The sequence below is a fragment of the Meles meles genome, chromosome 2 (assembly GCF_922984935.1).
Source record: "Meles meles chromosome 2, mMelMel3.1 paternal haplotype, whole genome shotgun sequence".
NCBI classification, from domain to species: Eukaryota; Metazoa; Chordata; class Mammalia; order Carnivora; family Mustelidae; genus Meles; species Meles meles.
In genome coordinates this window covers 75,261,536-75,405,714 of record NC_060067.1, presented here as the reverse complement: position 1 = coordinate 75,405,714, position 144,179 = coordinate 75,261,536, and positions in this window count along the sequence as shown.

Sequence of the window (144,179 nt, the reverse complement as noted above, 5' to 3'; positions counted from 1 at the left end):
CTTCAGTGTTTTCCTTACTACTGAAGAGGAACAGGAATGTAAGGCTCAACTACAAAGCTGAAATGTCTTGTTATTACGTGAGTAGTGTCCTATTTGATACGGAAATAGAAAATTAAAGTCATTAAAATATCTTATAAGCAGATGTGGTGTTCTTAAAAAAATTCTTAGTTATTTGTATGTTATTAGAACATATGAAATGCAAAAAAAACTATGGTCACTTCTGTCTGATCATATCATATCTTTCCCATCATCAAAAGAATAATAAGAATCTCACAATCTCCTTGTAGATTGAGATAGCATTACAATCTTTACTCATAACATTTGCTTGGAAATGCTTTGTAGTAGGAATTCCTGGTCCTGTTTGATACCACATGTCTTGAACAAACCTACATAATTACTCTACTATGTATCTTGGGAAATTAGATAAGATCAAAAGTTTTATCAGAAAAAGCTGGTAGAGTTAAGGAATCCCAGTACTTTGGAACTGTTTAGGATAAAGAATTTCATTTTAAGGGGTGCCTGGGTGGCTCAGTGGGTTAAGCCTCTGCCTTCAGCTCGGGTAGTGATCTCAGGGTCCTGGGATTGAGCCCCACATCGGGCTCTCTGCTCAGCAGGGAGCCTGCTTCCCCCTCTCTCTCTGCTTGCCTCTCTGCTTGTGATCTCTCTCTATATATCAAGTAAATAAAATCTTTAAAAAAAAAAAGAATTTCATTTTTATATGAGCCCAATATATGTGTGAATGCAGGTACCACCATTTGGTAGCTGTATAATCCTGAACAAATTATTTAGCTTTCTTTTTTTTTTTTTTAAGATTTTATTTATTTATTTGACAGATAGAGATCACAAGTAGGGAGAGAGGCAGGCAGAGAGAGAGAGAGAGGAGGAAGCAGGCTCCCCGCCAAGCAGAGAGCCCGACGCGGGACTCGATCCCAGGACCCCGAGATCATGACCTGAGCTGAAGGCAGCAGCTTAAACCACTGAGCCACCCAGGCGCCCCTTATTTAGCTTTCTTGAGTCTGTCTAAACCTCTGGGAATAGTAATAACATGCCATAAAGAATTCTTGTAAGAATTAAATGGTTGGAGCTTCCCACAGAGGCTGGCCAAGAGTAAATATACAACCAAGATTAGTTTCTTTTTCGTAGACTACGTGGGTCTGTTTTCTTCCTAACATGCACTGAAGAGAAAAAGAAAAGTGGATTATATTCACAGTCCTTGTTGCTTTTCAAACTTTTGGTTTAGACGTTTATATAATTTTATGCTGGAAAGATGAAGCTCTCTCCATTTTTGAGTTATGAATGTCATCTTTGAAACATAATCAACAAAACTAATAGTACTGATCTATGATGTTTTTGAAAACTTGCTGGCTCACTGAAGAAAATTTTGAAAGATCCAGCAAATACACTGAAGTGTATCTCCAGATCCTGACTATAGAAATATATCCAATAATACAGTTGAAAGAAGTCTATCAGGTGCTTAATTACCTCTTTTATTTGGTAGGGTGCATCTAGTATTTGCCTATCCTCAAATAGTTTGAAATGAACAGGTTTTTGTTTGTTTGTTTTAAATCACATCATACTGTACTGGGAAGGCAAAAGAATATAATTTGATATGGTATCTTGGCACTGACAAGGAAAGATAAAACCTATCAAACAAGATTTTCATTTAGAAAGCACCATTAGATCTTCTATCAATCATATGACACCTCTTTATGTCGGTTTCCTTGTATTCCATCCTAATCTATTCACTGGTAAACTAATAAAAAATCACTGAACAATATAACCTCTTTATTGGAACAAAGTTATCAACATAAGATCAAGGGTTAGGAAATGAGAATGGGCCCTAGACTAACATTAGACTTGTAGAATTGAAATGGACTCTGTGGAATTCTGATCAACACTGAATGGATTAAATGCCTGCCAGAGGGTCACAAACCTGGAGGCATACCTCTGCAAGCGCCAAGAGCAAGCCATCAGCAGAGGGCCGGGAAGAGTTGGAGCCCATGAAATGCAGTGACAGGTGCTAGGTCAATTTTGTCTGAGTATGCAATCAGTACTTGGGCTGTCCTGCCAAAGGTAGGACACCAAGTTCCAGCAAGTGACTTAGGGTCTGGCAACAGGTCATCAACTAAGTCTGGATGTGAGCCATAGAGGTGAGCTACTGCTTGTCCTCGGACGTTAAGCCTTCTCAGGGAGACAGGTTGTAGAATTAGAGAATGAGAGAATAAGACAGGCACCCAAGATCCAGTGTTCTGAAATGGGCACATACTGGGAGCCAAGTCAAAATATGAGACCAGATCAGAAATTTAGAGGAGATGGCAGCAAGGTTGATTTTAAAATTAATCGTGTGGGCTGTTATAGACTCTTAAATTCCTTTTCCACAGGGCAGAATCCTGAGGCAGAAAACTAAGCTTATAAATTGTGTTCCAAGATCTGCTGCTGATGTGAGGGACTTTGCAAGGAGGTGGGTTAAGTCCTTAAGTGAGCTGAGTCTCAGTTCTTAGTTTAAAGCATTGCCACACAGGGTAGCATAGAGCAGCAGCATGGGCGCTATCCCGAAGTTCGTTAAAAATGCAGAATCTCGGGGTGCCTGGGTGGCTCAGTGGGTTGAGGTCTCTGCCTTCGGCTCAGGTCATGGTCCCAGGGTCCTGGGATCGAGCCCCGCATCGGGCTCTCTGCCCCACGAGGATCCTGCTTCCTCCTCTCTCTCTGCCTGCCTCTCTGCCTAGTTGTGATTTCTCTCTGTCAAGTAAATGGAATATAAAAAAGAAAAAAAAAAATGCAGAATCTCAGACAGCACCCCAGACCTACTCAAATAGATTCTGCAGATTAATAAGATTCTGCCGATTCCTATGCACATTAAAGTTTGAGACACATTGTTACAAGAGCAATTTATTGTCCGAAGTGGTAGAAATCCTGAAACACAAGACAGTACTCCCATCTTATGTGCTGAATGGTTTTGCTGCTCGAGGGAGTTCCAGCAATTGGCATATGGTGAAGATTACCATAGAAAAGGCCAGGTTTAAAAAATTTACCATTCATAAAAAATTTAAGTGGAAGTAATATAAGAAAACTTATTTATCTGTCCAAATTCATAGAGAAGGAAAATTAAGCTTTCCTCTGCATCCAGTGTTTTATATCACTTAATACCCTGTCCTCAACCATTTAGGCAAGATAATTTGTGTTAGAGAGGGAAATATACTCAGAAGAAGAGAATTATTCTTATTTCTTTTTGAAGAGTTATTCCTGAAGGTAAAAGTATTTCCAATGTCATTACATGTACATTTGTATATGTATATGCCTGGGCATCTCTGGTTGTGTGTTTTTGCATCGAGCAAGTATATATAAATGACAAATTTACCTTGTGTTATCTTCATGCCAGTATTCCTTCACCCTTCAGTGGTGTGGGAAAGCAAGTCTTGGTACACCGTTTATTTATCCTTAAATATTTCTAGCTCAGGATTAAGAAAAGAAATTGAAGGGTGACAAAAAGTTTCTTTCCAATGCTTCCATTTCATGTACAATACTTCTGGATGCCTCCAATAAATATCTAATATATCCAACTTGTTTTTCATCTAGGGGCATCCCATTATCCATGGTCTGGTATCTACTCTTAAGATAAAATTTCTGAAAGTAAAAAGGAGAACTAATATGACTTAGAACTCTAAGCATCCGTTTAAGTGATGCAAATCAAATGAATGTCATTTTGGATATATAGATTAGATGAAAACTTTTTGAAAGGAGGCTTTAATATAGTACATATTAAGCTTAAATAAATGTCTATTGAATATTAGTTTCAATTATGTACAAAAATGTACTATAAGTAAGTTCAGCTTGGTTAAGTGTGACTTCGGTGTCCAATTATTTATTTACTTAGCAGTTGTGGGAAATTATTTAGTTTCCTGTTACCATCCACAAGCTGAGTCACTTTCAGTGAGAAGCAATCTAGGATTTATAGTGCATGAGGAGCAATGTTAATCACATTGTGGGAGACATAATCTTACAAGGAAAAGAAAAGTTTCCAGGTATTCTCTCAAATAGCAACTTCTATCAAGAATAATTAAAATTTTACAAAATGAAAGAAACACTTGACTTATAGATTGAGAACATAGATATCTGCCTAGCTATACGGCTGCTTTCTGAAATGTGTGTACTTCCTACTCTTTTACAAAACTAGGAAGGAAATGAACAGTTTGCACAAACTTTCTAAATAATAAACGTCTGAATGCATATTAATTATACTACAGAAAAATGTTTCAGTTTGAATAAAATCGGAGTGCTATAAGGCCTTCTTTGAAAATATTGCCTATTTCCCATAAGGCACATAGTGGGCTACCTTTTGTGACAATATGGTTCCTCTTTATTATCATCTAATATTTATTTTTAATTTAGATAATTTAATTTAGCTATAATAAACTGATAAATTATGGCCAATATTCTCTATTTACAGGAATTTAAAATCCAAAGAATATTCTCCTCTTAAACAATAAAGCATCTTAAAAAATATCTACTCCAAAATGTAATTAAGAGGACAAATTTTGAGAGTTTACATTGAGGTTGAATTTCTCATAGTAAATACCATCTGAAATAGTAACATTTCACGTAGCAGTTAAATGTCAGGGTCTTGGAACACAATAAAAGTAAAGGCAATAGTTACTTAACACCATTATGTGTCAACTGCTTTCTTTATATTTCCTTATATAATTTTCACTATGATCTCAATAATGAAATGTTCATAATTGCTAGAAACATGTGTGATACAAGTTACTAGAACCTAAAGTGTCAACAAGGAGTTTATCATCTCAAGACACAAATCCACAGAGATAAGAGATTTCTGACACAGAATAATTAAGCCACTCAGCAATACCATCATGAACCAGGTTTTTCCCATCCTTCTGCCCCTTTTTCTTCAGTGTGCTGCCTTATCCTCCTTTCATGGGTTCCTTCGCCTTCCCAAGATGGTTGTTACAATTCCAGGAAATATCTCCCCACTCAGCTGAATAGAGTTACAAAAGGGCATCGTTTCCTTCACAGATCTTCTTTCATTAAGAAAAAGAGCATAGACCTAGATGGTATTATGTTAGTTGAAGTAAGTCAGACTGAGAAAGACAAATACCATAGGATTCCACTTTAAAGTGGAATCTTAAAAAAAAAAAAAAAAAAGAATAAACAAATAAAAAGCAGAATCAGACCTATAAATACAGAGAACAAGCGGATGGTTGGGCAAAATGTGGGAAGGGGAGGGGGAATGCATAAGTCACTGGGATGAAAGGCTCAGCATAAGGACTACACTCAATGATACTGAAATAGTGATTTGAGTGGAACAGATGGTAGCTCTGCTTGTGGTGAACACAGCATAATGTATAGACATACCAAATCATCAAGTTGTACACCTGAAACTAATGTACCATTGTGTGTCAACTATACTCAAATTAAAATAATAATAATAATAATGAGAAGGAAAAAAATATGTTCTAGGAGCCTTCTACTAATACCTTTTTAATGCTCATTGTCAGATTTGTGTCACATGACTATTCCTTAACCTCCAACGAGGAGAGCAGAATTGCTGTGATTGGCCTAGATTAATAAAGATTTAGGACTGAGTTATTTGATAGCTCCTTCACTTCACACAAAATACTAAAATATTGTGGTTCAGTTAACAAAGTACAGTGGAGAGCAAAGGAAGTGTTTCCTGCCACAATAATCCTAGAACAATTTAATGATAAAGAAACCAAGACTCACAAGTTAAAGTGAATTTTCACACAGCTAACATATAGTTGATGTTGAATTATATATCTGTATCTGCATCCAAAATCTTCCTATACACTAATAAATACCTGTTTTTTCGTATTAAATGAGAAAACCTGTCCCATTTTAGAATTCTTTCTTTTTTCAAAACTATGGAGCTATGGGAAAACGTATCAGTACACATCAAGGTGAATTGCCTTATGGAAAAATACTGTCATCCATGCAACAACAAAAAAATGATCACTGTCCTTTGGATATTATGCTTGAAAATTATTAATGCTACGAGATTGATTAAACTGATTCTTAGGTGGGTGTGGGGAAAACAGAGGAAGCAAAGGTAGAGGTGATATTTTTCTGACTCTGAAAATCTCAGATCCCTTAGGACATTTTCACCTACCAGGCGATATTTCTTTAAGACCAAGCTCGGCTAGAAGGAAACACAGTTGAATTATCTGTAGATTAAAAGGTGCAAATAGAAAGTCTGGGAAACTGAAAAAAGGAGAGTAGAGACTCAGATTCACATGTATGCTATAATCAGAAACATTCCAGTGTTTGAGCAAAAGCTAACCAGGGGATTGACACAAGGGAGTAGCATAATGCAGTACAAGAGATACTGACCTGAGATCAAAGAAACCCACTTCCCACTCAACAGCTCTTTGATGTTGCATCATTGTTCATACTTTCACCAGTCTTCCCAGAGATACGTCTCCACATTTTTTTTTTGTTGTTGTATAAAGTAATGAATCCTATATTTGGGAAGAAGACATAAAAAGTGCACCTGGATATCCTGCTTACATTGAGTACTCAAGAGTATATTATTTATTTTGACAAACTTTTCTAGAAACTCTGCTTTCTGTTGTGAGGCTAAATGAAAGACACTAACATTCCTGGCAAAAAAAATACCATAATTTAAGGCAAGCAAATGTGCTTTATGTTTCTCTGCCCAAAGTATTGAATTTAGCGATCCAAATAAACAACAATAAAAAATCTTTCTTTCAATTTTAAGAAGCATATATGGTGTGCACATCAATTCTGTACATCCAGTTTCTGAATTTCTAACATTAACTTAATGAAATAATAAAATAATAATCTCTTTCTTCACAAGCCCCAATACAAACTTTTTTAGACAAAAATGGCTGTACATTTCTTTTTAATGGATTCTTCTAGTAACAGGAATATAGAATAGCAAATCTCATCTCCCCCCATATTTATCCAGTGTGGTTTACCAAAGCACAATGAAATGGTTTGAAAGTGATTTTCCTGTATAGTGTTAAGCTTATAGGTATCCCTGATGTGCAAAAAAAGTAAACATATTTGAGCTTTTCCACAAATAATCAGCGACTACAACATTTGCTGTGGTTCTTTCTGTTTTGCTCTTAACTCTCCGATGTTTTAAATTCAAGAGGTTTCTGCTGGAATTGGATTATGATTATTATGCAGGAGCATATCCCAGTATAAACAGCTTGCTTGGCATTTACATATTGCTCCCACATGCTTCCATATCTGACTTCTCAGTAAGTCAGAAGCACATATTTTATTGTTATGGAAAGAGCACAGGTTTTTTTTTTTTTTTTTTTTTTTTATTTACTATAGAATCTTGGGTTTTTACAAGCAGAATAATCTAGCACCATAGAGTTTATAGAGCCGAAACCTGAACTGATAATAACAATATAAATGTACAGAGCATGCAAATATTTCAGTCTAAAAATCTGTATTGTTAATGCAAGATCAACAAAGGTTATCCACAATGAATGCAGGCATTCCAGCCTCACTAACTGCTTTTATAGTAATGAGGGTCAACCAACAGTGAGAATCTAAGCAGCTTTTGTTGAACCTCCATAGAGACATTGAGCCCCTCTCTTCCGGCAATATAAACATGACACATCTCCCGGATCTGCGGTCACTGTCAAAGCAAACCCTATGTCCCTGCTAATAGAAATAAGTCCACTTTTTCCTACAAAGAATAGAATACCACTATTTCTGCCAAACAGGTATATACATCCTCAAAAGTGAAAGTCACTAATGCATAATAGAGTTTCTTACTGTTTTTTTTTTTAAGATTTTATTTATTTATTTGACAGAGAGAGATCACAAGTAGGCAGAGAGGCAGGCAGAGAGAGAGGGGGAAGCAGGCTCCCTGCTGAGCAGAAAGCCCAGATGCAGGGCTCGATCCCAGGACCCTGAGATCATGACCTGAGCCTAAGGCAGCGGCTTAACCCACTGAGCCACTCAGGTGCCCCAGTTTCTTACTGTTTCATGCTGTTCTGCTCTCCTCATGGAGAATTTTCCATATGGAAAATACTGCCATACAAACCTAAGATGCCCAGTAGGTGAGAATCCCTTCTAATTTTACCTGCCTCCATTCTGATCACTTATTTTTCTAAGTCAGGCCATGCTGTCTTCCTAGTCTTAGATATCTAAAAACAACAACAAAAATTACTAAATGATCAGTGAGCGACAACAATTCTAACTCAATAAAAGCAGAACATTTGGGCTAAGGCTATTCAAAAGGTCAAGCGTTTTTATTTTTATTAAGAAATGAATATTTATAACAATTCTACATCCTAACCTTTCCTCTTTTGATTTTTCTGTAGGGACAAAAATGGCTCCTTTTCTTAATGTCATCAAAAACCACGTGGTCTCATAACTCTGTTGCAGAATAAACAGCCTAGGGAGAGCTGCAAGAGGAAAAGGCAGGCATGGCTTATCTGAAGAATATGCATCATATACTGACCATCAGTCAGTCTTTTCCATTGTAAGTCCTTAACTGTTTTGGGTGCAAATGTTTCTCTATAAAGAATCAGATGTTCCTTTTCCTTCCCTTCCTCCAGCATGGTAAAACCAGGGCCATAAAGTCATTGCAAAAGACAGCAAACAACTTTGTTATTGTAATGGGGCTTTATTATTTTTTTTTAACAATAGGTCTAGCAGGTGGCATGTGGCTATGGCTGGGTCTATCTCCATCTCCAGGGTGCCAAGATGTCCCTCAAAGTTTCTGTGGGAGGAATTTGTTGGTGGGATTTGGATTGTAAAGGCACGCGAGCATCTGCTACCTCCCTGGTCTCATTACCATTCACACAATTAACTCCTGTGGCTCTCTGCTCAGCAGCCAGAACCAAGGACTCAATTTTACTGCTTCTCTGACAATGCTCATTATCATTCATCTGAACTTAAGAGTTCTCAGGCTTTGAGCTCCCTGGAAAGTTTTCTCAGGAAAACAGATCGCACACAGAAAAGCATTAGAAATGGAGAGTGAAGGAGCAGAGAAATGGCTAAGGACCAAAGAAACACCTGGAAGGAACTGAGGTTCTGGAATGCGGGATTTTATTCAGGTTCTTAACAGCATGTCACATCTTTCAAGACTGTATCGTATTTCAAAGGCCTACGTTTGATCTCCTAATATTTTCAGTTAAGGAACTACGATTAGTTAACAACAGTTGTGTCAACTGTTCTCACTGGTCCCAGTTCCAATTTTGCAGCCTGGAGAAGCTTTGGTCAAGACTAAAACTGTCTCCAGAAGGGGTTTGAGTAATGTTCGGAGGAGAGTAAACAGAGTGTCATGAAATGCAAGGAGGGAAGGATTCACAAAAGATATGACAAAATCAGGCATGCCCATATTTTTATAGCCTCAGTCAATCTGATTAACCAGTGTTAAGTCACATAATTATCAGGAATGCTACCTGAAAATTAAAACCGCACTGTCTCTTTAACCACTTGTCTCACGATAAATATTCATAAACTGCAGTTATTAACAAGTTTATGTTGGGCCAGATCGAGGTGATAATGTATGACTTTTTTCTAGCTTAAATAGCAGAAATCTGTCACTATTGACACGTAGACTACAAAGAGGTTAAAAGAAAATCTCCTTCGTTGTTACTAAATAAGTGATATAAAAACTGCACCTTCTCTTAAAGATAAAAACTTAATTTTGAAGAAAAAGCATTAAAACAATCTGGCTCAAATGGAATAAGGCTCCTTTGTTTGAAACAACAAAAGAAAGATTAGGCTGTTAAAAGTGAGGGAAGCTGTGCTATGTGGTGAAAGCTGTGAAGCTTTATTTGTACTTTTATGAACAAATTAGGTTGTGAGAGAGAAAGTTTACATGGTGGTCTTTCTGCAATAAGTAAAACTTTATTCCAGTGACTGCAATTAGGAAAAGTCATAATATGTGTGATATCACTAAAAAAATTTCTCATTTATTGAGCTTTATATTGTCTTAGAGATGGGAAACCATCTTATTGATTCTGATTATATTGCTTTTCTTTTAAACATCACAAGTCAAAACATACAATTTCATCTCTTTCTATATATATATATGTATATATATATAAAATTTGGCTTTAGGAGGAATAAAGACTTTTTTTAAGATTATAAATTTATTATTATAAATTTAAGTCACCTAACTTGATATACCATTTTATATTGTCTCCAAAATGCCCATTTTCTCAAGTAAAACACGGGAGAAAATAAATGTTTAGGGTGTGATATAATTCAAACTCACCATCCTGTGAACGGAGAAACAACAAACCAACCAACCCTCACATTAGGTATTATAATGCTTATTGTTTGTTATAATTCTGTTCATGTTTGGGAGATAGGTAATATACAATGGAATCTGCAGAAAATGCATTGCTGCAGGCTGCTTAGACAAAATGAAAGTGAGTATCTGAATCCTTCTATGTTGATTCTCATCAAAAAGAAAAGAGAAAGGACCCAAATCAATAAAATCATGAATGAAAGAGGAGAGATCACAACTAACACCAAAGAAATACAGACAATTATAAGAACATACTATGAGCAACTCTACGCCAACAAATTGGACAATCTGGAAGAAATGGATGCATTCCTAGAGACATATAAACTACCACAACTGAACCAGGAAGAAATAGAAAACCTGAATCCTTCTATGTTGTCTTGCTATAAGTGATAACACTCCACAAAGAAACTTTATGCACCTAGAATTTCTTCATAGCTTAGAATGAAATGCCTGAAGTTATTTGTGTATGCTAGGGGTCTAGTGTAAATTATTGGTACTTAGAGAGTCCACATAGGCTATCACGGTCAGGCCGTAGACTCAGATCCTGACTCTATTCTGTAGAAGCATGGTTCCAGATTATTTTGAAACTTGCATCTATGGGAATGAAATTTATGTTATTTGTTTCTCGAATTCTGGTACCCATATAAAATGTTATTTGGTTCACAACGTTTGTATCTCTCTCATTCTATCACAACTTTTGTATCTCTTGTTCCACATTCCCCACTATTTGAACTCTGCCCTTTTACTGCCCAGAGCTCTGCCCGAGTGTATCTGGAACCAATCTTGTCCCGAGTCAGGACAGATGCATGAATATTGGTGTCCACCAATAACTGATTCTCTCTTGAGTCTGCCCCTAAGCCTGGTCCCTGGCTCTAAATAAACTTCTTTCTTATACCTGATGTGTCCTCTGCATTTATTGTCCATATTCTTAAGTTGACCTTCGGATGCTCCTTAGTTTTGATAGTTTTATTCTTGTGCCATTCCAAATCCAAATTACTTATTCCGGCTCTAGACTTTTCGTCTATTGTCTTTTTATCAGCTGGTGAAATTCTGTGATGCTGACATTCCTTTGGGAATATTCCCTGGCATCTTCGTCTTTTGCACCACCTACCCATGAAAGTGCTAACAATCTCATGTGATGCTGCCAAGTGCTCATAGAATGGCTGTTTGTGGTCCACTGCCAGACCCACTGATGTTCTCCCCACTGCACTGGACCTTCGTGCTCTGGATGAGACTCCTAGAAGTTGCTGTGCTCCAGTAAGAGGTTCTGTATATAGATATTCTGTATCTATAGATACAGATAGAGATATAGAATATAGATATTCTGTATATCCTCTCCCCTCATGATCTTGTGCTATGTGCTGACCAAGTCTTTGTTGTCATGCTTACCTATGTTCATAACATACATGAGATTTTTGTCATATTTCTATTTGTTAATGCATTACAAAAATGTGAACTTTATAGAAACTGAACACATGCCAACTACTTATATTCTATTTTAGGTATTGCAGAAGTTGATACTATTGTTAAAAATAATGGAACACAAGCATGTATTCATTCAAAATTAGATCTTCAAAAGCAACAAATTTATGCCTTATCTTTGTGAATCGTGTTAGTGAATTTCAGGTATCATTTTCTTATTGTGACTATAATAAAACAAACATAAGCCAGGGTATATCAAATAAGTCAATTTCAGTAGTTGGTTAAATTATTATGCTCAAGAAAATAAGAATCAGGTGTCACCATTATCACAAAAATACCATATTTTCTCTAAGGATTTTAATATGAGCATAAACATACACATATAGATATGAGTGTATACACATATATTTTTAATTTACTTTATAGAATTTTCATATATCAGTATAACTCTTACAGTAAATATAATGACATACCGCCACATACTAAAATATAATTAAAATAATAGAGCGTACTTTCTCTCCAGAGTTATAAGTATGACAACATCCAAATGTTTACTAAAATGTTTTCTAAAAAAGCATATGCTCCCAGGCACATGAGTTAAATCCCTAAACAGACACAATGCATAATGAAGCAGCTGGTATCACCTCTAACAAATAAAAATATACAAATTTTAAAAATTTCTTAATAAGAATTCAAAGTAACCAAATTTTCAAACTCTAGCATATGTGCAAATATCAACAAATGTTACCTTATGTGTGAAAAAATCATTTTCCTTATAAAAAACAAAATATTAACATTTACTTGGGAAAAAAATCTGTATATGCCACCAACAAAATTGATTTGCTGAATTTCATTTTTACATGGAATATCTACATTATACTCATGTTGCTAATCAATGTTGAAATGTCATATTCACATTTTGCCTTTGAGTGCCCTTTTAAAGCCATCATGTTATTAAGATATCGTTTGACTGTTTTGCCCTTACAAAAGTCCCCTTAAATCATGGAATAAGGTTGTTAAGCAAATGTAAAATAAGTCAACCATGCATTATTTGTATGGCATATGGGCAATTTCCATTAAAGACATTTGTATTTGGATAAAAGCAAAACTCTATATAATGGGATATCTGGGTATAAATGGATTTGGAGTGTAACTATTATAAATGCTACACTAGTCAAATTCCTTGAGTAAGCTGAATATTATTCTTAAAGTTTGTATTCTGCATCTTGAAGAGGTAGTTTAAATATTAGCCTTAACTCTTTAAAAAAATCACAACATTGAGGTATTTTATATTTTACTCTTCAAAATAGTATTTTAGTTTAGCTATTTTTAATTATAAATAGAAGATTAATCAATGAGATTTTTGATGAATGGTTGTTTTATAGAATGGATAATATTGATTCACACACCTGCTATTCAGCGTCATGACAACTTTCCTTATTAACTTACTAACTTATTTCCTTATTAACTTATTTCCTTATTAACTTATCCTTGAGTGGATTCTCAACTGCTAGTGTATGATCCTCAGAAACGGCATTTGGTGAGCGGTTCTCTCCTTGGTTGATACTGGAATCACCCGAGGAGTTTTACAAACTACTGATGCCTGGATCTCCCCCTCAGAGATCTGACTTAATTGGTTTGCCTGGTTTCTTCAGTATTTTTGAGAAATTTCCCAGCTAATAGTAATATGCTAATAGTAATTACTAATAGTAATATAGTAATAGTAATAGTTGAGAACTATTATGACTATAACAAAGATTATGTCTGTGTTAGGCATGAAATATTGAATCAAGTCAACTTATTTGTGACTTGATGGCAAAATTTGTGTTCCTTCTCTCACTGGAGATTTGAGTACAGCAATGGAGGAAGCCCACAAAGGATGCTGGTCTTGGGAAGGACAGAGGGGAAGAGGCATGAGCATCTTCGGGAGCAGAAAGGAAAAGAGAGTAGGTATGTAATGTAGGGCGAGAGAGATGCAGAGTAAACAGACCTGGTTTTAGTGATTTTCTAGAAATGAGTCGCTTTTTTAACTGAGGAGGAGTCAGTACTCACAGATTCATAGCTGATGTCACACATTTCCACTCAAGCCTTCTAGCAGTATGAAAATCAGATCCTTGAATCTGGTTTAAAAATCACCTTCACTCTCCCTGAAAAATGAACTGTCAGTTCAGAGGCAGTCCTGGAGAGGAATGGTGATAGATGTGTTACAATACAAATGTTACACTTTAAATAATTTAAAATGTTATGAAATGGGGACAAATAAAGACTCTCTGAGACAAATTGGTAAGCCACATATCCCTATCAAACATGTGTAAACAAGTGCAGTGGTTTTCTGAGGAAACTGAATTAGGCAGTCCGTGTGAGGGAGATGGAATATCCAGCTCAGCCAGGTGAACGGGGGGGGTGGCAGAGGGTCGAGTTTTAAAGAGTTAAAAAGATTTCTTTTTTCCCATCACTATGGGGAAGTGCCTGGAAGACGATTTAATGTGTGCCAAGTTACTTGAGTAATGTGAAATTGATACTTCACTGTAGAGTTCAAGTACTAAAATTATTAAACATTAATTTTTCTCTTAAATGATGTAGTATGGACGACAAATGATAGAAAAGGGAAAGGGCAAGTGTTGAAAAAAGAAAAAAAGAAGATGAGCACAATAAAAGTAGAGGCATGGTTTGAGAGAACTAGAGACTAAAGTCTGAGTAGGGAAGACTTCTAATAGACACCGTGCTGAAGGTGGTCTGAGTTACCACAGGCTTTTCCACTGATTGTAGATATGACCTTCAGGAAAATTAAATGAGAAGCGATCTTACTTTCTTTCTGTCCTAATTTCTTTCACCAGTATGCCTTACAACTATTCGATTAGATCAATCTAATTGGTCAGCCAATTCTTAGCACTTTGTTTTCTGGCCAATAGTTATCTTTCTTTATTAAATGAAGTAATTACCTACCTTAAAATGATTATTATAAAAATCAAGTCATTAAATGACAAGAATACAAATAAATTATTTGGACAAAGCCATTTATTGTAGCAGTATTATAATCACACACAAAATCAATTTTAAGTAGAACACAGATACCTACCAATACTGTGCTGTTTGAGTAAACTGTGAAAAAAATCTATCTTATGTAAGACTACCTAGCTGGAATGAGTAGCCATTCTATGAAGAGATCATCAGTTTATGGAGAAAATTAGATAGACTATGTTGCAGGTCATTTCAGAAGTATAATCCACACAATTTTAGAAAGCTTAGTGATGAAGGATGGAGAGAAGAGGGTGAAGGTGCGAAGGATATCAGCTGAATTTCTTTGCATTCATCCTTTTTATTTATTAAACTTTAAAATCACATAAACATGATTTATCATTATAAAACAGATAAATTTTAAAAATGTTTTAAAATAAAAATAACATAAAAAGATTACATAAATATATATTTAATATTTCCAAAATTATACACATTCATACATATATTTCTTATTTTATTTTATTTATTTATTTGAGAGAGAGAGTTCACAAGCAGGGTGGAGGGGCAGAAGGAGAGGGAGAAGCAGACTCCCTGCTCACAGGGAAGCCTCACATAGGGCTTACTCAGAGGACCCTGGGATCATGACCTGCGCCAAAGGCAGATGCTTAACCCATTGAACCACTAGGTGACCCACATTTCCAATTTCTTATCACCAAAAAGACCCAGAATCACTGACCAATCCAATAGGGATGAATTCCTTAAGGGTCTAATTGTGATCTTTCATTAGTGTTTTTCTACTCAAATAATCTAGTCTTCCTTGGAGGAATGGTTACTTCTTGGCCTGAGGTAGGAAATGTGTAGGATGAGCCTGGCCATCTTGTCATAACAGAAAGTAAAAGTGTCAGCAAAGCCCTGAAGGATAATGTCTTTACCAGTTAGGAGCAAACTGGAATAGACACCCACTAGCCAAAGATGGAATCAGTTGAGCATTATTAAGGATAATAATTTTGATGTATTGAAATACATAAAAAATGCTTAAACCTAAGAATTCATAATGACAATAAAAAAATTTATTGGTCACCTTTTAAATATGCTAAGGAACCAAATAGCTTGTACCTTAGAGGAAACAATTGGGATTTTTTCCTCCTTTTTTCTAAATAACCTCTAATTCTTATTAATCAAAGTTGATATGGGAACTGTTTTAAGGAGCTATTCCATCTGATAAGAGAAGATAAATGTTAAAACTAGAATACCATCATTTTTCAATCTATAATGAAGTAAGGGATCTAGGCAATAATGATCAATGACCAATAATAGTACAGAGACAACCAGAACCATTATGTCCTTCCTGTTGGGAATAAACACCACCACCTAGAAGAAAGACCTGCCAAAAACACGTAAAAGGATCTGATCAATCCTCTGGATTACCAATTTACAGGAAATACAGGAAAGACACTAAAGAGACTGTTGGGATGCAATCAACAAATCGCAGGAAGTGGGAAACCATAGGAAAGAGAACCTGGATCTTCAATGAAAAATGTGCTAAAATTAAAGAGACGAGGTGGTGAACTTCATGTTAAAAGACATTTTTTTTTAATATTTTATTTATTTGACAGAGAGAAATCACAACTAGGCAGAGAGGCAGGCAGAGAGAGAAGAGGAAGCAGGCTCCCCACAGAGCAGAGAGCTTGATGCGGGGCTCGATCCCAGGACCCTGAGATCATGACCTGAGCTGAAGGCAGAGGCTCTAACCCACTGAGCCACCCAGGCGCCCCAAAAGACATTTTAATTAATCACAAAATTTGGCCCTTCTTTTTATTCACACTTCAAAGAAACAGATTAAACTTAAAAAAAAAAAGAGAGAAAACAATTGGAAAATTTTCATGTTAAGCATTTTTTTAATGTGATAATGCCATTGTAGCTAGGTTTGATTAAAGAATCCTCATGAAAAAAAATTAATTCAGTAAAAAAGCATCACTTCAAGCCTTAGTGTTTTTTTTTTTTTGATAAGCATCCTAAAAGATAATTTCTATAGTTAATTAAATGTGTGGTAATAATTTTATATTTAAAAAACTACTTGCACAATTAGCACAAAAATCACTCATTTCTTTCAGATGCCACTTAAGCTTGCAGATTATTGTTGTTGGTTTAATCAATAGATCAATATGGCAATATGCAGTGCCAGTAATTCAGAATTTGTTCCAAGCAATGTGGCTTTCTGGCAACTGTCCTTCCTGAATCTGACATACAATCTGAAAGTACTAGGAATTTATAATCTCTTATTGATTTATATGCCAACAAGTAATTTTTAAGCTGTTGGTCCAGTATTTGTGTTTGGTTAGTAGAAGTGCAAACATTTAATACTGTGTTATTAATAGGTGAGAAATAGATCCCAGAGTAATTAGAATACAAGAAAAGAAAATGGTAAATGATCAAAGAAACATATTCATTAACAATTATGCTCATTCTTTAAGTTGTTCTTTTAATCACCCAAGGTCATGAGTTTATAAGATTTGTTTATGTTATTTCCAGGTATTTATATATTTTACAAATACGTAAATGAATATGCTTATACAAATTTATAAATGTACGTGTGTACATGAGTTTGTAGTAATATCTATGTGAGACAGAGAGAGAGGAGAAGCACTTCACAATGGTAAACAGTACAAATACTAAGAAGTTAGATTTCCCGGGATTCATTCCAGTTCTGGCCCTCAACTAGTAACATAGACTTGACCAAATTACTGATACTCATTGATTCTCAACAATCTCATCTTAAGATTGGGACACTAAAATCCTAACCTCAAAATTTTACAGTGACTATTAGGGAAGGTAATGAATTTATAGCATTAGCACAGTTTCTGTCACCTAGTCAGTACCCAGCAAGTGATGAACTAGGTAAACTAGGATGAGTAAGTTACTCATGTATTATGAGTAATAAATTATTAGAGAGCACAGTATAGAGAGAGACTATGAATACATGGAGGAAAGGGTTAAATTCAGAAGAGACTCTTCTCAGTATTGTCACTTTCTGTGCTTGAGTTATCTTGATGGAGCCTGAAAATTTCTGTTTCAAGCCACCTAGTCCTGAAGGAAGAGTCTAGAAGTCTGTGACTCTCCCCATCCCCAACTAACAGTAACTACTTAATGACGAAATTTGTTCTTTAGGTTTGTCATAAACCAGGACCCTCAGATTAGAACTGTCTCAAATATTTCCATAAGAATATACTTGTTATGCAATAAAGTGTCTCTGAGAACAGAAAGATCAATATCCAGTCCTATATGTCGTATGTCATAAGATAAACAAGATTTTTTGAAATATAGACTTTCTATTTTCAAATGATTTCAGAATCTTTTTAAATGGTGTCAACATTACTGTTATTGTTTTATTTTCCTTCAGCAAATTTGACTGATTATAATGCAATTCCAAACTTAATGATAAAAAATCTCAGAAAAGCTTACTCTTTCCTTAAAAAAATATATTAGACTAAAGCAATGTTTCATAAATTGTAGGCTTTTTGCATCACCTGTAAGTTTTTATCCTATTGAGCACTATGTTAAGTTCACAAAATTAAATTTTCTTAAAACTGACTAAGTGTTTTCACTTAAAAATTTTTTTAAAAGATTTTATTTATTTATTTGAGAGAGAAAGAGACAGAGTGAGAGAGCATGAGAGGGGAAGTCAGAGGGAGAAGCGGGCTCCCCATGGAGCTGGGAGCCCGATGTGAGACTCGATCCCAGGACTCCGGGATCATGACCTGAGCCAAAGGCAGTCATTTAACCAACTGAGCCACCCAGGCACCCTTCATTTAAAAATTTTAAGAAATAAAACTTACATTAGTCTAAAGAGTGGTAAAAGAAAACAAATGGAATACCTAGTCATTTGCCAGATGAAAAAATGTATCCAATGAAAAGAATCCATAATTTTAAAATAAAAGTAAGATAATGATTAAATCAATAGCCCTTCATTATGGACTTTTATAAGACCTTGTATATTTCCACACCTTAGTTACCCTTCTAGCTTCTTTCATCCTACTTCCCCTCACTATCTTCTGAAGGACACTAAATGTCATTCAATCCGTTGTACTCTTTTCTGAGTCCTCATCACAGGCCTTTACTTATCATTACCTCGATCCGGATAATTTTTCCTCTTCTCTATAGCTAGTTAATGATGGTTTATTCTTTACACTTTAGTCAGAGCCTAAAGTCTTTTCTGACCTCTTCGATCAAGTCAAATCACCCTATTACAGCTTCACATTCTATTTTAGTTCTTGTCAAAATAGTGATTATTTTTGGTTTTGTCACTATTTGACTAATCTCTGTCCTATTACCTTCAAAATTTTAAGAGGTCTGTGATTATGAATGGTTTTGCCTCTCATTTTGTCTCTAGCAAGTAATACCATGCCAGTCCACAATACAGAATTTTATTTTGTTGAATAAATGTATTTCTACCATATTTTTGAAGACATAAGGAAGAAAAATTATATATATTCAACAAATAACCACCCCCTTTACTCTTACAATTTTTTTCACTCCTAACCAGTTTGGATTTGATAATCAGCCAAATGGCAATTAGATATGGCTTTTTAGATATGGCTATATTTTTCCAACAAAAGGCTGTGTTTGCTGTCTCAGGTAAGAGAGGGATTGTTCAAGCTGGTTTTGTTATTCAGCATTTTGATTTTCAGTATTCTCGAGTCTGCCAAATCCTCCCAGGCAGTGCCATTTCAATACGAGTGAACCATCATTTTCAGAAGATCTCTAATTTTGACATAAAAAGATTGTACATTCAACACATAAATCACATAATCATTGTCATAAAAATCAAAGTTCTTCCATGGACCACTTAAAATCATATAATTCTAGAATGGTCACTATTGGACTAAAGGGTAGTTGTCAAAGTCATATTACTTTATATTCATGAGAATTTCATGGTGTACAAGTATTTTCATATATTATGTGTTCTGATCGTTCCACAAGTACTAAAAGTTGGAAAGAGCAAGTACCCATATTCCCATTTAATAAATGTTAAGCCTTAGTGAAATGGCTGAGATCTTACTGATATTTTATGGTAGGTGGTCTGGTTCTAAGAATTATAACTATCAGAGTTAAGAAGGGACTGGTTAGTAAAGTGGAATAGTTATTAATGAAAGTCAGAGAACTTTGAAGTTGGCATTGGGAAGACCTCCATAGAGACAAAAAATTTATGTGGTAATGGAAGGAGTTTGGTTACAAAAGAATCCAAAGTTCAGTATACCAAAGTTTTCAGTGAATGATGGAGAGTGACTGGAGTATTTGTAGATAGAAATAAAGAAGAGAGACAATAATATAATAATTTATAATATAATCAGATGAAGTAAGCTTCAAAGAGCAAAAGGTTTCTCAGAAAAGGGAGATTAGTGGTGAGGAAGTATCAGTAGGATCTAAGAGAATATTGAGATTACATCCTATTCAAATGTACATGAGACACAGGAAAATCATGATTCTAGCTAGAGTCATAGGATTTGTAATAAAATCAACAATTTTAAGGGAAAAGCCAGTATTAGTTATGCCAAGAGAGTTCAGGGATTATCCAATGAGATATATGAGGCTATTTCCCTGTGAGCTGGGAAAGGACTAGAATAAAGAGGGCCATAGAGAAAACAGCTTCTAGCAGTTGGAAGGAATGGAAGAGTGTGTGAAGGATGAGGACACCCACAACATAAATTGATGAGATTGAGAAAGAGCTGGTTTGGGAGATGTACATTGCATCATGGAGGGAGAAGGACATTAGGACATTGGTGACTTAGTAGGAGTTTGTAGGCTTTGCAGAATAGTCTTCAAATCTGTAGAGAAAGAAAAATCCAGTTATTTGGAGATAGCACATGTGGAAATACATTGTTGGAAAGAAGACCTTTTGTATCATTTCTGTGGCCATGAAGGTGATAGGAAAGTAACAAATGGGTGAGAACCTCTGTTATTTATTTATTTATTTATTTATTTGCATTTTTACATCTATTGAGATTCTGAAGTAAAATCAACAAAACCCTGTATGGCATGTTCAATTTTGTAATTATATATTTGAATTCAGGGAATAAAAAAATATTGCCAAATGTTAAGTTTCTATGAAATAAATTGTGTTCCATAGAAGATACCAGAAGATAGCAGAAAGTAATGGAATTCAACAAAATTTGCTCTCTAATACCATCACTGAAAGGAGAAAGTAGCGGAAGGGAAAAAAGTTAGAAAAAGTAATTCTGGGCTGCATGAAATAAGTCAAGTCAAGTGTCATATGGTTTCACTTATTTGTGGAGCATAACAAATAACATGGAGGACATGGGGAGATGGAGGAGAAGGGAGTTGAGGGAAATTGGAAGGGGAGATGAACCATGAGAGACTATGGACTCTGAAAAAAACCTGAGGGTTTTGAAGGGTTGGGGGTTGGGAGGTTGGGGAACCAGGTGGTGGGTAATAGGGAGGGCACGTATTGCTGGAGCACTGGGTGTGGTGCAAAAACAATGAATACTGTTACGCTGAAAAGAAATAAAAAAAAAAAGAAAGTGAAAAAAAAAGAAAAAGTAATTCTGGGATGAAGACAGAAAAAAAATAGAAAATAAGATTAACAAGGATCGCTCAGGTTAAATGGTCATTTTACTCCTTTTCTTCCTCTGACTTCATCACGGAATGCATAGAGAGGGAATGGTTTGAAATAAACTGAGAACACAACTTGATTTCTCTCAATATGTGTTCAAAGCTCAGGACCAGACTTTTGAAGACATAAAATAAACAAGTCTCCATAAGCATTCACTAGATAGCAAAGGGAGATGAGATGTGCGTAAAAGAGAAACCCAAACCAGGAGTGCTGAATTGAGCCATAGCTGGGAAATGAGGCTATAGGAACATAGAGGTTTATTTTTTTTCCTGTCACAGACTAATGGATCAGAATCCATATAAACTGGGCCAGGAGGATTGTGCAGAATATGTATAGTTGGAGATGGAGCAGAAGGGAATCAGCAGACCCCAGGAATATTAAGAGGGGAGACAACTTCCAGGGAAGGTGCCTTTTGTGGAGCATAAAACTGGCTATTCAGGTCAAAGAGAAAATAGGGAAGGTCTGAAAACCTTCTGAAGGTCCAGTTAAAAGACATTTGCTTTAGGTTGGTTATAAACTCCCTTGAGGATCTACTGAAAGCTTTTCCTTCCCAGGTACATGTACCCATTCATGGGACATTTTGCACAGTTTCAGGATTTCACAGGAGGCCTTGAGCCATTAATAGGTTCTGATTGTAGGCAATGGGAACTAAGTGAGAATATGAAAGTAAGATGATAAAATGCAAACAACTCTGTATTCCATGTGAATCCCATCATCACCAATTAGAACTCTGAATACAACGTGGACTTAAAATTCTGATGGTACTGCCTTGATGTGGAAGGATTAAAACCCTTCTCTGAAAGGAGCTCTACAACTCCCAGGATGGGTGCTTTCAGGAGGTAAACATCACCTATATGAGCGTATACCCTGATAGTGTGTATGTAGAAATAGGCTCCCAAACCCTGAGAAGTGTACTGCTTAAAACAAAAGAATTTATCTATTTTGAAAGCTGAGAAAAATGACTGGGTTTTGTTCCTCCCATGTTATTTGCATAAAGGGATTTTTATCACTCAGACACTTCTTGAATTAGAAAACAGCTTTCACAGATTTTACCCTTTGAAAATGACAATATCTAATCTCTTTGCTTTCATAAGCCAGGCCTGCATTGCCAAGTACCTCAAAAGGGGAATAGTAAACTATTTTTCACAGATCCTCCATAATAGATGAGATATGAAATGAATTTCATGGAAGTTGAGCACCCTGGAGGTTATTAGTTTGCCATAATAGATAACATTATTCTGGCATCATATCATTATCATTATTATTTTCTTGTGCAACCAACCTAAAACATTTGAAAAATTTATCAATTTTATCATTTATGGATCTTAATAAAGAATGTGTCCTTTTCTTAAAACCATTAAGCTATGAAAGACATTTATATTTTATTTTAAGTTATATGTACATGCACTGAATATTTAACATATGAACTTAAAGTATATTGGGAAGCTAATTTACCAATAGTTACTTTCAACAAGATACAATTTTCTTAGAGGACAAATGTATTCAATTAAGACACTAAATCACTGATACGTAAAAGTATTTAATAATACATACCTGTGGTATCAAGGGTTTAAAAAATGAGTAGAACTTTAAAGTCAAATGTAATAATAAATAGTGATCATTTTCTAAGTATTATGTAGTGCCACTAACATGTATGTTTTAATGTTTTAATGTCAATATGTATATATGCATTTTTCTTCCCCCAGCTCTATGAGAAGACTGCATATGTATATTCAGTCTCTTAAAGGTTCAATTTTGAAATTCTCTTAAGCATTTTTGAGCAAGCTTCAGTCAGTTTTTAAAAGCTGGGAATATAGGATCTCATATTTTATTGACAATTTTCTCCCCCAAAGACACTAGAAATCAGTATTAAAATGTTAATAAAACACAACTGTACATGCTTGTTAAAATTAATAGGACTATGCACATAAAAAAGCAAAAGTAGTATTAATTAAATTTCAAGAAATCTGCCTTTAGAAAATACTGTGCATAAGGAAAGGGCTAATGTAAAACTTCTCATGTATTTTACTTAAAAAATAGTAATATTGTTTATAATTGACAGTGTAACCATGAACTTAAAACACTTTTCTCATTTAAAAATCAACTTTCCTAGAGAGAACCATTAGAAAAACCTCAAAGCTCTCTATTGTTCTATAATATTTTTATTCCTTTTTAAAATGTTAATTTAGCATTAATCTCACTACAAAAACAAAACCCCTAGCACTTAAAAATTAAACGAATACCTCTTCTTAGGTTTCTGGTAGGAGATGTCAAAGAGTTTTCTTGATGTATGTACTACATTTTCTTGTTTTTATCATTTAAAAGATTGATGGTTATTTGTCTGTTTAGCTAGCAGATGGGAAGTGATTTTGTGATGTTCTATATTCATCATGGAGTGACTGTTCATTCCTATTTTCCTTCCATTTCAGAGGAAACCAAAAGAAAAATAACTTCCATTATATTGGTGCTCGTTTCATTACTGTGCTATTGTTAGAACTTTTACACTAACCCTTGATATGAGTCCAAGCTCTAGGTAGCCCCTAGAATAAAATGCATAGCCTCGTAAGGTATCCAGTGGTCTGGTTGTGTGATCCTATGCTCTTACTCCGAGAAATGGCTACACACAACACCTGCCCTTGGTGACCCAATCTTCCCTCTCAGAACTTTTAATTGTCTGCATTTTCCTGCTAATCTATTGTTCCTGCGGCTAGCCACTTTTCTTGTCTCTGCGTTTTTAGATAAGACCTTATTCTCCAATTACCAATGGCTAAACCAAGACCAAAGAACCATCGCTCTAATGGATCCAAGGAGTGTTGTTCCTTTCAAAAGAAAAATAATGAGTTCTCTCTTTCTCCAAACATGTCATTAAAAGGATGTGCATGATCCAGGCCTCTAAATCTGATGTGAGATGTTCACAAACTTGCCATGTCCCTCCCTAACTATGGAGAGTAAGAGAGATAAATATCAGCATTAAAACAGCTAAATATCCAATTCCCCCAAATCAACTGGGAATAGCATGAGATTGTTCCCCAATTCATGAATAGATATGAGCCTGATTTTCTCCATCTCATGTGTTTCTTGGCTTGAGCTCCTCCAGGAGACAATTCTCCTACGATTCTGTCCTCCGAAGTCCAAAGGATAACCTATCCCAACTTTAAGTGTAGAAGGTCCTATTGCTTTCCAAAAAAGCATCTCATGAAACATTATAATTACTTCGGCAAATTCATGTCCTCTATTTAAAGGAAGAAAAACTCTTCACAATGTGTATAAGTATGGTCTACAAAGGAAGATCCCATATTAGAGTGTGCCATTTTTCAGGTTTGCCTGTTGCATCATTCTTTTTAAGGGACATGCATTTCAAATTAGTTGAGAATACCATACCTTTGATCCTGGAAGTAACCTTTATTATCAGTTACAGAACAAGCATCATTTAATGGTATTCTTTTTTGCTCCATGTTTTAGAAAATATTTTCTAGTTACATTGTTAATAAATATATTACTAAATCCCAGCAGGTTCTGTTTAGCTATTCTTTTTTCTTTTTAAATATTTTATTTATTTGAGAGTGGAGGGGTGAGCGGGAGTGGAGGTGGCAGGGACAGAGGGAAGAAAGAGAAGTAGACCCCCAGCTGAGCAAGAAGCCTAATGCAGAGCTATATCCCAGGACCCTGAGATCATGACCTGAGCCAAAGGCAGAGGCTTAACAGACTGAGCCACCCAGGCGCTCCTCTGTTCGGCTATTTTTTTTTTTTTTTTAAGATTTTATTTTATTTATTTGACAGAGAGAGAGATCACAAGTAGGCAGAGAGGCAGGCAGAGAGAGAGGAGGAAGCAGGCTCCCCGGGGAGCAGAGAGCCCGAGGCGGGGCTCAATCCCAGGACCCTGAGATCATGACCTGAGCCGAAGGCAGCGGCGGCTTAATCCACTGAGCCACCCAGGCGCCCCCTGTTCGGCTATTTTTAAAATAACATATTCAATAGCTTTTATTTGAATTTTATTTGAATCCATATGAAGAGACATGTTTTGAGTATGTGGTCTTACAATGGATTAAATCACAATATACCCGTTTTTCATTAGCTCAACATTCATTTCTACATAAAGATAACACTTAGAAAAATATGTTTAACCTTCATCTAGTAACTTTACATATATTATATAATTTGTTCCTTACCCAAGCTTTATGAAGTACTATTGTTCATGTCCCTTTTAGTGTTCAAGGGAATGAGGTGGAATTCTATTAAGTCACTTGCTCAAGGACAAGCAGAGAGTGAAACATTGTATTTGCATTTGAATCCAGAGCTCTTGCTCTTACCATACCCAGGTTCACTTTAGCGCATGCCCATTTTAACTGAGGCTCTTTCTACTTTCTCTGAGACACCTGAGCACATGGTTATGAGTCACAGTTTTAGTGGCGCCAACTAACTCTTGTCACCCATCCCATTGCCATCTTCCTTGCCCATGAGGTTTGAAATAGATAGATCCCACCAAAAGATTTCTTGCCAAAATATAAGGACATAGAAGAATTATTAATTACCGGATGGCCAAAAAACTGACAGAAATTCCACTGCAGGATAGAAGCAAGATTTTGAATTATTAATTCTTTTTTTTCAAATTCCCAATCAGAGCATATACATCAGTAAGATTTAATAGAGGCCTTCTGAATTTTTGTCCCTCATTCCTGAAGGAGACCTCATTGATCTTTCATCTACTTGTCACCACAGACTTCAAAAATTATACATAACTGTGAGTTTGCAAAATATCTAGGTTTTAAAACTTATTATCTTCCTCCATATTACAACTTCTGAAAAGCAATATAATATTTCCAAGGGTGAGTTACATCAAAAAGCAGTTATTTATAGAGGCCATCCCTCATGCCATTCTTATAGATTACAGCTTCCAGAGAAAGTAAAAACTTTTATCCCTTGTGGTTTAGGGAACTACTCTCTGTGTATTCCTGAATATTTTTATCTTATCCCTTTCATAATACTTGTAATTTGTTGTTGTTCTTGTTTTATATACTACCTCCTCCATCATCAATAGGATATGTATCTCTTTATTATCTTAATCCTGGGTTTCTCAACCTCAGCCCAGTGACAGGATAATTCTTTATCACAGGAGGCTTTCCTAAGTATTATAGGATGTTTACCAGTATCTCTAGCCTCTACCCTCTGGATGTTAATAGCAACTCTTTTTTTCCTTACACTTGTTCCTAAGCAGGTTTCCACATATTACCAAATGTCCACTGGGAGGACACTTTATGCTCCTATCCTGGGTTGTACATTTCCATCTTAGAACATGAAAAAAAAAAAAACCTTTCTAAGTTTCTTACATGAATACAGAGTCGTCTACATAGTTTCCAGCTTTGAAGTTTATGTAAGGGGAAAGGTAATATATTAAGATACAGAGACAATGAGTGGCAGTTATATAATCCATCATGGACTTTGGATCCAGAATCTGCCTCTAGTACTTGGTAATTATATGAAATCTCTTACCATAGTGTCCGCATCTATAAACCTGAGACAATGACCCTGTGCTGATTATTTTCCTCTGTCCCTCCAGATTCTCTCTGCCCTTGTCTTCCCTGCTGGGGAGGCTGACCTCCCAGGACTGATCCCATTTTTCAGAAGAGGAATCTCAGATTCTATGACCTTAATAAGCAATTTGCCCGAGATTATAAAGCTTGTGTACAAATGATGGAGACTTCACAACTAGGCACGCTGTCTAAATTTAAACCATTGCCCATAAAACTAATGTAATACTTACTTCCTATTTTAGCAATTCTACCAATTAGGAGAGTTTTACAAACTGTATTTAATGTTTGCTATGCCTTTAGAGCTATACTTAGTCTTGTGTAGGCTTTCTGTTATTTAATTCTCAAAAATTTCAGGGGTGGGAGGTTGGGGGAACAGGTGGTGGGTAATGGAGAGGGCACGTTTTGCATGGAGCACTGGGTGTTGTGCAAAAAGAATGAATACTTTTACGCTGAAAAAATAAATAAAATGAGAAAAAAAAAAAAAAAATTTTTCTATAAAGATTATCATCACCCCCCTTTAACAGATAAAGAAACTCAAGTCACCAGACTTTTTGTATGCCATTCTACTCTTTGAACATTCTTATCTCAATTTCTGTTTAATTTGTTTTCCCCCAACAGTGGGATCTCAGCATAGATATCACTTCATCTGAGAGGACTCTTATGGCTACCATGTCATCTAAAGCCAGTCTCTTTTATTCTTACTTGTTTCCTGTGTAGCACTGTAATTTCTAATTATTTTACCTCTATATTTATTTATTTGGCATTTACCTGCCTCTCGATTAGAGGATATAGCTGTCTGTTCACCTTTGTCTCTCTAATGCCTAACACATCAATAGACATCAGTTTGCCTAACAAGTGTCAAATGAATAAATAAAGAGTTGTAAGTCTAAGAAATGGTAGAGACATTTCTAAATTAAAAACAAAACTTTAAATCACAATGACTGTCTCTTTTTGGAGTCCAGGTAATCTCTAATCCTGAGAACAGAACAGCCTGAGCATACAAGGTTCTCTCACAGTTTTAACATGTTTCATCCTTGATTTTTTTTTTTTTAGTATTGACTATCCCTTCCCTCTGTACCCCCAACCATTTGTCATTTTTATTATACCATTTCCCAAGACATACAGTTAATCTAATTACTTATTAGACTAACCATTGCTACTTTACTCCATGCGATGTCTTTCTTTCCATGTTACATCATGGTATCCTTGTCAGTCTTGTTCTGCTCTTTCTTGATACAGTCTCCATAGAACACTTAGTAAGAATTAAAAAGAAAATACTATAACATTTGTATTATTAGAAATGTTCTAACCGTTTTCTTTCAAAATTAGAATATGAACTCATGAGAATAGCCAAAAACACCCTAGCTCCCAGCATCATTGCCTACGGCTCTCCTCTCATTCACTGTCTCAGTGTACTGAACTTCTTTAAGTCTCTTGAGCAAGACAAGCTTGTTCTTTTCTTTGTTCTCCTTTATTATTGAGTGTTAGACTGCCTCATCATTAAAAGTTCTATTCAGAGAAGCTTTTCTTAGCTACCCATTATTTAATAGCCCATAGACACTGGTATTTTTTTTTTCTTGTGTAGTAATTACTACTACTTGAAATTATTTATGTGTTTAAGGTATACCACTCCATACTAAAGATTTCAGAATATTTATCTGGGGGATAACTGTATTTGCATTTCCTAGAACAACATCTAGCCCAAAGGAGACACTCAAAAAAAAAAAATTGTTGAATAAATGAATACATACCAGATGATACTCATTATGGATTTGCAGAGTACTTTTAGAGTAATGGCTCAGTATCATGTTCCCTTTTCTTCTTATCCAAGAATATTCCTAAGAAAAACTCAAACTAGATCTAATATGTTTGCAAAAAGGTAGTTTTTCAACTGCAAAATGACCTATATTCAACTAAAACTACCTTAGACTGAAATGTAATTTGTTAACTCCTGTATCTGAGAAAGGGACAGTGTTCAATCTAGAACGTGAGTTCAAAATACTACTGGGTGCTTTCTCTCTTTCTGCTTTTCATTCTCTTTTGGCTTCATTTTCAGAAAGTATCATTATAATTTACATCAATATGACCCCAGTCATGCCTGTCTTGCAATTACTAATCCCAGGAGGGAAAAAAAACAAAAACAAAAACAAAAAACTATCCCTCTGTTTCATAGTGTATATATAAGTCTTGTCAAGTTATTTTTTTGTTTCACCCCAGAATATGAACCCACCATGGTGGAGAGGAAAAAGGTATATCTTTGTGTTACAATCTCATGAATGACAATGAAATGCAAGACGCAGAACCCTAAAAGTTAAAGCTGAGAAAAGAAGAAAGAGCACTTAATGGCCACTACGCCACAATGTGCTCCTTTAGTGAAACAGAATTACTGAGGGAGATATGCCATTCATTCAAAGACACTCGGACTAAGAAGATCTACATTTAAACCAATTTTGGAAGGATAGATCCAGGTTTCTTTGGCCTTTCTTTTGAACCTAGATGGTGATATCATCGGTCCAGCCTCTAGAACATCTTTTCACTTGGGTCAACTTAACCATGAGACAAAAAAGTATGGAAACTTTCTCTCTTGATACATTCTTCATAAAACAGCTGTGCTCTGTTACATAGTGATGCTAAATGAAAGATGAAAGATAATGCATTTATTTCTTCATTAAACCATTGCTACTTTTAGCTTCTATTGGCTACTGTGCTTCTCTATGTATGTGAATATTTGCATAGTGTTTCTGACATTGGCATGGAATAATTAAATAACCATAATATCCAGTATTCATGGCTATTGAATATTGAATATTCATGGATTTGCATATTGTTTCTGACATTGGCATGGGATAATTAAATATCCATAATTAAATATCCATAATATCCAATATTCACGGATATTGAATACTGAATATTCATGGGTTTGCATATTATCTCTGACATTGGCATGGAATAATTAAATATCCATAATATCCAATATTCACGGATATTGAATACTGAATATTCATGGGTTTGCATATTATCTCTGACATTGGCATGGAATAATTAAATATCCATAATATCCAATATTCACTAATAGTGAAGATATGTTTCCTCATTTTAAAGATATCAATCACCTAGTTATGTACCTTGGATCAACACTAAGTTTGCCAACATTTACTGGAGCAATTTTTAAAGAATTCTAATAATTTGGGAACAAGTACAGCTGGAAACATCATATTTCTAATGTTTAATGTTCCCATATAAACCAAAGGATTATATTTAAAATAACCATAATTTTACAAAATGCTTAGCTAAAAAACTATTTCTCTAAACTAATTATCTGAACTATCCCTCAAGTGTGAATAACACAGTGGAACAAATTATAAGCAATAATCTCCTGAGAGAAACCATATTTGGGGGACTCTTTTGGAAAATTTGTTTTTTTGGTTTTTTGTTTTGTTTTGTTTTTCTTCTGAAATATTTGTAAAACTTAAGTATCAGAGAAAAAAAAATCCTCCTAAGAAACAAAGTAATAGAGTAGGATGAAATAATTTTAATAATTGCCTAAGTTTCTATAAACCTTGAATCTTTACAACAAGAAGAAGAAAAAAAAAAAGCTTATATTGGATGCCAATTTTAACGATGAGGAGATGTAATAAAGGTTCAAGTGACTATTGTTTTAATAATGACTAACACTGTAATTTTAACTGTTTCTCCTGATTTTGAACAATCTTACTAGTCTTTTTTTTTCTATCTTAAGATATTATGTTGAAAAAAAAAACTGTCATAGAGGTAGGATGCAATCCATAATAAATTAATATAAAAATACCAGTAGATTCACACTAACAAAGCTATTATTCTATATATGTGAGATAACCTCCCTAAAGTTTTCCTAAAGTTCCTGGAAGTTAGATTAATGAAAGTAAGTAGGGCGTACTCTAATAATCCCTCTCTACTTTTGAAATGTATTTTTAAAAGTCTCTAATAAAGATGATTATTTACTCTTTGCTATTTGCAAACATCACTGAATCTCTCTCATATTGATATGTTTAATAATTTAAAACTGTATGAGGTAAGCAGCAAAAATTGAGTACCATATAATAAACAAAAATACACTGCCAAATCTAGTGTTGCTTTTTTTTTTTTTACTTTTTAACTTCTTAGAATTCTCTAGTCTTTAATTAACTATAATAACAATCTTTTCTTTTTGACCTTTCCTTCTTTCCTTCATCCTTTCTTTTCCTTAATAATCCCCTCTTTCTCTTTTGTTGGCTTCTCTTTAGGCTTCTTTCTTCAAAGTACAAATATTCCTCCAGGTTAGATTCTATCTTTAGTTTTTAAAACCTATCTACTTATTTATTATCTTTAGTCATGTCTATCTATCTACCTCTCAATTATCTATTTCTCCCACGGGACTCCCATTTAGCACTTAACAGTTTTTCAAGCAGGATTAAAATTTTTATTTCTAGATCAAACTCCAGATGGACTTTTTGCAAATTTACATCATTTATCTCATGTGGATGGTCCAATATGTACAGAGCTAAGCTCAGCAACCTCCTTCAAACCTCTCTTCTTCTCAGTTACCTCTCTCCATTAACCGTTCCACCAATTTTCCTATTCTCTCATACAAAACCTCAATCATATTTCATTCCTTATGCTCTCAAATCAACCACAATGAATTAGTATTTGAATAATGTAATTCTAAATTCCAAAATCTTTTCTACCCTTTCCTTATCATTTCTTTTCAACACTACTCTAGTATTACACACCCTCTACTAGATTATCGGCTCACTGACAGATTTATGTCTTGGGGCACCTTGTAGAGTGTTCTATACCAGTTAGGCATGACACATATAGTTGGTGAATAAATGGTAGACAGAGGCTGTATAGTTTATAATTTGTGACCTTTGTTCTCCAAAGAAGTGTAAGTTAAAATTGGAGCTTCCCTTCAAATAAATCACATAACTAGAAATCAATATTGAAGTTAAATTTTACATACTATAAAAGAAACACCTCAGAGTGCCTGGGTGGCTCAGTGGGTTAAGACTCTGCCTTCAACTCAGGTCATGATCTCAAGGTCGTGGGATTGAGCCCCGTATCGGGCTCTCTGCTCGGCAGAGAGCCTGCTTCCCCTCTCTCTCTCTCTGCCTGCCTCTCTGACTACTTGTGATCTCTCTCTCTCTGTCAAATAAATAAATAAATAATATCTTAAAAAAAAAAAAAGGAACACCTCTACCACCCCAAATTTAGACTTTATATTGATGATGGTGTAGGTTGGAGACACCTGCTTTTCAGATTGATACAACAAAATAGCAACTCAAGAAAAGTAATAGCTTCCATTCAGAAATCAGACAAGGGAAAGGATAGTCACATTTGTTGATGCTCAATATTGGCAGGTACTGTGATAGAGACCATACATAGGCAATTCAATTTAAACCTTACAATAAGCTGATGGAGAGATATTTTATGGCATTTTACACGTGGGAAAACTTTCATGTTTTTATTTCTCTATGATCATACATCTAGTAAATATCTCCCCTGAAACTCAAAACCAACTTTTTCCTTTTAAATCACGTTTGCGGAAGACATCGTATAATATGTAACAGACTTCTGTCTTACCTGCACTGTAGATAAAACTTAAGAGGAAAAAAAATGTGTTATATTACATTTGGGAATTTTTAAATAGGAAATAAAAGTTTTGGTTAAGCTAAAGCACTTTTAGATCTCTAAAAGCATCAATCATGCTTTACCTAGCCTCCAGGCATTTATATAAACTGTTTTCTCTACCTAGTAAAATAAAAGCACAATACAGCAATAAATGAATGGCATTGGAGTCATTCATGCATTAATTAATTTGACAATCAAAAATTGAGTGCATACTGTTTATGGCATTCCCTCATTTCTGGAAATTATAACCCAATAAAGGATAAAGGTATTCATCAGAGAAAATAATCTACTTATTAGTTGTGTGATCAGGGATAATCCATTTATAACTCTGAGCCTTGGTTTCCTTACCAAGGAAACCTTGGTTTCCTTACCAAACAATAAGAATTCCTATTATATCGGAGTCTTATGATGAATAAATGCAGAAACATTGTAATTTGCTGAGCACAGTTACAGAATAGTCATGTTAGATTTGAGTTTGGTCACATTTTTGGCTCTTTTTTGCAATACCCCCTCACTTTCCTAATCCTTGCTCATCACTTAGTGATTGGATTATGCATCATTCTCTCCAGGAAAGCTTCCCCGAAGTGCCAGCACAAAATGAGGTATCATTTTCGTATATAGTCACATATCCATCTGTATATATCACTTTCATATTACATGATTTTATAATAACCTACATTTATTTTGCATCCCAAATTAAACTATAAGGTTGCTAAAGGTAAGGTAAGCTCTGTGCAGCTCACTGGTGTGTTCCTAGCACCCACCACATTCCAGGGCCACAGTGGACTTCTAATAAGTGTTTCAGAATGAGGAGTACAGGGAGCTAGTGGGGAGGTTGGATGGGGGAAATTTCCTAACAGTGTTTCAGTATTTCAACATGACCTGGGTCTACAATGAATATTACACAAAGGCCATTGTCCACCCAGTAGCCATTGGAATGCTTTAATTGTTCTGTCTTTCAGTTTGGTAGTTCTGTTGTGGAAATGGCAAAACAGGCTACAAGGACTGTCTTTCTGGGATATTATTGAAAAGGTCCATATATTAGAGGAACTGTTGTTGGACTCAGGAAAATTCATGTCACCAAATAGAAATTTATTACCTAGTTTGATTTTGCTTAGGAAAATTTCATGGCTGATAAATAAAACCTGAAGACATACCATTTATTGTGTCCTTATATATAATAACCCTAATACTAGGACAGAACTTGAGAATGCAGGTAGTATTAGTTACAATGTCTCATGAGTCACTTCATTGATTAATCTGGTTATAAATAGTAACAATTTAAAGATACTGAACTTATTTTCATATCCTCCACATAACTGAATAAATTCATTTTTGGGATGATTTTGCAAAGCATTTTTATTCTAGCAGTGGCCCTTTACCATAAACTGAGAGCTTCATCCTTCATTGATGGATGTGGGCTGCTCTGCTGATGGGACAGATTTATTTATTTATTTATTTTGTAAAGTTTTCCTTTAAGAAATAGTTGTTGCTCCTGTTTTAACAATTAAGCATAGAATGTAAGAGAAGAAATTATCATTTATAATCCTCTTTCCAACACAGCAATCTAGAAAGGGTGTTCCTTATTCAGAAAAAAGGAAAACAAAACAAAACAAGGAAAAGTAAAAAGAACAGCAACAAAAACGACAAAAGAAAGAGGTTGAGAAAGCTTTCAAAACGTGTAAAGCTTTAATACAGTGTATTTGACGTATCTCAGTGGAGTGTGCACCAGAGGGGAAAAAAAGCATGTCATTGCTCTGAAACTGTCTTTTCTAATTCAGTGCATCCATGTATTGTTATAAATCTGTTTCCCAATCTTGCTTTTTCACTGAAAGATGTAGACACAAGGGAACAAGCTTCACTGCTATCTATCAGCTCAGATAAGGAAAAGTTCCTTTCAGCCTGACACTGACAGCTTAATGAAATGGAGGCCGAGATGCATGCAAATGAGAGAAAGACTGATAAGGTAATGACCACACGTGGTACTTAAAATGTTCAAGAGGTAGAATAACTTGTACCTGTGTTTTTATTCCCTTAGGCAAGGGCAATGAGACTAAGTTAAAAAGTCTGCTTTCTATGGATCGTTTATGGAAAGTACTTCTTCAACATTATATACACAACTTAAATATAGCTTACCAAAGTAACTGAAGCTATAGAGCATTTAAGAAAAAAAGCTACAGTTATTTTTTCCATTTTGATAAATGAAGAAGATGATAGTATCTCGGGTCCCATCATGTAAATTTGCACTGTGTGTTGTGATTCTGTATTATTCCTTGCGGTTGAATTATTTAAGTCTAAGGATCAGTGGGACTTACGTAGAATGAACTAAAAATTGATCCAATTCTTTACTCAGAATGTAGCAAAGATTTATTAGCATTCATCTCCCCATAAGTTTTGCTCTGTTTTGTTTCCCACAAGTTTTTGTTTTCACATGGCTCTGCCCTTCCTTAGCTTTTACAGGAGATGGAGAATAAGAGGAAAACACTGGGAAGAACTTCCTATTACATACTCCAGATTAGAACTGTGAGCAGGAAATACTCAAAATCTCATAAGAAAACCAGAACTGTGAGTGAATGACAGCTTGACTTTGGTGAAAGGAGTCATGGTTATAGTGAAAATGTTTTGAATAAGAATATAAAATTTAGTCTTTACCCATATTGAACTCAATCACTAATCTTTTTTTTTTTTTTAAAGATTTTATTTATTTATTTGACATACAGAGATCACAAGAAGGCAGAGAGGCAGGCAGAGAGAGAGAGGAGGAAGCAGGCTCCCCGCAGAGCAGAGAGCTGGATGCAGGGCTCGATCCCAGGACTCTGGGATCATGACCTGAGCCGAAGGCAGAGGCTTTCACCCACTGAGCCACCCAGACACCACTCAATCACTAATCTTTAAAAGATTTCATTCTTGATTTGTAGGTATTTATACTGGTTATTTGGGAACTATGATTCTATATTTGTTTAAGTCACTAGTATCCTCAAAACACACTAGTCAACTTGTAAAATGTGTTAGACAAAAGTAACATAAAGATATTGCTGTTACCAGGATTTCTATCCATTATTTAAATGTCTGTAATACCATTAAGATTGCTAGTACTAGAGAAAACTGATTTTCACCAATTACTAGCTAGATTTGTACTTACTGTCACTCTATATCCTCAGGGCATTTCAGAGTTTACACCAAAGATACAGTTGAAATCAAAATTAGCAGAAAGATTAATGCTATAGCTTTAAAGTATAGGGAAAACATTCCTGAAATTCTGCTCCTAAATCAGTTTAAACAGGTGCTTCATCTTCATATGTGGGAGGTTTTATGACCTCCATTCTATTCTCCATCATTTTTTTCCTGTGGTTTCATTTAAGAGAAATGAATTAATTTACACTTTTACTTAAACTGAAGGAGCACCCAATACCTCATGGCCATTGAATATTTATCAAAAGCCAAGACGAGGGACATAATATGGAGAGAAGATTACTATAAAAAGAGTCAGTCCATGAAATCTTCCGTATATTTAAAGTATATTCTTAAATTGTCAAGATCACCCAAAATCTTGGTACCTATTAATTTCATTGGTGCTTCAGAATCAAAAAATACATTTTATTTTGCCATTACCTTACGGTAAAAGTTATTACCAAAACAAAAATCCTGAGCTCCTGGGTGTCTCAGTTGATTACGCATCTGCCTTCAGCTCAGGTCATGATCCCAGGGTCCTGGGATCAAACCTGGCATTGGGCTCCCTGCTCAGCATGGAGCCTGCTTCTCCCTCTGGCTGCTACTTCCCCTGCTTGTATGCTCTCTCACTCTCTCTCTCTGACAAATAAATAAATAAATAAATAAATAAATAAAATACATCCTATGGAACCAGTTGAAAGATCTATTTTGACAATTTTTTTAAAAAAATCTAGAATTGGCTAATGGTAATAAGATTAATAAAAGCACACCACGCAATTTTTAGCTAGTTAACACTATAAAAGCTTATTTATGTCTTCCATCTCAATCTGGTTGGGCAGCCTTCTGTCTGGTAATTAAGAGTCTAGGGGTCATTCTAGTGGCTTTTTCATTGTGAAATCCCCAGTGTTCCCCATATGAGCTAGAGAAGACAGAGGAGACTAGGCATGAGATACCTCATCAGAGGGATCTTAGAGACCATGCCTAGACTGAATAAATTTTACTTCTTTCTATATTATTGAACAGAACTCAGATAGCTCCATCTAACTTCTGTTCAATATAGAATAGCTGGGGTTCTATTAAACATAGCATTCATAGGTTTTCAACAGTGTTGTTGAAGATGGTTTCTTTATTTTTTAAAATTTTTAAAAGATTTTATTTATTTATTTGAAAGAGAAAGAATGAAAGAGGAAGGATGAGAGGGGAGAGGTCAGGGGGAGAATCAGACTCCCCAATGAGCAGGGAGCCCAATGTGGGACTCAGTCCCGGGACTCCAGGATCATGACCTGAGCAGAAGGCAGTCGCTTAACCAACTGAGCCACCCAGGCTCCCAGATGGTGTTCTTTATTTATTTCAGTATTTTTCTGAGCTCTGGGAGAATACTTACTGAGCAGTTTGGCAATATTGCTTTTCTTATAAATAATATCTAGCACTTAAAGAACAAATTATCATGTAAGTATATAAGTCATTATGGTAGGTTTGGATATACCTCATCTTCAATAAAATCTAACTTTCTTTGTTTATTCCCTTTTACATAGCTTATAAATTTATTATACATATTTTATATAATGATATGAATTAATTAATGCTTAGTGTAATAGATATAAGAACATATAAATAAAGAAGTATGCAGATAAATAAATGCATAGACAATCACATAAGTAGGTGGATAGATAAGTTAACTAGGTGATAATAGACAAAATCAATGTACAGTCCTTATGAATAATACAGTGTGCTAGGTGCTGGGGATGTAGAGATAAAAGTCTCTTCTTTCCAACTTTCTTAAAGAATATGATGGGAAAGATGTTAAAATGAGCTATGTATAATGACAGATATAAGCATAAGCAGTATAAGGGCATTAAACTCATACAAGGGTAGAAAAAGAGCGATGGAAACTGATGGTCAATGAAAACTTCTGGGAGCAGGGAAATCTTGAAAAATTAATTAAATAAAGGTGGAAATGTTCCAGGTTTCTGAAGAGTTATATACAAAGGCAATACAATATGATACAATGCTTCATATTTGGAAAACTTCAACAGAAATTCAGTATGATATAACATCACTTTTAAAAAGGATTTTATTCTTTTATTTGACAAAGGAAGAGACAGTGAGAGAGGGAACACAAGGAAGGGGAGTATGAGAGGGAGAAGCAGGCTTCCTGGTGAGCAGGGAGCCCCCATGCAGGGCTTGATCCCAGGAGCTTGGGATCATGACCTGAGCCAAAAGCAGATGCTTAATGACTGAGCCACACAGGTGCCTCAATATGGTATAACACCATATGTAAGGAGAATAGTAGATGAATTCAATCTAAGAATATTTACTTGCTAAGGGCAATATGTTGGTAGAGATGGAGATAAGGAAGAGTAGGGAAACTTATATGACATCATTATGGAGAAGGAGGAGAAGATGGCCTCTAAAGCATAGTTAGGAAACAGCCTGTAAACATCAGATAGATGCATTCTCTTTGGGTTAGAAGAGCAAGATGTAAGGATGGGCATAAGGAAATAAAATGTCAAAATTGGGGGAAGGAACAGAATTGTGGGGAAGGAAGCAGACATTCTTGATAGCCTCTACTCCCTGTGGCATAATTATACTTGAAATGAGAGACCATAGCATCTAAGCTACAGAAGAATAAAACATGAACGTCACAGAAAAATGGTAAGTGGAATAAAATATGGCAATCATGTTGTAGAGGCTTCATGAGTTCAAGGAAGAATTATCTTAGATATAAATAAATAACTGATTGAGAGCTATAGAGAGTGGTTCAGATGGATACATTACATTTTTTTGAAGGCAGAAGAGTTCCAGGTAATAAAAATTTCCAGGATGGGGTCATACATATAGGTGAATAAACTGCTCCCCTTGAAATGAACCAATGAATACTTGAAGGCACAGAGAAAAGCACCAGTGAAAGGAAGGCATTGAAAATATTGTGGCAAATACAGAATTATTTTTAATAGAAATTTCTCATGTATAGTTTGCTTTCTATGTAGTAAATAATTCTAAACATAACTTTATATTAGAAATGGCAAATCTGAAATAGAACTGCTATAACTTCTCTCTTATAGCAGAATCAATCTTAGTGGTCATTCAATTAAAAAAAAAAGACAGCCTCACATTCCATTTTAACTCTAAGCAACCACATTAACCACATTAGTTATTATATTACCTTAAATCTATTTACTGTATTTGATATATGACAAATAGCTTACATTGACAATTTTATAATAATAGCTTTGCTTATTTGACTCCACTGCCTTATGGCTTCTAAAGAGTGTCATTGGTATAAAATATGCTTATGAATAGAATTATTTTTAAGGTTATTGGGTATCATCCTAATTATGAAGGCAATTTAAAGGATACAAAAACTAATAATTAAAATTTATGTCAGATTTAATTAGTTAATATTTAATATTACATCAGATAAATCTCTGTACATATCTCAATGTATTTTAATTTGCTGATTAGAATATTTGAAAATATGTAGAATAGAAAGGAAGTAGGAAAAATGAGAAAAGTCATGAGATTACTTAATATAAAGAAAAAAACCTTCATTTTTGCAAGTGCCTTTACTTTGTAAGTTTCCTGACATTTAGAATCTCTCTGAACTCTTATTTCCAGCTGCAAAAATGGATCAATTTGTTCTGTAAATACCGCTATTGTGAAGACATATTGTGCTCCATGTTCTCCATTAAGTTTTCATTTGCTAAACTTGAGTCAACTAAGGTGGGAGAAATATATTTTGAGAACAAGACAGAGAAAAAAGAAGCATTTCACAGAAAAAATTTTAACTGGCTTTCAACAGATTCTTGTGTTATCAACTATATAAAGCTTAATTAATGACTCCTGGAGAATGACATATCCTAAGACTGAAAGAGAAAGAAGTTTTCAATTTCTGATGAGTCATTAAAATGCTCTTTAATAGCCCGAGTTAGTAGCTTCTCCCCTCTCTTACATGGTCTTGCTTATTCTTTCCCTTAAAGAAATGTCTTGGTGAATATATCCCCTGAATACAGAAGAAACACACGATTTAATATTTTAAAATTCCCATCTATCTATAACCCATATTTGAAAATGTCAAGTAAATCTAGGTAAAGAAGAAGATATACCCATGGACACATGAAAACCCCCACATTTGAATGTCAATATAATCGCCTTAAAGATTGTCAGTGTCCAACTTTGGAAAAGCTAGAATAGATACAAACCAAATAAAGCTGGAGACTGTTGTAAGGAAATGAAGGAAGGTGGGTGTCATCAAATCTGAAAGAATAAACAATGAGAGTGTGTGTTAGTCTGTCTTCTTTTTAATAAAATCTTCTCATATAAATCTGTCTCTTAAGTTTTTCCTTTGACCTTAAGTTGTTCAAGCCTAGAGGAATTGGCAAAATTCCTCTTCTTTCATTGAACTCTATGTGAACATAGATGTTTTGTAGTTCACACAGCTCACAGACTTTTGATCTAAGTATATAAAGAACAGAGAAGAGAGATTCAGGAATTTCTAATAGAGATGTAAGATAATATCCTCAGAGATAAGGTCCCATCAGGATATATTTGTAGATAGTATGATAAACACTAGTACTTCAGAGTATAAATCTGTGCTTTTGAGTATTCCTTGTGTGTTATTTCTGTCACTTTCCACTTAATAATCTTCATTACTTCACTCCCATTATCATCATGTCAGATCACACTTTTTTTCTCTTTCTCTTTCTTTCAAAACAGAGTCATATATATCTGCATATCAAACTAATTGATGCCAGGTTCTACCTGTGCAATGTGATGATATCACTCAGTGATGAAATTGTAGTTTCTACTCAGGTTATAGTCATTTACCATCAGGGTTATTTCTCTGTGTCAGTGGTACAAAGACCAGTTCAAAATGGTTATTGAGTTGTCTTGTCTCTACATCACTGTGTAGAACAAACATTCACTGGTCCATGGTGAAATTAGAAAAATAAGAACAATGTGTGGCATTTTAAATTAAGTTACATACATTCATTTTTGAAGTCATTATATTATCTATCATCTATCTTCCTTACTCATGATGCAAAAATGCCCCTCTTTTAGGATAAGAGTATTTGACAAGAGTTCAGTTTTTCTCCTTGTGCTCTCATTTGACAACATCCCCCCACATCTCATGCACACAAACTCTCAAAGACAGGCGACATAACATAATGGTAACTCCCTCATCCACCCTCACCAGTTTTACAAATAATTTTAATTAGTCATTGCAAAAAGAATCTGGGGATTTTGCCATTATGATTAAGAAGGGCAATCAAGCCCAAATTTCACCTAAAACTCCTAAGTCATGTCTTATTATGGTTCTTCTTGGTCAACTCTTACATGAGACCATTTAGAAATAAGGTGGGATTAAACAATAGTATATCAACAGGTCTTGAGCATTTTAAAGTATGGAAATCCAGAACTTGAAATATCCAAAAGCTGAGATTGTATTCAAGATGATAAATACTCAAAAAACAAGGATCTTGAGGAGACCTTTTACATGATGATGTAATGATGTTTCATCTATACTTCATGACCATATATGTAACTAGGCAAAACCACATTTCCCAGCATGCTCATTGTTGAAACTAATTCAAGTCAAGTTCAGATATATTTTAAGCAAAATTGAGATATGTGTAATACTTACATCTCAGAAGTAAAAACAAAATTTATCACAATTTTCCACTTCTTTTCACATTTTGTATTAAACTTTATGTATCCCTTACTTGAATTTTGATGGTTGGAGAGGTGTTCTGGGTTATCTGTTACTTCTTAACTCAGCTCAGTTCATGTGACTAGATAATGAACTACTTTCTCTTGTATATATTGCACATCCATGAATAACTGTCAACTCAGATGAGTCTTGTTTCCTTTTAATTCTTTACATTTATATACTCAGACCTAACTTGGGTTGACTATCAATGGGAGTTCTTATGAATGCCATCCTTCAACATTTTTTCAACAAAAGAAGAGAATATTTTCAATTCTGCCTTTAATGTATATAGAATTACATATAGCAATAGAGATTTTTTTTATTTTCTTTCAATACAAATAGTATGTATGTTAGTTGAATTCAGGCATCCACTGTAACTTACAGAAGTAAGGATCTCATTAAACATCTCACTAAAGAAACAAATATTCATGGTTCTTTACATTGCTTTCGCAGGAAATCACAAGTGATCAGATAAGTTGCAAAATACTGTAGTCAGTCCCATTGCTTTAAGTTTCTCCTTGTGTAACTAGACTGTAACAAATTGCCAAAGTGTTATTTGTGGAGGATCATTGGTCATTTTAAGAATTTATATAAGATCAATTTGAATAATTTGGACTACCAAATATGGATAGGTTAAAGATGAGAGGGATCAGAAGTGTATATAGATAATATATGCACAGGAGTCGGGTTCACAATGAGATTGAAAATGGGTGAGGGTGGACAGAGACATCACTCTATTCCGTGATGTCTGTGTGAGGATTTAGGGTAGGAATGTGTGAGGCGAACGTGATAACCACTGCACTACGGAAACTAGGGTAAGAATGTGGATCATGGAGATTAGTTGATCTGTCATGAACTTGTAGGTTCCTGTGCTTACTGAAATTGAAGCCTTCTTTATCTGTTTGAGGGGGACTGAAGGAAATTGTGGAGCTGATAAACTTGAAGTTGTTAATACATTCTCATAAAACAGAGAATCACTAAACATTTTTATCCTTGCTTAATGACCATGTTGTTAGCTTACTTACCTCTTGTTGTGATGTCTGTTTTATACAGAAGGAGAAAAGGGTTTACTTTAAATGGTAATCTTTGCTCCATCAAAGTACAGTGATTTACTTGGGCACATTTACATTACACTATACTTAAAAGTTTTATCCTCTAGTTAAATGAGACTTTGAAACCTAACTTTGTTTTTTCAAATGATACATTTGAATTTCCGGTCATGTATTTTCTTCCCATAATACTCCTCAGATAAAGGGAAAGGTTCTATTTTTACTATCTTAAAAGAAGTATTTTCCTTGGATAACAGCTATAATCTGGGCATTCATGTACAAACACCAGCTTATTAATTCAGAATCAGATATTTCAGTATATGTAAAACTGAAATTAGAGTCTAGGCTAAAATTTAGTTTTGCATGGGGAGCTCTTTCTTTATAAAACTTCTGCACAAGTCCAGGCCCAGAAAAATTTGGCAATTCTCACACCAAAAAATACTTTATACATGCTCATGATATAAATAAATACATATATTTACAATTAAAGGGCTATAATGAAAGAATGCATACTCATTGTACTCCACAGTCCCATTCCCCAAAAGCTAACTCATTTTAGCTTTTATTTCTTTTAGTTGGCCACCCCTTTGTTATATAGATTTAGTGATGATTTGGTGGTATAAAGTAAAAACAAAAACATTAACAATTATTGAAAATTTTCCCTAGGTTATAGATTGACACTGAACTTCTCAATAACAATTTTGAAACTTAGATGACAATGAAAGGTGAATTTTACATTTATGACTAAAATATGATTTCCAACCGGGAATTATAAGATAGCCAACCAAATTTTCAAACTATAATGGATATTCATATCCACTGGGATTAAGAAAATTTAATCTCTTTTATTAGGAATCTAATTGAGAATACACTTAACGTGTTCTAAAAGAGGAAACCCACTTGATTTCATCTATGAGCCTAATCAATTACCATTCCCTTTGAAAGTATGCTCTCAAGAGAATTCTATCCTGGGCCATGTGACTTGCTTTGAACACTGGGATAACAATAAATTTGATGCAAGCAGGGATTTGAAAGAGTGCCTGCGCATTTTCCCTTCCTTTTTGTTTCTGTGAATTGTTATGAGACTATGGGAAGAGAACAGAACTAGCTTGCTAGAGAGTTGTGTATGTGAGAAACCCATGAACTGTAGCTGAGTCAACCAGCTGAGATGACACTAGATCAGAATGCCCCAGGCTGACACAGACAGATAACATACATACACATATAGGCACAGCCAAGATCTACCTAGTTTTACCTAGTCAGTCCCCAATCAATATATATCAAAGCCAAACACATACACACACACGTTTGTGGTTGTTGCTTTGTCCCACACATCTTTAATTGTCTATTACAGTCCTTAGGCTTTGAAATTTTAGACTCTCTTTTAAACTTTTCCTCTCCTTTCTCAACTTGAAATCAGCTAATAAATCAGTTCTTAACTTCAGTGTAATCTGCTGTTTTTCTTGTTTAAGTTGTCATTCTCTCTCATTTGGATGATGCCACGTGTCTCTTCAATGCATTCCTTTTCCACAGTGTCTCATTCAATTGACCTATAGGAGCTCCAGAATAGTAATTCTGAAGAATAATTCTGACCATCACCTTTGCTGTTGTAAAATTTTTGAATCCATACTATATATGGAAACTCATATATTATTATTGAGTTTATGAAAGTTTTTCCTCATATCCTTAAAATCTGATATGAACTTGCTGTCATTCATGTACTATTTTCTAAGGTACTCATGACTTCTCATCATTCTTTTTTTTTTTTTTTTTGTCTTCTCATCATTCTTAAATATACACTGTACAACATCAATATTGTTCCTGTGTTTACACCAGTGTCTTTAAGAAGAGTGTCTCTTTTATCTCATTGACGGGAATCTCATCCATGCACCCATCCTAGGCTTTCCTGATTCTCTAGATCATAATTAATGTTTTTTCCTTCTTCTAGCTCTCATTGCACTTGTTTTGTTCCTTTGCATTAGATTTCATGTGCAACCTGCAGTCCATTGTATCAATGTCTCTCTGTATCCCCCTGTAAGTTTCTTAGGAACAGAGACAATATTTTCTTTATGTTTACTTTATTTTCTTGTTGAATGTCTTCTTCATAGTTACTGTTAGTTCGATTGAGTCTGATGGCCTTCCTTTCTTTGTGCTGCTCTACAACACTTCCTAACTTTACACTTCCTGTGCCATCACCACCACTCATGCCTTTCTTTTTGAGATTCCCACTACCAGAAAGGTAACGATGTACATTGTGCCCCTTAGTATTTATGAAGTTAACTGGTGTCCTAAAATTATGTATTTTATATTGTTCTGTTAACTTATGTATAGGTGTTGTGTTACAAATTAAAATATGAACTTGATTTCAGCATGTATGTATTAACTCTCTGACGACATATGTGACTGGGAAATTATGTTAACTTCATGCAGGGAGGTCAACTCAATGTTAAGAATAGCCAAACGTGGACTAACGCTTTTGATAGCAAATATATAGCTCTTTCTTTAACAAAAATATATATATATATTTATTTATTTATTTATTTATTTGCCAGAGAGGGACACACAGAGAGAACACAAGCAGGGGGAACCAGAGAGGAAGAAGCAGACTCCCTGTTGAGCAGGGAGCCTGATGTAGGACCCCATCCTAGGACTCTGGGATCATGACCGAGCTGAAAGCAACATCCAACAACTGAGCCACCCAGGCGCCCATAGCTCTTTTTTATTTTTTTTAATTTTTTTTTTCCTTTTTTTAGGGGGAAGCAGGCTCTCTGCTGAGCACAGACCCCAATGTGGGGCTTGATCCCAGGTCCCTGAGATCATGACCTGAGCTGAAGGCAGAGGCTTAACCACTGAGCCACCCAGGCGCCCCCCCCATAGCTCTTTTTTTTATGAAGAAAATAAACAGCAAGTTAGATTAATTCATTTGTGTTCCTGAGTCAGTTCAATGTCATTATGCAGACAGATTCTTACTGCCGGAGAATGCCTTACACACAGAACTATCCTTGGATCTGGTGTTCTTTGAACGCTCTGTAACTCAGTCGTATAGCAGTATGAGGTAATTTTAGAAAGTCAGTTATAGCCTTATAAACACAACATGTGAAAGTGAAATGTTCTCAGGGATGTAAGTTTAAGGATGGTGACCTTTGATAGCATGGACTGTAAGTTAAAAGAATCAAATGAAACCAGTTGTCTCAGGAAGAAAAAAAAATAGATAAAGGCTAGGAAAGTTTACAGAAACAATATTCTTGAAAATAAAGATTTCCTGGTATGCTCTCCTCAAAAGACATCCATGTGAAAGGCTAAATTTACAAAAACAAATGAAAATCCAAATAAGAAGAATCCTGTCTTCCATGGGAAATATCCAAAAATGATAAAACCTACATGTTTACAACACAGTTAATCACTGCCTGGAATCGAAAACGGAGTGGAATTAATATTGGCAAGGTAGAAAAGAAGTTAATTCACAGAAGTCATCTCTCAGTATTTTCACGAGTTATTCTAAAACTTTGCTACTACGCTATTTTGAGACATGGAGAGAAGAAAGAGAGATTTATGTGCCTTTTACTGAGTCACTTTGACTCAGGCTCAGCCTTGACATTATTCTTTTCTTTCAGCTGCTTGGATATATCTTGGGATGAATAAATAATTTGCAAGTATATGAGTCAACAAAGAAAGAAATGCAGAGTTGCAGACTGATAATGGAAATTACAGGGGTTATAAAATATCATATATTGTGTGGCCATTAAGACGAAAGGAATACGGGAAGTTATAAATAACCCACATCATTTTTTAAAGGACTGCTTTTTAAATATTCTTTGTGGAAGCATAACTGATAAAAGTCCAGTCATTTTTCAATAAGCGACTTGCTAAAGTGAAAAACCAGAAGCAGACTATGGTGGCATTGTTTCATTCAGTACTTCTGAATGAAATCTCATATCCTGGAGTCTCCTACATGAGTAACATGTTGAATAGCTTTTAATATACAGGTGTTACATGACAAAAATGTAAAAGTCTATAAAAATAATGCTTATACCATGGAATTAAAAGAAACTGCAAAGGTAGGAAACACTTATGATATTGGCAACTTAACTGTGATCTTTAAAATTTATATTTGCAAGTACATTTCTTAATTGAATTGTTACCCTAAGAACCCCGTAATCTAGCCATACTCAATCCTCTTTTACTGATCAAGAGATCTAGCATCATTAAATGTCTTGCCTAAAGTCTCACAGATAGTTAGATCTTTTGATTTTTTTTTTAAATTTTATTTTATTTTTTTGACAGATAGAGATCACAAGTAGGGAGAGAGGTAGGCAGAGAGAGAGAGAGGAGGAAGCAGGCTCCCCGCCAAGCAGAGAGCCCGATGCGGGGCTCGATCCCAGGACCCTGGGATCATGACCTGAGCGAAAGGCAGAGGCTTTAACCCACTGAGCCACCCAGGCGCCCCATCTTTTGATCTTTTAATCAAGTGGTAGAGAAGCCAACAGTCTAGGAAAAGGCAAAACAAGATGTGGGAGAAAATAGTATCTGTTATTTGCACAAATGGCTTAGGGCTTACACTTATTAAGTGACTTTACTTGCTGTACTTACTGTGAGATAGAAAGGAGCAAGATGTGAGAGAACAAAAAAGAAATACTTTATTGAAAGAACCTCATACTAATCCTCAGGTTTACTAAAACAGTTAATATTATTCCTGACTATAAATTAGTTACCTAACATTCTGCCAAGTTAAAGGACCCTACTTGTCCACTTTCTCTATGGATAGAGATGACTAATAATTGTATATTTTCTAAGCATGTAAATGAACTAAGCATCTCAAATAATCCGTCTGTCCCAGAATCAACTTTATAAACTCTCAAACCTAATTTTCTGCAGTTAGCTGGGCTTGCAAAAATGGTTTAGTTCTGAAAATAAAATCTACTAAATGTAATAATTTTTGAAGCTCTCTTCCATTAAAATGATTTCATTTATATTAAGTCAGTTTTTTAAAATGTATTTGTGGTTTTGTTTCTAATTATCTCTTCATGAGAAAAATCGATCATTCAAACCTGCTTAAAAACTTGGCCTAGCAGTACACATTTACCTAAGTAAGCCTGCATGGGTGTGAAAAAGCAAGCTTTTAAAATTACTTCTATTTTCATTATCAGTGTGCCTAAGAATATGAATTTTCAAAAAAGAATACCCATCCATCATTTTTTAAAATTTTAAACCACACTAATAAACACACTGGAAAATCCCAGAAGCATATACATTTTTGAGACAAGATGCTCCTATATTGCAAAACATTTTAACATTTTCCTCAAAATCCTTGAGTGAGATGATATTCCAGGAAGATGAACCATTTTATTCTGTGGTTTAAAGGATCACTGCCTCATAGATGAAACACAGTGAACATTATTTTTTTTTTTACTTTTCAGCTACCATATTGAGATTTTTTGGTCTGGAGCAGAACTGCTGTGTTCTGACCGAGATGATTTTATCTAGAAAGGCTATTGACAAAATATTTTTTACCCTTATTAGTGGAAATGCTTTTATTTTCAACTGAATATAAGTTCCCATGAAACATATTGAAAACAAAGAAGTATAATGAAGACTACATAAACCATGCATGTCTCATCACTCTAGTTTTGGTGTTGATTTATCTGGTTCCTTTATTTTTCTTTTTCTTGCTGTCTTTCCCTTCAATTTCTATGCCTCATTTCTCTTTCTGTGTGTGTGTGTGTGTGTGTGTGTGTGTGTGTGTGTTTTAAATGGGATATTACACAGTTATGTAGCCTGCATTGCATATTCAATATTAAACCATGCATTGCTTTTCATGCCAATTAATATAGATTTACATTGTTATTTTAAAGATTAACATATTTCATTGCATAAATATTTTTTCAACATATTTAATTAATCAATCTTATTTTGAACTATTGTTTTGTTTGCATTTTTTTCAAGCTATAAACATGCCAAAGAATATTGTATATCTGGTAATTTTCTAGGTGTAAATCTTAATAGTAGAATACCTGGTAACACACTATGCACATTTTTAGATTTTTGACCTACTTTACCATGTTGATATTTAGAAAGTGCATGTCAGTTCTACATGCCTACCAGCAAGCTGTGAGAGTGTCTTATATGCTCCTCTCTGCTGACTTTGTCTTAAAATTATGCCACTTGTAATGAACAGTAATGCCTTTTTTTAAAAAAGATTTTATTTACTCATTTGAGAGAGAGAGAGAGCACAAGCAGGGGAGAGGAGTTGAAGGAGAGGGAGAAGCAGATAGAATGAGGGGCTCAGGGGCGCCTGGGTGGCTCAGTGGGTTAAAGCCTCTGCCTTCAGCTCAGGTCATGATCCCAGGGTCCTGGGATCGAGCCCCCCATGGGACTCTTTGCTCCGTAGGGGGCCTGCTTCCTCCTCTCTCTCTCTGCCTGCCTCTCTGCCTAGTTGTGATTTCTCTCTGTCAAATAAATAAAATATTAAAAAAAAAAGAATGGGGGGCCCAATGTGGGGCTCATCATGGGGCTGGATCCTGGACTCTGTGATCATGACCTGAGCCTAAGGCAGATGCTTTACCTACTGAGCCCCCAGGTACCCCAATAATGCTTTCTCATAGTGATTTTATTGTCCACCTTTAGTTTATGATAAAGTTGAAATTTTTTATATTTTTATATCATTTTGCCCATTCATAGTCCAGATTTTATGAAGTACCTATTCATCTCTTGAACTTATTTTTCTCTTAGCTGACTTTTATGTATTTTATATACCCAGAATATTCAAACTTCTTTGAACATTTATGATTTATTTTATCCATTCACATTTAGTTCTATATCATCAAATCCATTTTTCTCTTTATATTTTCTGGTATTAGTATAACTTTGAAATATATTTAATACAATCTAGTAGACAGTTTTCTATGTTGCTCTGCAGACAAGTGAGGCATTACTGAGGGAACATCAGGAATACAGGCTACTGACAGCTGCTTTGTTAATTTGACTATCTCCAGAGTGTCACATAGCCTAAAAATATTTTTATCAGTGGAGCGAAAGTAAAGGATCTATTTGCTTTCACTCTATTTACACATCTATTGTTCACAATACCCCCGTGATATTGGTTGTTATTCATTCTTATCTTATGTATGGAGAAAGTAGGAAAGGGTGGTTAAGACATTTTATTAAGTTTACATGCTACAAATTGGCAAAGCTGAGCTTTGAACCCAATCTGTCTTCTTTCTGATTTCTCACTCTTAACCCCTTTACTATTACTGCTTCTTGAATGAGTCTTGGCACTGTCTTTAATGAGCTTCCCACCAGGTCCCCTGTGTGACTGTGTGGCCAAGAAGCATCCCTTTTGGAAGCTCAAACTATTTATTTTAAGCTTCACTTCCATGAACCTCATTTATGACCTTTTCCTGCAGAGAATGATTGCCTTTTAAAACAGCACTAATTTCCATGTTTCTAGCTTCTGTTATAGACTCATTTTAAGCTTTTTGTCTGTCCTTGGACCACTGGGAATTACTAGAAGGAAATTTTCTTTGAGCTCCCTAGTGTAGGTACTCCAAATGCTGGCTTTAAATAGAATGGCATTCTTTGATACATTCAAATTATTTATATAGAAATGGAGCTTCCCCCTTAAACTTTAACTTTATTGTACATTTTTCATGCCTTTCAATGAACTAGGATTAATTAATTAATAACTGTGACCAAATCCTTGGGTATATTTATCATTACTTTACTTCTGTTTCTTTCAGATATGGCATTTTCATGGACTTCAAAGACTTCTCTGTGCTGCCTAGCCCAGGAACATACCAAGACAGTGTTACGGTTGGTAGTCACTGATTGTCTTCATTGATGGCTGCTGTAGAAAATTCTTATGCAACAGCTTCGATTTTTCAAAGGAATATTGACTATTTAGAAGATGTATGTAGGGCGCCTGGGTGGCTCAGTGGGTTGGGCCGCTGCCTTCGGCTCAGGTCATGGTCTCAGGGTCCTGGGATCGAGTCCCACGTTGGGCTCTCTGCTCTCTACTTGGCAGGGAGCCTGCTTCCCTCTCTCTTCCTCTCTGCCTGCCTCTCTGCCTACTTGTGATCTCTCTCTCTCTCGCTGTCAAATAAATAAAATCTTTAAAAGAAAAAAAAAAAGATGTATGTAATTAAAGTATATCTTTATAGGATAGGATAGATAGGATAATAAGAGACGTAAATATTAAGTCTAAGGACTAAGTAATATTTTATTTTTCTTGCTTCATAACTTTGTAATTTCAAATGTTAAGCTTTCAAATCTGGTTTCCCCAACTATAAAGTGTAAAGAATAAAATATGCCACTTACACATTGCACAGATATTAAGGTAAATGAAGAAATGAAGCAATGGCAGATGAATATAATTGGTTAATAGTACCCTGTGCAAATATGAAGTCTCATATGTGATTTAATATAGAATCATCACAAAAAATTATATCCAAACCAAAAAAATGTATATAGATAATGATAAAGTATTTGCTCATAAATGTAATGAATTATTTTTTACTTAAATTTTAAAGTAATAAATATCCATTACTATTATTTCTATAGTAGTATATAGAGTATATAGTATTATTATTACTATATAATCATTTGGAAATAGAGTGTTAATTAAAGATCGAATCATTCTCTGTTTGGTGTATTTGTCATTATACAGCAAGCAAATCATTCTTAAATAAGTTTTTGTATTGAAACTTCTTATTAAAATTAAATAACTTAAAAGTTGTGTATTTTATATGTTTCAATGACATTAGAGTTAACTTGTAATTTATATGTGTATTAAGTAATTTGTCTATTTGTCTTGTCCTCATTTTATGTTTTTAATGGATTTCATTTGTTTTGGAGGAAATAAGAGATTCTGAGGGAGTTCATTAATTTGGGAATTGAGATTTATATACAGAAATCATTGTATTTCATAAAAAATGTTTCTAAAAGTGCTTACTAATCATTCTCAGAGACAGAAAGACTTGTCTTTTTAATACAAGGAAGGCTTGTTATGTTTTGCTCTAAATATAACACCTGGAGAATATCATCTGAGGGTGACTTTGGTTATGGTGCTTTTTAAGACTGCCTTTAATTGCTTTTGCATTGAGCTGTATTCATGAATGTGCATTCATCAAAGAATGAAGAGCAATGTGACATTTTTAAGTTTTACTAAAGTCAACTAACATCCGTTGCCATAGTACTCAGAAATGAGGAAACCAGAAAAAGGCAAAGCTGTTTTTCATTATGTGTCGAAAGATATCAGTGGGATTAAAGTGTCAGAGCAAAAAGAAAAAAAGAAAAAAAAATTGAAGAGAAGGTGAATTACTTTATAAATGGTTATTAATGAAAATAAAATTAAAAAAGACAGCCAACTTTTTTTTTTTTTCATGGGGCAAGATATGGAAAAGTTGTATTTTAAAGGAGGGGGTGACTTTATTCATTTTAAAAACCATGTAGAGTGTCTGAACATGTCCCTTCCTATGTAAAAAGAAAAGTATCTCCATACACCTAGTGTGTCCTAATTTGGGAAGACTCTCTCCTCTTTAAAGGAATGATCTAGGCTGGTTTTCTGCCTTAAATAGAAAAGAAGACGTCTGAAAACCATTTTATGCCCTTAAAATATCCTTTGAGTGAAATTAATATTCAAGAATGTACTTAATAATTAGGTCTGGGACTTTGTAAATTATGTATAATGTTTAAAAATAAAGATCCAAACTTATTTACATACGGTGGCTTCATGACCTGCTCTTACGATTCCTTGAATTCTCATTGTCTATGAATTTCAATAATGATACAATATTTACGGTATAAACAGGCCACATATTTGGAGTCATCATTATTCCAATCTCTCCCTCTTTCAAAATCATGGTTTCTGAAATTATCCTTCCCTGATCTCTACTTATTTTCTCATAAACTGAAATTTCCCTCCATCTAGCAACAGCCCAGAGACTTTATCTCCTTGTATCCTTCTGCTTACCTACAGAATCTCCACGGCTTTGACTTTCTGTCATAACTGCCCCTTAATCACTCACACCTCTTCCTAATCTCTGAGCAGTGCTATGGAAAGGAAGCAAAGGGAAGTTGATTGGATACACTACAAATCCAAACTACCAAATCTCATGTAGCTCTCTGCATCACAGCTAAGTTAGCTGGATTTCACAATTCCAGTAGTTTCCCTTTCAAATATTTTCAAGTCTCTTCTGTGTAAGCTCCCACACACATTTGAAATGATTCTTTTCTTTTACTTTATATTTACGATTAACCTTAAATATAAAGGGGTCCCTCAACTTCTCTGTTTCACCTAAGAAATATATCTTGGTTGTCACTTTTCTTTCTTTTTTTTTTTTTTTCCATTTTCCGTCTCTCTGAATGAAAACCAGACCCTCCACCCAGGCTCTTAATCTCATTTTTTTCTATTCCAGTTTGAAACTAGCAATCATGATGGGTTAAATAAGACCTTAATCTACAGTTACACAAGCCCAAGGAAAATCCTCTCTAGTTCGTATGTGTAGAAAATCCATTCAACATTATTCTAAGACTTTTTTCAGGAAATCTTAGCCATTAAAATCATCCCTTTATATTACAGTTCTGATAGGAAACAAAGATTAATAGCTACCCACAGCAAAGAGCTTTTTTAGTAAAGATTGAGTTAAAATAAACAATAACTTAGCAAACCTCTCTTCAGCACAGGCACTATTTTAAATGGTGCTCCTACATTTTTTGCCCTTTATAATTAACAAGATTCTGCAAATAGTAGCTCATATGAATTGTTCGCAACTTTTTACTGAAATAATATATCAGTTAGAACATTGTTCACAAAAAGCCTTCATGATAGAAATATGCTTTATTTTCTCCCTGCAATTAGAAAAAACGAGATTGAGAAAGAAGTTTCTCTAGACCACAGGGGAAAAACATGTACCTCCAAATAGATTCAAATAAACTTCCATCTTGTAATTTAGTGTTAATCTCAGTGAAGCATATTGTGGATAATAAAAATTTTTAAATGCAGCAAATGTGGTTACGGGATGATGACACAGCCAAGTCTTTATTTGCCATGTCAAAAGCAAGGTAGCAGAACTTCTGAGATAAAAATGTCAGACTCAGATGAAATGGTGATTCCGAAGGCAGAAATTTGAAAAATGGACTCCTGGTAAATTTTGCCAAACTGCCTGGGGCACTTCCCCATCTGTATGTGTAACATGCATTCAGCTATTGTAAAGTTTCTCTAACAGTCCTGGGAAGTGCTATGACAGCAACAAGGAAGATTGATAGCAGATTCCATGCCTCTTTGTTAATCACATTAAGAATGCTGCTTTGTACTCTCTCATGTTGTGTCTGGAAATATATATGCCCACCACACCATACTGAAAACTTTCATCCTATTACCCATCTGCTACCAGTAAATGATCAGTTTAAATGCAAGAATGGGTGATGGGGATGTGAGACTCTAGGATTTGCCAAGCGCACCATTTTTCTAGTCCTATTCTTTTAATCACCTTTGGGAAATGCAAGAACCTAACGCATACCACATTTTGAAATGTTTCCACAGAGGATTTGAATCACATTTTATGTAATTCAAGTTATGTGATAATGGCAAGCATGTCTCCAAACATTAAAACTGGTAACTTTAAACACATAGATTTGGCATACTAACTGTTATTTGTTTTTTATCATAGAGTTCATGACAAAACTCAGTACTGAAATCTGGAGTTTATGAAAACATGTTTCCTTCCATGTAACTGGAGGAGTTTCTCATACCAGTTGATGATTTCCCAACCCCTCCAGTCAGATAAATAAAAAACCCTTAAGAGTTGTAGCAAGGGGAACAACTAGTGGTGAATACATTTCATCAGTTGGGGAGATAAAATTTATTTTTTCAATTACTTTGTGAACATCTGCAGGTTATAAAGAGGAATGTGCATTGATACAATCAACTATTTATTTTGTCTTTTAATTGCATTCATTGATGAATTTCTAAGTATTATAATAAGTTTTTCCCCAGTGTCAGAAATTAAGAGCAATACCAAACTTATTTTCCTGTGTAAAGAGATTATTTGGATAATAGTTTTATTCAAGCCTTTTGAAAATAGTAAATAATGATAAAAATAATTCCATAATAAAGATAGGAATGCAATAACAAGTAGTCATATCAATAAATTTTTCATTACAAACCTTTCACTAAAACCAGATCTATATTTAAATAGGAGACAAAATCATTCAGTTCGATCAAAGAGTTACAATTTGGTTACATAGTGGAATGGAGTTAGTAAACAATACAGCACAGTCGTCAAGTACAAGGGATCAGTAAGCAAAGTGTCTGGGTCAAATCCTGACTGTACCACTTTCCAGATGTCTGGTCTTGGGCAAGTTTCTTCATTGGTAAAATTATGCTAAAAGCTATACTGGACTCTTAGAATTGTTTTAAATATAAATTCACAAGTCAGAAAGATTTTTCTACTGTATGTACCATCACATTGTTTAACAATTTTATGCTTTAGGTGAATCATGAATGAGGCCTAAGAATACAGACTACTGTGTAGAATGATAGAATATTCTTTTTTTTATTTTTTTATTATTTATTTATTTATTTATTTGACAGAGATCACAAGTAGATAGAGAGTCAGGCAGAGAGAGAGGAAGAAGCAGGCTCCCTGGGGTGCCTGGGTGGCTCAGTGGGTTAAAGCCTCTGCCTTCGGCTCAGGTCATGATTCCAGGGTCCTGGGATCGAGCCCCACATCGGGCTATCTGCTCAGCATGGAGCCTGCTTCCTCCTCTCTCTCTCTGCCTCCCTCTCTACCTACTTGTGATCTCTCTCTCTCTCTGTGTCAAATAAACAAACAAACAAACAAACAAATAAATAAATAAAAGAAGCAGGCTCCCTGCCTAGCAGAGAGGGGGGAAGCAGGCTCCCTGCTGAGCAGAGAGCCCAATGTGGGGCTCCATCCTAGGACCCTGGGGTCATGACATGGACCAAAGACAGAGGTTTTAACCCACTGAGCCACCCAGGTACCCCTGATAGAATATTCTTGAAAGAGAACTACATCTCTGGAGAAGCATATTTAAAGAAAGAACCTATGTCACGGAGAATCAAACCCATTTGGATCTTGTTGGATGTAAATGTCTCATTGACTACATGACTGGTGAACATTTTTTTATTTGTGGTGTATTTTTTTTAGTAGAAGCTACAACCAGGTTTCATTCCTTCTAACAAGGATGCATGAACTATCAGAAAATTTAATTAAATAGAACTGACCTGATTTAAACTTTGATGGATGGAAAACATCAGAAAATGTCACAGCTGTATGTTTAACAAATTCATACATAACAAAAGAAAGTGTTTTAGATAAGGTGCTTCACTCTTTTAGAATACACAACAAAGAGTTAAGATTAGTATTTCTAAAAATTTATTTGTTTATTTATTTAAAAATTTTATTTCTTTATTTACTTGACAGACAGAGATCACAACTAGGCAGAGAGAGGAAGAAGCAGGCTCCCCACTGAGCAGAGAACCCGATGAGGGGCTCGATCCCACAACTCCGGAATCATGACGGGGCCAAAGGCAGACTCTCAGAGTTGCCTGAGAGTCAATAGAATTTAAGTATAGTCCTCAAAGAAGCAGTAATTGTTAATCATTACTTCAGTGTAGAACCTCAACTGTTATAAATAATCATCCTTCTTTTTATGATTATGTAGTGTGTTGCCCTACTGATGATTATTTTCATAGTCCAGGAGGAATGTAATATTCTATGAAAAATACTTTGTAGGTACATTGAACTACATGCTAATTCCTATGGTAAACTTGGCTTTGCAAATTAGATCAGAAACAAAAACAAAGGTAGATATACAGTGTTTGGTATGCTAATGATATTGTTTAGGAAGAGGGCATTTAAATCTGTGTATTCTGTGGATTAGAAAAGGCAGAGGCTGCCAACAAGAATGAATGTTGGGATTGTATTGAATGAATAGAGTCAAAATGAGCTAAGAGATAGCCAATAACATAATATCCTGAGACCTGTCACCCTCCTTTAACAAGACAAAATTTGAACAAATGAGAGATAAGAGAGTGAAAAAAAGAGAGAAGTGGTCGAGGGAAAGAAAAAAAAATGAAGAGAAGAGAACAGAAGAGAAGAGGAAAGAGGTAAGTTTCTAAAAAAAGAAAACATTCCCAGATGCCAGAAAGAAGGAATTACTAAACAAGTGATAAAACCAATAATAACCCAGGGCTTATCTGAAACCCAAGCCAGAAGCCAATACTCTGGAATAAACATAGCCTCCTTAAAAAAGGGACAAGAAAAAAAAAATACCCACTGACCCAAAAACTATTTCTACTCATGGCTCCATGTAGAAAAAACAAAACAAAACAAACAAACAAACAAACAAGAAAACAACAACTCTCCTGTGCAAAGTGAAAAACAAAGCTTTGCATGGGAGTAGTCTAAAATTACACTATTGCATGATATGAAAACTCAAACTCAAGAAATAACCATAAAAGCTGTCTATGAGATATCATCTTGAGCTACTTAGTAGGGGAAAAATTGCAAATGACTCTATAAGGACACTTCCACCATCCAGAGCAATCATGATTGCCAAGAGGAAAGGGGAAATCTTTCAAAGAATATTTCAGTGAAAACATTTGAACCAAAGAACTATATCATGAAGTAGAGTCAACACAGTAGCAAGATTAGCTTTCCAAGAATTTGAACTAATAGAACAAAGATACATTTATAATATTATTATAATTGTTACAGTAGTACAAGAAGGGAGTTAAATCATTATGCAAAACACTGAATAAAAAAGAGGAAGATTGTAAAAAGAGAAAAAGGACCAAATAAATATTTTAGAAATGAAAATGTGAAATGAAAATTACACACTCTTTAGACTGGCCCAACAACTGATTAGGAACACAGGAAAGAGTGTTGGTAACTCATATATAGATCTGGGAAAGCTATCTAGAAGCTGCAAAAAGAGATAAAGATTGAGAAATATGAAACAGGAGTTAAGAGACATAGAGGGTAGAATGGAAGGTCAACATATTACTTACTTACTTTTTTTTTTTTTTGAGAGAGAGAGAGAGAGAGAATGCGGTGGGGTGGCATGGGCAGAAGGAGAGAAACAGAGAATCTTAAGCAGGCTCCACATCTAGCACAGAGACCTTTGTGGGGCTTGATCTCACAACACTGAGATCATGATCTGAGACAAAGTCAAGAGTCAGATGCTTAACTGACTGACGCACCCAGGTGTCTGGGAAGGCCAAAATATTTCTTAAAGGAGTTTAAAAATGGAGACCAGAGAAGAAAGACAAAGCTACATTTGGGAAGGTAGTAGTTAAAAATTGTATAGAAATAGTAAAAATCAGTAATATTGAAGTCACAGAATTATAGTATAAGAAGAGTAGCAAGATCTAAAATTTTAAAAATATAAATTCAAGATGATTTAAAAATAAATCTTTCTTAAAAATATAGATAAATATCTTCATGCTACTAGGGTAAATAACAATAGTTTTAACACATGAAAAAAAACTAAAACAAAAGGGACAATATTATTATGATACCATTACTATTATTGCACTATAGCATGACCAATTTAATATTAAAACTTCATTGTGACAAATGACAGCTCAAACAGGATAAGGCAATAGACTGAATTTCTTATAACACAAATGTACTAAAAAAATGTATAATTCAATATAAAAGAGCCAACCATCTAATAGAAAATGTTTTAAAGGATATGACATGCAACTCACAGATGGCAAGCATTTGGGAAATTTCACATTTTATATTTCTGGAACTACTTTTGTAAGGAAGTATGTTATACCTATTGAAACTAAAACACACCTTATGATCTAGAAAGTCTATCTTAATTGCCTTATTGTTTATAATAGTTACATCATAAGATAAATAGTAATGCTATATTATTACAAATTGATTCCCATATAGTATTAAAATATACATACTATGAAACCTTAATGATAGTGAGCCTATAAATTTTAATGGAAAGAGAAAATCATTTATATTGAAGAAAATATTTTAAAGTAATTTCTTGGGGCACCTGGGTGGCTCAATGGGTTGAGTGTCTGACTCTTGATTTTGGCTCAGGTGTGATCTCCGGGTGGTGAGACTGAGTGCCATTGTCTCTGTGCTCAGTAGAGAATGTGCTTGAGTTTCTCTCTCTCTCAAATATATAAATAGATCTTAAAAAATTAAAATAATTTCTGAGAGTAAATTTTCTGGTGATTTTACATATACCTATTTAGGGAGTGTTCTTTCAAAACCTTATCTTGCAGGACATATGAGGTCATGGAATCTGATTAATTTTATGTATTAATAGCAAAGTAAAGTTGTTAAATTTGGGAGTCACCACCTGTAGAATAGAAATAAATGTAGTTTCAAATTCAACAACAACAAAAATAATAATAACAACAACAACAAAAGACATTGATATAGATAAATACAGAGTAGGTTAAGGAGGGAAAGCGAAAGAAAAAAAAAAAGAAATTATAAGCAAAAATTGAATGGGTGGAAAAATAAAATATTAGATGAAAAGCTTTTATTATATGACAATTTTAAACATCTTAAATGGTTTACTAAAAAGAAGCAATGAAGTTAGAAACTTCTGTGGAATTAAGTATGGAGAACTATTGATATAAGGCACCATACAATGATAGATTCCACAGACATTATGCAGATCTAATAAAATTATGTTGCAGTAATAAGACAAATGTGCTTTTTATCCCAGCTCTGACACTTATTTACTCAGTGCATACAATTCAAGGAATATACCTGTACCTGTTTTTAAAACACAAATGTGGGATATTTGACGTAGGGAAGACATTAGGGTTCAAAGTTGATGGCCAAGAAAGGGTCTTTGGTGCAAAAAGGTGATTTTATTAAAGCATGAGGACAGGACCCACAGGCAGAAAGAGTTGCAATGGGGTCATGAAGAGTGACCCATTATATACTTTTGGGTTGAGAGGGGGTTAGGGATAGCATGATTCTCTAAGGGATTCTAGACGCAAGGTTTCCAGATCCTTGAGGGGGATAGATATTGTTGAGAAATATCATTTATTACCCTCTAATAAAACCTTAGTCATGAGACCCTTCTGATGTATATTGGTGGGCCATATGCTTAGGGGATGATTACCAACATGTATAGTGGGGGATTTAGAGATAAAGCTTCCAAAGGAATTTTTATACATTAAAGTAGATTTATTTACAGGATCCTGGAGGGGTGCGGCCTTCAGGCTAGATTGCCTCTTGACCTTAACAAAGTATTAACATCTAGGCAGTTGAATCCCTAGAAGAATGTCACTCTGCCTGTTTCAAGGACATGTCAAATGTCTCTAGGTAGCAGCGAAATTTAATAATTTTTCTTCTACCTTTGTTTCCCACATCAGTAATAAGAGCAACTTCCCCTAGTATTTAGGATCAATGTTACATTGTACAGCATAACAAATGAGGCCTCCGTGGCCTTTAATGAGGCCTATCTAGACTTACCTTTACCACTTTGCCTCACAGTGATACCCTTTGCTTTGGCTTGAAGCAAGTATGTGTAGTTACCTCTACAGTGTCTTTCACTGTTCAAGACATGTGGATCTCTGCACTTGTCATGTCTGCCTGATTCTTTTAAGAGAAAGAACATTACTGGAAACACTAAGGAAAGAAAACGGGGAGGGGTGCCTGGGTGGCTCAGAGGTTTAAGCCTCTGCCATCAGCTCAGATCATGATCCCAGGGTCCTGGGATTGAGCCCCGCATCGGGCTCTCTTCTCAGCGGGGAGCCTGCTTCTCCCTCTCTCTCTGCCTGCCTTTCTGCCTACTTGTGATCTCTCTCTCTCTCTGTGTCAAATAAATAAAAATCTTAAAAAAAAAAAAAAGAAAATGGGGAATCCCTTGAAGAGAGTGATTTTACTAGAAAGGCAGATAAGTCAATAAGCTGGTAGTGTCTTGCACAGAAAATTATGCTTGAGAGGGAAACTGACAAAATCCTGAATTATTAATTTTGAACAGAATTTGAATGGGAAAATGTGGAGATAGCCACCTAGGAGCAGAAATGGAAACAATAAACTAGATAATAAGAAAGATCAAAAGAGGGTGATTATATGAACAAAACTAGAATGATGAAAAGTTAATTTCCTTTCACTTAATTTAAAAAAAAAAAAGAGCTAATTGTACTCTCCCAAACTCTATTGAAAACAGATGTTTTGAACTCTGCTTTGAAAAAAAGTTAGTGTATGTAATATAAAAATATAATGAATATAGTTGCTGGGCTAAATTGTTGCTCTCTTCCTTTTGAACTATTTTTTTTAAGGAGAAGGCATGTAATTTTATATCTAATTAGAAATGTTCTCAAGCTAGAGAAATTACTTAGAAATCCCATTTACCTAAAAATAAAACAACTGAAAACTTTTCCACATTTACCGGTATGATTCTCTTGTGTGTTGTTCCTGATGTTTCAAGGATGCATTGATTTTATAAACTGAGGTTTAACTGCACTAACTTAATTTTTTCCCTTGATTTTTCCTCAAATTTGATTCTCAAAGTTGATAGAACAAATAATGGGTATTTGGTTCTTCACACATGTGACTTCTAAATTACAATTTTTGGAGGGAGATAAAATAATGGAGTATGAGGAGTATAAATAGGCATTTAAAATAATAAGATAAAGCCATTTCCTAATTTAGAGTATATTTTGTCCCCCAAAAGCAAATTAGACTTTCCAAAATTCATGTTTTTCTTTGGTATTAACGGCTTGAAACAACAAGGAATACCCAGATATGACTTAAAGGTTAACTAAGCTAATATTTTATGATGTATTCTTACTTCTGAATTAATTATGCTCACATTTCTGTAGTCAATGGTGGCTGGAGTAGTGGTAATGGTGTGTGAGGATATTTGTCTGATAATTCTGAACAGATTCCATTCCCATGGATATGAAAATAGAAAGCAAAGGAAGCAGGAAGCAGCAGTGAATGCAATAGTTAGAAGTCGGCTTGCCATGAAGAGGAAAGGGGGAAGGGTGGAGGGAAAGAAAAAAGCTAAGAGAAGACAGGTCAAGTAAACCATGAGCCAGGAAGTGAATTCTTTAAAATGATGCTTGCCAGAAGCTAAATTCTTGTAAATGTGGGTCTTTTTTTCCCCCCATGCTATTACTATTGGAATGAGGACTACTTGGGGACCGGATGAGAAAAAGGTCAGAAGTCACTAAATTGTAGTTTTATGAAGAATATAATTGCTCTGCTGCGGCTTTAACATTAAAACCTATAAGCCAATGAAGAACAATCCTCCCTCTCATGAACCACCGTTTCCAACATTTCTTCAAAATTTATATTGTATGAGAAATGAATTTCATCTGAAAGTGTTGGTTTATATTTTAAAAATCTGTTTTTAGTTTACAGTTGCTGGGAGGGGGTGGGGGTGCAGAAGAGCAAGGAGGAAATTGTTAGCAGGAAAGAACTGCTGCTTTGGGTTGAAGTTGGAAGAATCGAAGTGACTTCACAATTTCAGTTACACAAAAAAATTTGGTCTGTTTCTTATCTCAATGTTCAAGAGAAAAATAATTTTTGGCTGGTGGGCAGAAAATTCTTTCAATCGTTAAGACCTCAAACATATGCTAATCCAGAGTTCAGGTTAGCATCAATGCATTAAAGATGAGATTTGAAAGTACGTGTCTATACCAAAGTACATACACTCAGACACACAATATTGATTTCATTTCAGTAATGAAAATCATGTGTCAGGCAAATAGTTGCCATAGTCTTTAGTGTTAAGAGTCAATTAATAAAATAGATGCTTCATTTCTCCCATCCAAGTACTAACCAGGCCCAACCCTGCTTAGCTTCTGAGATCAGATGAGATCGGGCGCGTTCAGGGTGGTATGGCCGTAGACAAAATAGATGCTTCATTTCTAACAGTTGTTTCTGCAATTGTCATAAGCCGCAAGTCACCACCACTGTGGGAGCAACTTGAGTAGAATAAAATTAAAAATACTGAAAACTGTACAGTCTTTTAGGGAAAAAATGGTAGGGGGGATGAGACATATTCCTTTTGTATTATCCTCAGTTAAATTTCACTCTTTAGTTATGAGAGAAAAATGTGTTTCCAAAAGTTGCATAAACTCTCAATGTGACTTTTATCACACAAAGTTACCTTTGCTTTTAGATTTCCTTAGTGGGACTGATTTTGCCCATTATATAAAATATGTTTAAATTTCAGGCACTTGACATACAACTATGTCAAACGTATAATGTATAAATGTCTGTGTGTTCAAGAAGGAAAGTACCTGCTCAAGGGGTTATTAACATTCTTTTAAAAGACAATGTTCTTTCCTTTGGATTTAAACTGTTTTAAAAGTCTTCTATAGAAATACATAATCAAAGAGAATAAATGCTAGATTAATAAACTTATTTAAATACCCAGAGGACATTTTGCTCTTTGAATGATTAGTGAGAGATTCTATATTTTCATATTCAATTAAAAGAGATGCAGAAAGATCTCTTTCCCAAACACGAAATTACTCAAGAATTTTAGAAAAAAATGTTTAGTAACCCAAGGATCAAAGAGCTATTATGGTTAATAAATTGCATACCAGCTGGGCTTTGGATCTGACTGCCCAGAGAGCTTTTAAAAATGAGAATATCCAAATAACGTAAAGGTAAGATACGATAAAAAGCTTTTTTTTAAAATTTAAAACACAATTTTAATGAATCTTTTTGAACTGTTGACCATTAATTTATAACTTCAAAATAAATTTCATTAAAAGAACTATATGTGATCTTTAATTTTCAAATATGTTGTTATACAGAGACAATTTATATTTAATAACAACACTTCCTTCCAATAAGACATTGTATGGGAGGAGAAATATCATTTTCCTTTTGCTCTTAGAAGTTCTTGGTTGGGTCTCTGTAACTAAAAACAGATAATTAAGAGAAAAACATACCAGTGTATTTAATATAAGTTTCATATGACATAGGAGCCTTCATAAGTAAAGGAGGACCTGAAGAAGTGATTAAGTCTGAACATTTTTATGCTAGGTTTATTGAAGAGTGGACAGTTTGAAAGAACGTGATAAGACAAAATGTATGAGCCAAGTGTAGTGTAAGGGACAACTTAGCAAGACCTATTGGTTTAGATTCCTCTTGGTATCTCTTTGATGCCCCTTTCCTCTGAGTATGGAGATGGCACCCCACATGAGGGTCTTTATGATCGGCTTCAGGGGAGAAGATCAGAGTCCTTTCAGCACTTTCTATTTCTCAATCTCTTTCGGCTTAAAATATTCAATTTGGCAAGGTGCCATATTTTGCGTGATGAGTTCTGAGCCCTACCAACATCCCAGTGGACATTCCCAGCGTGTGAACTACAGAAAATAAATGTTAATTAGACAAGTGGTGACATTGACCTTATTAAGATATCTGGGTATTTTTCAGAGAAAGTGGTATTTCAGTTAATTAGAACACACAACAGATATAGGGTTACCTTAATCAGATTCAAGTAACAGTGAAGGACAAAGTTCAGTGGGTGTCATTTAAGAGAAATCTGAGTGGTGAAAGAAGAATTAGACTTAGGCACAGTACCAAATAATATAAAAATTGTTTATGTTTGAAACAAGAATTATGTTATTAGAATATGTTAGTGAACATAACATAATAGCCATGCAAAGATAAGTGTTTCCCTAGTATTCTCTGGGGTGTCTGCCTCACCTGAATATCTCTATATTCGGTATAAAAATACTCTGTCAATGGTTAAAGCAGACTGAGAAATAGCAGTCCTGACTCCTCTGGCTCATTTTCCAAATTACCTCTGTGCGCCAGGGAATGAAGCTTGCTTTTAACTCAATGACTGTGCAACAAACATATTCCTCATGGAAAACATGTGTAGGAGGTCATATTACTTCATCTCAGCATGTGTCAGTCCTCTTAGAAAAACAGAAGAGAATGAAAGCAATTATTTCACCTCAGTTAATTTGTGAGTTTTCCCAATAAGGCTTAAGTTTCAAATTATATTTTTGTGAAGAATGAATTTACCAACATGTTCAAAGTGTGAGGTGTGTGTGTGTGTGTGTGTTTATCCATGACAGAGAGAGAGGGTGAAGGACTTTTGATGCAGTATGGGAATCCTTGTCTCTCAGGAAATAGCACAAATTTCCCATTTTTGGTTTTAGAAAATCTTTTTTAAAGATTTTATTTATTTGAGAGAGAGTGAGAGAGAACGAGAGAGCACAAGCAAGGGGAGCAGGGGGAGAGGCACAAGCAGGGGGAGGGCAGGCAGAGGGAGAAGGAGAAGTAGACTCCCTGTTGAGCAGGAGCCTGATGCCGGACTCAATCCCAGGACCCTGGGATCATAACCTGAGCTGAAAACAGATGCTTAACTGATTGAGCTACACAGGCACCCCTGGTTTTCAGATAACTTTAAAAAATAAAATGTACAATTGGAAAAAAAAAAAGTGCTCTTTGGAATTGGATTCATTATTGTGCAGATTGGAGAAAAAATCTTATTGATTGAAAATTTTGTATTTTTGTTTGTTTTGCTTAGTTTTTTCTTCCAAGTTTTTCTTTAAATTCCAATTAGTTCACATACAGTGTAATGTTAGTTTCAGGTGTGGAATTTAGTGTTTCAACACTCATATGCAACACCCAGACCTCATCAACAAGTGCCCTCCTAACCTATTGAACCCATTCCTATTATTGCATTGTTATGTAGACGGCACACTATGTAAGAATGTACTTACTGAAATGAATATTCTGCCACCCAAGGAGTCCCAAATTCCTTAAGGGGCTCCATCCACTGAAAGAAAACGAGAGCTTCTAATTTAATTTCTGTAATGTGCTGGTACCATCCAGCCTTCTAAATGCCTGAGGAATCTCATTTTTGTCACTAGAAGAAGGTTTTTTTATGATTGATTGGTCTGATTTTTATCACCTATCTAAGATATTAAACTTATTGTAGTTGATTATTTGGACTTGAAGTCACAAGTTTTGTGTTCACTCCTGTCTCCTTTTTATATTCAGTGCAATTTGAGTCAAGATATTTTAATCACTGCAATCTTAGTTTTAGTGATTAAAAAATGGGATGATAATGTATATCTTACAAGCTAACATAAATATTAAATGAGGGAAATGCCTAGCTTAATATCTTGTACAAAGAGCTTAGGGGATATCAAAAGACACTGGGAGTATTTTCCCAATATGAAGACTTTGGGACTTAATCCATCAGGTATCTTTGACATAAATTAATGGTCATGTGCCGAGGTTGGATCATGGCTGTTTAGACAGTTTACATAGAGTAAGGTAAACAGAAACCACCCAAGAGAGAGGGGCTGGGTGATCTATAAGCTGGTACTGTACTGTTTCAAGCTATGTGGTGAGTGCAGAAAAACAGCAGCAGCAAGTCGGATAATTCAACAACAGATAAAAAGAGTGGCTACATTAGGCAAAATCTAGATGATAACTACAAGCATAAAGAATAGACATGCAGGGGCTCCTGGGTGGCTCAGTGGGTTAAAGCCTCTGCCTTCGTCTAAGGTCATGATCCCAGGGTCCTGGGATCGAGCCCGCATCAGGCTCTCTGCTCAGCAGGGAGCCTACTTCCTCCTCTCTCTCTCTCTCTGCCTGCCTCTCTGCCTACTTGTGATCTCTATCAAATTAATAAATAAATCTCTAAAAAAAAAAAAAAAAAAGAATAGACATACAAAGAGAGGGACCATGTAAGTGTGGGGTCTGTAATTGAAAGTCAGCATCACTATTCTTATCGATGGTAATTTCCATCAGTTCATTAATTCACCTCAGGTCTTCTGCTGCTTTCAATATATGGGAAACTGAATTTGTGCGTCCCGCACACATTCATATTTAAAGCCCTAACTCACAATGTAATGGCATTTGGAGATGTCATTTTGAGAGGTAATTAGGTTTATACGTGGTCATGGGGGAGGAGGGACTGATGATAAGAGTAGTGTCTTTATGAGACGAGGAAGAGATTGAACTCTCTCTGCCATGTCAGAACACAGTAAGGTGTGCGAGTCAGGAAAAGACCTCTCATTGAGTCCAATCTTTCATCTCCTTAAACGTGGGTATCCCAGACTCCAGAACTGTGAGAAATAAATGTCAGTTATTTAAGCCTCCCCATTTATGGTATTTTGTCTTAGCAGCTAAAGCTGACAAACACACAACGTAAGCATTTGTTTCCAACCACAATCTCTTTCAACTTCTCATAGACTGAAGCTTCTCAGAATTTCTGAGTTCAATAGTTTGTGCTGATTTTCTTGAATCAGATCATCATTATTTCCAAAAAATTAAAGAATCCAAACTGTGGGAGTTAGATAACCCTTAGGCTGAGATTAGGTGATTCTGTCTTTCTATGCTACAGAATAGCTGTTCTGTATGTTTTGAGATTTGAAAAAAGCACATATTATAGTGATGAACAAGGTTCCAGATATCCCCATTATTGATTAAGCTTTCTCCCTTTTTTAAATTGGGCTAGTAAAAACCACAAGAGCAAGTTATGTAAAATTAAATTGAAATATGAAATTTCCGAATTTTAAGAGGAAAAATTTGACTATAAGAGATTCCCTTAACTTTAACTTGTACATATCATTTAATATTTTATTAGGTTAATACTGACCATAAGTGTAATTTTTGTATTTTATATGTGCCAGAACATGTCTTAGAAGTATTTATCACCAGCATCATCACTACAGTGGTTTGAGGTAGGTAGTATTCCCACAGAACAAAGAAGGAAACAGAGGCTCAGAGGGATTTTGTATCTGAGTAGCTACTGAGGGATCTAAACATTTGAGCTAGTCACGGATGCTGCTGACTCCAGAACATGGGCTCTTCCCTGGAAAAGTAACTTCTGTTGACTTTGTTTGTGCTGATTTTTCAAATAACCTTCTTACCATGTTTTAAGTACTTTATCACTAGAGAAACAGCCTTAGCAAGTCCTTGGAATGCTGAGAAAAAGAAAAGAAAGCAAGGATGAGAAATAGGCGAGTTAGAACCTTTGCTGACTTCCAAGTAGAGGAATATTATTTTCTCACCATTTTCTGAATGTACAGAGTGAATGTTTTCTAAGTTTTTCATTTAATTTATCTGTTCTGAGGGGTAAATATGTAGGACAGTTTAAGTTGCTACTTTAATTTTTCTAAATATCCAGTTATGTTTTGTATAATGTTAATGGTCATTTTTCTCTTACTAGTAGTTTTGCTTTTTTTTTTTTTTAAGATTTTTATTTATTTACTTGACAGAGAGAGAGAGGGATCACAAGTAGGCAGAGAGACAGGCAGAGAGAGAGGCAGGGAAGCAGGCTTCCCTGCTGAGCAGGGAGCCGGATGTGGGGCTCAATCCCAGGACTCTGAGATCATGACCTGAGCCAAAGGCAGAGGCGTAACCACTGAGCCACCCAGGCACCCCGGTAGTTTTGCTTTTATCTTAAAGTCAATTCTGTTAAGGGAATATTGTAAGGTCCTGGCCTCTCACATATAGCGATTCTTAATTTTTTGGAACTGGATGAAAAAAAAGAAGAGAAACAAGTGTAAAATATATTTTGGTGAATTGTTTATATTTCAAAAAATTATATATATTTCAAGAAAATAAAACCACAATTTTCTCTAACTCTATTTCTGATAGTAACTGGATGTGGTAACTATACTCTAGACTTCACAAATGGACATACTTTATATGTGTTAGACATGGTGACTCCATTGCTTCATGCTGCTACTTTGACAGATTTTCTTTTTAACTGGAAAGTAAAAAGTGCTATATGGGGAAAAAAAATAACAAGAAAGGAGAGAACATGTGCTGAGCTGAAAGGAGAGTTAAAATTTTAAATGGAGAGTCAGGGATGGTCTCACTGAGAAGATGACATCTAAACAAAAATTAGAAGTAAAGAAGTCTGGAGAAAGAGATTTCTAGACAGAAAGAACAGCCGGTACAAAGCAGAAATGTGACTAGTGCATTTTCAAAATAAGAAAGAAGCCAATATGGCTAAGACAAAGTCAGAGAGGTGGCCAGATTGTTCTTCTACATGGGAGGTTTTCCTTTCCTTTCCTTTCCTTTCCTTTCCTTTCCTTTCCTTTCCTTTCCTTTCCTTTCCTTTCCCTTCCCTTCCTTTCCTTTCCTTTCCTTTCCTTTCCTTTCCTTTCCTTTCCTTTCCTTTCCTTTCCTTTCCTTTCCTTTCCCTTCCTTTCCTTTCCTTTCCTTTCCTTCTTTCTTCCCTTCCCTTCCCCTTTTTTTTAAACATTTAATTTATTTACTTGAGAGTGAAAGAGAGTGAAAACACGGAAGGAAAGAGAGAAGAAGACTCCCCACTGAGCAGGAAGCCCAATGCTAAGGGGCTCAATCTCGGGACCCCAAGACATGACCTGAGCCAAGGCCATGTCTAACTGACTAAGCCATCCAGGCACCCTGGGGGACTTTTCTACATAGGAGGACAAGATATAATATAAAATATTACATGGTTACCCAGGCTGCTCTACAGAGAATGTAGTAGAAGGTCAAAAGGAACCAGAAAGACAAGCAAGGAAATTATTGAAATAATTCAGCAGAGAAACACTGGTGGCTTCCACCAAAATGGTAGCAGTTGAATTAGTGAGAAGGTGTTGGATTCTGTATGTATTTTGAAGATAAAACCAATAAGGATTGCTGATGCTTCAGATGTGTGTGGTGTGAGAGAAAGAGAAAGAAAACTGTCAATACTGATTTCAGGAATTTTGCCCTGAGGGACTAGCTGGATAGAACTGTCATTAGTTGAGAGTGGGAAACCCATGGAGAAGCAGGTTTAGTGGGTGCAGATCATGAGTTCAGTTTTGGACACATTAAGTTTGAGATGCCTGTCTGACAAAAACAAGAATATGCTGGCATGGCAGCTAGAAATAAGTAGGTAGGGTTTAGGAGATAAGAATGTGGATGTATGGATGGTACTTAAAGCCATAAGATTAGATAACATCCCTGAGGAAGTAAGTGCAGCCAGAGATAAAAAGAAATCCAAAGAAGGGGCTCTGGCATACTCCAAACTTAAGAGATGGAGAGATTAGGAAAAGTCAGTAATATCTACTGAGAAGTATCTGTCAATGTGTGGGAGTAAAACTAGTAGAATATGTTGTACTGAGCTTCAAGTGAAAAACAGAATTTCAAGCAGGTTGTGTTTTTTATAAAAGGTTGAAAACTTATATCTGAAAAAAGAACTTGATAACTTATGTTGCCATGTAATTGGGTGTTTAAATATGCCTTGAAGCCCATAAAATAATATTTGCACATCAGGTTATCTCATTTCCAAACTTTATCAGGTCAAAATTAATTATGAAAGATGGGGCAGCTAGGCTACTTGCTGTACCACTTCCTGAAGAAATGATTAAAACAATCAGGCTATTTTTTATGGCAAAAGAGCTGTATTTCTGCCTCTTTTGATTCATAGATATGAATTCATAGATATATGATATATATGGTTTATATAGAATTATATGAATATATATGAATTATAAAGAAAACAAATGCAGGGAAATTCAAAAATTTCACCATAACTGGCATAAACTTTTCTGAAAGCACGAAAACACATGAGTGTTATGTATTCAGGTCACATTGACTTTGAGATCTAAAGCTCTTTACAAACAAGTCTATAAATTAGGACTGTTCATGTATGATAATTTAGAAGTATGAACTACCGGGGCACTTGTGTGCCACAGTTAGTTAAGTGTCCAACTCTTGGTTTCAGCGTAGGTCTGATTTCAGGATCATGGGATCAAGCCCTGCATCAAGCTCCACGCTCAGCGTGGAGTCTGCTTGAGATTCTCACTCTTCTTCCTCTGGCCCCCTTGCTCATGCTTTCTCTCTCTCTCTCTATCAGTCTCTCAAATGAATAAATAAATCTTTAAAAAATAATAAAAATAGAATTATGAATTATGTGATGACAGGATTTGCCATAGACTCCTGAAAAAAGTAGGCCCCCCAAATGTTCTCAAAATAGAATTGGTATTCATAGAGCTCTTTTGGAGTCTATCTACTGACTAAGGAGAGAAAACACATGTACATTATAATTTTCTTATGAAGAGAGTGAATACAGAATACTAAAAGTTATCACAGCGTAGGTATAGGAGAATGTGCATAAAAACACATATTTGGTTTTGTTAGCTACATCATTATGAAAAAATAAAATAATGTAAGCCCTGACCATTAGGAATAATGGAAATAATTTTATAACAAAAGATAAACAACTAGAGTAGCCGTTTTCTCTTTTAAGCACCATATTTGGAGAATTAGCAGAGCCTGCTTCTCACAGGAAACAGCCTGGTTGCTTATGTCTGAGAAGTTTCATATTCCAAGAACGTCCTCTTCATACACTGCTTCTGTTCCCCACCCCCTTTACTCTCTCCCTTTTGAGCCCCACCTTGCTTACTTGCCCCTTTAACACTGGACATAAATCAGTTTCATCTGCCGTCTCTTGATTTTCTTTCTTCCCTCCCTCTTTCAGTCCTTTGCTTTCCCTGTCTGTCTTTGTACTTCGGTCTCCACCGCACCATATGGCAGCTGAGAGAGGGGAGAGCGATGATCTGGCTCTGAACAAAAGTGGCTGTGGTGTCAAAGCGGCCCATGAATGCATGGGACACAGTCATGTATAGAAGGGCCCCAGCCCTGTCAGAGAGGACCAAAGGGAAGGCTGAGTGCTGCCTCTGTATGGACAGAGAAAAGAGGGAGCTCCCTGGGTGCAGAGCTAAACTCCTTCTTCTCTCAGTGTGCTTTCCCTCCTCTTCTTCCCTCCCTTTTTTTTTTTTTTTTTAAGTTCCATGCTCAGAGCACACTCGTTTATCAGTGACAAAGTCAGAGTGGGTGGCAGAACAAGAAATTAAAGAAGGCTATCTTATTTACACACTTCTCAGCATCTCCAAAGAGCATATAAAGAACCATCCAAGTATTTAAACATGTAAGGGGAAAACAGATAAATTTCAAAAAGACCACATCCTTTTGTCCTTTCTCCTATATAATACTTCTACATGCTTATATAAATTAGGTACTTCTTGAAAGTAAAAAGTATCTGGATAATTACAGAGGACACAAGCATTAGTAAGAGAACTCTCTCTGCTTATAACAAGTTAAATGTGCTTTCTAAGATTATGTATTTTATGATTTATTATTATTTATTATGTTATTAAAAAGGGGGGGGCATATTCTCTCAATGTTTCCCTTCCTCCCTATTTCTTGTTCTTGAAATTGTGCCCCTCTCCTGTGCCTGGATATTCATGATTTGTTTCAGTAGAGAATTTCTGCACAGCAGACACAACATTTTTATTAGTGAAGTTAACACCATGCTGGAAGAATAGTAAATTCAAGCTGTAAATCCACCAGCTTTCAGGAGACTCATTTATTCTGTTCCATATGAAATAAAAATCTACTACAGGGGAAGAGTTGAATATGACCATATACATTTATGATGGAACATTTTCTACTTTATTGCTGTAGGCTACTCCTGGCCTTAGAGGCTGGTGTTGATTTTATTTGACTCAAAATAATAGTATAATAAAAGGTAGAGCAGGCATCTCCCCACCGCTCTTGACCACTGCCCACCAAACCTCCCCACAAGGCATCCTGTATCACAAAATGCCAGGCCCCTGGGGTTATTTCAAGGAACCTGGGCAGCCTTCCAAATTCTGGTGTCTGACCTTTTACAAAGAGGGTTACAAGAACAGTTTATCATCAAACAAATCAATGGACATGTGTAGACTATTTCAACAATGCCATGTACTTTTCTACCAAAATCTTTAAGACTAGAGTGAAGCTTATTTGTTCATTTCAGAGCATTGTCTACATTCATAACAGAACTTCTTTGCAGACAAAAATTATTTGTATATGTATGTATATGTGCATATATATATGTGTGTGTGTGTGTATAGTCTGTACCACCCATGTGTTTTTACTATGAACATACCTTCCCACTCTCTTTTAACTACACCATTTAATGTCTGTCAATAATTAATGCAACTTTAAAAATATTCATGGATAAGGTTTTTCTCTGTACAATGCAGTCCGAGATGGATGGTTATCCGTCAGTAGATTAAAAAGCAAAATTACATTGACTTTTCCGTTACGTTCTTCATAAATTCTCTTTCAAAATTACCATAAATGTTTGCTCTTACATGAAACATTCATGAAAATAAACATTCGTTAAAATAAACAGCCAAGCACTGAGGGTGCCTGTCTTTAGCAAAGATCAGGTTCTGTATGTTTCTACAGGGAATGAGAGTTCTGTGGCACATCATCTGCCAGAGAGATTTGTATAGAGAGGACCCTCTGGGTACAAACAGAAAGCAGGCAACAAAGCAAGTATTCAACCTTTTCTATTCAATGCACCCACATCTGTTTACATGGCCTCTGCTCGATCCTGAAAGGTTTTGTTCCTCCACCTCCATTTCATTTTACACAGCTCTCAGCGGCTGGTGGCTTGGAGAATTTTTTTTTTTTTTTTTTTTTAAGAGCTAGGGCTTCAAATTTGCTTTGTGTAACCGAAATCTGAAAAACAGGCTTATGGATAACAGTTGGTTCTTTTTCTAGGCCATCCCATTGGAGTTCTAGGGAAGGATAACTATAGAGTCCAAATCTCCCTTAATTTTTTTTAAGTAAATTTAATACACAAGGTAAGTTTCCTTAGGAGGCTAGGAGACTGTATTATCTTCCCCATTGTCAGTTTACCTTCTTTTGTTTGACACAAAAATTGCATATTTAAAGGATACACTCCCTGTAAGTGAAATTGTAAGAAATGAGCATGCTATTTAGAAATAAAATATTACAGAAACCTCACTATGTGAATACTTTATAATAACAGGTTATGTTTTTATGACACTTTATACTTTACAAGGTTGTTTTGTACACATTAGCTCAACAGATCCTTTAAAAAAAAAAGAAAAAAATTATGGAGAGGAGAGCAGATATCATTGTCACTATTTTACAAAAGAAACACCAAATCTCATGGAAATAGCATAGATTTACCTCCACACCACAGACTGTAGTTTGTAATCTTATTGACATAAAGGCCAGAAGGCCTTCTATTTATTTATATCTAATAACATTTTATGCATGATTTTATTTTAAGAATGAGTCATGAGCATGATAATCTCTAATATTCTTCTTCTTTATGTTTCTAAAGATCTATGGCTCCTGATTTCTCCATGATGAAGGTGGTATGAAAGGGAATATTCAGAAGGATTATTCTCATATAAATGCTTAAACATTGAAGCTTAAGAGATTTACATTTTCAACATACTTATAAAGATAGATAATGATTTTTTAATTTTTTTATAAACATATAATGTATTTTTAGCCCCAGGGGTACAGGTCTGTGAATCGCCAGGTTTACACACTTCATAGCACTCACCACAGCACGCACCCCTCCAATGTCCATAACCCCACCACTCTCTCCCAACCCCCCTCCCCACAAGCACCCTCAGTTTGTTCTGCGAGATTAAGAGTCTCTTATGGTTTGTCTCCCTCCCGATTCCACCTCATTTCATTTATTCTTTTCCTACCCCCCAAGCCCCTCACATTGCATCTCCACTTCCTCATATCAGGGAGATCATATGATAGTTGTCTTTCTCTGATTGACTTATTTTAAACATAATACCCTCTAGTTCCATCCACGTGCGTAGTTGAAAATGGCAAGATTTCATTTCTTTTGATGACTGCATAGTATTCCATTGTATATATATATATATATATATATATACCACCTTTTCTTTTCTTTTTTTTTTTTAAGATTTTATTTATTTATTTGACAGAGAGATCACAAGTAGGCAGAGAGGCAGGCAGAGAGAGAGGGAAGCAGGCTCCCTGCTGAGCAGAGAGCCCGATACGGGACTCGATCCCAGGACCCAGGATCATGACCCGAGCTGAAGGCAGCAGCCTAACCCACTGAGCCACCCAGGTGCCCTATACCACCTTTTCTTTATCCATTCATCTGTTGATGGACATCTAGGTTCTTTCCATAGTTTGGCTATTGTGGACATTGCTGCTATAAACATTCGGGTGCACGTGCCCCTTCGGATCACTACATTTGTATCTTTAGGGTAAATACCCAGTAGTGCAATTGCTGGGTCATAGGGTATCTCTATTTTCAACTTTTTGAGGAACCTCCATACTGTTTTTCCAGAGTCGTTGCACCAGCTTGCATTCCCACCAACAGTGTAGGAGGGTTCCCCTTTCTCTGCATCCTCGCCAGCAAGATAGATAATGATTTTATTTTTTTTCTTACTCTTCTAAATTTTACTACGCTGTCTCAGTGGAGTACATAATTGCAGAGATAGGGGAACAGTTCATGAGAGGACATTTAAGTACATTAAAATAATCAGAGGTCCTGGGTTCAATCATGATTCTAGTATTTTCTAGCTGTGTGACCTTATCTATATGTATTGTTAACTGTATATATTACCTTGGCTTTGACTAGGAAAAATAATAATAAACCAATGGCATGTGATTTCAGTGAGAATTAAGTGAACTACTTACTCTCTGTGAAAACAAAAGGAAGGCACACAACACTGTAACACTGTTGGTGAATACCATTAACTTCAGTTGTTTCTGAATTGTTAAAGAATTGATTCCAAATGTGTAAACAAAACTTTAAATGTTTAAAAGCTAAATGCTGAAATATTGTAATAATAATAAGAGTAGAGTGGTTTGCAGAAAAAATTCTAACAGTATGCCCCTTGCCACTTGTTGGTTTATGTAAAACACAGTGAATGAGAGAGGGAGAAAAAAAATAAATAAAAGCCCTTCACTGTCTAGTTACTCGTACTAGTGTCTAATAACACTAGTAGACAGGATAGAAAGCCTGTATAGACATACTTTACCACCATATTTCTCTTCCCATATTGTAGTCAATAATAACTATAGCCCAGAACGTTTTTAAAAAGATAGAGGTAGGCTAATCAAGGATACTTTTAGAAATATCAGCCAGAAATTTTTAGCAGGAAAGAGTGTTTTATTTTTTTCATTTCTTTAAAGACTTTATTTATTTATTTCAGATGGGGAGGAGCAGAGGGAGAACGAGAGAGAGAATCCCAAGCAGAACTCCATACTGAGCACCGAGTCTGAAGTAGGGCTGTCTCATGACCCCGAGATCATGACCTGAGCCGAAATCAAGAGTCAGACACTTAACCAACTGAGCCACCCAGGCGCCCTAGAAAAGCAGATCTTAAAGATAACTTCCAATGAGAAAACAATATTTCCTTAATCCTAAGTATTTTTATTATTTATTAGTACTACCATGTAAATAACTTATGGTAAATTGATTTTCAAGAAATAGCACATTCCAATCCATTAAAAAAAACTTGTAAAATTAAAATGAATGATCATTCTGTAGCAGCTGAACAACTCAGTTTTAGCAGAGAGCAGAAGATATTTCTAATCCTTCTCAGAGTAGGCTTGAGTATGTGAAGAAGAATACAAAACCAAATTGTGAACTAAGATGACATTTTTTTCTTTCATTCAGAAAAAAGTTCTTTGAGGAAACATCAAACATAACTTGGAAAAAAAAAAGATGAAAGGCACAAAAATAAGTGACATTGATGGGGAATTGCATGTAGTTGCCAAACTGGAATTCAAAACCATGGCTAAAGTTTTAGGAGTTTAGAGAAAAAAAACAACAACAAAGATATCTGGTATTTCCTGAGCTTAAAGAGTAGCCTCAGCAGGACATATGGTTTTATTTTGAGGTCTCTAGTTTATGAAAATGTTACTATTTCTGTAAGCATCTTCATTTAAGGGACTGGGAAAAATAACTAATTAAACCAGAGTTAGTTCAGCTGACTTTGATTTTATCTTACCTATTGGTTTTCACATTTTTAACATAGTAAAGGATAGGGTTCTTTGAAAAAAAGTTTTATTAACTAGGGGAAAAATAAATAATTTAAAAAATCATATGTTTGGTGTACATCTCACATACTATGTTAAAAATTGTAAATCTTGGGGTGCCTGGGTGGCTCAGTGGGTTAAAGCCTCTGCCTTCAGCTCAGGTCATGATCTCAAGGTCCTGGGATCAAGCCCCTTTTCAGGCTCTCTGCTCAGCGGGAAGCCTGCCTCCTCCTCTCTCTCGCCTGCTTCCTCCTCTCTCTTGCCTGCTTCTCTGCCTACTTATGATCTCTGTCTGTCAGATGAATAAATAAAATCTTCCAAAAAAAATTGTAAATCTCCTTTAATCTATTTCATTACTGCTAAGAAATTTTATTCATTTTCACTTTTATAAGTTTCTTTATGGAATAGAATGTGATGATTCTTGAATATCAATTTACCACAAGTTATTTACATGACAATTCTAATAAATAATAAAAATAATTGCCAAGAAATTGTGGCATCATGTATTCAAGTCAGTATTTGTTCTATGACGCATCCAAATAATTAAGCAAAGTAAAACTTCAAAATTTACAACAGAAGTGGTGTTTTGTGGGGTAGAAGTTTAGTTTCCTTCTTATTATAAAGTCTGTACTCACTCTAAAATGATTTTTTAAAATCTAGAGCTATTTCATCTTATTTCTTAAAATCCTATACATCACAAGGTATTATGCTGGACTGAATATGCAATATGTATATGACATCATATATTTCTATTACAATGCTCTATTTGGTGTGATAACTATATAAAACATGCATTAACAGTTCTTAAAACAGACTGTATTTAATGCTAAGTAATAGAAGTATATTCAAAATATAAGAATTGCTAACCGTCTTCTCTTGTATGAAGCTTCAATGGTTTAAACTATATTTAAAAAAAAAACAGGCCAGAAAAGTTGTTTTGGTCTTATTCAAAAGCAGATTTTCCAAGAGTAATGTCATATTACTTCCCATATGTTGGCTCAGGAAACTACCAGGTCAATGTCTGTTTTAACTAAAATAAATTGACCCTGCTTATAGTTTCAGTGTGGCCACCCTACACTCCCCCTTCTACTTCCCAACCTGAGTTATTGGGAATTATACTGTCCAAAATAACAAGCTCTTTGCTATAATATATTGGGGTTAACACAGTGAAAAATTTAGGAGCGTTCCAAACCTCCTTCTCCTGAAGACATTCTAGTTCCAAATTTATTTCAGTCAGACTTTGAGGTTTAAAAAAAAAATACACTCTTTCATTAGTACAATGGTTTTCCCTGATAGAAAAGTAGAGAAAAGGTATTAAAGGAGAAAACTCCCTAATGGAATAGACTCTAAGATGAAAATGGCAAAGAGAGAGAGAGAGAATGACAAAAATTTCTATAGTGGTTCCCGTTACCTCCCAGATTTTTTTCTCTTCTTTTTCTAAGACGCTGTAAATAAGGTCAAATCCATTGAATCGGCTGTTTATTCAAATGTCATTTGAATGACAAATGAGTCAAATGAGGACATATTGGAATAAGTTTTCTTGAATAGTAACTTGGATGAAGCTGTTTCATTTAATTTGTCTCTTAAAATACATGTTTATCTTTCACTAAATGAGACTGATTTTGAATCTTTCTCTACATTAAAGAGGAAAGCTCAAAATCTACCGAAATATTTATAGTGAATTAAATAATAATATAGCCTTGACAACTATGGACTTCCACGAGTGAAAGAAAGCAGTTCATCTTCTATCTTATAACTCACTAACAAGAAAACATATGCAGGAAAAAAAGGAGTGGACTTTGTATATCCACATTGAATTTTTTGATAGTTTTCCAAAAAATCTGCACTATTGGCTGTTCACTTTTCTATTTGTAAATGACAAATAGACAAAATTTACAATTTGTAAATTGTAAATTACTCAGTAGTCATCCAATACTAGTAGAAAATAACAAAATATAGAACCCTTCCTATGAAAATAATGATCTCCAGCTGACTTATAAACAAGCTTTGTGTTAATGTATCTTCCCTTTTGTGGTTCTGTCTCATTAAGACATCTTTAGTTGTGCACAATTGGCCTCCGATTAAAAACCTCCAGTCTGTACCCATGTGATTATTTGGGTTTGGTCTACACAAACAACATTTGCTATGGCTACATGGATTTCTATTTACCTTTGCAGCATTTGTTCCTCTGATCGTGGGATCCTCAGGAAAAAAAGGAATGTTCTGGGATTTTACAGTAGAATGACATTTTGTTTTTTTAGGTTGGCAACAACCAAGAGGTCCAGGTTTGTTTCCTCAGGGCTATTTCTTACTAATTAGTTTGCCTTTGTGTTTCTTTTCTACATATGGCACTCACAGATCTTTGAAAAGTGAAACGCAAACACACATAAATGGTTGTGAATTCAATATGCATTCAACTTGCCCATCAAGAACATGAACGTTTAAAAAAATAACAGAGCTATTTGGATGAACCCTAAAGCATTCATAAATAGCAATCATTTTCTACCTGGGTTTAGTGGGGATTATGCTTTTGTGTTATAAAAATTATAAAACATAAAAATGGCTTTAGAATGATGATTTGGCAAGCCCCTTAAGCTGCTGCAAATGATGGAGCCACACATGAAAGGAGGCTGATTAAAAAAAAAAAATAAGAATGAGGTGGGATATGGATTTATTCAAGGGACAGAGAATTATAGTGAATAACAATTATATTTAGATGGAATGAATAAGGACAATTTAGTCAGGACAGGCTCCCAAATTACAGGCATTTTTTTTTTTCTAATAAGGAAGTATAATGATGGCGGGGGAGACTTGCAAGGAAATAAAGGTTTGTTCTGAGGGACAAGAGAATAACCAGAATGATTTCATAGAAGGCAGCTCTGGAAATACATAGGAAAGTACCAAGAGTCACAAGAAAGATGGACACACTGTCACTGGGAGAAATAACAAATTGACTGACTTGAGAGACACATGATTGGAATAACAACGTCTTACGAGGTAACACTCTCCCTGAGAATCTTTCCATGAAAGCTTGATAGTTCCTCCTTCCTGTTCCCATGGAATGCTGAAGTCTGGTATAGGTTTCTACTGTGACACTTAACAATATAGTTTTGTCAGTTGGTTTTATTTTTTCATCTCTCTTAAGAGATTCACTTAGAGTCTAATGCATAGTAGGTCTTTAAAAATATTTATTAAATTATAAAAATCAAGTTCTGTATTGTTTGCTCTACAACACTTACCTATATATTAGTTTTATTCCATGTGTCCCTTCTATTATAGAAGATATATTGGAGAATAGAAATTTAAGCCCAATTGTGATCAAAAGAATGAGAAAGCAAGCCACATACAGGGAGAAAATATTTGCAAAAGACACATCTGATCCAGGACGATTATCCAAAATATACAAAGCACTCCTAAAACTCAATTGTAAGAAAAAACTTGGTTATAAATGGGCCAAAGACTTTAACAGACAACTTACCAGAGAAGATATGCACATGTCAAATCAGAATATGAAAAGACGCTCTACAGCATATGTCATCAGGGAAACGCCGAGTAAAACAACAATGAGATACTACTATATGCTTGTTAGAATAGCCAGAATCTGGAACACCGATGACACCAAATGCTGATGAGGATGTGGAGAAACAGGAATTCTCATTCAATGCTGGTGGAAAGCTAAAATGGTATAGACACTCAGAAAAGCAGTTTGGTGATTTCTGAGAAAACTAAACATATTCTTGCCATATGATCCATTAATTGCTCTCCTCGATATTTACCCAAAGCAATTTAAGACTTACATCTGCAGAAAAACCTGCACATGGAGTTTATAGCAGCTTGGTCAGAATTGCCAAATTTGGTTAGAAGAAAACAAAATGTCCTTCAGTAGGTGAACGGATAAGTAAACTCTGGATGCTTAGGCAATGGGATATTATTGAACATTAAGAAGAAATGAGCTGTAATGTTATGAAAAGACATGGAGGAGGTTCAATTGCATTAGTTGAAAAAAGCCAGCCTGAAAAGGCTGCATACTATATGTTCCAACTGTATGACATTCTGGGGGAAAGAAAACTAGAGACAGTAAAAAGATCAGTGGTTTCCAGGGACTGGGCAGGGGGAGGGATAAATTGGCCAGGTACAGAGCATGTTTAGGGAAGTGAAAATACTCTGTATGATACCATAATAATGCTTGTAAATCCCAAACCATTCACTATACAACATGAAGTGTGAACAGTAATGTAAACTATGTACTTTGGGTGACTATGATATATAGATATAGGTTCATCAATTGTAACAAATGTACCACTCTGGTGGAGGATGTTGATAATGGGGGAGGCTGTGTATGTGTGGAGACAGGGTATATATGGGAAATCTCTGTACCTTCCCCTCAGTTTTGCTATGAACCTAAAATTGCTCTAAAAAAATCAAGTCTTAATAAAAATTAATTAAAAATCGAATTACAATTTGTACAAATAATTGAGAGAAAGGGCTAGATTCTCAGTTCACCTTTCTTTAGACAGACCGATAGGACACTAATAGCTGTGAATATCAGGAGGCTTACTATTTGGGCTACAAGGAGAATTAGATTAGAATTTTGTAACAGGAACTTAGAGATTGAGGCAGGCGGTAGGCAGTGTTGCCCAAAAACTTTGAATTGATTTCTGCTACTAATGGCTCACAGTTGAGAGAGCTTAATGAATTGATACCAAGTAAATGAGATTTAACTGAGCTATCTGTACAACTGAATGTCTTTGACACACATGAGTGGGACTCTGGACCTGATGGATGTATTTTGTTACCACATAATCAAAAGAACTAACATATCTAGACCTCTGCCACTCAATTCAGTTTTCAGGTTAATTTAATTGGATTGATAAATTTTTTTAAGCAATGTAAATGAGGCCTATTCATATGTGTATAGCCAATAAAAATGTTATGGCCATTTTTTTTAAAGATAAAAGTATGAGCTAAATGTGAGTAATTATAGGTCTGCAAATAAGGAAAAATATATGTGCACTGTAGTTGAACCGACATGGTGATTTTGATAATTGGTCTTGTAGGTGCACAATGGGAATTTTGGCTTGGCATATGCTCATAAAACAACAAAGAATCCTTTTATATTACTCTCTTGCTGTCATGAGTGTTGATGCTGCTGCCCTGGGATGAACTGGGGAGTAGGTTCCAAAAGTTTTGGTGAAAAGTTCTTAAACCAACTTAGTTGGTAATTTGATCAACAGCATTTATCTTTCAAATGCCAAACTCAACAGTAATATGTTCCATATGAAATAAATATGGAAAATTGTATGTGAACACAAATACATTCAGAAAAAAAGTAGGTCACTCCAGAAACTTTGTCTTCTCATTTTGGCTCCTTGCCCTACTGGTTTTCATATCCTGCAGGTCCAAGGGTAGCAGCAATCAGTCTGTGAGCCCCTTCTTTCCTAGCCAACATTAGAAGTCCAGATGAGGAAGTGTACTTTTATTAGATTTGCTAGAAAGTTTTAATTTAGAACATACAAACTCTCTCATTTAGAATATGTACAAATTACCCTCAAATTTTCAGGAAAAATAGTCAACTATTTATATCTGGTTCTAATAAACACTTTTTATTATTTTGTAAAGTATTTTAAGTCTTTTACAAGTAATCTAGAATTTTTTAATTAAAATTTTAACTACCTAGCTTTTGTTAGAAAGTCAAACATAATTTAGTCATAGCAAACTATCAAGTATTAATAATAGTGCATGATTATCTCATCAAAAAATAGAAAATAACATAGCCATATATTCTTCTGGCAAAATGTGATGGTCCAGATTTTTATCAAAAATTTTATGTGGTGAAGTCCTTCTTCCCTCTGATTGACTAACTGAATAAGAAAACTATATTACCTTTTAGCCTTAGAGATATATTGCCTGCTCATCAATTTTGGGTTTGAGAAAATTCTTGTAAGGTATCATTCTGAAGACACATGGTCTGAGATAGTTGCTTACATGATCGATTTTATCATCACATGCTTCAGAGTACTATTCTCTGTCTCTTTGCATTCATCTTCTGGTTTGCTTGATGACTGTGAAATGTCTTTCTCTGTCAATTTTCTCCTTTTTGCTAATATAAGGAGAAAAATTAAAAAAAAAACAATTTCAACTGTGTTCAATGGAAGCTGAAAGTAGGATACAAAAAATGATGAAAGGCAGGTTTCTTTTATGCCTTCCTGAAAAATAATGCATACTTTGGCCAACATACTAAGAAAGCTGAAGGATAACAATTTATTTCATTTTTGCATTATTTTTCTAAATGTTTCATCATTCTTTAGTTTTATTATTTTAGGATCTTTCTCATAGTTGAGACCCATTAATGAATAATGAAGAGTAAAGATAATATAATTCCTAGGATTATTGGGGTGCCTGGGTTGCTCAATCAGTTAAGCATCCAATTCTTGATTTTGGCTCAAGTCATGATCTCAGGGTTGTGAGATCAAGCCCCATGACAGACTCTATGCCTAGCGTAGAGTTTGCTTGAGATTCCTTCCCCTTCCCCCTTTCTCCTCCTACTCCTCCCTCTGTTCATGTTCTCTCTCTCTCTCTCAAATAAATAAAATACTAAAAAAAGTATTCATAGGATTATGAAATATAAAAATGTTTCAACATATATGAAATCTAGATCATTATGTTATAATGTATTTTTTAGCTTTTTAAAAAATAAGAGTATTGGGTGCCTGGGTGGCTCACTGAGTTAAGCGTCTGCCTTCGCCTCAGGTCATAATCTCAGGGTCCTGGGATCAAGACCCGTATAGAGCTCTCTGCTCAGTGGGGAACCTGTTTCCCCCCTCTCTATTTGCTGCCTCTCTGCCTACTTGTGATCTCTCTTTCTCTGTCAAATAATAAATAAAATCTTTTAAAAAATAAGAGTATGGTAATTATAAAATAGAATGGGTTTTAGTCTTAAAAAATTATCTTTCAACTTCGGAATATCTTTAAAATAAGACTTATGAAATATCAATCCTTATAAAATTCTCAAAAAATAATCAAAAATTAAAATTGAGTCTAATGACTCCAAAGGCAATACTGAGAGTGAAAGAAATGAAGCCAAGAGATCACAAATATACATATATGAACAGATAGTGAAACAATCAAAGATTGTATACTGAGTGCATCTGCTGGGATGTCCTGAAAATTTGGAAAGAAAGTCAACTTCTACAGGAAATAAACTAATAACATAATAATAAATTGTATACACACAAACTGATTGTGATTTCCATATATTTTAAAAGGTCCAGTTGCTGAAACATAAGTAATCTAATCTTTTGGTCTTAAGTGAAAAGAACTTAACAAAGCTTATCTTATTGTACATCATTATTTTGTCTTCACATAAATCCAACAATGAATTTAAGTTTTACCTATTTTGAATTTATTTATAAAGGTAACCTTCTGTGAGATTATATAAAATGATCTGAGTGATACCAAGAATTCCTCATCCAAACTTTTCTTACCTTCCATTTCTTTTAATGTTGTCTGGTGTTTCGTTATTATCAAACAGTCTAATGTTTTAGTTATAAAAACATGCTTAACTTTACATACTCAAGGAGGAATAGTTCAAGTGTGCATTAATTTGATTCAGGAGTTTTAGTGTTTTTGTTCGCCTGTTTTTCCAGATTGCACGTTCCAAAGAAGAATTTGAGATGTGTACTTCTGGAGAGTGAATCTGCCTCCAGCCAGAGGACGGCATGAGAGTATTTAGTACCTACCTACTTGAGAGAATGGATGTTGGAAAAAGAGTATTGTCCAAACAGAGTATCACCCCCAACAAACTTCACCATGTTCGGTTACTCCAGTGATTTAGTTATCTCAGTGCCTGACAAGCCTGACTATTCCTGCATTCTCTTCTTTTGCCTCTTCCTCCTCCTTCTCTTCCCACTCTTCCTTTTTCTAGTCTCTCTCCTCCTGTTCTTTTGCGTCACCTTCTCCTCCTTCTTATTGCAAACGCAAATAGTCCTTCAAAAATTCATATACTTCCTTTTATATAATTTATATTTACATACTTCAAAGAGAATTCTGAAACCACAGCAGTGGTATGTTCTTAGGTCATGACATGAGCCTCCAGTTCTTCAACCAAGTACAGAGGAAAGGAGAACATTAATGCTTTAAAGTGTGCTTGGTTTCTTTTCCACATTCAAGAATAAGAAGGAAGAGAAAGAGAGGTTAAGGAGGAGGAGAGAGGCTAAGAAAAGGAAGAGGGGGAGAAGAAGGAGGAGGAAGAGGAAAGAGAAGAAGAAAAAGAGAAGAGGGGAAGGGAACAGAAGGAAGGGAAGAAGAAAAGAAAAAAGAGGAAAGACACCTTTAAAAAATATTTGAAACAAGTATTAGGGAACTTAAGAGAGAAAATATAGATGTAATTTTGCACTGTCACTCAGATATGCAAACTGATATGGTTGCCAGCACCTTTTAGAAATCAGAGAAGGCTCACTTGACAGACTGGGGATAAAGCCAACAGTAGGACTGTGTATTTGGGCTTAGTTTGTATGATATATTCATCTTGAACAGCAGGGGCTAAATTTTCTAAATAGGTCACTAGGGATCCCCACAAATCCCTTTAGCTAGTAATAGGATTTGTGTGCATAAATTCTCTGGCCTTGAAAATTTAGAATTTGGTGTTTAATTTTTCCATATGGCTTGTATACCCATTAGTAAAAATTAGAAGGAGCTTCTCTGGGAAATTTCACTCTTTTTTTTTTTTTTTTTGCCTCTTGTTTATTCTTTTTAAAATGACGACTTTCTCCAAAGGTTAATCTTTGAAAAATTCTTTAGTGTCTGAAAGTATCTGAGAGGGGATTAAGTGGTGGAGAAAATCATGAAATACTATTATTCATGGTTTTTTTTAGCTTATTAGGAAAAGCTCTAAGGGGGAAAAAAATAACCCTTTTTTTAACTATACTTTTAAACTATCAGAACAGGAAACATGATGTTCATATCCTTTTAAAATACTGTAATATTTATTAATGTTTTATATACTCAAGTTAATATATCTTTGCCCACAGTGAGTACTGAAGATAATCTCGTCAATTGGTGGGAAAAAGTCTGCCTTTGGGTCCAAAAGCTATTGGAGGATCGTGAACTTTTCAAGTGATGTTGATCAAGGAAAGGAGTACCAACTTCTCAGCCGTCCCGTGTGAACTTAAAGGAGGAACGCAGGAGATAAAGTCACCACAGGATAAACAAACTTAACAGGCTTCTCTGAGTGTTGTTTTGAATTTTCAGGTTTTTTTGAACCCCCAATCAAAGTATATACAAGCAGTTTATCCTTTGAGCAGGGATATGTAGAATAGGGGCCAAAAAATTATATGTGCCCTGGACTCCTTTAGCTGAATTTTACTCAGTTCCATCTGGCGTAATGAGTGCTTTATTCTTTACGACAAATTGCACTGTTTAATAGTAGTAATGACCATGAGATAGATGTCACTTATTCAAGGAAAAAATAAGGAGTTTACTGTAAGGATACTGTTGGAATATATCTTTGGTTAGAAAAATGAAAGGAGGCTGTCTATAACTTGTCAAATGCCTCAAGTATGTTTTTCTCATTTATCCCTCTTAAGTAGCTGAGAAAATATTATATTATCCATCCTCATCTTAGCAAAGGAAGACAGAGATGCTTGGAAGACTGACTTAGCGTTCCAAGCATACACAGTTAATTGGTGTCTAGCTTCAGTGACCTGGTTCTGCCAAGATCCAAATACACCTCCATGCTCATCCAGGGGTGCAGCTTGGCCACGCTTAACCCATTCTAATTCCGATCGCCCCAAGAGGTGTTGCTGATTCAATGGTAGTTTTTTAAGTCTCTGTTTTCTTTTGTTTTGTTTTAGTGGCTCTCCATTTGGATAATCTTCAACACTGGATTTAAACCTCCCAGTACTTTGGTGTAAAGGATTATGCAAGAACAGCTGAATATTTCCATACATGAGTTTTCCATTTTCTTTCTCAAAAAGGACATTGCATTTTCTCCAGTGCTAGTTCAAAAAAAAAATTCTTTTAACCATGGCTAAAAAAAGGAATCTGCATATTGATTAGGTCTGTAACTATGTGGATGCAGCGTGGAGAGAATAGACAAAAGAGAGAGAGAGAGAGACCAAGAGAAGGAGGCTTGAAAGCCCTGCTCTCATTCCCATGGTGCCAGAAGTGATTAATTTTAGAGTATCAGTGTATCAGTTAACAATTGCTTCAAAAATCTTGCATAACACAGAACCACAAAGTTCTCTGAGCATACAATGTAAGCATTGGTTTAGCTCATGCATCTGTGGGACGTCTCATGGGGATAGTTGACCTAAATCAGGCTCATCTGCAGCAGCTCCTCTTTGTGTCTGTTATCTTCCTTTGATGAGCTGTATATACACAGCAATGCCCACAGCAATGGCAGAGGATTAGGAAAGCAACTTGAGTCTTGCAAGGCCTCTGAGGCATAGAAACAAAGTTGGCCCTCCATCATTTCTGCCATACTCTACTTGGCAAAGCAAGTTATAGGGCCAAGTCCAAAGTCTGAGGAGATGAAGTAATCTATATCCCTCTAGAAAGATGAACTACAAAGCCATGTGGCAAAAGGCAGGTGCACCAGAACAGGTGAAGCATTGAGGTCATTAATGCAATTTACTATAGCCAGCACAACTGTCAAGGAAAGGAAAGGACTCTGAGAAATGAGGAATGATCTGACTCTAGGCCAGAAAGTTGAAGGATTTGTCAACTGGGTGCGTATAGCCTGTTGGGTCTTATAACCCCCGTGAAAAAACTGAATTGCCAGGGGTTTGAGGAATGTACAGGCAACAGTGCTCATGTTGTTTGTAGGACTTAAAGAGGTCTAAAACAGCTGCTGTGCTTTCTGAAAGATTAAGAGGTATGTGATATATTGGGCAAGTGGATTTTCCACACCCATACCTCAGACACTCCACTCTCCCTCTCTCTCTTTTTTTTTTCTTAAGATTTTATTTATTTATTTGACAGAGAGACAGCAAGAAAGGGAACACAAGTAGGGGGAGTGGGAAGGGGAGAAGAGCAGGGAGCCCGCTGAGCAGGGAGCCTGATGTGGGGCTCAATCCCAGAACCCTGAGATCATGACTTGAACTGAGCCGAAGGCAGACACTTAATGACTGAGCCACTCAGGCGCCCTCTTTTTTTTTTTTAGTGAGAAAAGAAATTTAAAATGATTGAACTACAGAATAATTAATATCCTATTAATTTAAACTTCTTCTGTGTCCTTAGACCTTTCATTCGGTAAAGTAGCTACAATAACTTACAACTAAAATTTCACATTCATACTGTGCTTCAGTTTTTACAAAATGGTCTCATATCTATTATCTTAATTGATTCCAAATAATCCTATTATATGTAAAAGTCTGAGATTAATCACACCAAATTACACATGAATCTACCTAATTAAGTTCCCTTAGCTGGTTCCAGAATTTTTCAAAATCTTAAATTCTCCTTTCCCCTTTCCCTTATTTCCCTCTTCTCTGAAACCTTTCTACTCCTCCACATCTTTTTTGTATCGCTCACTGATCCTCGCAATAACCCTTCTTATATATATAATATATATAAATTCAATTTCCAAATGTTATAGCCCAAGGTCCAAATCTGGCAATCTTCCCACTTGGACTCCCCTCTCTTTGGAAGAGAGATGGCAAATAGGAGTGGAAGTTAGATGTAGCAATAGTGAATGTAAACAACCTGTTTTCATCTGGCCTGGGCTCTGGGCCTTCTGAACATCTCTGCTAATAAAGCTTCCCAAAGAATTTACCCAGGACCTCTTTGCAGAAACTAGTTGGCTCAAAGTTCTTCCTGGAATAGGAAGAAAATTTTAAAAATGAATAAACACTGGTACTGTGTATTGCATGCACATGGTGGGGATGGAGTGGGTGTCTAATGCTTCAGATAAGGATATACAATGAATGTGGGTATGCTTGTTTGATCATTCTGTCCATCATTTGGCAACCCTGCATGTCAGCCCAGTAACCACCTCTTCACCCTGTGCTTAAGGACAGCTGGAAGAAAGGCAGGCAGGGACAAGAGGCTTCCCCCCACCTGCAAGGAAGCCACTCAAAAAAAAAAAAAAAAAAAAAAGGAAACTACCGTTAAAAGGATTTTATGATTTTATTCCAGACTGGAAGGAGCCCTCCACTGTTTCCCACATGACAGGTAGATGACAAAAACCTGACTGGATGACAGGAACAGGGAAGGTTAATCGGATTAAAACAGCCAGCCAACAAGCCCGTAAAAATCCCTAGACTTGGAAGCTCCCGTGGCAGCCCTCTCAGGTCCCCTTCCTCTTCAAGAGCTTTGTACTATTACTCAGTAAATGTAATTATCGCTCAATAAACTTTGCTTTGCTGCCCACCACTCTTCATCTGGTCTGCCTCTTCATTCTTTGAAGTGGCATGATCAAGAACCGTGGGTGCTGAAGGAGAAGGAAATCCTGTAACACCTGGTTCTAGGCAGTATCAACCTCTCAGCGCCAGAAAGAGGCTGACTGGCTCACCTTTTGATGGAGAATATTCACATCCCCTTATCTTTTTAAACATCAGTGGCATTGAAATTTCTGTGGGCTCATTTGGTACAGCTTCAGAGGATACAGACATAAGCTCTTTGAAAACACTGCTGCTGTTTGTTGTTAGAGTTGTTTCTAAGATAACTTCATTTTCCTGTGTTGAAAGCTACCAGAGGTCTAGCCTGCCAGAATTGGTGGGCAGGACCAATTATTTTCATATGTGGTGTCAGAGCTCCTTGGAAAAGGTGTGATTTTTTTTTTTTTTTTTACTTGTCAGAGAACAAAGAGAATAGTGTCTCATTGATATGATCTTTGGAGGTGTTTTACTGTGCCTCTAAGGATTCTTTAATTCTTGATGGGTATGATTTAAGCTCCCTTGGAACTTTATAGGAAGGGATTGCTTCTTTATCTTCCCAATTTGTTAGTCTTATTATGGGCCCTTACGTAAATATCCATGTGAGCCTTGGGTAAATGCTGAAAGAAGTCTCTCTGAATAATCTGTCATTAAGTAGTTTGCTTCATAAACAACAATTTTTTTAAAGGATTCCTTATTATGAGGTGTTAGGAGAATTCACGGAAGTAATATTAGCAGATGTTATAAGAATAGACTTTCTAAAATTAAATATTTTTATTAATGTGGTATTCTACATTTTTTTATCATTTTTATGTGACTTTCTTTTTAAAAATATACAATTTTACTATAGAATTTATATATACTTATATATATAATTTATGTGTAATTTTACTATAGAATTTATATATATATAATTTATATATATAATATTTCTTAAAGTTGTGAATTATCTTAATTTTATAAATGTATAAAGAAAATAAATTACTTTTCTAATGTCTTAAATAATAATAATGACAATTACTGTAGTGGCAGTTATCAGGTGAAAGGTACATTACTAACTCATATTGTGTTATTTCCCTAATGCTTCAAAACTTACTATGATGTAGATATTTATTATTATTTACACTTTACAGATGGATAAACTTCTATTTAGAGAGTTTGAGTCACTTTCCAAAAATAGGTAGTAAGAGGAAGATACAGGTTTTAAAACTAGGGTCAGCAAATGACATAGGTTATTTGTTTATTCCTTTGTTTCAAGTTTTCAATTAAATTCTAGTTAGTTAACATATACTGTAATATTGGTTTTAAGAGTAGAATTTAGTGATTCATCACTTACATATAACACCCAGTGCTCATCCTAACAACTGCCCTTGACATAGTAACTTTTAAAACTACTATTATGCTTTCTTAACACCGAAAACTGGGCATGAAACATTAGAGTGATATGAGTGAAGATTATACATTTTTAAAATGTGGATTTTTCCCCACCCATCCCATCCTAAGAAATAGATCAGGGGGTTGATACTGAGAGTCACTTTCACAGAGCACAAAATAATATCTTAAGTAAAAATGTTTAGAGAAAAAATTTTCTTTTTTTCCAACTCTGTGAACATTGTCCCATGTGTTCTAGACTTCTGTGTGGTACAGAAAGACAGCATCAACGGTTGAACAAAAAGGAACTATGTTGAAAGGGTAATGTCATCTCATCGATGTCCTGGAACTCCATTACTCATAAAGCAGTGGGGCCTGAGAAGAATGGCCTCACCAAGAGCAGCTATCTGATTGGCCAGGGGATTAAAATAGCTTCTAATGTGATTATGGGCTCTACCTAAAAATAAAACAAAACAAAACAAAAAACATTATATCAGAGCCAATGCTGGGCTGTCAGCTTGTGGAGATTGAGCCGACAGTGGGGCTATTCATTCAATGGCACACATGACAAAATTCAGCTCAAACCATAGGGGGACATTTTCAAGTGAGTCCTCATAGATTCTATTATTTAGTAATGGGATTTGTGGGCATCGAGTCTCGTGCATTGAAAAACCTACATTTAGGTGACTAATTTTCCATGTGACAGTCCAATTTATTGAATTAAAAAACTGAGCAAAATAGTGCAAATGTTCTGGCAACTTTCAGTTTCCTTTCTCTTATATCTCTGCTTTGTCAAAAATGACATATTCATAGAATGGTAAACTATGTCTCATAAAGTAAAGTTATAGAGTATAAAATAATGGTGTGATACAAAGTGAATTTAAAAAATTACAAGTCATCTATGTTTGGTGGAATTTCTCTGACAGAAATGATCATGTAAGTAAAAAGAGCTAGCACTGTCTCTGAAACATAGAAAGATCCCTTGAATGTGTCTTGAATCCAACAGAACTAGCTCCTCTAAAAACGACTTGGTTTTAATAATTTAACTGCTGCTATCACACAGATGTTCTCTGGGTAGAATTGTATAATTTTGCTTTCCTTAGTGATACTGGAACCGGGTTATTAAATATGCATGTTTTATTTATTTATTTTTGTCTTGGAATTAGTGGCTGAAGACTTCTTAATTTCCTAACTATGGGCTTTTTTATTTCTTTTCCAGTCTCTCAGAATGTGGAGGAAGGTTTTTATTCAGAGGTATGAATTCTGTGATGCTGTTTTGCTCACATTAAGTTGAATTTTTGCCAGGTGTTATGTTAGATGCAATCACTGCTGGGGATTCTGTGGGTGTTACTGAAAATTACTTGGACAGAAAAACAATATGTTGGCTCAGTATAGGCTGAGAAAGTGGTGATGCAGGGGCACAAGGGAGTGCTTTGCATTATGTGGCAGTGGCTGGAATTCTTTCTGCATCATTTCCAACCAAAACATCTCGACTCAGAGCTTTGTCACTTTGCGGAGACAATATTCAGATCCAAACTTCTTAGTTTGCCATCTTAGCTTAGACATTTTCTCCTAGTTAACACCTACCTAATCCATTAACTTCTAAAATTATTCAAAGGCAGGAAGTTTCAGTTAAGGGGGAAAAAAAAAAAACCTGTGAAAATCAGTAAAGAGATTATCAAGGAACAAACTAGAAAATTGTTAAAAGAAATAAAAGAGTTTCAGCCAATAATGAAAACAGAAGCTTCCCTTCCCATTTTCGCTATTTTCTTTTTTCCTACCACTTAGTACATGTCTCCTGTTTCTGTCAACATGGCGCAGAAAGGGACCATCTGTTCCTTAGCTGTTCTTCTAAGGCGGAGACTTTCATACCCTTTCCTTTAGTGGCTCTTTCTCACCCTCAGTTCTGGTTCCTTAAACCAACTAGTCAAATAAAATTTCCCATTTAGATTGTCTGCCTACAACTCATGTTTTATAAATTCAATGTTTGTAAATATATAAATAAAATATGTTTTGAACAAATATAGTTTTTATAAATTTAAAATTTATAAAGTTTCAAAGATAAGCATATATCTCTTTTATAATCAAAAAGAGGGTGACCAACCATTCTAGTTAGCCTGAAATTGTCCAGTTGTAGTGTTAAAGGACCCATGTTCTGAGAAATCTAAGAATCCCAGGCAAACCAGGGCAACTGGGCATCCTAAAATGATAACAGTAATTCGAAATATCCTGGCAGCTAGGATGAAGAGGTAAAGTGCTATTTATCATATAACTCATTATTATGAGGAATAAAATATATCATTTCTCACATGTGTGTGCATGTGTGTGTTGTTTGTGAATTATTAAGTTCAAAGAGAAGTTCGTTTTTGGGAGGCACTGAGTAATACACAGGATTCCATGTGACTTTCTCAAAAAATTACATGGAACCTAAGGGACTAGCTCTGATTTTCGAAAAAGGAAATATCTAACCCTGGACTGTATTAAAGGGAAGTAATTCTGTGGATGTCTTAAACGCTGATGCAACTTTCAGGACAATTATGAAATACTTAAGGAGTAAGTAGCTAATATACTCCTTAAAATATCAACCTATAACAGTGATTTCTCTCTGTTCGACCTTTATTAGGACCTGGAGAGCAGAATTAAAGGTTGCTTGTTTGATCAGGGTCTTTGCTATTCCAAATTATTCATCAAAACAGATCAACAAGTATGGTACCTTTATGTTATCCATTGCAATGAGTCTAAAATCTTAAGTTACTCAAACATTGTTACCACTTAAACTTTTTTTTTTTTTTTTAATGCTAAAAGCTTTCCTAGTTTTACCCAGAAGGGTTTCATATTTTCCCCACATTTTCTTGGCCTTGCTGCTTCCCAGGATGATACTGACCTCTTACAAGTAAATCATCTTTAGTCTCTTCTCTTCTCTCTCCTTTCCTCTTTCCTTTCCCCTCTCCCCTCCCCTCTCCTCTCCTCTCCACTCTTCTCTTTTCTTTCATTTTTTCATTTCACACATATTTCTTGAGCACTTACTCTGTGCCAGTTACAGTGGTAGATACCAAAGATATAATGGACAAAACAAACAAAAACTCCTGCCATCATATATCCTACAATCTACTGAGGGCGTATAGATGGTGATCAATTCTTGGAGAAAGGGAGATTGGAAGAATTAGGATGATGTTTCATTTTAAATAATAAATTGACATTGATGAAAAGCTAAAGGAGAGAGCATGCCATGGAGATGTAAGATGAAGTTTTCGTAACTTCTGCACCTCTATTTTGATATAGCTTTTCTTTATATCACTTTGCCCTGAATACCCATTGCTTCAGTGTAAAATAAATAGAATAATCTCAAGGCCTCAGTGGGAAATAAGTACAGTTAAGATGATAACTTGGCCTAAGATTGGAGTTTAATGTTTCTTATATTGAAATTGGAAAAAAATGTAACTCTAATAAACAATGTAATTCTAATAAATAAAATTTCCCATAATAATCTCATGGCCAAAATAGATGGTATTATGAAAAATGCTTCTGGATTAGCTGAGAAACCAAGGCTTTGATCCATAGCTATGCTTATAATTAGCTACGATAATGTACAGTGCATATTCTTGTTCTGTTTATTTTTTAACATGATAGAGGATGTCAATATGCATTCTATAGCAACTTCTAGTTCTGTAATGATATAATCCAAGATTCTAGGATTAAATTGTACCACTTCCAAACAGCACTCTGCTTTATACAAAAGCAGTATTTCTGGGGGCCCCTCACATCTCACTTCAGACATTTATTATCTTAATACTCAAATAGAGCCAACTCAAGAACACCATAGGAAGACTGTGCCTCACAGTATAAGGCAGAAAACGCCCAGTCCACTAAAATCTCTTTTAACAATTATGGCAAGCAAAGTCTAAAATATCCACAGTGACCTAAGCCCTTGTATAATCTCTCTTTGAGTGTGAGCAAGGTATGATGGGATATAATTCTCAAGATTATGTTACTTTATATGATAATTGTTAGTTAAGGAAAATTGTAATAATAAAGGACTCTAATTAGTTGACCTCTAGTCAGTAAAAGATAGATTATCCCGGGTGGGTCTGACCTACACAGGTAAGGCATTTAAAAGAAGGATTAAGTTTTCCCTAAGTTTAGAAAGCCTTGAAGAAGTAAGCTCCCTTAAGTTTTACATCTGCAAGAAACTAATTCTGCCAACAAGCTGATGAGTTTGAAAATAGGTTCTGTCCTAGTCAAGTGTCCAGATAAGACCCCAACCCTGGATGATACCTGGATTATAGTCTTATTATACCCTAAGTAGAGAACCAAGTAAACTGTGCTCAGACTTCTGGCTCATGAAAATTCTAAAATAATAAGTAGGTTGTTTTAATCCATTTAGTTTGTGGTAGTTTATCATGTGGTAGTAGAAAACTAATATTTTAGTAGAAACAGGAATTGCTACAATGATGCCATCTAATTAAAAAATAAAAAAGCAATCAACATACTTTGAAGACCAAAATCTTATTTACTATCACTAGATGAGACACTGTTAATATTTAGGTGAATTTTCATGTAGTATAATTCTAACCACAGTTTATAAACACACACACACACACACACACACACACACACTCAAGCATAAATATGCCAACCATGCTGCTACCTTATGGCATTTGTTCTAGCTGCAGAGGGCAGTGAGAACATGGGTTCTGGCAGATGAAAAGTTTTGTTGTAGCAGGCTGGACTGCATTCCCCTGTCTATCCCTAGCCTTGAGGTTACTGGTCAGTTAAGTCATTGACACCTGTTTCTTAAAATTTTCTAACTTACAGTGGGAGCAACAAACTTTTGACTCTCAGGACCAAAACTGAGGCAGCAAACTGAAACTTAGTGACATTTCATGTACATCTCAATTGTCACTCTCTTAAACCTTTCAAACTCCCAAACCCTTGTTTTAAATATCTTTCTGTTTGAATTACCTAGTGTGGTTTCTGTTTTCCTTAATGATCCTGTTACATAACAATACATAACAATACATACTTACTGATACACAATGATCTTATTCACATTATGTTAGTCAGTTTGATAACTAATTGATTACTGTTGTTTTATTATACTTGTTAGTCATAAGTAAAATTGTACAGTTAATATTGTTTAATATTTGAGGGTTTTAATATATTTTGATACTTTCCCTGGCTTCATATTGGACTTGTGGAGTACCAGATGTTATTGTATCTTATGTATACCTTTCTCATCTGAAAGAAATCTTTGGCAGAGATAAGGTAGTGTAGCAGACTCTGGTATGTGTTTAAACAAAGTTAGAAACTTCTAGAATTCTTATCACAACTTCTCACTTCCCACATTGCCCTTCACTGCTGACAGAATCACCTCTTGGAGTGACTATTTAAAATGGACTTTAATGGGGTGCCTGGGTGGCTCAGTGAGTTAGTTCTCTGCCTTTGGCTCAGGTCATGATCTCAGGGTCTTGGGATCAAGCCCTGTATCGGGCTCTCTGATCAGCAAGGAGCCTGTTCCCTCTCACTTTCCCTCTCTCCCTGCCTTTCTGAGTACTTGTGATCTCTCTGTCAAGTAAATAATTAAATCTTAAAAAAATAAATTATATAAAATGGACTTTAAGTCTTAAATATATCCTTGTCCAAAAAGCTAGTTTAGTGCTGAGTACATATTTTGCACTCTTTGGTTATTCTTTGTCTTTTTTTTTTTAACCCATTTTTTAAAAATTTAATTTAATTTTATTTTTTTCAATGTTCCAAAATTTATTGTTTATGCACCACAGCCAGTGCTCTATGTAATATGTGCCCTCCTTAATACCCAACACCAGGCTCACCCAACCCTCACCCTCCTGCCCCTCCAAAACCCTCAGTTTGTTTCTCAGAGTCTACAGTCTCTCATGGTTTATCTCCCCCTCTGATTTCCCCAACTCACCTCTCCTCTACATCTCCCAATGTCCTCTGTGTTATTCCTTATGCTCCACAAGTAAGTGAAACCATATGATAATTGACTCTTTCTTCTTGACTTATTTCACTCAGCATAATCTCTTCTAGTCCTGTCCATGTTGATACAAAAGTTGGGTATTCATCCTTTCTGATGGAGGCATAATACTCCATTGTACATATGGACCATATCCTCAAATTCAACACACACAAAACAGATAATCACATCAAAAAAATAGGCAGAAGGCATGAACAGACACTTCTCCAAAGAAAACATACAAATGACTAACAGATACATGGAAAAATGTTCATCATCATTAGCCATCAGGGAAATTCAAATCAAAACCACAATGAGATACCACTTCACACCAGTTAGAATGGCCAAAATCAGCAAGACAGTAAACCACAAGTGTTGGAGAGGATGTGGAGAAAGGGGAACCCTTTTACATTGTTGGTGGGAATGCAAGTATGGTGGATCCACTTTGGAAAACAGTGTGAAGATTCCTTAAGAAATTAAAAATAGAGCTACCCTATGACCCTGCAATTGCTCTATTGGGTATTTACCCCAAAGATACAGATGTAGTGAAAAGAAGGACCATCGGTACCCCAATGTTCATAGGAACAATGGCCACAGTCACCAAACTGTGGAAAGTACCAAGATGCCCTTCAACAGACAAATGGGTAAAGAAGATACGGTCCATATGTACAATGATTATTCTTTTTCTTAATGGGTTTTACAGTTTTACAAGTAAAACTACATGATTAAATGTGGTATGTAGAACCTTTACAAATGAATAGAAATATGTATGTATGTATTTACATGTTTAGTTTGAGGTATAATTAACATATATCAGTTTCACATTTACAAAATGATTCAATATTTATATATATGGCAAAATGATGATCAAATTAGGTCTAGTTAATATCTATCAGTACACAGAGTTACCAATATTTTTGTGATGAGAACATTTAAGATTTACTCCTTTATTACAAAAATAAAAAAAAATTTACTCTCTTTGGAACTTTCAAATATACAATACAGTATTATTAACCATAGTCACCATGCTATACATTGTATGTCCAGGACTTACTTATAACTGAAAGATTATACCTTTGGACCAGAAGTTCTTTTTCTGGTGGGGTAAAGAGAGAAGCATTCCTCCCTCTACTAAGACTTCTGAAATCCCAACACAAAGGTGCCTAACATTTCTCTTACTCTTTAGGACTTCTGTGTCTGTCACATAGCTTTCATGCAACTAATACTATGAAGACAGTATTTCAAAAACTTTATCCTCAAACCAGATATTTACATAACCACATATTCAACCTACATCTCCAACTGAACTCCAATTTCTCTTCCTTTACAGATGGAGAGGAATGGGTATGTAGATGAAGAATCTTACAAAAAAACAAGGACTTAACTAGCCTGCATTGAGACAGGCTACCATAACCCAATAAAGAGAAGTGAAGGCTGTACAGAGCAAGACCATCTCGTGGCACTGAATATGAAATCTACTGTCTGACAGGGAGAAGCATAACACTTAGCTATTTCTCTTAAGCTTCATTTCCTCCCACAAAAGGCCATTCTTTAGCCCTATAGTTCAATTCACATCAGTATAATGCAAATCTTTGATATCTAAAGCTGGTTTTAATTCAGCACAGAAACATGAAGTTTGCAGTGTTGTATGTGTATACGGTAATGGTCAAACAATAGAGTATGTCTTGACCAGGGAACAACACATTTAATAAAGACATCTTATTTATCATGTCTAAAGTATAATTCAGAGGAAAATCTGAAAGCTTTAACATCAAAATTTCTGAATAAAAAATGTTAAATTTAAGATTTCCATTTACAAATGAAGAATAGTTCATGTTTATGTAGCTTTACATTACATTTAATTAAATATCACCCTGGTTAAAAGAATAGACAATTGAATTTTACCAGTGTTTGAATTATTAATGGTGCAACACATTTTAGGGTCTCTTGGCCAATTCTCATTCTTGAAAAAGTAATAAGTGAAGGAAAGTGTTGTGGTGAATAGTTCACATCTCACTGTCTCCTACAGAGAAATCTTAGAGCTCACTTAAGTAGAAATAAGGGTCTCTCTCTTTTTTTTTTAAGATTTTATTTATTTATTAGACAGAGAGAGAGACACCACAAGTAGGCAGAGAGGGGGAAGCAGGCCCCCTGCTGAGCAGAGAGCCTGATGCGGGACTCGATCCGAGGACCCAGAGATCATGACCTGAGTGGAAGTCAGAGGCTTAACCCATTGAGCCACCCAGGTGCCCCAAGGGTCTCATTTTTGAGAAGAAAGAGAAGAAGTTAAGAAATAGAGTTAGGAGCTACTGGCTACACATGAAGCAGAGATTGCATGTTGGATTCTTTACAAAAGCTTGGAAGGAAAAAAATAAAAAGCCTTGGGAAGAGGGGGCTAAGATGGCAGAGGAGTATGAGACCCTATTTCAATCAGTCCCCTGAATTGAGCTACATATCTACCAGAGCACTCTGAACACACATGAAATCAGTCAGAGATGTAAAATTATACACTTCTAGATCTCTACGTGGACAGAGGCTCATCAGTGGAGAAGTACAGAGGAGTTGAGAGTGAATGCACTGATATCAGAGGATAAACAGAAGTGGGAGGGAGCCACCGAAAGGAAGCCATTGAAAACTAATGCCCCAATGCGAAAGTCTCCTGTGCTTGGGGACCAGCAATAGCCTGGAGACCAGTGGCTGTGAGTTGGGAAGAGAGAGAGAACAGCATTCAAACAGAACAAAGGGACTTAAGAGACAATTGTTGGGACAGGGTCTCTGCAGGTATGGACCTAAGCTCACAGTCCCAGGACGGCCCACCTGCTGCCCATCTGTGCCTAAGTCAGTGGGTCCATGGAGCTGACGGCTGTCGTGACCAATCATAGCTGCCTCCACTGCCTTGGCTGCTGCTGGGCTGAGGGCACCCAATGCAGGCTCAAGTCAACAGTCTCTGGGGCTGGTAGCTGCTCCTGCTACCATAGCTGCTGCTGCCTCTGACACAGTTGAGAGGACCCAGCATGGACTTGAGTCAGTGGTCTGAGAAATGGCAGCCGCCAGGCCCAGAATCCCCTAGACCAGTTTCATTTGTGGTTTTGGTGGCACGGAGGTAGAGAGACAAGCAGGGACCTCTGGCAATCACTGAGATGGTGGCTGAGGGTGAGCACCACCTGTGGAAGGCTGTGGTATTCAATGGAGTTTGCAGAGGGGGAATCTGTGTGTTCTAGAGGCTTGCTGGGTGCACACAGTTTACTTTGCTCTGACCCTCCAAAAACACAGGAAAAGCCACCAGAGAACAAAAGCATCCAGAGAACAAAAGCCCCAAAAACTGGTTTCTGGGGAGTCCAGACCCTTGATGGGGACAGGGTAACTCTGCTCAAACAGGACTGACTGAAAAACAACATGGCAGGCCCCTCCCCCAGAAGACAAGCTGAAAGAACAAGAGGACAACAACCTTAGGGTCTCCATAAAGTTGTAAAACCCTGGGGCGCCTGGGTGACTCAGTGGGTTAAAGCCTCTGCCTTCAGCTCAGGTCATGATCCCAGGGTCCTGGGATCGAGCCCCACATCGGGCTCTCTGCTCAGCAGGGAGTCTGCTTCCTCCTCTCTCTTTGCCTGCTTCTCTGTCTACTTGTGATCTCTGTCTGTCAAATAAATAAAATCTTTAAAAAAAAAATTGTAAAACCCCAACACCAGGATAAAACAGTATATTAAGCTCCTAGTATTGCCTCACAGCCTGTATATTTCTTAGATATACCTTTTCTCTTGTTTTAAATTATTTCTCATGATTCTTGTTCTTTTATTTTTTTTTACTACTTAACCATTTCAATTAGATGTTTAATATAACATATTCCATAGTAACTTTTTAATTTGAAATTTTTCATACATATACTTTTTTCTTTTCCTTTTTCATAGATAAATATATATATAGAGAGAGAGATATAGATAGATAGATGGATAGATATAGATATAAGCTTCAATGTAGTCCTTTTTTCCCTATTCAATACTGCCTCTCTCTATATATACACCTGTTTTAATTTCCCTGCCTCTCTCTATATATACCTGTTTAATTTCCCTGTATCTCTGGAAAGTTGAGTCCTCTAACAAAGATAACCAGATACACCCAGGAAGAACTGAAATACCCTTCCTCATTCACTTTGAGGGGTTATAATCACCATCCCATTACCCACCCACCCCCCTTTACTTTGTGTGTCTTTTTCCTTTGTCAGTCTTTCAGTTTGTTTTTGGTTTTGTACTTTATAAACCTTGGGGTTCATTTTTGCCATTTTTTTTTCTTTTTCTTTTTTTGGTCTTTTTGCTTATTTGTTTTTGTGTACTTTTTTTTTTTTAAAGAATTTTTTTAAGGTTTTATTTATTCATTTAACAGAGAGGGAGAGTACAAAGCAGGGAGAGTAGTAGGTAGAGTGGGAGGGAGAAGCAAGCTCTCTGCTGAGCCAGGAGCCAGATATGGGACTCGATCCCAGGACCTTAGGATCCCGACCTGAGCCGAAAGCAGCCACTTAACAAACTGAGCCACCCAAGCATCCCTTTGTGTTTGTACTTTATAAATCTTATTCATGGGGCTCATTTTGACTTTTTTTTTCTTTTTTCTTTCTTTTTGGTAGTGACTTCCAATTGCTCTGAAACTTTCCAGGGTGCACCTTCCCAGGACCATGTTTGATATTTTCAGATATACATCCCCTCCACCACCTCTCACCAGAAATACTAGGAGGAAGAACCCCCAACAAATGAAAAATTCAGTGACTGTGACCTCTGCCACAGAACTAATAGATAGGGACATAAGCAAGATGTTAGAAATAGGGTAACAGTTATGCAGACAATGGGTGGATTGGAGAAAACCATTAGTGGCAACATAGATTCTCTAAGGGCAGAAGTGAGAGCTGATCTGGCATAACTTAAAAATGCTATCAATGAGATCCAATCTAATCTAGATACTCTAACAGCTAGGGTAAATGAGGTAGAAGATCAAATTAGTGATCCATAAGACAAATAGGTAGAAAAGAAGGATCAAGAGGTGACCTGGAACAAATAGCTTGGAATCCATGAAAACAGAATTAAAGAAATAAATGATGCCATGAAATGTTCCAGTGTCAGAATTATTGGGAACCCTGAAGAGTGGAGAGAGAGAGAGGACTAGAAGATATAGTTGAATAATCCTAGCTGGGAATTCCCCTAATCTGGGGAATGAAACAAGTGTTTTTTTTCCTAGAGGCAGAGAGGACACCCCACAAAGTCAACAGGGGTAGAGTTAAATTGTAGGCATGTAATTGTGAAACTCGCAAATTGTAAAACCAGAGAAAATATCTTAAGGGCAGCTAAGGGGAAGAGATTCCTTAAATGCAGAGGGAGGAATATCAGAATAATGTCAGACCAGGCCACAGAAACCTGGTAAGCCAGAAATGGCTGATAAGACATATTCAGAACACTAAATGAGAAGAACATGCAGCCAAGAATACTTTATCTGGCAAGGCTGTCATTTAGAATGGATGGAGAGATAAGAGCTTCCAAGACCTGCAAAGACTAAAGCAATATATGACCACAAAGTCAACCAGACAAGAAATATTAAGGGGGGGGGGTTCTATAAAAGAAGAAAGACCCCAAAGTGATATAGAACAGAAATTTACAGAGACAATCTATAGAAAAGGGATCTCACAGGCAACATTATGACAATAAAAACATATCTTTCAATCACTCTCAATGTGAATGGCCTAAATGCACCCATAATATGGCACAGAGTTGCAGATTGGATAAAAACAAAACAAAACAAAACAAAAAAAACAAAAGCAAAAAGGGAACAAAACAGGACTCATCCATATGTTATCTATATGACTCATTTGCAACCTAAAGATACATCCAGACTGAATGTGGAGAAACATCTTTCAAGCCAACAAGCCTCGAAAGAAAGCTGGGATAGCAATTCTCATATCAGACAAATTAGATTTTAAGATAAAGACTGTAGTCAGAGGTGCAGAAGGACACTACATCATTCTTAAAGGTCTATCCAATAAGAAGATCTAACAATTATAAATATCTATGCCCCCAATATGGGAGCAGCCAACTACATAAGCCAACAGTTAATCAAAATAAAGAGACATGTTGGTAAGGATACATTAATTGTAGGGGATCTTAACACACCACTCTCAGCAATAGACAGATCATCTAAGCAGAAAATCAACAAAGAAACAAGAACTTTGAATGATACATTGGATCAGATGGACCTCACAGATATATACAGAACATTCCACCCTAAAACAACAGAATGCTTATTCTTCTCAAGCACTCATGGAACTTTCTCCAGAATAGGCCATATACTAGATCACAAATCAAGTCTCATTTGATACCAAAAGATAGAGAGCATTCCCTACATATTCTTAGACCACAGAGCTTTGAAATTGGATTTCAATCACAAGAAAAAGTTTGGGAGAAATTCAAACATTTGGAAGCTAACGACCATCCTGCTCAAGAATGTTTGGATCAACCAGAAAATCAAAGAAAAACTTAAACAATTCTTGTAAACCAATAGAATGGTGACACATTGGACCAAAACCTATAGGATACAGTAAAGGCAGGCCTAAGGGGGATTCATAGTCATCCAAGCCTCACTCAAAAAAATTTTAAAAATCATAATTACACAAACTCCTTTTATACCTTAAAGAACTGGAGAAGCAATAACAAATTAAGCCTATCCCACCCATGAGAATGGAAATAATTAAGATAATAATTAAGAGCAGTGATCGATGAATTAGAAACCAGAGATGCAGTAGAATGCATCAAGAAACTAGAAGCTGGTTCTTTGAAAGAATGAATAAGATAGATAAACCACTGACTAGACATATCCAAAAGAAGAAAGAAAGGACCCAAATTAATAAACTTATGAATGAAAGGGGAGAGATCACAACTAACACCAAGGAAATAGAAACAATCATCAGAAATTATTATCAACAGCTGTAGATTAATAAGGTAAGCAACCTAGAAGAAATGGATTCATATCTAGAAACCTACAAACTTCTGAGACTGAAATAGGAAGAAATTGACAACCTGAATAGGCCAATAACTAGTAATAAGATTAAAGCAGTGATTAAAATCTCTCAAAAAACATGAGTCCAGGATCTGATGGATTCCCTGGGGAATTCTACCAAACATTCAAAGAAGAAATAATACTTATTCTCCTGAAGCTGTTTCAAAAAATAGAAACAGAAGGAAAACTTCCAGACTCTTTCTATAAAGACACCATTACCTCAATCCCCAAACCAGGCAAAGACCACATCAAAAATTTCAGATCAATATCCCTGATGAATATGGATGCCAAAATTCTCAACAAGATCCTAGCTAATACGATCCAATGGTACATTAAATAGATTATCCACCATGACCAGGTGGGATTTATCCCTGGGATGCCAGGGTGGTTAAACATTCACAAATCAATCAGTGTGATAGAACAAATCAATAAAAGAAGAGAGAAGAACAACATGGTCATCTCAATTGGTGCAGAAAAAAATTTTTTTTTGAAAAAATACACCATCCTTTCTGATTAAAACTCTTCAGAGTATAGAGACAGAGGGAACATTCCTCAACTTCATAAAATCCATCCAAAAAGCCCATAGTGAGTATCATTCTCTATGGGGAAAACCTGAGAGCCTTCTCATTGAGATCAGGAACATGACAAGGATGCCCACTCTCACCACTATTGTTCAACGTAGTACTAGAAGTTGTAGCAAGAGCAATCAGACAACAAAAATAAATAAAATGTATTCAAAGTGACAAAGAAGAAGTCAAACTCTCTCTCTTCTCAGATGACATGATACTCTATGTGGAAAACCCCAAAGACTCCATTCCCAAATTACTAGAACTCATACAGAAATTCAGTAATGTGGCAGGATAAAAAAATCAATGCACAGAAATCAGTTGCTTTCTTACACACTAAAAATGAAACTGTAGAAAGGGAAAATAGAGAATCGATTCCATTTATAATCACACCAAAAACCATAAGATACTTTGGAATAAACCTAACCAAAAGGTAAAGGATCTATACTGGAGGAACTACAGAAGACTCATGAAAGAAACTGAAGAAGACACAAAAAGATGGAAAAACATTCTGTGCTCATGGATCAGAAGAATAAACATTGTTAAAATGTCTGTGCTGCCTAGAGCTATCCATACTTTCAACACCATCCCAATCCAAACACCATTGGCATTTTTCAAAGTGCTGGAACAAACAATTCTAAAATTTGTTTGGATCCAAAAAAGACCCCGAATTGCCAAGGAAATGTTGAAAAAGAAAAACAGAGCTGTGGGCATCATGTTGCCTGATTTTAAGGTTTATTACAAAACTGTGGTCAGCAAGAAAGCATGGTACTGGCACAAAAACAGGCACTTAGACTAATGGAATAGAGTAAAGAGCCCGGATATGGACCCTCAACTCTGTGACCAAATAATCTTCAACAAAGCAGGAAAAGATATCCAGTGGGAAAAAAGAGAGTCTCTTCAATAAATGGTGCTGGGAAAATTGGAAAGTTATCTATTTTTATAATGAAACCAGCCATTCTCTTACACCATACACAAAGATAAACTCAAAATGGATGAAAGACCTCAATGTGAGACAGGAATCCATCAAAATCTTAGAGGAGAACATAGGCAGTAATCTCTTCAACATTGGCCACAGCAACTTCTTTCAAGTCATGTCTCCAAAGGCAAGGAAAAAAAAAGTGAAAATGAACTTTTGGGACTTCATCAAAATAAAAAGCTTCTGCACAGCAAAGGAAACAGTCAACAAAACAAAGAGGCAACACAGAGAATGGGAGAAGATATTCACAAATGACACTACAGACAAAGGGCTGATATCCAAGATCTATAAAGAACTCCTCGAACTCAACATCCAAAAAACAGATAATCATATCGAAAAATGGGCAGAAGACATGAACAGATATTTCTCCAGAGAAGACATACAAATGGTTAACAGACATATCATAAAATGTTCATCATTAGCCATCAGGGATATTCAAATGAATACCACAAAGATACATCACCTTATACCAGTTAGAATGGCAAAAATTAACAAGGCAAGAAACAAAAAATGTTGGAGAGTATGTGGATAAAAAGGCACCCTCTTATACTGTTGGTGGGAATGCAAATTGGTGCAGCCACTTTGGAAAACAGTATGGAGGTTCCTCAAAAAATTAAATATAAATCTTCCCTATGACCTGGCAATTGCATTACTGGATATTTACCCCAAAGATATAGATGTAGTGAAAAAAAATAGGGCCATATGTACCCCAATGTTCATAGCAGCAATGTCCACAGTCACCAAACTGTGGAAAGAGCTGAGACGCCCTTCAACAGATGAATGGATAAAGAAGATATGGTCCACATAAAATAGAATATTACTGGGGCGCCTGAGTGGCTCAGTGGTTTAAGCTGCTGCCTTCAGCTCAGGTCATGATCTCAGGGTCCTGGGATCGAGTCCCGCATCCGGCTCTCTGCTTGGCAGGGAGCCTGCTTCCTCCTCTCTCTCTCTCTCTGCCTGCCTCTCTCCCTACTTGTGATCTCTATCTGTCAAATAAATAAATAAATAAAATCTTTAAAAAAAATAAAAAAAAATAGAATATTACTAAGTCATGAGAAAGGATGAATACCCAAGTTTTTCATCAGCATGGATGGGACTGGAGGAGGTTACACTGAGTGAAATAAGTCAAGCAGAGACAATCAATTGTCATATGGATTCACTTACCAGTGGAGCATAAGGAATTAGTGGAGGACATTAAGAGAAGGAAGGGAAAAGTGAATTGGGGGAAATCAGAGAGGGACAAGAACCATGAGAGATTGTGGACTCTGAGAAACAAACTGAGGTTTTTATAGAGGAGGGAGGTGAAGGGATGGGGGAGCCTGGCAGTGGGTATTAAGGAGGGCACATATTGCCTGGAGCCCTGGGGGTACACATAAACAATGAATCTTGGAACACTACATCAAAAACATGATGTACAGTATGGTGACTAATGTAACATAATAAAAAAAGAAAGAAGGAACAGAAAACGGAAAAAATAAAAAATAAAAAGGCTTGTACTTTTCCTAACCATCACTTGTACAACACTGTAGCTCTGACTGGTTGTCTTAAAATATCCGAGGCCAAATCTCTCAGGAGCACCAAGCAAGAAGTTGTCCAAGGATCTGGTCAATTCTGTTAATCTACTAGAGAAATAACTACATGGTTATAACTTAATGATGGCAAGTAACAAATACTTAGCTTTTAAAACATAAACAGAAATTTAGAAGTAATTCAGTTAAACTATTCATTTTTCTTTATATTACTATAAAATACATAAGCACATGGTAAAAAAATCAAAATGATACAGATACACATACACATAAACACATATATATTTATATACACACACAGAGAAAGCATTCTTGAATTCTTGAGGCTATTTTGGTGAAATTAGTTAGCAGGAAGGGGAATGCTAGAAGCCAGGCCTCCTGATTCCTACACCAAACATTTAAATAGCAGTTTGGGTGCAAAAATTAGCTCAAGACAATGAAAGTTAATGAAAATTAACAATTTTTTAATTTCCTCTTAACAGAGATTTATACCAGAGAGAAGGTATATTCGAAAAGTCTAAACTCAACTTTTCGCCAGTATACATAAATTCTACCAACACATTGCAGGATACACTTATCATTTATATCAGTCTTTTCCAATATGTAGTTTGCAAACCACTTGTAGGTTTTGAGATCAATATAGTAGATCATGAAAGGCGTTTAAAAAAAAGTAAATCAAAATAGCAGAGTGTACTACTCAATGGTGAGGGTAAATAGCGTTTTGTAAAAGTATTATTTAATTTTCATTTAAGTTCTACATATAAGTTTATGTCTTTAATGTATTTTATATTTATATAATTTTATGTATTACCTTTACTCAATGGTAAGGGTAAATAACGTTTTGTAAAAGTATTATTTAACTTTCATTTAAGTTCTCTATATAAGCTTATGTAGTTAAGTTTAAATGTGTTATGGGTCAGAGTATAAAATAGATTTTTTACTTAGTCATAATAAAAATATATTTTAAAGCTACTGGTTACAGAAATGTTAAGTTTCTTAAAAAATGTATCCTATGTGAAACAGAAAGAAGACAAAGAAACAAGAAGCAAAGTCTTGTTGCAAGAAATAGAGTGATGGCAAAATATAGTACGTTTTCATAAAAGATATCTTTGGAAACAGAAAGAAAGAAAGACAGGCTACTCTGTTCATTGCCTCACAGGGACCCATCCCAAAGAGCTTTACTTTATGGGGGTAGTTTGTGCTATGGAGACAGATTCACAATTCAAAACTCACCACCATCATCCACAAACTGATCCAAAAAGAGATTTTTAAGAGTCAATGAAGTGTGTGAAAAAATACCACCACCAGCAACAGCCCCTCTTTGGTTCCTGAGAAGAGTGTCACCAATGAAAGAAAGGATCGTGGCGTGTCCACGATTTATTGAAGCACGATTTATTGAAGCATAAATGCAATATATGGTGGAAGAAATTTTTTTACATACAAAAAGTGATGGCATTTGCTCAAGTTCTGATTAAGCTGTTTTTAGCTAAGTCGCATTTAAGTATAAGTAGCAAGTCTAGGGTTGCATTTACAGGCAGTCCACTTATCTCAATAATAAATCCTGGATTCTGTTAAGAGTTGAGCTTGCAAACTGCAAATCCTGAGCACCAGCTCTTAGATGCAAAAGCCAAATTCAAATTTCAAGTTTTGAGTTAGTGTACATTCGCTTTTGAATTAGAAAAACACTATATCAAAAATGAATGGTATACTGTATGGTGACTAACATAACACAAAAAAAATAAAGAAAGAAATCCAAACGGGTTCTTAAAAAAAAAAAAAGAAAGAAAGAAAAGCATTATAGGTCAAGCTATCTCCTAAATGTAGTTTCTTAATTCTAGGCAACAAATAGACTCTAACTTGGGAATTGTAGAAATCAAATCATAACATGAATATTGCTTTGGAAATTGATGACGAATAAAAATGAGTTAATTTCAGAGATATACTACTAGGGTACAAGAAATAGGAAATGAGACCTCTTTCTGAAAATAGCTTCTAGATTTATCTGTGGTCACTTTTCTGAGTGCCATTTCTATATTGAAATTAAACTTCTACTTTCCTTCTCTGTAGGAAAAAAATGGTGTGTCAAGTTTTATGAAGTCATTAACAGACTCTGATTGCTAGAGTTGCAACAAAATAAACTGTCATGTCTGCAACAATAAAGACTGACCCGTGGAGATTATATATTTTGAAATGTGGCATTATCTACACATACAGAGTGAAAATAGAATTGAGACAATGTAAGCTGATAAATCAGATTGAAGAACATGTCCACTAATGGAATCAAAGGAAGTTTCACATTTTCCAGATAATGTCTAAATTTCCCAAGCTCTTATTTTATTTATAACTGAAGCCTCTGGGCATTAGCCCAAAATATTACTTCTTGAATATGATATTATTTCTTAAGGTTTAACAGAAAATAATGCCTAGAATGTGAGAAAATCATTTAATAATTTAATACTACACATTCAACAACTTATATAAATCAAAAACTGCTCACCAGCAGCTTTGTAATTTTTTTACTTAATTTACTTAATTAATGACTTAATTAACGACACCTGAAGGTTCATACAATGGAATAGTACTGTTACACAGAACAAGGGTATATTCTAAAAGCATTCTACTAAGTAAAAGAAGCCAGACACACAAAAAAGTGTTTAATGTATGATTGCTTTTATTCATGACATCTTACAAAACAAACTATAGTGACAGGAAGCAGATCTGAATTTGCCAGGGTTGGGCTTCAAGGAGGGAATGACTGCAAGGTGGCAGGAGGGAACTTCTTAGGGTGATACAAATGTTCTAAATCATGCTTGTGTTGGTGGTTATACTGTTGCAAAAATTTGTCAAAGTCATCACAAAAATCCCCAAATTTTAGTGAATCCAAAGTATATCCCTACAGAGTTGATATTTGAAAATTGAAAGAAAAAAAAAATCACCTTAGGTAAATGTTTGTTTGTTTGTTCTTTTTGTTTAGAGGAAGAAACACATTGAAAGTGAGTGATTTGCAGAAGGTCACACCGCCAGTTAACTGAACCCGACTGACACTGACTGACACTGAGAACTAACTCCATACAAACAGGCAGGAACTTGCAGAGCACCCTGTTTCCATCATCAGCACCTGTGACTGTGTCCTGTCGAGAAGACACAGGCAACATGTATTTGCAATACATACATAAATAAGTTGCTCACTCTACTGAACAATCTTGCCTCATAATAAATTTTCTCTCTTCATAGTACTTGGTTTCTTTAGAAAAATCTGAGCTGAAAAATCAAAAGTTCCTCAAATGGCAAAGATAGTTTATAAATATATTAAACCCCTCTGCCATATTTGGCTATAAATTATAATTTTTACCTTCAAATCAGAAGTCATTTAGTCTGAGGGATTAGAAATAGGAATTTTTTTTTTTGTTGGCGCTGAAATTCTAGGGTTTATATTTGGCATAAGTTTTCTTTGCTTTCTTATTGCTTTTCTGAATGAGAGTATTGGAAATTTATATTACTATTTTCTTTTTAAGTTGTTATAGTTGGGCCTTCCCACCCTGACCCCCTACAGTTCTCTCTGAGTTTTATCTAAAACTCCTACACCTTGAAAGTGGTGCAGATAGATATTTAATGCTTGCTAATGAGGCCCAGCCTTGACCTGTCCCATTTTCATTTTGTTTATAGATAGCCTTGTACCCTATCACAGACTCTCTGAGCCTTCCCAGCTTTTTGAAATTTTTCGTTTCTGAAATTTCAAATACCGCAATCTCTCCTTGCATCTGGAACAAGCTTGTTTACTGGAAAGAGTTTCCTTTCTTTTATTCCCCCCCCCCCAAATATTTTATTTATTTGACAGAGAGAGAGATCACAAGTAGGCAGAGGGGGTGGGGGAAGCAGGCCCCCTACTGAGCAGAGAGCCCAATGCAGAGCTGGATCCAGAACCCTGTGATCAGGACCTGAGCCCAAGGCAGAGGCTTAAACCACTGAACCACCCAGGCGCCCCTGGAAAGAGTTTCTTATAAACAATTTCAATGTGGTTGTCAAAAATCCATGTCAACTGCTTCAGCTTCCTCCCCCATATTCAGGATAATTGCCTTGCAAATTGCAAGGAAACAGGGTACCCCTCTCCTTCCCATGCTTTGTGTCTCTCTTTCTCTTTTCAAAGATTTCCAGGCTCACTCACTGAAACATTTCTTTTTAAGAATCATAATTCTTGGGGTACCTGAGTGGCTCAGTGGGTTAAAGCCTCTGCCTTTGGCTCAGGTCATGATCTCAGGGTCTCAGGATCCAGCCCCGCATCTGGCTCTCTGCTCAGCAGGGAGCCTGTTTCCACCTCTCTCTCTCTGCTTGCCTCTCTGCCTACTTGTGAGCTCTGTCTGTCAAATAAATAAATAAATAAATAAAATCTTAAAGAAAAAAAAGAATCATAATTCTCTTGCTATTCATTAGCTGGACATACTTCCAACTGTTCCACTGTATTATCATTTAATGGAAGGAAGCAATACCAAAGCAGTAACAGGACAATCCTGAGTTTACAAGCAAAGAAAAATCACTTCATCTGAATTATTTAAAAACATATATCTAGTCATTTCAGGCCTTGCAGGAGGTGTGTGATATGTGCACAGGATCCAACAAGAAAGAGAATATATTATTTCATTTACAAGCTTGCTCAAACTATTGAAGATAATAAATTTCCTTTAAAAAACAATTAAGAATGATTTTTCTTTAAGCACTTGACTTACAAGCTTCGATGTGTCAATACTCATATGCATAAGGAACATAAGCCCTGCACCATTCACTGGCAGTGTTTAGAAGTTAAGATGTTTCCGGGGCACCTGGGTGGCTCAGTGGGTTAAGCCTCTGCCTTCGGCCCAGGTCATGATCTCGGCGTCCTGGGATCGAGCCCCGCATCGGGCTCTCTGCTCAGCAGGGAGCCTGCTTCCCCCTCTCTCTCTGCCTGCCTCTCAGTCTACTTGTGATCTCTCTCTCTCTCTCTCTCTCAAATAAATAAATAAAAAAAAAAAGGTACAGAAGTTAAGATGTTTCCAAGTCAGTACTTAAACTGCATTATTTTTAAAACTAACTAAAAAATGCTGGTAAGGAAACAGGTTGATATAAAAACTAGGAACATGCTTTCTTTTTAGAAGTCTGGAAATTGTAATATACTTAGATATACTTGATTACAGTGTAGATACTTTTTAATAGTAGGTAATTCAGTGTAAACTACAAATGAAAATGTACATTGAAACTTCTCGAAGGGACTTCGGTCATGGTTGGCAAATTTGCCAAATAAAAACATAGAACTTTCAGTTAAATTTAAATGGCAGTTAAATCACAAATACATTTTCAGTATAAGTGTGTCTAGTAAAATATTTGGAACACACTTACACTAAAAATGATTTATTGTTTGTCTGAAATTGAAATTTAACAAGGTGTTCTGTATTTTATCTGGCAGCCTTAATTTGGTATAAAAATGGTACAAAAGCAAACTTATGAGTTACTCTGTAAGTACTAAAGTGACTTCAAAATTAATGTTATAGAAAGTTACCTTGAAGTTTGTGGTCAGTCTTTAGGAGACGGCACAGTATCTGGGGCCAGACCATGAAGCTTTCATTTGTCAATAAAATTTTGTCAATGAATAAAAGTGAACATGGACTTTTTTTTCACCAAATAACAAGAAAAAGAACACAGCAAATCAGGTTTGTAACAAAGGTAAATAGTATAATTGAATTAATAAACTTTAGAGGAGATAATACTCTGCAATTGTTTTTAAAATATGCTTATTTGATGAAATAAAAAGAAGACATCACAATACTGGTCCTTCTTTTTAAGTTTTGTAAAATCCAAAACGTTTGCTACTATTGGATTTTACTATTCTTTTGACATCTGAAGTCCTATTATTTTTTTTTCTGGTTAGTATCAAAATAAGGAAGTTCTCATTACTTCTTTAGAACTCTTTTTCCTTCTACTAATTCTGTTCACATGATTACAACTCTTTCTGTTTTGGTTCAATCACCACCACACTGAACTGAGGGAACTACTCTCCTATTTGTAATAAAATGGCTTATTTTTTTAAGCTTGCATTCTCAATTTCTGACAGATTATATTGCACAGCTTGACCTGGACCATTTATGCCCTTTGTAGTCACCATCTTAGTCCAATTTACTATCTCCCGTACATCTCTAACAGCTTCTGGACTGATTCCTCTCTTTTCATTCCTATTTTGATTCAATCGATTCCATTTACTTTATACAAAGTAGCTATCTGATATTTTAAAAATATAATCAGATAGTAACACTTTCTTATGTAAAACCTCTAGTGGTTTCTCATCATCCTTAACAAAATCCCAGTTAAAGAGCAGGCCTTATGGGTTTGATGACTATAATACCACTCCAGCTATATTTCCATCATCCCGGCTCCATCCTGTCTCTTGCTTCTAGAGAAACATGCCCCCTAGGTATCCTCAAGGCAGGATTTTCTGCAGAACTTCTTTCCTTCAGATCTCATCATTGCTCATTTTCTTACTTCATTCAAGTCCAAGTTTTAATATCACTGCCTGAGTATATATACTAAGCCATCACCTAGACCCATCCCACAATATATTTACTGCAGTTATCTCTCCTTATTTTTCTTTATTTTTCTTCATAGTGCTTTGGAATACCCAAAACTATTTACTTATTCATTATATAACTCTACATATTGGAAAATAAGAACCTTTAAAAAATAACCTTGTCTTTTTTTTTCCCCTTACTTTAGCCCCATTGCCTAGTTATATTCACATTATTCTTCTGCTATTATCTCAAACTGCACTTCCTTTTACTAAGAGAATTTCACTGTTTCTTGAGAACACTGATCTAGAGGTTAAAAAGCATCCATTGCATACAAGTATTTGCTCCATGGGTTACAGGGATATTCTTGATACTTGTCCTACTAGCCTGTGTCATACCTTACTTACCAAACAAAACAAGAAATCATAGGAGACATATAGCAAAGGCCTTTATTCTGAAATTCTTTCTATAAACGCGCAAATAAAAATAAAAACCTTTCATCGACAATCCAGCTATTTTTTTTCCAATTAATTAACAGGAAGCTAATAATAATCATTAAGTATTTTTTTCCACCTGAAGCTGAAATATAATCCCAGAGATGGATATCTCTAAAGATCATCCTGTCTGAGCATTTCCTGCACTGCATGAAAAGGTGTTGGTATTATGGAGGGGAGTGTTTCCCCTTGCTAGTGTTCACACTTACATGATGAAAAAATTTAAGGAAAAGGCTTTTCCAAGTATTAGTCATAAATAACATGAAAGGCACCAACAGAATATGCCTAGCATGTAGTAGCTGTTCAATAAATATTTGTTGAATAAATGAATTAATAATTCAACTCATTTTTCCCCTTTGAAACAATTGAAAGTTGCATTTTATGAAAGCTAAGTCTGGAATCTCACCAAGGTTTTTCTCGCAAAATCCAAAGGTCCAGTTTAATTCTTCATTTTTTTCTACTTAACAGATGTCTTCCTCCTTGAAATTATCTCTTCATTTGTAATTCTGATAGTACACAAACCTGAATCTACTTTTTATTTATTTATTTATTTAAAGATTTTATTTATTTATTTGACAGAGAGAGAGAGATCACAAGTAGGCAGAGAGGCAGGCAGAGAGAGAGAGGAGGAAGAAGGCTCACCGCTGAGCAGAGAGCCAAATGCGATGTGGGGCTCCATTCCAGAACCCCGGGATCATGACCTGTGCCAAAGGCAGAGGCTTAACCCACTGAGCCACCCAGGAACACCTTAATCTACTTTTTAAAAAAGTTTTGTCCTACTCTCTCTCTTTTGATTTCTTCTCACCCTCCTATCAGCGCACAGATCTGTTTCTCCATCATTCTGTGTTCAGTGATGACCCATTAAGATCACTCCCTCAGAGGATTTGTAGATTTAAATATTTCCTCTATGCAAATGACTCAAATAGTGTTTCCAGTCCTCACTGTTCAATGATGCTTCAATCTCAAGATTTAGAAAGCCTGATGCCAAATTTCTGATTCCAAAGAAAAATGTTTTCCTTTTCTTTCTTTCTTTTTTTTTCAGAAAAATATTTTTCAAGGATTCACTGTGACTCCACTTTGTCTCCTAAGTCATGTTTAGGGAATGACACTTAGAATCCAAATCTGCTTCTCTGATTGTCTGTCCCAGGGTACCCCTGTATGAACCCTCTCCCGCTGAAGTCACTGAGCTGTAATTACTTCCTGCTTCTCCCTATGTCTATGGCACCGTTCTGCTTTCTCTCTTCTCAGAATGCCTCCCAGTCTTCATTAAATATCCCAGATCTGTAACATGCAGTCCAAGGGATGATTTGATGATTAAGTCAGGAGGAAAAAAAAAAGGAAGAAAAGCCAGAACACTGGACCTAGAGGGAGGAGGAGGAGAATTTGATTGGCATCTAACTAGGTTACTCTAGAAAAAAGATTTTCTGTTAGGCCTCGGGTTCAACAATCTGAGATGTTTCAGGGGTAGAGCTCTGTATTAACTCTATAGTCCTGTTCAGCTTTATTAGATCTTTTTCATCTGAATATAAATATTTGTTTAAAATAATTTGCTTTTTTCTTTTTTCTCCCAAACTCCAAGTATCATCTCACCATTTTCCAAGCCTAGCAAATACACTATTCTGCATAGTTTTGCTAGTGGAGATGAATATACTCATAATGAAAGTCTACATTATTATGACATAGTACTAATGAAAACTTACCTTCAGCAAATCAAACTAAGGGGAAAAAAAGAACATTTATATATTACCAAAAGGTTACACAATATACAAATATACAATATTTGTATACAATTTGTAATACAAATATATACAATATACAAACAAAAAGTTTGGCATTAGTGACTAGATGTTTCATATGCATGATATGGAAAAGCTAAACTATATTTTTTAGATAATATGGGAACAATAAAACAAACTATAATAGAAGTGAAGTATTATTTTCTTTTAGGAAAATACTAAAATAATAAAGTTATTTTACCATTTTTATCTAAATCAAATAAAAAGTTTGAGTCAAAGTTTTGTTAGCATAACTATGTCCCTAGTCACTAGTCTCTGATTGTCTCCAGAAGACTCCTGAAGACATTGACTCCTCAGACTGTGATCATCTCCTCCACACCTCCAGGCTCTGTCCTCAGATTTGACTGGTGGCTATACACTCTTCAAAGTTTTGTTTTTTAAATTCTATCTTAAGGGAGGCAAGATACCTAATTTTATAAAACTCAGCCCAGATAGAGAAAGACCTATTCTCAGGGAGGAAGTGAAAACTGCCAGACTTCTTGTGTTGGGTTTTTTCCTGACAGAAAAAAAAAAAAAGAAAGAAAGAAAAAGAAAAAAAGACACCAGAGTCCAGGCCAGGTCTACTGCTTCCTGTGGTCAGGAGACATGAGGTCATGTATGTTTCCACCTCCCATTTCACTCTAAGGACCATGTCACTCTGAAGCAGAGTTGGAATTAAAACTATGCACCTGTGAGATAAGAGAGAAAAAGAAAGAGTATATGTACCTATGTGTGCTTATGTGTGGGTGCATATACAAAGGCACTCGGCAATGAATGTGAAAATAGAAATAGATTTGTGGGTAGCAGAATTTGTAGAGCATGAGGTCATAACTGTCACCAAGCCTAGAAGCTTTGGGAGTTTTGACTATGTTAACAGCAAGAAAGGCAACAAGATTATTTAAAAAAAAATAATATCCATATTTTCCCCCAAAGATTCAGGAAATACACAGACATAGAAATATAGTACCTATCTGTGAATAGAGAGCTCACTATTTTCAATCCCAATAAATAGGAAACACAAAAAGTGTATTCCATAATAATTTAACAGTCTAATGTATTTACTCCAAAACAGAGCTGTCATCTATAATGAATTTATTGAGCAACTTCAATAAACCAAGTTGCTAAATGAAATGATTTTATTTTCTTTCTTTGTAACCACCCGCACGTATGCTGTGTTGAGCCTCGTATCCTTGCCGGCTAAAAGCCACATTTGCTAATAATTCTTTGTACTGATCTCATTATTTTTCAGCCACTTTCAGTTATTCAATCTCCTCTTGGTCTACAGGACTCATCCTGGATTATTTTAGAACTTTATTTCATACTCTAAAGAATCCCTTCCTGTCCCCGCAGTCAGGTATGAGCTAAGCTCTAATGGCTGCCAGGTGGGGTGGGTTGGTGTGACACTCATACTTCTTTCTACTCTCTTTTCTTGATGACAGCTGCTCAAGCACTGGTGAGTGGAAGAGTGGACCTAACAGCTGCAACCCTTCTTCCTCCCTCTCCAGTCACTACACACAGCCACCAGTTCTAGCATTTTGTCCAGGACTCACTGCAGAGAGACCAAGAGATGGTAACTCAGTTCCGCAAAGCACCTTTAGGTATGGGCAAGTCCTGTAGAGATTATCTGTGTTCCTTCCACAGAACCCAGGAGGGAGGCACCTCAACTCTTAAGCAGCAGTCCTCTCCCTCTGCAGCAGTCTCAGCAAACTACAGATCCAACTGCATGGATTTAAGGGTTAATCCTAGGGCCCCTGAGCACCGACAGAGCCATCTCCAGCACTGCTTGGGAATGAGAGCTGCGGGGACAGGAGTGTGGTTGTCCTTGCCCTGGCCTCTCTGCAAGGGCTTTCTCAGCATGCTCTCCCACAGTTCTCCACTGTTGTATTAGCACAAAGCATGACAACCAGCAGGTTTCCAAGAATGCAATGCCAGCTTTACCTTCCTGCAACTTCCTCGACTTGCTTAATTTGAGGAAAAGAAAGCAACTCCTTGTTTCCAGAAGCATGGGGTTACATCTTTGTATTAGACAGCATTGCAGGAATCAGGGAATATTTTTGCTTTCATTCATGAACACAGACTTTTTCAGGCTGACAAAAGTGTCTTCTTTTTTTCTCTTATTTATTTTATAAGGGCTCCATGACTTTATATAAGACAATTTGTAGCCCTTGGTATCTTAGCATCTTTACAGCCAAGAAAGGCAGAGCTATGCACTTTTGGCAAGACAATAGGATTTGAAATGCAGCAGGCATGTGATTATAATAATGTCAAAGGATCAAACAGCTATAACATTTAACCCTTTGTGTTTGCACTGTTGAGTCCCAGCATTTGTATTACTTGATTTTTTTTTTTTTTTTGTCCTTCTTTTAAAAGACCAGTATTGAAGTTTGATTCCTAGAGGAGAAAAAAATTACTTTGTGCATCTTGAAACAGGATGGCATTAAATTTCTCACTTCCTTCTCATTGTTTGGTTTAGCTGGTTGACACTCAGAGCTGACTGTGAGCTGCTTTGGGAGTTTTAGGGAGGCTAACTATTGGGTTTCATCTCCCACTTCATGTGAAGCATCTGCAAATAATCAAGATACCGAAAGAAGCTCAGAGTGGGAGCAGGCTTCGGGGTTTGATTTAACTAGACCTTCCTGTGAGCCACATTTCTTTGTTTACATACATTCCTGCTCTGAAGGCCAACTTCCTGTCATAAAGCTGCATGCCAAATTGGAGGATTTAGAGAACAGTGTGGCTCAAACCATTAGAGCACTAGAAGCAGACTTCGAGTGATTATTATTTACAAAAAAAAATTGTAATAAAAAGCAGCAACTCATCATAACTATCATGATTTAAATCCTTTTCATAGAATCACATACATTTACATACGTACAAATAGGAAGAGGAATTAGTATGATTTGGGGAACAAAAGTATCTGTCAGTAGAGAACCTTTCTGGAGACACCAAAGTGACACAGGACAAAGACTGACAAGGAAAATAAATAAATAAAAAAAAATAAAAATAAACTTATTTTTCAAAAGTGATAAATCCTTGAGAAAAGACACAGTGTGACCAATACCGTATGGTATAAATTTGAGCAGTACAAATTTCTCAAATAATTCAGGTGTCATGGTGCCTTTGGCCCTCTCAAGGGGGCTATATCAAGGGGGCTATATCAAGGGGGTTATATCAAGGAGGATATATCAAGGGGGATGATATCATCCTTTATCAGTTATTTTCTACTTTTTATATCTATGTCTACCTTCTTTTCCAAAATATTACTTAATTTGTCCTTCTTATCCTCTCCAGATCTTTCATCCTCTCTTTCCCCCAACAAATCTTTTAGTTTGCTTTCCCGGGTGATACCTGCCTTTTACCATATTCACAAAATACATAATCACATCACTTCTTTCCCAGCCTATATTCTCCAAGATATAAATCATGAAGTTCAGTTTCAAGTCTATGCTAGATCTCATTAAGCCTTAATTAGATCAGACCTCTACCACCCAGCAATCATTCTTCCCATAGTCACTGATGACCTGGTTATTAAATCAAAAAGCAATGGGCAGCTTTCACTGTGTACTTATTACAAGAATTTTGTTCTCTGGATCCTCCCTTAGTTTCTAGGATATTATTGTTAGTCACCATGATCGGCCCCTTTTCTTACTGCATCCTTCTAATCTTGGAGCTTTCTAGGGACCTCTTTAGGTGTAGATTTTAATGACCTACACACATCCTCTATTCCTCTTCTGTAGCATTAGTTGCACAATGGACGTTGATGATCCCCAAACCGACATAGCTAGCCTGTGGTTCTCCCTCACTTACTGCCTCTTTCCAGCAACCAGTGCGTTTCACTCCTACTTACAAATTCTATTTAAACATACAATTTATTTCTACCTCCAATCTTAGAAACAGTATGATATAGAGTAGTTAGGAGTAAATCCTGGCTCTGCCTCCTGCCAGCAGTATAACTCTGTGTGAGTTATTTAACCGCACTGCACCTCAGCTTCCACATTCAGTGGAATTCAGTAAAATGGAGATAAAAGGAGTAACTAACTCACAGGCTCTGCTGATGTTGTTATCATTATTATACTTCCATTCATCATCATCTTTAAATATCCTTATTACTTGTTACCACCTAACAAGGTCTTCTGCCCTATGTTGGCTCTCTTAAAATTAATTTTCCGCCAAACAGATCAATCTTTCTGAAGTGTTAGCATATCTTTTCAGTGCCTACAGTTTGGGGACATCTTCCCTGAATTTTCACAGTATAACTCAGATGAACCACACTCTACACGATATGACTTTCACCAGCCTTTTGAACCTAACTTATTGGCACAGTGGAGAATGGAGGACACCAGATCCCTCCTCCGACTTTCTATCATCAGTTATGATACTGTATGTCCAAACTCCCAATAATAGAATTAATTCACCTTTGGCTACTTGTCTATTTCTTAAGTTGCATTCTAAATAAATAGGCAAATTTAAAATGATATTTAATAATTTTTGTAGGCACAGCAGAGTCATTTATTGAGATAGAAAAACTAAAATGCAACTTCTATGTGTGGCCACCTATCATTTATATTCTTTATTTGTCTGACCTTCTTTACATTTTGTTCCTAGTGTTTCATTTGACTCTGTCATGCTTCACTGTACTGAAAGTAATAACCACGGACATGATATAAACCAATTATGTTCAAGAGAGAAAGTGTAGAGGTAAATCTTCCTACAAAACCAAAATTGACCTGTTGTTTTTCTGTTGTCCTGAAATTTTAGTTATTCCACTTTGAAAATGATATTTACTTAAGAAAAAAAAAAGTATAGGCCAGTATTCATTACACCAATGTCATTTCTAGAAATTGGATAATGTAGGTAATCATGAATTAGTATCCTGGGAGCCATTGCAATGGTGTGAAAAAAACTTAATCAAATCAATTAAAACAGTCTTTTGGAACATTACAATATGCATGTTTCTGAGTATTTTAAAAGATATAATATTTTTTGTTGTTCATTAAGCACAACTTATATGGCATATTTTTTACCTAAAGTAACATGATTAAAGTTCAAACTTGTGTATTTTCATCACTTTATATATGATAATAATACTACAAAAAGATAAAAGAAACAGGTCACATAATTAGAAGAGTAAAACACACCTATACCAATTGCTGTAATACTTTTTTAAAAAACACCATTGATTTCCTTCTTGTAAGTGGACTTGATATGAAATGCTTGGGGCAATTTTATCAAATAAAATAGTATAATCTTTAAAGTATAATTCTAGAATTGCTTGTCCAATTTTTCAGATTAATTATAAGAGTTTGGTTAGTATCAGTATTTTTTGACATTGAAAAATACATAAAAGATTTATGTCTTCATTAGACTTACCTATATTTGTTTATTTTGAATGTTACTTAAAGCACTTTATCAGTAAATCATAATTTTTGAGTTGATGGTTAGCATTATCCATTTATTTTGTAGGATCAATATGACTTGATTTGGGGCAAATTTCTATCTTACTGTGTTTTGAGTTTTCAAAAATAACTAATTAAAATTTTCCCAAGTTATCTAAACAACTATATATATTTTTCAATAGATACAATGTAAAGAAAATATAAAGTATCCCTTGGGGTCTGCTTCTTGGGGGTCACTCCTTTCTTATGTTTTTATTTATATGTTTTTATCCAAGTATAATAATATTGGTTTCAGGTGTACAATGCAATAATCCAACTCTGCCCATTACTCAGCGCTCATCATGATAAGCACACTCTTAGTCCCCTTTGCCTGTTTCATCCAGCCTCCCCTCCCATCCCAGCTCTGGCAACCACCAGTTCAAGAACAATATATTTTAATAATTTTTCACATACGTGCTACATTTTAATGCTCAGAGATACAGGAGATGCCATTTACCAGTGCAAACTGAATGAAAACTTGTTTCTTTGTTTACCGGCATTCTTTAAGCAGCAGTCCTATATTGATTGGGTCATAATGGCAGTGTAGCAGGAACACCAGAATTCAAGCAGTTAGCCATGAATGGTGCTGCCTCATCAGCTCCTCAGAATTAAGACAAGGTACTGTCAGCAGAACTGTTCCAGTTTACTTGGTGGAAGGCAGATAAGTGGTCCCTCAGGTAAGGAAGGCTTAGACAATAACGCTTTACAGATTGCAAGCAACACCTTAATTGTGTTTGAATGTGAACAGGAAGTCGATGTAGTTCTCTGCTGTAAAATGAAGCTTAGATTACTGAGTAAGCTGTGTTTTATTCCATACCCTTAGAAACTGTAGAATAGATGCCAACGTGATGTTAATATTTGATCATCTTTAATATTTCAAAATCCTTAATTTGAAACAATCAAGTTGCAAGTGGAATATATTATCTTCCTGAGTGTTTGTAATATTGTTTTTGCTATAACTGGGTTTGTGCTTATCCACATTTAATGAATTATATTGTATGTAAAGAGAATGGTGACATATCAAAATATTCCATCGCACTTTAACACACACCTTCCGAGACCTTCCTTCGTTGTATTTCCCACTATTTTATATTATGGCTCTATATAGGGAGTTTGTTCTGTTTGGTTTTATTTAAAGATCTTTCTTATTAATTAGATAGTAAGCTCTTTGAAGTCAGGGTCTATAACCTGCCTAGGTTTACTAAATAACACAGAACAGTTTAGTCTCTGGAATTGGAGAGATCAATTGAATAAATTCATGCTCTTTTAATATCATTTTCAAAAATGTGGGGAAGAAGATAGTGCTGTTTGATTAAATCATAGAGTATACAGTGTGGTGATGAAATATACCAAATGCATGTTTACTTTTAATATATAAATAATATTAAACTAAGGACTTCTCTATAAAAACTCTTATATTCTTACTAGGAAAAATCACAAAAACCAAAGCTATTTGTACCACATAAAATGGTAGGGAAAAAATGCAACATTTAAAAAAATAAAAAGATATGCATTTTAGAATTTCAAATATGAGCAATAGTTTAATGAATCCATCCTGGTATTCTTTATAAACAGAAAAAAAGTTATAATAGAAAAATGATAGGGCTATGTTCTTTGTATAAAATAATACAATTACTAAAGCGTTATTATTCTAGATTTATACACCATCACTTGTCTAGTTCTCATTGTAACAAATAGCATGTGTTTGTAAAATGACTGGCTAGGGAAAGGGACAAAATTTGTGTCCTTGGAGTATGGAAAAACTAACAGACCTCTACAAGCATTAAACTCATGGCTTTATTGTGTTAGCTTAAGGCTTATCCCACAGGAGCAAAGCAGCAAGGATTTGGGGTCGGTTTCTATTACCACACAACATCCTTTGTTAACTAACTCATCATTGCACTCTGTTTTTTCATAGCATTGCAGCTTAGAAATTCCACAACTTTCTGGTTGTCCAACTAACGTAAACTCCAAATCACAACAGACTCCTTAACATAAGCATATGTTCAAGACCATTTCCTAATATAGAAAGATATTCTTTCTTTTTCAATTACATTCTGCAACATGTGGTGGATTTTTTTTTTTCTGCTTTAGCCCACCCTGGAATCTCATTTCAGTGTGGAAAGCTTTCAAATATTTATATAGGAACATAAATAAAAATTACTTCTCTCTTCTTTTATAAATCTATTGCTACTGTGCTGTCTTCTGCCATTACTTTTAATTTTTCCTATTTGACTGCATCCAAAATTCTGGACTTTGAAGGGCTCTTTTTTCTTCACACATGTACCACTAAAGTTTGCAAGTGTTTTATTAAAGATCAATTCACTTAACTCATTCATATATACTTCTTTGTTAACATTTAGTATCTCAAACAATACTTAATGTAGTGGTCACTTAATAATTTTGTTATAACTATCTGTTGAAAAGATAATAATAAAAGTTAAGTTTACTTACTTTCTGAAAAAATACATATACATAAATACACATACCTATATGCATTCATGTTATAAATATAACACATATACATACTATACACACATACGTGTGTGTATGTGTGTGTGTGTGTGTGTGTGTGTATGGAGAGAGATTGAGAAAGAGAGAGAATGAGAATACTATGGAAAACAAATATATGACACTCAAAATCACCTCTGAAGATATGCTATGGAAGGCATACATGTGAAATTTTATTTTATAGCTGGTACTTTTGAGAATAAACACATTGATTCTTCATTTCAAGGAAGTCTTAGTGAGTCTAGAGGTAAGATCTTAATGCAGTGTGCTGTGTTGAGTGTCAAATAATATTCCAAGAATAATGCATGTCATGAACCAACAATTGCCACAATGTTTTGGAAAATGGTCAACAAATAACATTAAATTTTAGCTTCAGTGCAAGGGAAATCCCTGGGCTCTTGACAGTTACTCACTCTATATTTTATCATAAGCCATTAAGAAATCATAGTCAAACAGAGACCTTAATCATACACTCGGTGCCATAACAATATATTTGTCATAATATCTTGTTATCACACACAAAAAAAGAAATAGAGAAGTACAGTGTGAGGATAGAGAACGGATGAACTAAGAACTCTTTTCAAAGGAATTTTATTTTTATTTCTATTTTTTTAAGATTTTATTTATTTATTTGACAGAGAAAGACATAGCAAGAGAAGGAACACAACCTTGTGGAGTAGGAGAGAAAGAAACATGCTTCCTGCTGAGTGGGGAGCCTGATGCTGGGCTCCATCCCAGGACCCTTGGATCATGACCTGGGCTGAAGGCAGATGCTTAATGACTGAGCCACCTATTTCTATCTTTAATAAGGTTCTCAAAAGTTTACTATCTTTATGGTGGAAACAAAGTAGTCTGACTATTTTGAAAACAAAAATAATAAGAATCCCTGAAAAGAAAAAGAAAATAAAATCTGAGCCCTTTGTACAAATCCAGTCTTCTCTAAATTCTTCTTTCATATATAATTTATTCTCAGATAAAAAACACTCCACAAGTTACTTTATATCATAAATGTAAATAACTTCTGGATGAAAATATTTTGTTTAGGTGAGATAAGAGGACATGAGACTATTTTCAAATTACTGACTGTGTTGAAAGTTAGGCTATTTCTTAGATTTAAGTATCAGATGGCTCAATGTAGAATTAAGTTTCTATTTACAAAGTTATTAAAATCTGTTTCAGGTAATCATCATCCTCATTGTATCATGGCTATCAGTTTATTGTAATTGAATTTCTTATAATTTGTTAGAATGCCACACATCTTGTTTTTGCTGGTATCCATTGTTCTAATTTAACATATTGAAAATGGCCAAAGATACAGCTGAGTTAGAGAAGGCTACCCTTCTTCTTCTTCTTCTTTTTTTTTTTTAAAGATTTTATTTATTTGACAGACAGAGATCACAAGCAGGCAGAGAGAGAGGAGAAAGCAGGCTCCCCGTGGAGCAGAGAGCCCGATGTGGGGCTCGATCCCAGGACCCTGGGACCACGACCCGAGCCGAAGGCAGAGGCTTGTAACCCACTGAGCCACCCAGGCGCCCCAAGAAGGCTACCCTTCTTAAAAGTGTTGTAGGTTGTTTGTATGTAAATTTGTTGCTTTAATTTGGCTGACTTTGAAAACAATTACTATCTTGCCCAATTTCTTATCTGAACATTCCTTTATTCTTTAGGATGTTGAGGAAAATTCTCTGTGCTTTATGAAATTGAGAAAAATCCACCATAAGTTCAGGGTAAGCTTACTACTCTCCATCTTCCCTGGGCCTGTGACAGAACCTTTCAATTTTTTGAGAAGTCTCGTCCTGTTCCAGAGCGAAATACTCTAGTCACGTTGTACCAGAGGTCTTACAGTAACCACACTTCTTCCATTTCTTCCTAACACTCAAAACCATCAGTAAACTCTGGCCATTTAGTCAGCTTTCATGTTGTATGTATCATATTTCTTAACATCAACAAATGAAAGTTTTACTCTCAGAGAAATGTGATACAATGAGATCTTTCTGTCCAAACTTGGCACTGGCTGGAGAAGGCATTATTTAACCTGAATTACTTTTAATCTTAAGAGAAAAAAATGTTAGGTTTTCTCCTCAGTGATACAAGGCAAGATTTCTCAATCTGAGAACATAGTACTCCTTCCCTATAGAAAAGAAAATGTTTTCATTTAAAAAGAAATTCTTTTTTTTTTAAAGGATGGATTATAGAAGTGTCATAAGCATGCTATGAATGTGTACATGTAGTTGTGCCTTTCCACAATGTCAGCTTTATTCAGTTGTAAAGCAAAGTTAAATCATAATTATAAAGCAGGTTCAGGTTTACAAACTCGATTTTTTTTTTTAAGATTTTCATTTATTTATTTGACAGACAGATCACAAGTAGGCAGAGGGGCAGAGAGAGAGGAGGGAGCAGGCTCCCTGCTAAGCAGAGAGCCCGATGCAGGGCTCAATCCCAGGACCCTGGGATCACGACCTAAGCCAAAGGCAGAGGCTTAACCCACCGAGCCACCCAGGCACCCCACAAACTCGAAGTTTTACCATGTGATTAAACTTGGCTTCTGAGGCAGCACACAAAGCAGGACAGCAGAAAAACCCCACAACAAACAAGATAACCGAACAGTGTAGGAAGTTAATGAACCAAACACAAAGTCGGTCTGTGGGAAGAGGAGTTGCGATAAGGCCTCAGGCTGATCCGCGTCAGCTCTCGGCACTTACTGCTTCTGATGTTCACGCAGGGAAGGATCTGGGTTCTGTTCAGAGATCAATCAGGCAAGCCTTCAGCGGCAGTTGCCTTTTTCAAGTGGTCAGACACAGAGGGGTCATATCTGAAAAGTCTGACAGTTTGCTGCCAAAATCCTCCCATTTTTAAAGGGATTTAATCAGTTTTGGGTCTCTGCAGTCCTTGGGTCTGCTTGTTATCGGTTCTGGGGAGTCAGCTGACATTGGTCCCAGTGATATCTGCTAGCTGTGGTCCCTGAACTGCTTGTGCCATTGCTTGACCCAGGTCCCTGCTTGACATGAGAGACTCCATTTTGCTCTCTGCAAGAAGTTAAGCGAGTGTCCTTGTTTCAAGGATCTTAGAGTTACTGTTGTTACTGTGTAACAACAGTCGACTCAGTGTACTGAACTCTTCTGGAAGCCCAAGCTTGCCCCAGGCTCCACTGCTCAGAGTTAGCGTTAAAGACAGCTGTCTCTACCCTGAAGGAGCCCCATACAGACTCAACCACATTATCTAAAAGGAAAAGTTTCAAAGAAAATCAAAGAGCGTATATGGGCATAAGCTCTAACCTCTCTCTTCTTACTATAAAGTTTGTAAAGACTCCTAGAAAGTATTTACCAATCCTGACTGTGAAAAGCTAATGCAGGGGTGCCTGGGTGGCTCAGTGGGTTAAGCCTCTGTCTTTGGCTTGGGTCATGATCTCAGGGTCCTGGGATCTAGCCCCACATCAGGCTCTCTGCTCAGCAGGGAGCCTGCTTCCCTCTTTCTCTCTCTCTGCCTGCCTCTCTGCCTACTTGTGAGCTCTCTCTCTGTCATATAAACAAATAAAATCTTAAAAACAAACAAACAAACAAACAAACATTGTCCCAGTCCAAAAAAGCATAGCATTGGCAGCTCTAATAACCAAAACCTGAAAATGCCTTCCTCTTACTCTCTGTCTCTGCAAAGAGGCAGAAAAATGTGATTAACTCTGCTGCTTGGTTCTAGATTTCATGTGGCCCAAACTAGCTTGCTGAAGTTTTTCATTAGGAGTTAAGAAAACAATCATTAAGAGTTAAGAAAACAAAAGAATTTGTTTTGTTTTGTTTTGTTTTCTCCCTCCTGCAAGTATCCCTCTGAAAGTCTTCATGAGTAAAATTGTTTTGGCTGAGGGCAGATTTAAAGTATTGTAGGTACTACTAGCTGAAATCACCTTAATGTTATTTGAAATCACACTTTAAATACATCTCTTCTTCAATATCTTTTAATATGTGGCATTTCTAAACTTGCTTCCTCACGTAGTTGGTTTTTTTTTCTTTTTTATTTGAACATATGGAATATCTAATTTTGTAGGTTTCAAATGCTAGCTTTACTACTTATTAGCCAAGTGGTCTTCATTTATTTTTTAATCTCTTTGAACCTCAATTTCCTAGAAATAAATGGAATTATTAATACCTACCTCCTAGTGTTATTTCAAGCAATTCTGAAACGATATATATAAAGTCATTAAGATAGTACATGGCATGTCATAAATCCTAGATAGATTGCAATCACTAAAAAATTGTCCCTTTATAATTTCCTTGCTATGCAGCACCAGATCCATAGCACCCCCTGCTTAATATCACCCACTGTGTTCCAGTCACCTTTAGAATAAGATTCCAAACTTCCTGAAAGCCACATATGATAGTACACACTTTTTCCTAACTGCTCTTATTTCATGCCACTTTTTGCTTTCTGTATCTCTCTGGTTTCATCAGCCTTTTATCTATTCCTTTACACACCAAGCTTGCTCTACTTACTTGGACTTGCCCTGCTTATTTCCTAGAATTCTCATCCCTAAAATTTTTATTTGGTTGAATCCTTCCTGTCACTCAGATCTCAGTCCAAATATCACCTTTCCTGAACATAATAAATATACCATTATTTATTTTAGTGATATTCCCCCTAGTTGAAATTCTTTCATTTTTTTTGTTGTTGTTGTTTATTTGTTTTTGCTTATCTTCACCATTAGAATGGTGTAGGGTGTAGGAACTTTCTCTATTGCCTTCAACACCATAGTCAAAATACTTAAAATCATGTTTAAAGCAAGGTAAATGCTTAATAAAATGTTTGCTTGATAAAATAAATGGAGTAGGCTGTGTCCAGGTCCATTGCAAGTGATTCTGCTCTGGGTTTGGCCAGTACCAGAAGTTGTGGATATTTTGGTATCTGGCCCCAGAGGGAGATGTCTGGGGGATAGCTGAGAGAGTGAGGTATTTAGTCAGCAATCTCAGCCCTCCATTCTATCATTCTTACCTTTCATAATCCACATTATGGTTAAGAAAAAGAAGAGAACACCACTGGGATATACACTTGATACACCAATAAATATTCATGACTGCTAGTGTCAGGAGATCATAAAGCTGCCATCACACTCTTGCAGATGATCATCTTGTATTTGCTCAGAGCTGGAAACCCCCATCAGAGGGATACTCTGGGGACTTAATCAAAGATATATGTGGAAAAATGATCCCAAGGGTTTCTGTCTGTAGGATAGATTTTGATATCAAAAATACCCCAGGGTACCTAGCTCTCAGTTCTTGGTTTATAATATTATTCATCAATAAAAGAAACGAGGGTTACTTGGAGAAAAGACTGAGTCTAGGGGTAAAGTGAAGAATACACAAGATGACCTGGAGTATCTCAGTGCCCAAAAAGTAAAAAGTGCTCAAATGACCCCTGCCCCCCGGCAAAAAGAAAGAAAGGAAAGAAAAGAAAAAGAAACAACAAAAATAAAGAAAACAACAACAACAGAGAAACATAAACCTCTCACCTCACAATGCTGGGCATATATCAAAGTCACACAGATGGCAAGTGAAAGAGTTCTCAATGGCCAGAGAACAATTTAAGCAACAAAATAAATAAAATAGTACTGAATTATAGCCCAAAGTACAAAATAAATATCTGTGAATCTATACTAATGCAAAGAAATAATTGAATAAATAAATAATGGGTGGAAAGAGACAAATACCCCTTGAAGGAGAATTCCAAATGATTTATGTAGCTACTTGGCTCTCAAGGAGGTAAAGCCGTAACGACTACCTCTGAAGTATGGGATGCTCATAGTGACTTGCTTTTAATGAGAACAGTATGGAAATGTGAAGAAAAGAATAACTTCTCCATGTAGAAACAGAACATGAAAACTGGCAAATACTACTTGGGTCAGTGATGAAGATTAACACAAATGGGGATAAATTGCATTATGACATGTAACCTGTTATGTAATGAAAATGCCTTTGTCATCTTCTACCCCAAAACCTATAACCCCAGTCTTATCATGAGAAGAAAACATCAGACAAATCCCAGTTGGTGAACATTTTACAAGTTACCCAATTGATGTTTCCTAAACACATCAAAGTTATAAAAACAAGAAAAATCTGAGAAATCATTTCAGTCAAGTGAAGTGTAAGGAGACTGGTGACCAAAGTATGTTCTGGATGAGATCTTTGAACAGAACAAGGACACTAGTTAAAACTAAATAAATATAAATAAAAATGGACTTAGTAGTTTATAAATTTTGATTTATTCATTGTTATAAATATACCATATTAATGTAAATTGTTAACAATAAGGGAAGCTGGGTATTCAGTACGTGAGAACTCTCTGTGTTATTTTTGCAACTTTTCTGTTAGTCTAAAATTATTCTAAAGCAAAAAATGAATTTAAAAAAAATCCAGGATAACCATCAATGCTTGAATTTACAGAAACAAATGATGAGTTTACTGACAGTGACATTACCTATTTTATTACAAAAATTACTCTTTAAATATTTTATGATTTTGAGAGGAAAAAAACAAATGAAAAAGAATTCAGACTTATTAGGTTTAAATTGAGCAGACGAACAAATCCTTAGGTAATAATTTTATTTTAACTAAATTTAAAACAAAATAATAATAGCATACTTCTCTGTGACCATTCCCACCATACAAATAAAGAGCTTTTTAAAGACATTATCTCATTATTCATTCCAACATTATTGTGTGATGAAGTTTTTTAAAAAATCAAGCAAACCATATATATATATATATATATATATACATATACATATGTATACACACACACACATATATCTATATGTGTGTATATATATATAGTATGTAAGGACAGTTCTTTAGAAATTGAGGCTGTGGCAAACATTGTTTAATTTAGTCATTTCTAAGCCTAAATTGACCAACTTCCTTTGGGATGCATAACTATTTTTAGTTTAGGGTAGATATTTATATAAAATTCCCTGAGGAAACCATTTAGTCTTGTCTCTATTCTCAGAATCCTGATTAAAAAAAGAAGAAAAAGAAAGTTCATGAAAATAAGACTAAAAAGCAGGAACTTATCTCATATAAAGTTTACCATATTTAAATAAAGACACTTTTTTTCAGAATTGACAAAACTTCAAAAAATTACAATGGTATATTGCTAAGATAAAATGAAATTGATATTCTCCTACATCACTGGTGAAATGGTGATTGATTTCTTTTTGGAAAACAACTGGAAAGTCTCTCTCATTCACTTGGAGCAAGTAATCTTGTGTCTTAAAATGTATCATAAGCAAAGAATATAAAATATTAAAGGAGAGAAGAAAAATTCAATGCCTGAAAATGAGATTTAGCATAGTCTACATTTTAGAATTAAAAAAAAAAAAGTTGTCAACTGAATTGCACTACAATAAGAAACTGGGTAAGAAAATAATATTAGATTATTGGAGAAATTTATGTGGTCATTAAAATACCTGCAAAGAATATAAAACAATCTAATGCCTTAATAAAAAGCCAATACAAAAAATGGATACTCTTAAGAACATTAGCTTAATACTGATTGCATATTAATTTTGACAACCATTTCTCAAAGTTGAATCAATCTCCATCTTATATAAAGTAGATCATTAGTCTTATTTATACACATCATATTGTAACTAATTCAATTTGGTGGAAGTACAAAATGTATGTTGCTCAAATCGACTATTCTTGAAAGCATCTATAAGGCATTTCTAGGGTTGAATTGGTTAACTAGTAATATGATATTAAAATTTTTTCAGGCCCAAAACATCAGTCGTGCACCACTGAGTAAAATTTAAAGAATTCAAGTGATTCATTCATATATCGAGTTGTTGAATTGGACCAAAAAAAAAAAAAAAGTCTTGATAAAGTACCCCTACTTTACTTTTAGGTATTAATTGCAGAAATGTGAGAGACCAAATTAAGTTCCTGATTTTCCATGAAGGTTGACAGTTCTCTTACCTATTTGGTTCCTGAAACATAGGCTCTATCATTAAGCCAACAATACAAAAGTATGCTGGGAAGGATTTTGATCCCTATGATCTTCATCTCTTGGTGTTATATCTGTGAGTATGTTGCCCTACATGACAAAGAGGAATTTGCATATGGAAGGAATTAAGTTTGCCGATCCATTGACTTTAAGAAGATTATCCTAGGCTACCTGTTGGGCCCAATGTAATCAAATGTGCCTTTATGTAATTACATCGATTAAATTTTTTTTCCTTACAGCAGTCATTTGAAGGGGATAGATAGATAGTATTGTATGCTAGTTACTTCCATTTTCTCCTCCAGACTCACTTTCCATCCTTCCACCCACCTTCCACCCTGTGAGAGGAAAAGGGTGAAACAGGAAAGCAGAAGAGTCAATGAGAGAGATGTGGCAGAAGAGGCAGGAGAATAGAAGCATGAGAAGGACTTACCCACCACTGAAGTCTTTGAAGACAAAGATCACCAAGAGCCAAGGAACATGTGGCAGCCTCTAGAAGAAAAAAACAAGCCACACTGATATGCAGTCCTACAACTGTATGGAACTGGGTTTTGCCAACAACCTGCAGAAGCTAGGAAATTGATTTTCATCTACAGCCTCCAGAAGGTAACACAATCCTACTGACACCTAGATTTTGGCTTGTGAGACTAAACAGGAATTAGCCAAGCCCACTTGACTTCTGAGGCTGAAACACCCATACCTATAGAAACCTATGACCCATAGAAACCATGAGGTGATAGATCTGGACTGTTTTAAGGCACTAAGCCTACTGTCAAAGCAAAACAGATGAACAGTCTATTTATTAATGAGTCAAAAAGATAAAAAGCACACATTCTCTCCCAGAAGCTTAGAACTGAATTGGATTAACTCTGACAAAATTGTGTTGGTTCTGTTTAGATTCATCATCTTTCTCTTAGTTAGACTTTAACACTGCCTTTTTGTTTTGTTTTGTTTTCTTTTCTTTTTTCCATTTTATTTATTTTTTCAGCGTAACAGTATTCATTCTTTTTGCACAACACCCAGTGCTCCATGCAAAACGTGCCCTCCCCATTACCCACCACCTGTTCCCCCAACCTCCCACCCCTGACCCTTCAAAACCCTCAGGTTGTTTTTCAGAGTCCATAGTCTCTTATGGTTCGCCTCCCCTCCCCAATGTCCATAGCCCGCTCCCCCTCTCCCAATCCCACCTCCCCCCAGCAACCCCCAGTTTGTTTTGTGAGATTAAGAGTCATTTATGGTTTGTCTCCCTCCCAATCCCATCTTGTTTCATTTATTCTTCTCCTATCCCCCTACCCCCACATGTTGCTTCTCCATGTCCTCATATCAGGGAGATCATATGATAGTTGTCTTTCTCCGATTGACTTATTTCACTAAGCATGATACGCTCTAGTTCCATCCACGTCGTCGCAAATGGCAAGATTTCATTTCTTTTGATGGCTGCATAGTATTCCATTGTGTATATATACCACATCTTCTTTATCCATTCATCTGTTGATGGACATCTAGGTTCTTTCCATAGTCTGGCTATTGTAGACATTGCTGCTATAAACATTCGGGTACACGTGCCCCTTCGGATCACTATGTTTGTATCTTTAGGGTAAATACCCAGTAGTGCAATTGCTGGTATCCAAAATCTATAAGGAACTTAGCAAACTCAACACCCAAAGAACAAACAATCCAATCAAGAAATGGGCAGAGGACATGAACAGACATTTCTGCAAAGAAGACATCCAGATGGCCAACAGACACATGAAAAAGTGCTCCACGTCACTCGGCATCAGGGAAATACAAATCAAAACCACAATGAGATATCACCTCACACCAGTCAGAATGGCTAAAATTAACAAGTCAGGAAATGACAGATGCTGGAGAGGATGTGGAGAAAGGGGAACCCTCCTCCACTGTTGGTGGGAATGCAAGCTGGTCCAACCACTCTGGAAAACAGCATGGAGGTTCCTCAAAATGTTGAAAATAGAACTACCCTATAACACTGCCTTTTTGTCTTTATAAACTTACTTTGGAAGAACTGCCATGTGAACACTATTACTGTATTCATTTTTAAAATTTTGAAAAATTTACTCTGTGCCTCTCTATATTAAGTTTCCATTTAATCAATCACTTATGATGATTCATCATTACGTGGTGAGTCACTATGTGATGGGGAAGAAAACCTTTTTTTTCTGAAAACTAGTATTTTCTTCTATATATTGAAAATTTCAATAATCACTGCTGATTCCCTACTTTTGTTTTTCCTTCCTCCCTTCTTTTCTTCCTTCCTCCCTTCCATGCTTTGTCTCTTTCTCTTTCTCTCTTTCTCTTTCTTTCCTCCACTGCCAGAAATCTGAGAGCCAATTCAACATTCCAATATGAAGGTATAGTGCTTACGATCATAAATAAGACCAAATATATGTATGGTCAGTATATTATTCCCCCCTTTATTATTATTTATATGCAAATATCCCATGTTCTGGGTTTTGATTTTCTTTATTTATGCTTATTGTATGACTTTATTTTTATAAGTCCTTTCAAATTCTTGGCAGATTAAGGTAGAAATATATAAGGAACAAATACAGCTTCTTTCTGATTATTTATCTATGTATATTTTATTTCTGAGATTTCTTTTTTTTAAGAGACAGAAGAACTTATTTTTTTTAACTTCTTAATTTAATTTTATTTTTTTCAGTGTTCCAAGATTCATTGTTTATGCACCACACCCAGTGCTCCATGCAATACATGCCGTCCTTAATACCCTCCACCAGGCTCACCCATCCCTTCACCCCCTTACCTTCCAACACCCTCAGTTTGTTTCTCATGCTTCATCTCCCTCTCCAATTTTCCCTAATTCACTTTTACTTTCCTTCTCCTAATGTCCTCCATGTTATTCCTTCTGCTCCACAAGTAAGTGAAACCATGTGATAATTGACTTGCTCTGCCTGACTTATTTCACTCAGCATAATCTCTTCCAGTCCCATCCATGTTGACACAAAAGTTGGGTATTCATCCTTTCTGATGGAGGCATAATATTCCATTGTATATATGGATATATCCTTCATCCATTTGTCTGTTGAACGGGATCTTGGCTCGTTCCACAGTTTGACGACTGTGGACATTGCTGTTATGAACATTGGGATATATATAGCTCTTCTTTTCACTACATCTATATCTTAGAGGTATATGCCCAGTAATTCAATTGCAGGGTCAGAGGGTAGCTTTATTTTTAGCTTTTTGAGGAATCTCCACACTGTTTTCCAAAGGGGCTACACCAACTTGCATTCCTACCAACAGTGTTAGAGAGTTCCCCTTTCTCCACATCCTCTCCAACACTTGCTGTTTCCTGTCCTGTTGATTTTGGCCATTCTAACTGGTATAAGGGGGTATCGCAATGTGGTTTTGATTTGAATTTCCCTGATGGCTAATGATGATGAACATTTTTTCATGTGTCTGTTAGCTATTTGTATGTCTTCTTTGGAGAAGTGTCTTTTCATGTCTTCTGCCTATTTCTCGACATGATTACTTATTTTTTGGGAGAAATCAGTTGCTTTCTTATACAATAGCAATGAAAATATAGAAAGGTAAATTAGAGAATAGATTCCATTTACTAAAGCACCAAGAACCATAAGATACCTTGGAATAAACCTAACCAAAGAGGTGAAGGATCTGTACTCAGGGGACTACAGAACACTCATGAAAGAAATGAAGAAGACAAAAAGATGGAAAAACTTTCCATGCTCATGGATCAGAAGAACAAACATTGTTAAAATGTCTTTACTGCACAGAGCAATCTATTTCTGAGATTTTTAAGATTTTATCCATTTATACTCTATCAGCGGCTAAGAAGAGCATCTAAGTTTTGGGGTCTTGATTTCCATGTTCTACCTACTTTTTTTTCTCCTTGAACTTGTGCATGAAGTAAGTCCAAAGCGCATTTCTCTGGCAGGTTCTATTTAATGTAGCTACTGGTGTTTGAGATTTGAGAACAGTTTGAGGAAAAAATAAATACATTACTAGTAAGACAGTACTTAGAAAAGATGTATCTATGAATATCAGTTCACAGAATATTTTGCCATCTCTGTTTTGTGTTGAATTGTGTTTTTCTCCCCATCCACCACCCCCAAAAGAAAATATATGTAGAAGTCCTAACCCCCAGTATCTGTGAATGTGACATCATTTAGAAATAAGATCTTTGCATATTTAAGTTTGAGGATCTCAAGATGACATCATCCTTGATTTAGAGTGGGTATTAGTCCAATGCCTGGTGTTCTCATAAGAAAAAGGACACAGTAACAAACACATAGTAACACGGACACATGAAGGTCATGCAGAGATGGAGATAGAGATTAGAGTTATGCTTCTATCAGCCAAGGAATGCTTGGGACCATAAGAAGCTAGAAAAAGTTATACTGTTTCTATGGTTTCTCTCATATCCATTTATCAATTGGTATCCAAAAAATGAGAAAAAGTAGGAGCGGGTACAGAAAGAAGATGAAGGAGAACTATAGGAGGAGGAGTAAGGGAAGAAAGGAAGAAGAAAAGGAATCAGCATTGTATAAAAAAGGGAATGAAATGGAGCTCATAAATAGTCAGTTTTAAGACATTGCTTAATTACTGAGTCAAGATTTTGACCTGAGTTGTTAAGCCCAGCTGATAGGAATTATTTCTTCTCTATTTATAAAATTAAAGCTTTCTAAAGCACAGATATTGACCAGAACACATTTGCACTTTACTGTCTCAATATTGTTTCACTAGAATGAGCAGAAAAGGCCACTCTCTTCAAATTAACAGGTGTGAGATCGTACCTGTGGCACAACTGTCTTTGATAACAGGATCATGGTTTTATAGTGGAGGAAAACTCTAGTATCAACTACCTAGCATCTAGTATCACATCATTTGCTATCACTTAAACCAAAGTGCGTTTTATTCTTCTCCTAGACTCTACTAGAAGCAGAGTTATTCTTTCTTCTCTACTTTTCCTTACAATTAGCTTCATTATTAAGGTAACTCTAGATCTCCAGGGCAGTAGCTAAGAGTAGACTACCCAACCACAACCCTGAAAATCCTGAATTGAATTAAAGCATATTTTCATATATTAAAAACTAATAACCCATCCTGGGATTGGTTCAGGAGCAAGTTAGTTCCTATTTATGAATTTTTATTCTAAGGGAAATGCCCCTTAAAACTCCCCTGATATAGATTTTTTTGGAGTTGCCCAAGGAAGGAAATTTCCTAGAATGATATTGTTTTTGCACAAGGGAAATGTTTAAACATAACTGTTGATTCTACTCCCAATTAACAGAGATCAAAGCTATAAAACAACAACAACAACAACTGTTTTAAGAGTCTTAATATCACACTCAACTTTTCTATACTGGATGCTATTAATACTGACCATTAGTCTGAGAGTCTATTCCAGTGTTCTCCATCCCCAGTCTCAACCTTCTACATTTCCTCTAAGTATACATGATTCTTTCAGTTGTACTCCAAAGGCTCCTTTCCTCCAACAATCAACCTACAGAGAATAGCATGTTTCCCAACATGGAAAGAAAAATAGGTGTGCGAATATAGCACAGAATAGATTCAAATACATACTTTCAGAGGAAGAAAGGAAAAATAATCCTCATGGACATTCACTCAAGCACCAAACTGTCCTTGCTGCTTTCTAAGAAGGCTCACTGACTACCAGGTGCTAACTCTGAGAATCTTACAGTGAAGATAGGCTAGCTAAGCTTCTAACAATCTCCCAATCCAACCAGTCTCAAGTAGAGAATTTATTCACCTGAATAATGGTTCAGTTCACTAGTGAGCACCCAAAACAGGTTGTGATGACTTGGGTGAAACTAAAAAATGTGGATAGATACCATCAACATCCATTTGCTCTCTGATATTGGAGAGGTGGAATGGATGTTCCATATGCTTTCTGAATTTCTGCTTCATGCTGTTCTTTATGGTTCATTTTAAAATCATTTTCAGAAAATAAATAAATAAATAACTAAATAAATCAATAAATCAATAAATTTCAGAAATACACACACAAAGAATTCCTCCTCCATGAGTTTTATATAAAATATTAAAGTTTTTTATGATAATATCACTTTCCCTTGCTACTACTGACATTTTACCTCTTTATTTCTCTTCCATCAATGCTTTGAAGTTATATATTGAAAAATCACCTAATGTTTCCTAAGACATACATTGAACCAATCATTTTTATTTTTTTGTGTATGGGGAAGATGAAGAGAATTCAAGTGTCAATTGGGTAAATATACTTTCAGATCTGAGAGTCTCTTTAATCCTGACAATAACATGTACTTTTTCATGTGCTGCCAACAATGTGATCCTTTGCATCTTTAATCACCTCTATTTACATTTCATTATTAACATTCTTTGGTTTTGTAATGTCATAATAATTTCTAGAACTGTAAGTATAGAAGATGTGCAAGGCATTTATTTCTTCTCTTTCCAATGAGGAAAAGGAGGAAGGACCATCCAGATAAATATTTTTTCAATCATAACAGGATGGAAATTAACCAGACCAAAGTGATGAATATCAGCACTAAATAGATTCTGTAATTCAATAATTCTAATGTGGAGTTATCTTTTACCAAAAATAGTAATTATCTTTTTCATATTGTAAGCATGGGGGTGCCTGAGTGACACAGTCAGTTAAGTGTCCGACTTTTGGTTTCAGCTTAGGTCATGGTCTAGGGGCCCTGAGATTGCTCTATGTGGGGATCCATGTTGGGCATAGAACCTGCTTAAGATTCTCTCTCTCCCTTTCCCTCCCCCCTGACCCTTCTTGTGCTCTCTCTCTCATAAAAAAGAAAAAGGATTGGGGGCGCCTGGGTGGCTCAGTGGGTTAAGCTGCTGCCTTTGGCTCAGGTCATGATCTCAGGATCCTGGGATCGAGTCCCGCATCGGGCTCTCTGCTCAGCAGGGAGCCTGCTTCCCTCTCTCTCTCTCTGCCTGCCTCTCTATCTGCTTGTGATCTCTCTCTGTCAAATAAATAAATAAAATATTAAAAAAAAAAATTAAAAAAAAAGAAAAAGGATATAAACATAAATAGCCTTCATTTTGTAGTGAAATGCAATGACACCACAGAATTGTAGAAAGGCTGAAGATGTTCTCTATGTTCTATCTTCATCAACATGAGAGGGGCCTTGACTTAATATTCAGGAGGAAGGACAAGATTCAGTCAAATTCTTCCCCCCACATCCTAGATTTACAGCTACTGCTAAAAGTTGTAGCTTCCCCTCTCCCCCTTTAGGACATAAGTAGTTAAGTCTCTGTTTGAAATATATTACAGACAAGAATTAGAAAACTTTAAAATAAGAAATGTAGAAGAGAATAGTGATGGTGAAAAATAAAAACTGTATCTTTTCTGCGAATCTTGGTTACCCTATTAAGATGCTTATCGATTACACTGAAAGACTTCTAAGCATGAACAGATTTGAAAAGAGCAATAATAAATGTGCAGGTCACCCCATCTATCAGTATTTGACATCTGTATAAGAAACCATTCATTGATATTTGACAGTTATTTATGATTTTCAAGTGAAGCACTGTTGTTTATTTGGATTTTGATTTATAATTTGAAATAATCTTCCCAGGAGAATATAAATATTGTGCTTGACACATTAGATGAAGTTAGTCATCATCTATTACTAAAATAGACCAGTATGAAATATTAGGTGCTTTTCTAGCAACGTAAAATATTTCTGACAGTGAATTTTAAATAGATCATTGATGTTCACACTTCTGTTGCATGATGAAAGCTTCAGTAGATGATTGAAGGGCCTTTTCAATGTTCAGAGTTGTGTTGAGTTTTACAGATCATAGAATCATATAGCTGGAGGAATCCTAGCTACCACTTAGGTTTAGAAGGCTAAAAGTTCAAAGAGGTTAAGTGATTGTTAATAACCTACAATGCTAAATGCATATTAGGTAAGATCTCTCTTTATTTATGAAAACTAAACAACAATTGAATATATCTGAGAAATATGCAGAAAACATTTCCAGCCTTGTGAATGGTATCTTGTCTGATACTTACTAACGAATGAGTACTCTTGATATTGAAGATATTAAATTATGTACCATCAGAAGGACAGAACATGGTGCAACTGCGTGGTTGAGACCCTTTTAGATAGAATTTCTAGAACAGTTTAGTACCATTTGAACAACGAATTTTCTATTCTGTCAATAGTGAAAGGTTAGTGAAATGTTCTAATAAAATAGTAGGACTTTGATAAATATTCTTCATCCAGTTTAACAAAGTTTCATACAAAAAGTAAGCATATTAATATATTCTATTATGCTGATTGAAACTGTGTAAATGGAAAAAAGTTCAAACTACACAACTGGGAGTCCATTTGCCTTCCAGGAATTTATTTTCACTTCCTGGCTGCCAAATTAATAGTAACTAAAATATGCCTGGAAATAAGTCCTGATTATTACATTTCCCCATTTCCAGACTATGCAAACTAATAAATGATAATTAACATTAGGGACACTTTAAACAGTATCCATCTACCACTATGTCTATAAAATATACATGCAGCTACAAATTTATGCCCCTGAACACCTACTCAAATACTTTTTTTTTTTTCTTTCAGATAAACACATTATTTCAATAGTAAATACTTATAAGACAGGAGGATTCTGGGGCTTTTAACCTATATAAATGTACTTTCTTCTTTTATTCATATTTGTTTAATTTGATAGACATTCTATTTTCAATGCAACATATAATTTCACCTTTACTTATCCATCATGTCATTTAATTGAACAGAAGATATATTTTATAATTGTATAATTATACAATTATAATTGTATATTATACAATTAAGGAGCTGATGCACTCCTAAACTGAACAATTGTTACACTTTCACTTTTAAAAGATAAGGCATATTCAGGGTGCCTGAGTGGTTCAGCAGGTTTAGTGCCCAACTCTTGGTTTTGGCTCAAGTCATGATCTCATGGTCTTGGGACTGAGCACCTTGTTGCGCTCCAGGCTCAGTGGGGAACCTGCCTGGGATTCTCTCTCTCCTTTCCCTCTATTCCACCCTGACTCGCATGTGTTCTCTCCCTCTCTCTCCCTCTCTCACTCTCTCTTTCTCTCTCAAATAAATAAATAAATCTAAAAAAAAAAGATAAGGCATATTCATTTGAAATACCTATTGGAGAATAAGCTTCAATGTTAGTAAATGCCTCCTTAACAATGCTAGCTACATTTCACTAATTACTGCAGATAATACAAACAGACTTAACCATACTGGTTCCAACAAGGTTAAGAACTCAAATTAATTAAAACAACTATATTATTAAAAACCTACTTTGAACTTCAGGTAAAAAATATGAAAACGTGATTTTCAGTCTCAGATGGGTATTAAAAAGGTCAATTCAGCATGTGTATTTGTTATCTCTAGTTCAGTGTGATATATTTAATAGACAACCTATGATTTGATAAAGGTCACTGGAGTCAGAAATGCCAAATCTCATTAGTCTTACTCAGCTGATATTAAAGTTACCTATGTGCCTATATGCTTAATGAAAGGTTGCTTGATTTAATCATTAAATGATTATTTTCAGATTGCACATTTCTTGAAACATGTTTTGTTCCAGGAAATGAACTTTTAAAATATAGTTTCATTGTATGTTAAAGTTAAAAAGATTTCTGTTCTTCCACTTAGTGTCTAATCTGAATTGCTTTAATTCATATATTTGACTGTAACTAGAAGGTTAAAGTTAGGCCAAAGAAATGTATGTATAGACCACAAAATTTCTCAAATTTTTATAGGGAATTAACTCTTTAATTCATTTTTTTTCTTAAACAGAAAGCTGAACATCTGTGCATATGGTCATACTGTAGTGTAATTGTAGGGTAATTGAAACCAGCTGTTACACTTTGTAGTTTCTGGAAGCCCGTGTATTGCTTCCTAGCTACAGTGACTTTGTGCAGGCCTTAATAAAAGAAATTAAAGAATGTGCAAGCTTGAATGACTTTCACATTCTTCTTCAGAAGAGCTTTAATTCATACCAGATGGAAGAGGCATAGCATTTCCATTGCCACTTGTCCATAGCACACATGCAGATGAAATAATGATTTTTATTGCTATGATTTAGTGATGTGTAAACTTCAGCCACTCTTCTTGCTTTATTTAAATATATCTATTTATCACAAAATACCTTGCAATGTTATATTCAAGGATTTTTAAAGACACACTGACACACACACACACACTCCAACACTATCTAGCATTTTCTTCTTATTATTATTATTTAACATACTATCTGGCATAATACACAGTCAAATAAAGTAACTTATATTTAGCCAGGTAAATTTTTTGCTTAAGGGAGGTATAATGGAATTATTCCAAATTCATCTTCTTTCAAAATCTTGGGTTTATGGCAGTATTTAGTTGTGGTGAAAAAAAAATATATGATAGTTCAGGGGAGGATTTGGGGAAGATGGTAGCAGAATTCTTTTCTTTTTTTAAAGATTTTATTTATTTATTTGACAGAGAGAGAGAGATCACAAGTAGGCAGAGAGGCAGGTAGAGAGAGAGGGGGAAGCAGGCTCCCTGCTGAGCAGAGAGCCCTATGCAAGTCTTGAGCCCAGGACCCTGAGATCATGACCTGAGCTGAAGGCAGAGGCTTAATCCACTGAGCCACCCAGGCGCCCCAGAATTCTTTTTAATCTCACTGGCCAACCACCATGGTAGCCAGAATAATAATGGCTCTTTCAAAGATATCCAAATCCCCAGAACCTGTGAATGAGTTGCTTTTTATGGCACAAGGGATTTTGTGTATGTGATTAAATTAAGAGTGCTAAAATGGGAGATTATCCCAGATTACCCAGTGGGCCCAATGTAATCACAAGGATAGATAGGTGTGTCAGAGTTAGAGATATGAAACATGAAGATGCTAAGTGCTGGCTTTGAAAATGAAGAAAGGACCAGGTCTCAACAAGTGCAGGCAGCCTCTGGCAGTTGGAAAAGGAAAGGAAATTGAATCCTAGAGCCCCACAGGGGACAGAGCCTTGCTGGTACCTCCTTTTTAGTCCAGGGAAACTGATTTTGGACTTCTGACCCCCTCAAAATTGAAGCTAATAAATTTATGCTGTTTGAACCCACCAAGTTTGCTGTAATTTGTTACAGCAATAATAGGAAACTAATAAAATGGTATAAAGAAGAAAAAAACTACTAAAGAGAAAAATCTAAATCACATAGGAAACATTAACAGCAAAATTAGGTGGCAAGAAATTCCCATGATCACCAAAACCTTAGATGAGTAAAAACCCTACATAGTTTCAGAATCTCTATGAAAAGAAAAGAAAGAAATGACATGGTAGCATCCCATACACCAGAAAACAGGAGAACATCAGTTTAGTAGACAGCATGCAGGGATGAAACTAGCATAAGGCGTCCCTTTAGCAACAGATGAGTACAATTGGCTAATGGTGAAAAGGACCTACAACCGTTGGGTCCCTATGAGCCATAAAGATGGACCTATCAGGACTTCCTTCTAAGTAAGAGAGAATTCTGTGAGTGAAATCAAATGGAACAAGGCAGGAGTATCAGAAATGAAATAAAAAGATTTTCCTAATGTGTTGGGAGGGAGCAGAATGAAGATATCACAGAAAAAAGCCACTATATGTTTTTATATCACTACCAAAAAAAGTAGTGGGGAGTAGAAAGAAAAAAAAAAGAAGTAGAATTCTATCTAATTTTAAAAGTCCAGGAAATAAACTTCCATAAAAATGAATAATAAAAAAAATTGAATCTTATCCCATACAAATTACAATAAGAAAAAAGATAATAGTAAGTTCTCTAAAGGCAATGAAAGAATACTTTAAAGATGTACTCTGAAAAACAGATCATAATATAAAAAAATCAGAAGATATTATGAGAGTGATAATAAAAGTTGGTCCACATAAGGACAGGATTCCCTGAAAATAATCCTAAAACAAGAGAAGAGGTAATTGCTAAAATCGTAAGTCAAGTAAATTTTCCAGAAATAAAAATTCTTCTGAAATAAAAGATTTGAATTTACATGTTGACAGAGCATGCTGAGTGCCAACAATAAGATCTAATGAAATTATTGATCTTTCAGAAAAAGAAAAAAGAAAACATCCTTTGGACCTCAAGAAATTCCCCAATTTTCCATCAGACTTTTTTAACAGTAACGCTTTATGCCATAAGAAAGTGAGGACCATATTAAAGAAAACCAAGGAAAGAAGAGGTGAGCCAAAAATTTTATATCCAGCAAACCTGACTATCCAGTCTGAAGGACACAGAACTACTAACAGGCAAGATGGGGAATATAGTCGCTTATACACTTCCTCAGAAGTTGACTGGAAAATATATTTTAGATCACTAAAATGACTGGAGAAGAATCAACACAGGAACTGGTACTTAGCTCTAGAATGAAAAGCAAATGAAGCTTTAGAAGGAGTGCGTGTAGTATGCAGTGGTTATGTACTTTGATAATGTAGAGATAGTATAACTATTTAAAATGAGGGAAGAATGAGGAGAGTATATGCAAAAAATGTTTAATATTTTCATAATCATATTAGTAATACTATTACTATTATCATTCTGCTACTTCTGTAATATGTAATATGGGGATTAAACAAACAAGCATTTATGTATATCTTTGAGAACCAGCATTCTTGATAAGGAAGGAAAGACACACAAAGGTCATTGGGAAGCAGCAAAATAAAGCCTCCTTAGTTTTGATTTTGAATTGGCAGTATCAATACGATCTCACAAAGTATTTAGTCTTTGCACATATACTTATATATATTTCTTTGCATATACATATTGCATTATTATGTTTTATGTTATATTAAATATATATACATATATATATATATTTTTTTTCCATGCTTGGTTCACTAAAAGACCTAGACACAATGACCAATGATCAGTGTGATAACAATAAATATCTTCAGCATTCAGTTCAAAAGTTTGGAAATGACATTTCTCACAAAAATTAAAGTTTCCTTAAAAAATGGCTAATTCCAGTTCTGAGCCAGGACATGTTTGATATAAGCCACATCTTAGCAAAGCTTACTAGTGCTATGCCAAAAGGACTCCAAGGTCAATCGCAAGAGGCTTCACTGACTGAAAATGAGACAATCTGAGCTTCTATGATGATAACTATTATAAAGGACTTAAGCCCACCATATGTGTGTAAATCCGTGTTTTCATAATTTTAATTAAAGAAGAGCTGGTCATCAGTTCAAAAGGAACTGATTCATGATGTGAAAGAATCAAATATTCATACTGCTTTTCCCATATGAACTATGTTCCTGGATTACCAAATAAATGATGCTGGCTTTAGGGTTTACCAAATAAATGTTTGTCTTTATAACAGCACCTGAGTAACAAACAGAAAAGGGAAGTGACAAAATGAAAAT